Source organism: Nesoenas mayeri (genome assembly GCF_963082525.1).
Source record: "Nesoenas mayeri genome assembly, chromosome: 1".
Taxonomy (NCBI): Eukaryota; Metazoa; Chordata; class Aves; order Columbiformes; family Columbidae; genus Nesoenas; species Nesoenas mayeri.
Genome location: NC_137541.1, coordinates 123,605,138 through 123,730,058, shown reverse-complemented (window position 1 = coordinate 123,730,058; position 124,921 = coordinate 123,605,138). Strand labels below are relative to the sequence as shown.

General features: G+C 38.8%; 3 protein-coding genes across 9 annotated transcripts; all 3 read right to left on the bottom strand.

Moving 5' to 3' along the window:
- Positions 1-7,023: 7,023 nt before the first annotated feature.
- Positions 7,024-17,949, bottom strand: LOC308040481 (cilia- and flagella-associated protein 298-like). 2 transcript variants are annotated; one of them, XM_080344515.1, is made up of 8 exons: positions 17,890-17,949; positions 17,546-17,692; positions 15,105-15,272; positions 13,200-13,267; positions 10,928-11,086; positions 10,261-10,392; positions 8,009-8,104; positions 7,024-7,908 (listed from the first exon to the last, which is right to left on the bottom strand). In XM_080344515.1, the coding sequence occupies exons 2-8, from the start codon at positions 17,682-17,684 to the stop codon at positions 7,798-7,800; spliced, it is 873 nt and encodes a 290-aa protein (XP_080200641.1). In that variant the 5' UTR covers positions 17,685-17,692; positions 17,890-17,949; the 3' UTR covers positions 7,024-7,797. The 2 variants fall into 2 exon arrangements, with proteins under 2 accessions (XP_080200641.1, XP_080200642.1); XM_080344516.1 differs by lacking the exon at positions 17,890-17,949 and adding an exon at positions 17,792-17,866.
- Positions 17,950-18,187: 238 nt separating this feature from the next.
- On the bottom strand, positions 18,188-82,883 carry SYNJ1 (synaptojanin 1). Of its 6 annotated transcripts, none has more exons than XM_080340746.1 (30): positions 82,801-82,883; positions 81,352-81,497; positions 69,830-69,916; positions 69,169-69,436; positions 66,520-66,745; positions 65,191-65,274; positions 64,340-64,401; positions 63,648-63,744; positions 62,188-62,357; positions 60,097-60,178; positions 58,348-58,500; positions 54,861-55,026; positions 49,714-49,905; positions 49,489-49,573; positions 48,142-48,282; positions 47,570-47,762; positions 46,170-46,328; positions 43,978-44,134; positions 43,508-43,625; positions 43,174-43,389; positions 42,273-42,351; positions 41,125-41,287; positions 38,895-39,101; positions 37,773-37,901; positions 32,046-32,093; positions 30,321-30,359; positions 30,154-30,224; positions 26,504-26,612; positions 25,607-25,815; positions 18,188-21,245 (listed from the first exon to the last, which is right to left on the bottom strand). In XM_080340746.1, exons 2-30 carry the CDS (start codon positions 81,473-81,475, stop codon positions 20,391-20,393), a joined length of 4,689 nt encoding a protein of 1,562 aa, XP_080196872.1. In that variant the 5' UTR covers positions 81,476-81,497; positions 82,801-82,883; the 3' UTR covers positions 18,188-20,390. The 6 variants fall into 6 exon arrangements, with proteins under 6 accessions (XP_080196872.1, XP_080196873.1, XP_080196874.1 ...); XM_080340747.1 differs by having other exon boundaries at positions 82,786-82,874; XM_080340748.1 differs by lacking the exon at positions 30,321-30,359.
- An 11,067-nt stretch (positions 82,884-93,950) lies between these two features.
- Positions 93,951-121,976, bottom strand: PAXBP1 (PAX3 and PAX7 binding protein 1). Its single transcript, XM_080356341.1, has 18 exons — positions 121,458-121,976; positions 119,624-119,752; positions 117,934-118,110; positions 116,381-116,602; positions 115,663-115,766; positions 114,597-114,817; positions 113,472-113,661; positions 108,811-108,934; positions 106,439-106,538; positions 105,877-105,992; positions 103,411-103,610; positions 101,276-101,420; positions 100,996-101,117; positions 100,163-100,239; positions 99,836-99,902; positions 98,121-98,267; positions 97,583-97,737; positions 93,951-95,464 (listed from the first exon to the last, which is right to left on the bottom strand). Exons 1-18 carry the CDS (start codon positions 121,918-121,920, stop codon positions 95,347-95,349), a joined length of 2,877 nt encoding a protein of 958 aa, XP_080212467.1. The 5' UTR covers positions 121,921-121,976; the 3' UTR covers positions 93,951-95,346.
- Between the last annotated feature and the right edge of the window lie 2,945 nt (positions 121,977-124,921).

The following is a 124,921-nucleotide window of genomic DNA, read 5'->3' as shown; positions in this document are numbered from 1 at the left end:
AAGCACAGGCCAAGAGAGGGGATTTCATGTCACCTGTGGTGGGTTTTCTTGGGCTCACAAAGCCCTCCCAGACCCTGTGAAGCAAACGGGTCACCCTCCGGGGAGCTTTGGAGTTCAAAGCAAAGCACCATTGAGGCAGCAGCCCTGTTGTCCTCAGAGGAGACATGGGTTCAGGTGCCAGAGCCAAATTCCAGCTCGGGAACATGAAAGCAACAGATACCCTGCCAAGGAGCATGATGCAGCTCCGCAACGTTTGCAGCGTGCGGAGTCACACACCAGGACCCCACATTGCCCAGGCCTGTGCCCAAAACACCCCGTCTGCTGATGCACCTCACCCCATGGCTTCAGCAGTGCCGAGGGTGCTCCCCACACTGCTGCCAAGCGCCACTTTTAGACATGAAGAGAAAGTGGGGATCCTGCCAGCCCCCGAGCACTACCACCCCAACAGATCCCCCAGGTGGCTGTCCCACAGTGGTCACCCTTGGCACAGGTGCTCTGAGATGCTGCTGGCAAACCAAGTCCTCCATGGATCTCCTTCAGCATTACAGGACTGTTTCTGGAAGAAAAAATAACCCAGCCCAACAGGTAGTTGACCCAGTACTGTAGTAAAAAACTAATTTTCCAGCACTATGGAAAATGGCAGGACTCGTGGCTTCTTGTGGAGAAAGAGACAAATCCCATCTTGATGTTACAAGCAGCTCTGGTGACATCCTGGTTACAGCCTGGGCAGGCATCAGATGCTGGGAACATGCCTTCAAACACAGAGCACACCTGAGCAACATGCATCCAGGGAGGGGTGTGCATTAGTCCAGTAACAATCCCTGTTGCAGACTAATCACACCTACAGAGGATTGCTGGTGTGCCAGCCAGAGGGTGAGCACTGACCCAGCTGGGACAGCTCCCCAGACAATGGGACAACTCCCCAGGCTCTTATTAAAGACTGTTGCATTTTTAACACCATGTATTTTTAAGACCCAAAGACATGATGGCAATGCCCAGTCGCTCTTCTCCTGGGGTAACAAGAGCTTCAAAGCATCAGGCAGAGCTCACACCTTGATCATGCAGTAGAGTCAACCAGCTGGGAGATAAAAGTCTGTAGGAAACCTTGGTATAACAGGTCCGGTTGCAACAGAGCTGCCTGTTGTTTGTTTTTCTTTTGAAAAATCAGGACCTCGAGCAAGAAGATCTAGTTTTGAAGCTGGATCAAGTTCAGAATCAGGCCCCGCTCCAAGGGCACGGGTAGGACCAGCTGCCCTCAAGAGGCTCTCCTGATCTAAGCTGTTTTATGAGCCTGTGACCAGCGCTAACCCCACCTGGACACCAGCCTTTGGAGCTGCAACAAACCCCCTCTCCAGCCTTTTGGTTGTGTTGCAACTCCACTGCCCTGCCAATACAACCGCAGCAAAAATTTAGAACAGGGTTTCCAAAAAAATCACTGATGAGCAAAGAGATGACGTGTCCTTTTGTGAATGAGGCCACAGGGTGTTGCTGTGGGAGGGGGAGGCAGGAGGAAACAGAGCTTGCAAACTCAGGACTGACCACTGCGCAGGGGACAATTAGAGGTTAAGCCTTGAACTGCAGGAGCTGTCTCTTGAGTGAGAGATGGAGCAGGGGTGGTGTGAAGTACCACCCCACCTATACAGTGGTGCCCACAGAACCTCACATGGTAAGGAGCAGCAGCTGCATGTTGATTATCAGGGCAAAAAAATCCCCACACAAGAATTTTTAGCTACGCCATTGTAAGTACTCGGCTGTATTACTCAGCCTTTGCTGAGAGTTGCTCTCACAAATATAACTTTTGGAATAAAACAATCATTACCTCTTTTTTTTTTTTTTTTTTCCTTAAGGAAGTGCCAGATTTCCTATTTTTGCTATAAACTTCCTCATTCACAACACAAGTCCGTGGTAGCTGCTATGCAGCCTGTACTCGCTGGAGCATGGGGACACACACAGCACGCAGGTGGGTTTGGGGGAGGCACATTTGCACCCCCAGCAGGCACACACAGTGGAGCTGGGTGGGAAGGAGGGAACAGCTCACCACTGCCTGGTCACCCAGCACCCTGAGATGGTGGCTGAGGATGGGAACAGCTGGAGAAAAGGCACGAGCTTGTGCTCTTGGTGACTCCCGACTCACATGCTGATGACAACCAGGCAGGTGGATGTAATTTGTTGCACCTTCCTCCAAGCCCGGTGTGCCAGAGCGTCAGAGGTCACCAGCAGCTGGGAAATCCTCCCATCTGCTGACAAGACCTTGCTGCCCGTGGTGGCAGGTCTCCTCTGCTTTCTGGCCCCACCAGGGCAGACCTTTGCAGGCTCCCACGGCTGTCATCACTGAGCATGAACAAGAGCTGTGCCCCAGCAGGACATCAGGGCTGCTGAAAGTAGTGGCTCCCACTCCCTGCACCCACTGGGCCCCCACTTCCAGTAGCAAGTTGGGGGCCAGGGGCTCACTTCCCCCCAGGGCCACCTCTGCAGCAAGGGCAACCCACCACAGATACCCCATCACACAGCCATGCAGACAGCAGTCCTCTCCTCACATTGGGAAAACCCCCGACTGAGCACAGGAGTTTGTGGGCAGAGAATGGGGGAATGGAGAGGGAAAATAATCAGGAACCGCCACCAGGGTATTTTAAACTGTGTTGCATACATTTGGCTCACCCTGCTCGAAGAGCTTCCAGTACAACAGCCAAATCCCAGCTCCCCGGTGGTTTTTGCCACTCATGTGGTAAAATGAAACAGGACAATACATTTGCAGAGTCAGCAGAAGCCACTGGTGGGCATGGGATGGGCAGATGCCTGGAATGTCGGCAGTGTCCCGGGGCAGAGCAGCGCCCATCCCACACCCTAGGGAGTGCGGCCACCATGGAACTGTGTCCATGCAGCACCCAGTGCCTGTGCCTTGCTCCCTTCCTCCTTTTCTAGGAAACCTCAACAGCACGTTAAGGACTACAATGGCATTAGCAACTCTCACAACACATAATATAAATTTCCATTCATCAGGATGGTGATATGGCCACAAAATAAACATTTCAGCAACACTTTGCTGTGTGTGTCCTTTGATAGAGAATGGATTTTCCCTCTAGAAGGGCATGTCTGCTATCAAACTTCCAGAAATAAACAGTTTAGAAGAAAGATAAAACGCTTTCACACATTTGCAAACCTGTGTATGGTGTTCCTATCTCATAATTCTCCAATTCTTTAAAGCAGATGTATAATTATATTTAGGCTTTGCTTTGTTCCTTTGTACTCTTTCATCTTTCTCCAGCAAGTTCATTCAGTTTCAGCCACAACAAACGAATCCAGCAGATCCACACATGCTGCTGTGAGAACTCAGAAGAGCATTGATCCTACAGACCATTTCCCAGCTAAAGAAGAAAAAGGCCAATTACAGCAGAGAACGGCAACCAAAGGTACATAGGATAACATGGAGTTTCTTATGTTAAGTACTTCCTATGCCCGTTTTTCCCTCGCTTTTAGAGTTGAAATGACAATATTATAAACACCATAATAAAAGGTCCTGTTCAAACGCCTCCCTCAGAATCCTCCATATAATGGTAATTTTGAAGTCTCCCACTGAAACAATAACTGTCAACAAGTCTTGGAAACACAATGAAGCTTCTTGGTCTCCCTTGACACAGGTACACCAACTGCAGAGAGAACTCTGCTGGGAGGAAGGTGTGAGCAATGTGTGAGTTTTGCCACAGAAAACCATTTACTTGTGGTCATGGATGGGCAGTAGGGTTTAACGAGCAAGATCCAGGGATTATAGATATGTTACTGCCCATGTTATTTGTATTTTGCCTCCTCTGCTATTGAATACTTTCCTGGCATCAAGGACATTAAATCAAATGGCCAAAAGCCAATGATGACTTCAGTTATTTACAGGACTGGGAGCCCACAGAACAAACCCCTCAGAATAGTACTAATCTAAGATGAAAGCTCTATTTGTAAGAGGGATCCAGTTGGATATTTTCAAGCATTTGTTACAACTGATTCAAAACATCTGGGAAGCTTCCTGCCAAGGCCACTGATCTCAATGCTGTGATGAGAAAGTAATTTAAAAGAACCACTTTCAGATCACGGGGAGCAGGCAAACAAGTACTGGGGTGCATAAATGCCAATAAATAAATACCACTAGGTAAGGTCACGTTGCAACCCCTGATCCCAGAGCAGATCCCCACCTTGGGTAGCTCTCAGGCAGCCCATCTGTTGGGAGTCTCCCTCCCAAGATGGCAGGACAAAAACCATGTGGAACAGCTGGCCATCCTCAGCTGGTTTGTCAAACAGAAAAGATGAGATTTTGGGGAGGGGGAAGTGTTGTCACAAGCAGCAAAAGGAACAAAGTGACACCTGAAAGAATTCAGTTTGGGAACCACCAGGTTACAGCTCCCCCCTGGATACAAAATGTACCAGGCTGCCATAAAACTTGCTTTAAAAGCTCATAAACAGGGCTACATTTTTTCTGGCTGTCAAAAGGCCGTAAATATTTTAGAACTGTATTGGAAAAGAGGAAAACAAATGTGCAAAACCCCGAAGACATTAATCTATAAAAAGTAATTTGATTTTTTTTTTTGTATATATATATATATATACACACACAAAAGAGCCCAAGCAAAATAATTATTTCCAAGCAGGACCCATTTTGAAATTTGGGCCCTTGGCCAGCATTTGCACACACCCCTGTGAAACCCATCAAGGAGAACATCACAAGACAGAGTGAGGAGGAAGGGGAGGCTTTGTATCTGTAGAAGCCCCCTGAAAAGCCACAGCAACACCTCTGGCAACCTGAGCCTCTTACAACTGGCAGGACTGAGCAAGAGCTGGAGCTAAGTGACTAACAACCTTATAACAAATCAATGACTCTTAGGATTTTATAATGATTTTCCCAAGTTTTTCCAAACCCAGTTATCAATCGAGAACATTCACCATGCCACTGTGGGTTGCAATGCCAGTGATACTACAAAATTAAGTCTTTCCAGATTTTCTTCACTCCATCCTTTGATGACAGCAAAACAGCACACTAGGAAAAAAGCCTTCAGCTATGGGAATGGTTAAAAATCTCCAAAGAGTTGTACAGTACGCTGATTTTCATCTGATGAAGTTGTAGAACAAAGTGTTCTGTTAAAGCACGCTCCATTTTCTTGCCACATAGAAATAATTCCAAGTAGTTTTAAAGTATAAAATATTTCAAGTTTTGCAACTTAGACAAATCCCACATACTGATTTTTGGTAAAAAACATTACTGTGACACTGACATTCATGAAAAACTACCAGACATCAAACTTTCCTAACAGTAAAAGAATCAATGATAAAGTAAAACCACCATTAACAGTTCACTGGATGGCATTAATTCTCTCTTCTGCATTTCATCTTCCAGCTGCAAGTTCAGCAAACACTTCAGTTTTACTCGATCAGTCTCTCTTCAACCACACTAATACTTAACGAAAATGCTGATTTTTTTCATCATCAAAAAAGGACTAGTAAAACACGTTATCTTTGTTATTTTACAATGATGCAAACAAGCAGAGAGATTTAAGCCATAAGTACTGAGATTTGTGAATCTGGAGAGCCACAGCCAGATATTTTTAGGAGACAGTCAATGACCACTGAATTTGCTTCCATCATTTGCACTGGCAGGTTGGGCAAGGCAGGAAGCTTCTGGCTGATGATATCTCAGAAATCTGTGATTTCTAGTGTTTCTGCCACTAAGCCTTCCTGACATGAGGATTAGGGTGTGAATAAAACAAAAATACTATCAATGACAAACATCAAATGCAGGTGTAAGTTCAGGCAGCAAATACAACCCATCTGATTGCCAGAGCTGCTGAGCAGCCCTAGCACCACAGTGCCATAACATAGCCATCTGCAAAAAATACTTCACATTAAGATTTTACTTAAACTACATCATGACGAGCAACTGCCTGTTCTTGAGACTGATGTAGTTAGTGAACACAATCCAGTTTGGCTCAGGTGGAAAAGAGGCACACGTCTGCAGGGGCCACTTGGTGTCCTGAAGTATACTGCAAACTACAGAACAAGACCCTCAGCTGGTTTGTATTTTCTGTGCTGCAGAACTGTAAAGGTAGATGTTCTCAGTTTCCTGCTGCCCTAGGAACAACTGCTCTGGGGTGTGAATGAAGACAGCATTTTAGTTGTTGGCTGTGAGTGCCCACATTGGTTCACTTCTTTTTAAAAGACTCAGTTGATTCTCACAGAATCACAGGATGGTTGGGGTTGGAAGGGACCTCTGGAGATCATCTAGTCCAACCCACTTGCTGAAGCAGGTTCACCCAGAGCAGATTGCACAGGAATGTGTCCAGGTGGGTCTTGAGTGTCTCCAGAGAAGGAGACTCCACAACCTCTCTGGGCAGCCTGTTCCAGTGCTCTGTCACTCTCAAAGTAAAGTTGTTTCTCCTCATGTTTAGCTGGAACCTCCTGTGCTTCAGTCTGTGCCCATTGCCCCTCATCCTATCATTAAGCACCACTGAAAGGAGTCTGATCCCATCCTCTTGACACCCACCCTTGAGATATTTATAAATATTGATGAGATCCCCTCTCAGCCTTCTCCTCTCCAGGCTGAACAGACCCAGCTCACTTTCAGGGCACCTGGGCTTTCTGCTGCTCAGTGACCCGATGAGGATGCACATCTGCCTCCATAGAAAAGCATCTCCTTTAAGGATACAGAAGTCTAAACATGTAGAACTTGAGCAACTTGTTTCTAAACATTAATGATCTACCTAGATAATTCTAGAAATTTAATTATCCATCAGTTATGCAGCATCCCAAATCAGAATCCTCCCTTGAAAAACAGACACAATGTTTGCTTCAGGCCTGCTGGCATTACCTTTGTTAGTCTTGAACCCAGAACTGACTGATTATATGTTTTAGAAATGGTAACAGGATCCTAAACATCAAGCATCTAGTGGAAACACTCTTCAATAAATTTAATGATTTATCATTTAAAAATGCTGATTTGTTAGAAAATACACACTTCAATTCAAGTAATAATCTTAGAAGTACTTCCATGTTAGAGATCTCGCCCTATTAAACTTGGTTTTATTGTATCCAATCTACTTGCAAATGCTGCTGAGTTTTGTAAACAGATTTCTGCCAATCTTTCTATAAAAGCATCATGGCTAACAGCTTGTTAAACTGAATCAGATCATTAGGTTGGCTTCCAATGTCAGTGAAAAGTAAACCAAAAGAATGAAAATGAAGCATTCCACAAGGATTTTAATGTTACTTGTGTTTATATAAAAATATCTCCTTTAAACAATTGCTAAGAGGTCAACTCATTTTGAAATGATAGTTTGGAACTAGCTATGTTGAAATGCAAACAAACACAGAAAAATCACCAACTTTCACTGGATTAGCCTGGGAAAACTGTTTTCTTATCAAAATATAAATTACCTTTTACAGACCATATCATCTAAAAGAAATGCAAGAATCAGGAAGAAAGTATAAAGACCACTCAAAACAATACCAAACATTCTAGTGCATATTTACTAGATATATTATCTATTAAATAGCTTCATATTTCAATATTCAAACTACAAATTTCTAATAAGAAAATGAACTTAAACAGGATTGATCCTATTCGTTGCAGAGACAAGTGCTGACACAGTTACATAGTGATGTAAACATTTACTGAAAACCTAAGGCTGAAACAGGCATCTGCTACAGAAGTGACAATTTCAGCTTTTGTCAGCAGAATCTACCGCACACAACACAACTCCTGGTTGCAAACAAGTCGATCAACCAAACAGCTTAAAGAGGCAAAAAGGTGTTTGCAGAGCTTCATCTCGGCCCCCATTTGATGTCTTTTACACCGTGAAATTGCCTTTTCAAAGCGTGGTTGTCTGCCCACTCAGCATTTAGAAATGAGTCGTCATCATCCTCTTCTAGTTTCTGTCAACAGAAGTGAGACGTTAAGGTGACAGCAATAAACGTAACCTGTGGTTAGTGGCTACAACTGCACAGCTCACACACAGTAAAAAGACACTGTTACCTTAAGTTCCTCCTGCTTTTTGTAGTAATACATCATCATCTGTTTTTGCTCTTCATGACTAATCAGAGGTTCACGCCCTGGAGCTCCTTGTCCTTTCTGAAAGGGAAATAATAAATTTTATTTATGATGGCGTTTGCGATATGAAAGAGAAGCTGCTATGCAGAGATAGAAAAATCTTTCTTTCAGACAATAGGGTTTCTCAAATTTAATAAGGTCCCACAGGACAGGAAAATAAATGTTGAGAAACTTCTGCTGCATTCAAGTAAGAATTATTTTTTCATCTCAGCATCTGAATCAAGCTGTCAAATTTGTGGACATCAATGGAAGCTACAAACAAGATTGAGTATATTTTACTTAAACTTCTGCTGTAAAAGACATAATAAATCTCTCTGCTTTACATCTATTCTAGATGTCTCAGGATGGGCCCATCCACCTCTGGCTTCCCTGCTAATGCAGACTCAAAATGCCATATGACTTAGTAAAGCATAGAAAGAAGGCAGTTACAAAACACTTTTATTTTATTTGTTACTACAAATGTATTTTTTTTCTAGGCAACTGTCTCATGGAAGAAATGATGCACACAGCAGAAAGCACCTGATGACAGCTGTTGTCAACAATAGCAAATACAACAGTTTGAATAGAAATGGTGAACCCTCTCTGAAACAAAAAGGGTCTGAGGTGGTTTAAATTAACTCCCCAAGCCAAGAATGCAGGCATTCCTTGTCAGATAGAAAATGACCATACTACTTTGCATTCTCTGAAGAGGTCCATCAACTAACTAAACAGCAAGACAACTTTCCTGGGAGCCTATGCTTCAATGGCTGTTAAATTGTCACACAATTTTTCAGTCACCATAATAGGAAAGAGAAAACAATTCTAGTCTTCTAAATGACAAACACATACATCACTTGACTTATCTTTGACTAATTCTATTGCGGACACCTGCAGATAACAACATCTGCCATAAACATTAATGCTTTCTGTGGCAGAGAAGCTCTGACTTACACAGAAGCAAAATGCAGCTCCAGAATAATTCTGAGCAATGGTTAAGTACTCTGAGACATTTGATAATCACAAAAGCACCATTTGAATGTGGTATTTTATAAGTATATGTATATACATACACACACACACACAAAACACGGGTGAGCATCTTCTGACAAAGCTCTGAAAGTCACTTGAAACATCAAATATTCTTCCCTTGAGCATGGCATTCTCAGAGATGAACACAACTGCACAGCACAAAATCACCTTGTCCAAAAACTAACGAACAGCCCCAGGAACTTGGTGCTAATTCTGATATTGCAAGAACATGACCATTGTGTCAGACAATGGTACACACTGAATGACTGGGTTTTGCTGAAGCATCAGGTCTACAAACTGAGGGAGCAGCAGATCTTTGCCTCACTTTAGCGCATTACTTCAGTGGATGACTCAGACCTGTGTTCACAATTAATATAGACGGCCTCATCTGCTTCAGCACATCTGATGACTGGGAAGTCTAATTTCTTTAAAAAAATTTCAGCTGAGAGCTTTAGGTGAGCTGGAGCCAACAGCGCAACTGGGTGGTGCAGGCCCAGCAGCTTGTTCTTCCTTCTAGCACTTAGCAAATTCTCACTGAACACTTCACGACCACATGAGCTCAGGCCCTTCCACAACCTGTGGCCTCTCAAAGAGGAGACATCCACATTTCCAAGGCAACTGAGAGAGTTTGAGGACCTGCTGTCAAGAAACTCAGGACATCACAGGCAGGAAATTCTTGAGTTACAGACACTTTCTTTCAGACAATGAACAGAATGAAAATGGGATGAGAGGTATCCACATCACATATGTGCTGAACACTAAAACTGCGTTTTAAAGGCCAGAATAGGGACACAAAAACATTTACAAGTACAATTATTAAAACTGAGCAGACTGAATGATTGGCTCTGTTCAGTGTTCTGCACTGAGAACCAGCTGAGGTTTTTTTAGACTTTTCAGTTTGTATTTCACCTACTTTTAAATACCTGTTTGCTGTACTTTAGAAAGTGCTATGAAGCAAGTAATAGCAACTACAGTATTTAACTGATAGGCAAATGAAAAAGAGAAGAAAAACTTAGAATAAAATAACTAAAACCTTAAAATAGATGTACTGTTCTAAGACACTCAAGCTGGAACTCATCTATTCGATTTTATACATCTACTGACAATTCTCTTCCACACAGAATTAGCCAAAGATTAATAGTGTGAAGAAATTTTCAAGTAATACTTACTTTCTGTATCTTGACAATTATGGTTGTTTTCTCATTTTTGCCTACATAGTCAGACAGCAACTTTGTTTCTTTCAACTCCTTTCCTGCCCACCATAATTGTGCTTCTGATTCTTTTATAACTTCAAGTCCAGCCTGTGACAAATAAACAAACAAGCTCAAGTGTTGGAGGATGTTGGTTTTTGCTTTTTTTCAAAACCAGCAAAGTTTTCCAGGATTTTTTTTTCTGGAATTCCTAACAGAAAAGCCAGTGTAATTTTACACTATACCTCTGCCACATCTTTCTCCTCATACTAATCAATGGCATTTTTCTTCATATTCCATTCAATCTTGATCTAACATAAACACTTTGGGCAACAAATTCTCAATACTGGCATTAGAAAGAAATGACAAGCTATTTAAAATGAGTCCCAGACTTACCTGAACTTTGTATGTGACATTTCAAACAAACTTCATTAATCTTATTTCTAGATAAGCTGTTGGTGTGCTTTTACATAAATTATCAGATAAAAATACCAAACAAAATCTGCCATGCAAATGAAAACAGCCATCATTGATAAAACAAAGAACAGCACAAGTTTATCCCAGGTACTACACATCATTGATAAAACAAAGAACAGCACAAGTTTATCCCAGGTACTACATATAATCCAAATACGTTACTGCATACATGAGTTCCTGACAAGTCTTCTTTATCTTCAAGCTCCAGCCTAACTGGATCATGTGGAGGCAATCCCATGGGATATACAATCATCACAGCCCCTCGGAGCTGGTCTAATGCATCTTTCACCATCTCCATCGTAACACACACATTGGCCTGAACTTGTTTCTGAAATACAGGCAGGGATCATGGGTAGTTAAAAAAAAATATATGTAAAAAGACTTTGCTTTGTAGTCAGTTCAAAGGTGCAACAGTGAGATATTTGAGCAAAGCTAACTGGCTGCACAAACTTATTAGGAGTGCAAATTTTCTTATTTGAATATTGACTTCTGAATACACCCCTAAACTTCTGCCCCTTCTAGTTGGTTTCACTGGTTGGGGCAGGGGGAAGAAAAAAAAGAGATCTTCAACTAAATTGTGTAGGACACATTTAGTAACAAATGTCTGTGGGATACAGGCATTCAAACAAGTATGCATCTGATCACAGAAACTAGACGAGAAGTCTTTTCTTCCAAGTACTTGTGATTTGTGAACAAGATTCAAACCAGCAGAATCCAAGTGAAGGCTAAAGAAGGGGCCTAAAACTTGATGGAAAAAACAGAGCACATCTGAGCAGAAGAGTAAAGCTTGGCATATTGCATGCCTTATGCAGAGATCTGTAAGATCAGATACTTGAGGTCATTCCAAACCCTACTGCAATGGATAGAGGAAAAACAAGATGCATCTGGAAGAGAAGAAATAAAAGTTTATGCTTACGGATTTAACAGTTCCAATATTTTAAGTAACTAGGTTTATAAAAAAAGAGAGCAAGAGAACGTTGCCTCCTTGTGGACATTCTTAAAGTAGTTAACTGACAAGTACTATTGGTTTCTCAGTCTCAGATTATCAACTTTTAAACTTTTTTTTCAGTAAATACACAGGCGTATGTCTTCATTCTCATGATTGTAAAGTGATGAACCTAACAAACAACTTCCCTAACTGACCTTAACTTCATTCACCAGTGAATGGCAGTAATTTGAGGAGTGAGCATGCACTGTGGCATTTTTGCAACTTTTGATTGTTTTTGATATATAACTGGAAGTTTCACCCAGGAAGATCTGCGAAGTGGAGACCAGATCTGCAGATATTTTTGACTCAGGAAGTAAAACTACACATTATTAATTTCCTCCCTGTTTAGAAACAGAGCTGATGGGATGCAATCCAACAGAAAAAAAAAAAAAAAGTCCATCTGGAGAAAATCTTTATAGTCCAGAAGCTTTAATCTGAAACATCTCTCATTTTGTGTAGATTTTGCTAGGACTTTCGACATTGGCTGAAATCCTGCCTCAATTCAGGAAAGGTTTGCTGCAACTCAGTGCACTGGAAGCACTGACAGGCAACAGGGTGGCTCTACACTTGCCTGCAGGAGGCCCTTGGAAACACTGAGCTGCTCACTCTAAATAACTGATATGACACTGTTATGAGCAACAGAACAGTCAAGAAGGCCAATTTAAGTGCACAGGCCACACTAAAAATTCAGTAACATTATATACTTGCATAACTGGTTTAAAGCTTTTTAAGGTTCTACACATACCAATTACCAGACCTGTGAGGGAAGGGAGAAGAAAATCACTTGTGCATGTTTACAAAGAAGAAATCTGATAATAAATATTATTTAATTTGTGTTTCAGAGTCATATGAAAGCTGAGACACAACACAGAGCACCTACAGATTGGGTGAAGTTGAATAACTGAGACCATGGCCCCATCAGGGCATATCTTCACGCTTATCTTTAAACATACAAACTCACTGGGACTGAGTGTGAGCCCAACTGCTTGTAAAATCTAAGAGATTAGAACACATTCTTCAATTAATTATACATAAAACTCAAAAGACTATCTTAACGAGCAAAAGGTATTTTATTTCAGGAACATCGCAGAATGTAGTTAATTTTTCACCAGAAACACGACAAGCATTTGCCTAAAGAATGTATCAATAGCAAATTAAGAGCGTGTGGGTAAAATTAAATGTGATTTAATCATTCAGTGTGGTCTTGGCTGCCAGCATTCACTTGGAGTTTAATATCTGATTCCTTAACTTGTTGAACCAGCTTGCCAAAAGCCATTAAGAAAATCATTAACAGAAATGTCAGTTTTTATTAGACTATTCACATCACTTTGTGATACTAGTCAAAAACGGTCAGCCCTCGCCCTGAAAAAGTCTATTCTTTTCTTAAGTTGCCCAACTACACAGAACCTATTAAGAAAGTCCCACGTACCATATGTTACTTCAGGAAACTCACCTTAGAGATTAATGCCTTGGCTTCCTCTATTGTCTTCTTAATAACTTGCTGCATTTTTTCATTTGGAGCTAAAAATAACAGACAGTTAAGACACTACACTTACTATAAAGAAACCAAGCAAACAATATGACCAGCTTATTCTCTACAGTAAGCAAATGAAACACTATTAAATCACAAAGCAAGAGAGACATTATTAAGTTGCAGCCTTTTTACCAGTTTGATAGTTCATTGCCACATTTCTGACTAACTTATGAACAAAAAACCCAACAATATCTCTTCTGGGAGAGTCAAACTGACTTTTCCACAAAGACACCTGACTGGTATTTGGAACTTCACTTGGGACAAAGGTACTGAATAGAAAACAACCACCATAACCTCATAGTCCCCACAATCAAAACCAGGACTTTTCCATGGCATACTTAGGACTATTGTGGGCTTTACTGGCAAATGTGCTGTAACCAGGGACAACAGCTTGGAGTTTTCTGACTTTTTTCCTAATTAAAATCTCAAACTAACATTATATGCAGTTTTTTAAATACAATGTGCATTTCATATTAAAGTTATCCATTTTAATTGTTATAAAAAGCCTCTCCTCAACACAAAAATTCAATTAAATCATACTCATTCACAGCTGAACACTTAAGCGCATCATTTGATAGTATTTAGTTTGGCCCACATTTATACACTGTTCAATATTACAACTTTGTTAATATTACAAAGCTGTCCTCCCACTGACAAATAAATGCCCAAGTACAATACTAGTGATACTGTCCTTATGTTACTGTTGCTTGCAAACTTCTGCTGTAAGACCTGACATTGCTAACAACCATGCGAAACAAGACAGGCTTTGTCTGCTTGCCTACACACGGGACACTCAGCTGTTTCTGAGAACACAGGAGGGAAAACATTTGCCAATAACATAAGCTCTTAATCAAGTTCATCAAAGGCTTAAATTTGCTAGGGCAACACGTTGTGTTGGAAGAATTATTTTCCCTAAAATAAGACACTTCGAGTAAGCGGTTTGTGTATTACAGGTTAAGACTAATTCAAAGATTCCTGCTTAACTGAGCTGTCCCGCAATCAACGTCTGAAGGGCTGCGGACCAAATGAGAGCTGTTGTGGTATCTGTGCGGTGTTCAGAGCAGAGGGACAGACATCAAGTAGATAATAGTGGTCCCTTCTGTGCAATCAGTCCCCAGGTTCTTGACTCTAAAGTGGTGCTCGATACACATATCAAATGCTGAGGCAAAACCACTTGGCAGCAGTTGCAAAAAGAAAAAGTGACAGGAATGAGTTCAGTGAGTCTGAGTCCCAGTGAATGAGAAAAATGGAGGAATATTAGAAAAACAACCCATTATGCATCTTGGAGCCTCTGGAGAAAAACAGTATTCAAGTATACATTTACAAACAGGGAGAATAAATTAAAGTGAAACAGTCAAACTTGCTTCTGATAATTGTTTACTTATCTTTGGAGTTTACTTCCAAGTACTACAGTTGTACAGCTTTACAGTTGTAAAGCTAAACAGCGTATGTGCTGAAGTGATATATGACTATGTAGGCTTTTAATTTAAATTACACCAGGTCCTAATCCAAGATGGAAGAGTTATGTATGTAACTGACAGCTTAGCTATTGTGAAAACAGGCTCTTGAAATAGCTACTAAACAAATTTATAACTGCCTTTAATACAGTTTATTTATAGGATGATTTTTATAATTAGCAAATAAACATGAGCCAGCTGGCATGCTGGCTTAAAATCAAATTATACTTAGCATCTACCCATTTTTTATTTCTTCCAGGGCAGTGAGGTAAAAATGAAAGGTCCAGAATTACGGTTTCATGTTCCTCATTATATTGTAGATTATCTGGGTCTGCAGGGAAAGAAACAAACATTTATGTTTGATTACCGTGTCCATTTCTTCGCCCAATTTCATCCTTCTTGAAGACGCTTCCACCGCTTGGTACACACTTGTCTGCCCATTCATCCTTTAATTTCAGTTCTTCAATTTGTTCATCTGTCAGTCCTTGCATATTATAAGGCAAGTAAACACCATGCTCTGCCAGATCCTCCATCTCTTTACAGCGGTTAGAGAACAAGATTAAAAATGTGTTATTGAAAATATACTGTTTACAAAGGCCTTTCACATTGCATACATGCAGGCAAGATCCTACTCCTCGTCTTCAGTTTTTAGAGTTATGTATATGGAATAAATAACAATGTGTATAAATGCAAGTATACAGATATATGCACTGTAATTATATTACGATTCATACATTTCGCACACATATGAAACAAAGTAACAAATTATACAGTATAGGTATGAAAGCCTAGATAATACTTGCTGGCCATTAACTATTTCTTTTTTATATTTCCTTAGCTTTAGCTGACTGCATATTCCTTTTTCAAAGTACTTTTGGGAAAGCAACTTCTTTCAAAATGTAAACATTTTACTGTTATACAGTAATGGATTTCTTTGCTGTTCAGAAAATATGTAACTGGACTTGCTATAACTTTGTCAATATGACATCCAATCCAAGGGGTCAGATTCACACCCAGTACAAAATTAAAAATGAACAAAAGTCTCTATAATAATTTATTTCTAACCAAGAAACAACAGTACAGGCGAATTCTAGCTGAGACAACAGAGAGGTGTAAATGCTAGTTAACAATGCACAGTCTGATGCAGGGAAAACAGAAAGTACATGGATGCATTTTCCTAATCCTTTTCTCTAGCTGATCCATGGCCTGCAAGCTACACTCACTACTTTCCCCCAGAACAACTTATCCAGCTGTCAGCCCATTTCACAGCATCCTTTTCTTGAAGGCCCTCCAGCCTCTTTCCCATCACCGTATTAATTAAAGCAGATCCATCTCACAACAGACGCACCAGAAGTACCCCAAGTCCCAAGACATGGTAATTCTGTTTCCCTGGCCAGGAATATAGGTACACATATGAAAACATAAAGGCTAAGACTAAATTAGCAATTACTGTGGAGAAATGGCAACAGATCTTTACAAAATAAGAGTGCTGAAAATATGGTAACCACAGTATCTGGGGGTTGGAATGTTTTTTATTTCAAATTACTCTCAAAATGGCCTCATACACTACACATGTATTTGCAGCTGGAGCTCACCAAGTGTAGGATGGGCTGCACCCTTCAGGTCAGACTCATCTGAAGGGAATCCCAGCTCATGTGTTCCCAGACTTAGCCACAATGCAAAGCGTGGTCAGCAGAGAAAAACAATAAATGTTTTTCAAAGCCAACTCCTGAATTGAACTAAAGAATCAATTTAGACACATCCAGTGATTCTCCACCACATGGCAAGTGGACGCCTTGCATCATGCATGCACTACGAAACACAAGAATTCTGTTTGCATATTCAGTATACCTCTGGTCACAAAGGATTTACGCAACCGCTGTGGGACAGAACATGCTGCACTTCACAGAACAGGATCACAGAATCGTTTTGGTTGGAAAAGACCTTTAAGATCACTGAGTCCAACTGTCAACCCAACACTGCCAAATCCACCTCTATACCATGTACCTAAGATCCTCATCTCTCCATTTTTGAAACCCCCGCAGGGATGGTGACTCCACCACTTCCCTGGGCAGTCTATTCCAACCATGAAGAAAATTTTCCTAATATCCAAAATAAACCTCCTCTGGCATGACTTGTGGCCACTTCCTCTCATCCTATCACTTACTACTTGGGAAAAAAGACCAACACCCTTCATGCTACAACCTCTTTTCAGGTAGTTGTAGAGAATGGCAAGGTCTCCCCTCAGCCTCCTTTTCTCCAGGCTAAACAGCCCCAGTTCCCTCAGCTGCTCCCCATCAGACCTGCACTCCAGATCCATTCAGGGGTGCAATGGCCAAATTTTCAGCCATGTACAGTAGGAAGGTCAGAACTCCAAATGGCCTCCAAAAAATATAAGTACTATGAAAAAATAAGTATTACTAAAATACCAGAAAATGGGAATTCACACATGATTTGACAGTTTTGGTGGGGATGTGCAGTTCTGTTAAATTTAGGGGGCGATGGCTTCCCTGAAGCAAGGCTGGGATTTGAGAGGTATTTCTTAAACTCTGCCAGCGCAGAAGTCCTGCGAGGCCGCAGCCAAGTAACCTCCGAGTGCCGCCCCTCAGCTCCCAGCCTGTGAGCAGCGGGGCACAAACTACTCAGGAGATGGAGCAATGAATGCGGCCTGTCCCCCCCGCCTCAGCGCTCCGCACCCGCCCGAAGTGCGGCCCGGCCCGGCCCGGCCAGGCAGCGAGCCCACTCCAGCACGGGGGTAGAAGCCAGCGCCCGCCGGCTGCCGGGGGCACGGGCCCGGCGGGCCGGTACCTGAGCAGAGGCGCTGCACCTTCAGCCTCCCATTGTAGATGCGGGCGACGAGGGGCGCCAGCTCGGCCAGGCGGGTGCTGCCGGCCGCCTCCAGCAGGAACTGGCTCTCGTCTGCGCGCTTCACGTGCAGCCGCACCATGTCGGGGCCTGTGAGGGGAGAGGGGGAGAGCGGGAGGCCGTTAGTGCCGTTACAGCCGCCGCCCGTCTCCCCTTCCTCCACAGCAACCGCTCCGCGTCCCTGGATACCAGCGGTGGGAAGGCAGTGGAGGGGGGAAAGGCCGCGCCCGGCGCTGTGAGCCCGCCCCGCTGCCACTGCCCGCCCCTCGCACCCCCCCAGCGCCCACCGGAGCGGCGAGCAAGCGTCACTCCACCCGGCGCCGGCCCTCCGCCCTTCCGCTTCCGGCCCTCCCGCTGCCTCTTAAAGGGCCCGCTCCACCCCTCCTAGCCATAACTGCCAGCCCTGGAGCGCTGTGGTAAAGAGGGCACCTGAGGCACAAAGAAAGAGGAAAAAAAAAAGCTAAAATTTCTTGAGGGCAGGTATGTTTATTTCATGAATACACCGCCGCCTTCCCCAGGGCAGACAGGGTTTCAATGGGGCAGCCCCGGAGAGGTCGCGCAGGCGGGCAGAGTTCGTGTGCCACAAGCCAGAACATCGTCACGCTGAACAGAGCAATTTGCCACAGGGAACACACCATTCATGAGAACGTGTTGAGCGTCTCTAATTTTAATTCTTAGTATTTTCAGAACTCTTGCTAGTAATTATTTTCGTTAATACACGGTCACAGTGGTTAGCTATATATAGATATATATATATACACACACTATATTTTTTGAGCATTTCTTGTGATCTTTGCCATACTTTGCCATCAATTTCTGTAATCCTGTGAAGTGTAGAGGTGCTATATACCAGGTACATTTTAGACAGTAGTTTTTAATCACTGTAATTAAATATTCAACAAAGAACATATTTATCACGGAACTCCCACTAGCAAAAAGTTACCCCAAAAATTGTTTTGCTAATGTAAGAATATACCAAAACACCAATCACACAGATGTTTATAGCAACAGTTTAAAACAAGGTAATTCACATACTGAAGCACAAAGAGTATAGTACCACTGCTGTTTAAAATGTACGAGTACTGTTTAATGACCCAAACAGAAAAAAAGCACAATATTAAACTCACTATCATCACTTCTCTATCCAACTGCAGCTCATGGTTAACCATATACTGTTTAAAGGAAGAGTGGATTATTTCATAAATAATGCTTCAATAGCATTTGAGAATTTTTTACAAGTACTGTCATCGTGTATTTTGCTACTATAAATATAATGCTAATCTGTTGTGTTTCAGTCCCTGGTTTTGCAGAACCAGAACAGTTTGTTCAGAAGGAAGCCAATGTGTGTAGGCATGTGTTTGCAGTCCCCTGAGAGGTGACAACATTGCGACACATTCAGCTTTGGATGAAGGTTCGCAGCTGCATATACCGGTCCTGCCCTAAGACGCTGCCAATTGTAAGGAGAACTGCAGGGTTTTATAGCATACCTAGGTGGAGCTACGGAAATCAGCTAAATTGCCTCAAAGTAACAAAAGATCCTGTTCTATGTAATCTCCTGTGAGCTTTAGAAAATCATAAAAGCAGAAAGAATTGCATGTTTATAGCATAATATGTGGAACTGTGACTCAGCCTTCATCAGCCTCAAAGCAGGACCACACAGAGGACGGTCCCTGTCTCTGGGCGAGGAGGAGACACTCATTCAGTTTTAACTGCAGAAGTGACAGAATGATATTGTTCAGCTCTGAAAATTACTCTTCTCTGGTTTCCTTCGAAAGTAAGACTTTAAAAACACAGGAGTAAGTCCAGCAGAGGGGGAGGATACTGAGCAGACAAGCCCAGTCACAGGAGATGACTTTCTCCTTCACTGATGTTGCAACAGGGTGGCTGATTCCCTCACTCGGGTCTTTCTGCAGGACAGGAAAGCCCTTCTAATGTGCAAAAGAGTGGGACAAGCCAGCTCCCGTATCATGTCTGCAACTGGTAAAGCCTGCTTTGTATCACAAAACCCAAGGGGAATTTTTTTCCGAAGGTTGAGGGAAAGCTTACTGTATCATTTGTTTCCAATCTGTGGGAAAAAAAGTATCTTTAAAATAATAATGAATAAATGGATTATATGAAACAATTATGCTGAAGTAATGCTAGTGAATATATGTCACAATAGTATTTAATAGCTGAAATGTACTGACACAGAAAAAGTCAAATATTGAATATATTAATGTGCACAGTTTTGCTTGTATTTTGAAATTAAACTATTTTTGTTGTGCCTCAAATTCAAATATAAGCCTTACAAATAACCATAGCCTCTGTTAGAAATCAAACAACTTCTAAACAATACTTGTCAACATTCAAATCTCAATAAACTTTGGCAGTTCTTTGGTAAATACTTATAAATATCAATTAACAAAACACTAAAAAGGGAGTGGGGAGGCTACCAGCAGGGAGCCTCTATTTTTGAAATTCCACAAAGGGGAATGGAAATGAGAGAGCTCCCTAAGCAAAAACTATTTCCAAGACTGGTGTATTTTAATGAGATTAGTAGCTCATCCTGCTTATCTCTGCCTATTCAAATACTATCATATTGGGATTTTAATAAATTTCAGACCATTTTTTGTGCTCTACCATATATACATATGCAAAATTTATACACCAACAATAGTGGCTGTTTACGAGTAAAGTTAAGTTTCAGTGCATTTGACAGTTAATTATTGCACACAGAATAATCTCAAATGCCCAATTATTCTACTGGATATATGTAGCAACAAATGCAACCTCTCATCTTTTTGAACATCTATCTTTCTGTAAAATCTTGCGTTGGTGACACCTTAGGTGCCAAAGAAGTGAAAGGATCTGCGGGGGATCTGTTGCTGGTTGTTCTTGATGGTACAGGAGGTGCAGGTGGTCTTCTTGCTGGCATTGTGTAGAAGCAATCAGTAGAACTTTTATTCCAGTCATTATCAAAGTTAAAGTCTGAACCAAGAAAAGTATTTTGTTCAGTGCACAGCAAATCTGGAGATCCAGCTGACTTCCTGGAACTGATTTGCTTAAAATCTGTAACACTTTTAGATGGCTTTAGCTTTGCATTGAAATTCTCCTCATCATCATCAAACGTTACCCACGCTTTCCGCTGTACATTTTTTACCATGAGAGATTTACTTCGCAAGCAAAAAGTGTTTTCAGGTGCATCAACAGAAAATACAGGCTTGCTTGTATTACAGCTGGGGGTACTTAGAGAAGGGAAAGGATTGCAAGTGGCACGTCCTTCTAGTAAACGTGAAGTTATTTCGGACTCTTGTGTTTCTGTTCTAAATGGGTTTCCAGCACTAGGAGTTCTTTCGGTGAATGGATTTGTGCAGTTCAGTCCAGTAGTAAATGGATTTGGAGAGCTGCGCTTATGTTCCTGGGACGTGTTAAAGGCCGGAATAGGAGGCATTGCTGGCATGCAATTTATGGTATTCAAAGCATCAGCATTTCTTTGTGTTGCTGAAGGCAACTGTATCAACTCCTTTTGGTTTAAAGTTGGAAGGTGTGATGTTCGAACAGATGTCTGCATCTTCGACACAAGCAGCTGAAATGACAAATCTTCAAAAGGGTCACTGTTCAACTGTGTTTCCTGTTTAGTGCAGTATGTTCCATTTGTTTTAGTCTGGAAAGAAAACAAGGTGCTTAGTAATCACGCAGCTGGCTGTTTTGAGATGATCAGTAACTCCTCAGTTCTCAGTCTACTTATGAGAAGAAAAGAAGCTCTTAACCTGAAACTTCAATACAATTTGGTTGCAACGTGCACAATGCACTTGTAGTAGAATGATTGCTTCTTTTCTGGAAAACAATAACCCTTAACCCCTTTTCTGAAGAAAAGCCTACAAGTTGTTAAACACAATTTTCCCCCTTGCTGGTTGATGCAGCTTGACTCTACTTCATGCAGGTCAGAATCCTAGCCAAAAGCACTTGTGACCATTGTATAAGAAAATCTTTAAGAAATTTGGGAAATGTTGCTGAATTCTAAACAAGGGATAACACAGTACAAATATGAAATAAAAAATTATAGGTTTCATTGTTTGAGAGTTTATAACACTGATGTTACAAGCAGTACTTAAGCATCACAATGAAAGGAAAAATTAGTGTTATTAGTATATGCCCTTCAGACATTTCTATGTACATGTATGCATCTGTAGGCATCTCCAGTGCCTCTTGACATGCGAATGTACAATCATCAGTTTCTAATACTTTAAAATGGCAAGTTATCATTGTTTAGAATAATACCAAATGGAGCCAACAGAGTTTTTTCCACAGAACTTGCCATCTTTTAAAAACAAAATATTCCTATTTTAATACATTTCTGCAAACAACGATGCAACATTTATACCTTGTAACAACTGTCCAAAAGGCAGACTATCTACCTTTGTTCAAGTCATCACACTGACAGAACAGAGTTTGGAGCAATGCAAAGAATTAAGCTTAAGTTAAAACAGCTTCTGAGAATTCAAATTTCACAAATTTGCCATTTTAACACATCACCTTAATATATCCAAAGTTTGGATATTTAGCATGACAATTCTGTTTTGTTGAACTAGGATGCTAATTAAAACTGCTAAAAAAATACAATATTACTATAGCCTGACCTTAGTCTTTAAGCATTTTGGTTTTACTGTGTTTATTGTTAATAGTTTGAGGCATGTCTCCATGTAACTACTGCCTAAGCAGCTAAGCAAAATTAGTCTGCAGGCTTTAGAGACTCTCAGGAATAATAAGAATATTGTTTCTCCCATTGTAACCAACATAGAAATTTCCTTCAAAAAACTGTATTTGTAATGTGAATTGGTCGGCAGGAGAAATGAAGCACGCTGGCAACAATGCATTTGCTCTGATGTTTTTTAGGAAACAACGATGTCAGTTTCATGCATCCCTGGCACTACTATGTCAGAGAGTTTCTAAAATAGATGAAGGCTCATGTGAGCAAACTATAAACAGAGTAATTCAATATTGGTATTTTTATATGTATATAGCGTTTTGCAAAATAATATCAAAACAAAAGCATCAAGTAACTGAGGGGGGAAATGTGAAAAACTGAACTGTAGAAAGAATATAAATCAAATGCAGCTTGGCACCAGCTGGTTAAGTCTTGTGTTCATCAACCAAGTAATCAAAAAGTACAAGATCCCAAAGAAACGACGAATCCCAGTTGGTCTTTATTGTAAGTAGAATTTGCTCTGAACAATTCTGGAACCAAATGCTTTTAAAATTGTAACAAACAATATATTTTACTTTGGGTAACAGTAAGTTATCGGTTCTTTGAGAAATGTGAAATATGTGGTTTATTTTGAAAAAACTTTGATAGTGCAATAGCATCAGGATTTATTTGCCTTAAAAAATAATGTTAACTCCAACACCTACTCATTTTTTTCCAGATGGACTGAGATCAGGAGATTCAGCAGTGACTAAGCAACATATGTGAGGTTCTAATTGTTTCATAAAAGATGATGAAGCACAATATTTGCTATGGTGCTACTAAATACAGTTAACAGTATCAATTTTAATTGCATTATGAAAGGAAAAAGCAAACTATGGTATGACAGTCAATTCATTAATGGGGACAGGTGATTTTTAACGTGGATGAGACTGCAGATGTATGAAAACAAGAATCATACATCTTTTCTGCTTGAATAGATGGAGACCACATACAAGATTGGTAAATAGTCAGATACCTGTTACCCTGATGGTTGCTCCTGCTTGTGAAAGAGAAACAGACATCAAAGAAAAGAAAATTAGGAAGAAAATCCAAGTAACAAAGCAACCTCAAGTTAAAAATACTTCAAGTTTTCAGAAAGCCATTTTTGGACATATGAATACAAACCAAAAATATCTATTACACACTACACTAAATTTTAAATTTCTGTTGTATTCTATTGTAAGACTTACAAGCTCTACCATCAAGAGTCAAAAAACCCAGCTCAAGCTAATTCTGACGTTTTTTCCATACAGACATTCATTGTGCAGCTGATTGTGGCTTTTTTTTGAAGACTGATTGTAAGAGTTGGACTACTGATGGTCTAATTCTAATCATCTGTTAACATGAAAAGCACTATAGCCCTCATTCTGGGAACTGTGTGTGTATAATCACTCTTCTACAGTACTAGTTTTCCAAGCTGAAAAAAAACATAAGACTCCTCATTCAATCAAAACCCAAAATCTCCTTAATTTACAATAAATAAAACTATTTAAAATAACTACTTTTCTTTTTGAAAGTATTGCTCAGTAATCTATAGAGTCCTGAATATTCACACTGTATGCAAGCAATTATTTTTATACAGAGAGATTTAGGTTATTAAATATCACAATTGATCTTTGAATCAAAGGATGGGCTTGGAATCCACTACCTCTCAAAAGATTTTGTATTTACGTAAAGACCTTTTCCCAGAAAACTTTGTATTTACAATCAAAAATCAAGAAAGAAACCTCTAACTAAAAAAAAGAAAAAAAAGAAACAGAAATAAAACCCCCTAACCTGCAGACAATCAATGAGGCTGAAAGTGGGCCTTCCTTGTGATTGCACAGCCTGTGTTAATCAAAGAAATCTGATTGCAGAGAAAATTATAGTTCCATGAACTAGTCTTAAACTAGCAGGTTTGGATATTGTTAACAATCTAGTCACAACAATACGTAGCTCAAAAACCTCTTTACAGTGTTCTTGAGCATATTTTTGATTGCTGTGTATACACACAGGTAAATGTAATTTTCATAATAATTTTGAGAGAACTGCTTGCACCTCTTCCACAAATCTGTTTCTATTCACAAAATCAGTTCGTTCTCAAGCACCTTATGCCTCCATGTATATTCTCTGCTGGCAACACTTCATACTTTCTACCAAACTGCAAGAAGTCCTGATATTCTATCTGTATATTCAAAAATATCCACCTTTTTTGGCCTAAGTTTCCAAAATGAAAAAAAAAAGTTAACAGGCAGAGAGAGGTTCAGCAGAAAGAAAGGAAAAGCATTTAGATTTTTCAATTAGAATTCAAGTCAATGAGGACTGAATTTGGCTTCTTCGTTGTGGTACACAATAGGTATGAACTAACCGCTTTAGTGACAGTGGCCTTCAGATGTAGAGATAAGGTAAAATCTAAAATACTGATGAAAACTTATGTAGTTATAAGTATCTACAGCTGAGCCGAACACCAGAAAAAACCCCCACAAATTTACTCTTTGTAAGAACTGGGCACAAATCCATCAGGTTCAATAAATTTGTGCTTTTATCCAAGTAGTGTATTATCTGGCCTAGCACCTGATATTGTAAAAACTAACAGCACTGGCCTTTAGAGAAGAAGTTTAGCCTTATGTATATATAGATAACACTGTAAACCTACCTCTGCATTTTTTAAGCAGTAGTAAGAAAAGAAAAAAGGTGGGTTTTTTTGCAAAATAACACTCTAAATGGTCCCACGAACAGAATATTTATGTTAGTGTATTAAATGTTCAGATTGTTTTGATATCTTTCTATATTTGAACTGACACTGGTGAATGGGGAGAAATGTATTTCTATTAAGTATCTATCAGTATCATCTTCCTGCAATGAATTATTATAAACATAAACCACCACATCATGCAATCGATAAAGCTTACTTTATAATCAAAGCCTCAGTTAGCTAGTTACTATAGAGCTGAAGTCATGCATATGTCATAATAAAATGAAATTTCTTCGACTGACTTTCCGTACAAAGCTGCCAAATGACAATGTAATTTTAAGAACAAGGTGTCCATTAAGTTATAAGTCATCATACAAAATCTTAAGTTATATGTTTAGTATTTAAGATGTTAGTTATTCATGGACACTACATAAGCAATTAAGTGTTATCCTACTAGAGCCTGATGATCTTTAAATGTAATCTTTTGACCTTTATTTTTGTTTGTTTGCTTGCTTTAGGAGTTTTTCACACATCCACAGCATTCAGTACAAGCTATGTTAATTTACTTAATTAAAAAATATATATACAAGGTTTTATTACTTACTTGCTGCTGCGAAGGAGCAGATTCAGAAGGCAAACTGTGAGACGATCGGCTACGAGGAGGCGGTTGTGGGGGTTCCAGACTTTGTGGGGCACTTGACTGAGATGGATGTGATGTCACAGGTATCAGAGGTTCCTGCATCTTCAGCACAGGTGGTGGCTGAGTGGGTCCAGCAGCCTGAGGCTTTAGTGGTTCAGGAAGCACTGGTGAGCCTGTAAGTACATTTGCAGTGGTTTTCACTGTAAAGAATTGTAATAGAAATCTTAGGAATGGCAAGAATGAGAACACGTGGCTGTGGAAGTACCAGACAGAACTGCAGAAGGTGCTATAAAAATGAGGGCTGTTCAAGGGCACTAGATTAGAAGTCATCAGCAGTAAAAATTGTTACTATAGACACAAAATAGAGAACCAGAAGCCATGTAATTCTTAAGTATACTTCAGTTGTATTTAAAAGCATTTTGGAAGTCACTATTATAAAATGCATATTTTGATATTAATGCAATTTTAAAAACCCTTTAAGTCTAGGAAGTGGCTTTGAAAGTCAAACATAAACACTATTCCAAATATTATGATTACAGAGAAACCACTTCACAGAATGACCAACACCTATGACAGGACACACCAATGTGCCCAGACCAGAACACAGCAATCCAATCAAAGTTTCTGATGGCATGAAATATGTGGGTCTAGAGCTCTTCTGACTGCTGCCTTTTATCTGATGAGGGTTTACAATACTTGTGAATAATCAACACTAACATAAACTGCCAAATGTTACTACATTAGAGAATCCTAATTTCTAATGAAAAAAGAGACATCTGTTGGAAACAAAGCATTCAAAACAGAGACAGCACCTCTTGACTGAATAGTAACTTAAATATTTAACTTCTAAAGTAAACTTACCCCTTGGTGGTTCAGCTGGTTTGGTTTGAGTTTCAGGGGCTGGTCTTCCCCCAGAAGGACGGACATGGCTTTGTGGTGCACTAATAACTCCAGCTCGAGGTGGAACAGTCTGACAGAATAATTGGTAAAAAGAAATTATTTTAGCTCTACTTTGGATCTGTAGTCATCTACTGTTAAATGATTCAAGATGATTAGGATTCTGTAAAAAATACATTATTTCATAATAGTTGCTGAGCTAATTTTTTAATGCACATAAAAAAGCAAAGATATATTCTCATAACATTATGAGGGTTCAATTCAAAGTAAAGAATTTTTACAACAGTTTTCAACTTTATATAAATATTTACCTGTGCGGCAATGTTTGAAAGACTTATTATTTTATTACTCCTAGTATGGCTATTTTACCTAAATCTGCAAATTGTTGTAAGCAACAAAAACAACAACTACTTTATTTGGAGATCTCATAAGGACACAAGGACAACCTACTGTCAATGCAGACTGTAGACACCATCTACCTTTTAAGGCTATAGTTAGAGCCTGCCATTTGCAAATGGCAGCTACAGTCAATTTTATGTAGTGAAAGTCCAAGATATGCATATAAGACCATGGTTAGTTCTTTTCTCTGAAAGTTCTGTTTGCTAACTATAAGGCAGTTACTCTTGTTCCTCAGCAAACAGTATTAATGAAACATACATTCTGCCTCATCTGTAGGCTTGAGTCTTGCCACGCTTGTTGGAATAGAAGTTAATATGCTGGGAATGGAATTGCTCTCAAAACAACAAAATAAAAAACTCGACATCAGTATTTAAAGAGAAATAGGAAATTATTCCAGATTACAACTGAAGCTGAATGAATTACACCACCACATTGGAAAGATTAAGGTAAAGTATTTGGGAAAAAGTTGCTAGATTTCGGGGAAAAAAAAAGAAAAAGAAAAAAAGAAAAAATGTAATCATGAGGCAAGATAGTTTGTAAGATTTGTTTCTTCTAGAATTTTGTGTACTTGGTATATTCTGACAGAATGTATGTTCTTGAAATGGTTTTCAGAGGAAACCCCATGACACAACTCTCTACACAAACATGACTGAAGAACAAGCAAAGAAACTTTACCACTACAAAACACGTATCCTCCTTGATCCCACTTTTACTAGATATATGTACTTTAATTCAAATGCTTTGCATAAAACTTGATTCATTATACTTGTCTGTGTCCATTTAACAACAGGAAGGGGAAGGGAAGGAAGAAGGGGAAGGGAGCTGTGACACTTTGGTGACTGTCCCTGGTCCTGAAATCAGTGACATGAAACGCTGCCCTAAAAACGAGCTGAGGAAAAGGAAAGCAGCAATGGCAGGGAAGAAATCCCTACAAGGGTAGAGCTAAGGCTTGAAAAGCCAAGCAGATCTTAGGTGTCGTTTTTTTCAAGACCTTCTATTATATTTGCTTGGTTGGTTTATTGTGTTGTTGGGGTTTTGTTGTTGTTGTTTTGGGTTTTTTGAAGGAAAATCTTATCATCTGCAAAAGAAGACATGCAGTCAGCTTTGTCTTGTCAAATTATGCTGGCGCTGCAGTATTGGTGTCCTTTCTGGAAATGGGTAAGCAGCTCCAACTGCAGTCCAGCCTGGGTGTTGAGAAGTGCAGCACAAGAGAACAGCGCTACTTTTTTTGTGTCTTGTTCAAATGAACAAAAATTCTTGCACTTTTGCCAGTTCCAAGATACTGGTGGAGTCTCTTCTGTATGCCAGAGGTTTTTTTATTACATTATTTTGATTTAGAAATGGCAAATCCTGTGCTGGTTCCAGATTAACAACAACAACAACAACAACAAAAAAGTGGGCCATGTAGTGATATATTAATACATTATTTCCTCTGTATACTACATTTTCTTCACCCAGATTTTTAGAAGAAGACACTTTACATTTCTGGGAAAATAACATAAAAGTGCAAAGATCAAGAAGTGTTCACTGTGAGATTCAGTCTCTCTAAAAAAAATCAATCAGCAGAAAGTGATTCAGTGGTGGCTTTCAGTGGTTTCAATACTGTACAAGAGTTCTATAGAAATGGCAATAGCAGGAAGGTAAAACTTTTAAACTCTACAAGAACTCTGGTATCTCTGCACTGCTGGCAGCATTCTTTTGTTTCTTGCTCATTTAAAAGGTGGAAAAAGAACTCTACAACCATTTATAAATTTATACAGATTTAACTTAAACTCTTGTGGTTAGCTGCACAGCTCCAAGTCTGACAACATTCAAGAAGCAACTGGACAACGCCCTCAGACACACGGTATGAACTGTGGGGTTGTCATATGCAGGAACAGGAGTTGGACTCGATGATCCTTGTGGGTCCCTTCCAACTCAGGACATTCTATGATTCTATGATCTTTACTTTAACGGCTTCTTCACACACTCTCTCTCATTCACAAAAACTGGTCTAACCCTTTACCTGGAAGAAAGATACAGCATTAAAGAAGAGGTGTGGTATTTGTTCATAGGTCAAAAAACTCATTGGTATCTATCCCACTGACATTTATGCAAGCAAAATGCTTTTCACCCTTACCAAAAACTCCTATCTGTGCTCTCCATCCTGTCAGTGTCTTTGTGAACATTATCCCAATGAGATGAGTGAAATGCCTTAGAGATGGAAACCAAAGTTCTCTAATGACCAAGAAACTAATAAGGAAGAGACAACTTTTGCTGATTTTTAGTCTGAAAAATGTCTAGGTATAAAGAGGTATGATCTAAGTTAAAGAGACTGGAACTCACACAAAGTGAACAAAGTAAGCACGAATACTGTGGTTGATGTAGATGTAGAAAGAAAAGTCCTTCATGCTGCTGCAAAAATTCCCTCTGAAATACGCTGCAAAGTCTAAAGAATTATCAACAAACAATACCATTTCGTAGTAATTCTTTAAGATGACCTATAGATATTAAAACACTTTCTCCTTCACTAACACAAGGCTCCTACTTGGTACTGTTAAGAGAAATAACACAGATGTCTTCCATCTCTTGATTTCTTGCTTGTAGTGAAGCATCCAAGTGCCCACGAATCCTTCATTCAATTCCTTCATTTCAATTCCACAAATAAAGAATGAAATGCAGAACTAATGTTTATTGAACGTTTTGTTGAAATAGTTGAATGTTTCACTTTTACATTAAGAACCTTATCAAAATGAATTTTTAAAACAAGGTACAGAATTCCACTACACATCAAGTAATCAGCAATATATCAGTTGCCTATATAATACATTAACTGCCTGTAACAAATTAACTGCCACCAGGATATACATTTCAGCACAGAAGATAATACATTTTATCATACCAAATCAGCAACGTAGTCAACAGGAACATACAATGCAAAGAATAACTTCACCCTTCACAGTTATTTGAAAGTGGACAGAAAATACTATATAATTTGGGAGCCTATGAAGTGATTGCGTAGAGTGCAAAACAATAAAGTCATGTCCAGTATATATATTCTGAAGTATTTTTAGTCAACAGACAAGAATTGCTGGGGGAATTAACTCATATAAGCCATTAAATGACTAGTTAATTTTGCAGTTTTCTTACATCTGTTATGACTTACAAAACCCCACTGTCAGTGTAATAAACTGCTGAAACTTAGGAGAAGAATGATTTTAAGACAAAACACCTACCGGTCTGGTTGTACCATATCCAGCAGTTCCTGCGCTTGAAATTCCAGTTGAAGGTGGAGGCTGATTACGAACTGGAACAGATATCAGAGATTGCTGACTTAGAACTTATTTCAAAACGAACTTCTTTCTGTATTATAATTAGTACAAAGCATCTGTATCTGTATTACCTAAGTTATCTTTTCTTTGTGTTCCAGGACTTTTTGGTGCTTTGAAGCATGGAAAAAAAAATGAGATTATCTTTGTTAGATAAGCTAGAAATGGGTATTATACGGCACTGGCACATTATCACTAATGGAAATGGGAGCAAAAAGACATTAGTGATTTAAGTTTTTACATATTAAAGTCTAACCATCAGCTATGCTGTTACTCTAGCACACGCTTATCCCATGGCACACATGAAGCAATTTGACCCTTCGAATTACAAATTAAGTCAAATCACCTCCTATTTGTTGTAAGCTAAAGACGCCCACTTGTACAGGCACCCTGTGTTCTCAATCGTGCTAGAAGCAGTTGTTTTCTTTTGTAGTATATTCTGCAGATATTCTAACAGCAGTCTTTAAAACAAAGAGAGCTTATGTAACATGCTGATTCGAAAGTCATGCGATCAGAAGAGTACATCTAATCATACATGGTTCAGCAACCTACAGGGTCTACACCAAAGTTCTTGAACCTACTGTCTTTGTTTATGGGATAAATATATTACAGCACCAACCTCAACATTTACATGCTGATGCTAACAACAACCTTGTATGCAACATTCAAGTTGTGAAGTGCAAGATATGAAAAAATTACCTTTACCTCAGAAAAGTGCACAATTTCTAACAGGCAAAGAAGTTTACGATTCTGGCTTGTGTTTCTGTTGCCTATTTCCCAGGAAGGTAAAATCACCATGTCAGTTACAGTAACTGGAAGGAATATTCTCTGCTACATAAGACACTTAGTTTATCAAATTGACTTCCAGTTTTCAGACAACCCTGCTTTCTTAGAACCTGTTAGAATGGGCTTCTGGGTACAGTTCTCAGTATTGCAACTTGTACCCTGAGCAACCTGGCACTAGTTTATCCTACTTTGAGCAGGGCATTGGACTAGATAACCACCAGAGAACCCTTCCAACCTGACCTATTCTATGCATATCGTGATTTTGCCAATTTAGAAAACTGAAGCAGCAATACAGCAAAAAATAATTGTAATATCCAGGAGGACACTTTGATTTTAGCTGTATTAGAACTTTCACTGCTATACCTATATTTGCTGCAAAGGTTGCCATTCCTGAGGAACATGAAGAAACCCCAAAACATAACTCCACTGTCATGGTTAGAACAGGACCCATTCAGCACTACACGTGCATATTCCAACTAGAATAATGCAAGAGAGATGCTCCTCATAAATGTACGTCACATACACTTAGGCACCAGAATGAAAATACATACACTGTATTTTGTACATATCTCAAGGAAGCGATACAAACATTAAATTATAGGCTAAATTATTTAAATGGAATTTTTTCTCCCCAAAACATAGGAACATATGTAGTTCTTTATGGAAAAATTAGGCTTCCTAGTTCCTTGATTTAGTTGCAGGCATAATATTTACTCTAGCAATCAGTCAGCTACAGCTTCTTCTTCTGAGTCAGGCTCCAAAGTGTTGTTCTTGATTAGTGCAGTCTAATTTTCACTTCATTTTCCATAAAGGAAGACTGCCTTCTATAACAATTCACACCATGGCTGAAAAGCAGCAAGCAACTTGCCTGTCTGAAAACTGTTAAATAAAAGAAAATAAACCCTACACAATAAATACCTTCATGAAACCACCTTTAGTATCACAAGTGCAACAATATTACTTGGGTATTAAATTAGAAATCTGTTTCTAGAATACAAAAATTGTTATGTTACCTTCTACTTCTCTCCTAGCTACCCCAGGACTGGGAGGAGCTCCAAGACCTTTTCAGAGAAAGAAGAGAAGCTGTACATTGCATAAGAAAAGCAGTAGATTGAGAAAGTAAAAACCAGAAAGAACACTGCCACAAGACAGTTTGACATAACTTAAAAATGGCCTAGCTAGATTGTAGTTACTTGTAGGAGATAACTGTTTGCAGCAGCATGGGGAAACCAGACTGATATGAATTAAGGATCAGCAAGTACAATCATGTTTAGAAACATGCTATTATTTCTATTTTACATTACAGTTGAAAGAGAATTTCACTTCTTCAGTATTCACTCTCCACAAACTTTTATAAATTCAGAATTATATTAAACGTCAGTCTTGAAACTCTTCTAAAGCAGAGCACATACCTATGCTCAAACACTTGAAAATAAACCTGTACATCAGTTATACCCTGCAACATTAAGTCTGTTTCCGGTAATTCAGGAGCACAGTGTGTTTCTGCCAAGACTATGCATGAATAAGCAAGTTTGTGGATCCAATAAGTTTCCCATTTTATACAATGTAATGTTTTCTACAGAACTGTATCAAGTTCTCTCCAAGCAGCACTCTGTATGTGGCAAAGCTGTATTCAACTGGCCCACGGTAGATGTTACAGTTCAGATTGAGAGAAAGATTTTCAGTCATGCATAACCATGCTGAATTATTCTATTGCTGCAATATGATAAAGTATATATGGCATCCGTAAAATTGTATGGTAAAAACACGGCAGGAAATAGATAACACTAGAGGGTATGCAAAGGAGAAATCTGTAAGGCATGCGCATAGGAATAACTAACAGTAATATCTGGCAACTCTGGAGTGGCTCAAGTACAGAGGAAAGAAAGGGAGCCAGTGTTCAAGAATCCTACCTTAAAAGCAACTTTTGCCTTAGCGATGACACAGCCTCATGCTTTCTCATCATGTGCCAATGTGTGGTATCTGCTCAGGAGCTCTCTATGATCTGGAAAGAGTGCTGTGAATTTTGTCAGATACGGGTGGAGGTGTCACTCAGAGTAGGAAGAGTGAAGGCTGCAGATGAGGCTGGTATGGGACTATCTCCAGAGATGTCAAATCTCTGGTTTTGCTGAACATCTGGTTCAAAGATGTTAAATACTTGCATATGTTATATATTCTGGGTGAGTTCCAGGCTCTGCCAATTAACCTTAGATTTCCATCACAAAAGCTTCTGACAGTGAACTTCTCTAAGAGAGAAACAGCACTGAGGAGGGATGAACAGAGATTGCTTGTAAAAAGGGGCACATGAGGAGAGTGCTGCCTGGGAACGTTTCATTGCCTTCAGGCACTAGCCCTGCAACCCAGAGGGACCCTGGGGCTGAAAGTGGAAACCCACAGGCTACGAGAAGCCTACCTGCTAACTGGGGGAAAATAAAGGGAGGTGGAGAGTAGCTCAAAAGAGTACAGCATACTCCTCCTGAACCCTCCGTGGTTACAGAGTCATAAAGCTAACTGTGCATCTCAGAGTATTAATGGAAATGGACAGAATAAAACCTCTCCAAGGGCAGGGAACCAGCCTCTTCATTTCACAGATCTTCTGCACTTTCCCCTCCCAAAGCTCAACTCAGCCTGTACTTTGGACAGGTATTTTCAGGCTGCTCTTGTTAAGCAAGTCCTGGTTTATGCAAGATTGATTAATGAAATAAACTCCTTTCAGGAGAAGGAAGGCAGAGAACCTCTTTGCCCATAGCATATAGACGTGTTCCTATGTTGGGGTACCATGTTGGGGGGCATGGACTTCTGGTGCATGAGGTTTTGCAAAGTTAAAAATTTTCATTATGTAGAAAAGAAACAGCATAAAGGTCAAAGACCATAAATTTCACTTACTAATAATATTCTTCAGAGATAAAGCAAAATTATGGTGCTGTGATAATACTATCACAGTGGACATTATAGGAAGATTTTCATCTTCAGGACACTGAAAAATGTACATCTTAACTTGAAACAAATTTTTTTGGGTGTCATCTTAAACTGTTACTGTAGTCTGCATATAGCTTGAAATCTCTATTGCAGTTTGAAACAGTGCTTTGCAAGTAAAGATTTCACATACTTGTTTTAAATAGTATTTTAAAGAAAGGGGTTGGATTTATACAGAAACAACCTGTAACTTATGCCCTGAGACATTTTAGACAGAACTGCATGTTTTGCAAAGACTACACTTACACACTAGCTTAATGGAAAATAAAGCAACCCCACCTTCTCATAAAGTAAAGTGTGCATTTGTGTGCACATGTGCGTGTGTGCGTGTATACATAGATACAAAATCCAGGCCATTTGCCTACATTTGAACAATGCATTTACTGCTTTAGCATTAAAGCTTCTTGTTCCCTCCATTATTGAACATTCCTTCTTCAGTAAGAAAAGTGCTCTTCCCCATATTTTTTAAAAACAAACAAACAAAACCCCAACCAAAAAAAAACCCCAAACACCATCAAAAAAAGCCTTTTCAAAATGACTGCCATATCCTAATGCACCCAAACCTGAACTCTGTTTTGTAAAAAACGAAGTAAAATAAAAGCTGCGGGGCAAAAATAAAGATGTTGGGTGGTTCTTGAAAGGGTAAGTTTAATGCGTGACCATGAATATCAGTGTATACTACTAATAAGTATGTGCTGCTTGGTGCATGTATTGTCATAGCTTAACGTACTTGCATTTCTTTAAGTGTCAACTTTATTTCTTTATTTTCTAGGTTTATTTATTTATTTGGAGGATAATCACAGTGAAAATAAAACAAATTTTACCCAAATTATTGCATATACTGAAATTACTGTGCATTCTCTCAATCTTAATGCCATTTTAGCAGTTTAAACCAATGATAAGATACAACTGTATACCTTTCCTGCATAAATCAGGAAAAGTCTAATGTTATTAAAGGAAAGAAAGAAATACAAAACAAAAGTTATCTTTTAACTTCAAGTAATCAACAATTATCAGCCTCTATAATTTTTAATGTTCTGCAAGAATCTACTCTGTAATGTATTAAAAAAAATTCCTGGGTAAACAGAGTGCAACATTTTAATTTTTAACTATAAAGAATTGAGAGCATGTAAAATCCTCAGTGGAAATCTTCCATACCTCCATATCCATATCTACACTTTGCAAACCCCTGCAATGTGTACATAGCCTTGTTTCCTTGAATTCTGAGTTACTTCTGATGTAAAATATGACCAAATTCTAAAAAAAAGCTTTGGATGCCCAAATCCTGTTCCCATCTTCAAAGCATACTGAGCCATTAGAAGAGATGCTATGGGCACTGAAGGAAGTGAAGCACTCAGAAAATAGGTTAAAACACATGGGGAAAAAAAAAGCGTAACATTTAAAATGTACAACATTTTGAAGACATGATCAATGTCACTTTGCTACAGAAGTCTAAACCCAAAGTTGAATACACTTTAACAGTACACAGGGATATTTTCATGGGGCTTTCGGAGCTTTCACTCTAGGTAAGTGAACCACATGCCATTTCCCCAAGTGTAGTGACACACTATGACATTTACACTGCTTCCAGTCCTGTGCTAGCTTATTCAGAGCTGAGCTCAGGTAACACTGAAAAGCAAAACATTGTGACTTATAAATGTATGCCATGAGAGGAAAATGAAGAGGGTAGAAAATATACTACCGTCTCTTTTAAAAGATTGCATAAAAAGCAAGTTTTATGCAAGCTAAAATTCTTCATGGAAAGCTATGTTGGGAAAGGGTAAAAAAAGGTGACTGCTCTTGGCGCAATTGAGAGAGACTAGGCAAACAGGATTGTATCAGGGCACATAAAACTACCTAGGACTGAAGTACAATTAATTAAATCTTACATAAGTTGTGTGTTACGTATAAACTGGCTATTTTCTAAAACTTCAGCATTTTAACTAATATTCAAAATATTATGCCTTTGGCATAATAACCTCCTACTCTCAACTGTATCTAAGAGCCTTGCACATTTCCAGCCAACAAAAGAATGTTATAAGTTAGCTGATATTTATATACTGTGTAAAATAGTTTAGTTATTTTTTGAGATTGCTCAAAACTTCTGAATTATTTTCTCAAAAAACCCTTCTTTCCTACCAACCCAGCAGCATCTGAAAAGCCATTAAGAAAGTATTTCAGAGCCACTAACTATTCTCTACTCCATCCCATGTATTAATGAGCTGATTTAAGTCCAAGCAGGACAGCTCAATGATGAAGTGTGTGACAAAGAAGGACAAGGATTAGTTTCATGAAGAAGCACTTTTGAGAATGTGTGAGTCATTATTACATGCAAACCCAGATCAAGCTGGTAAAAAACAAAACTAGCCTGAAGGGTTGATAAGGCCATCAGCATTAGGAATTAGGGGAGAATTACTTTGGAATTTTGTTATTTTGCAAAGACCTGCAGCTCTCGAGTGCCTTGAAAGTAACTGAATAAATTATGTTGCTAAATTTGTGTTTCTGAATTACATGCTGCTTCCAGGAACTATGGAGGATGTTTCATGTCTCTAGGAAGGCCCTAGAAACACATTTCAGACTTGGAAACAGAAAATAAACTACCTATATTAGTGTTCAGCTTAGAGACAAATACACCTCAGTCATTTGGAGCTCTCTGTTAACTGGTCATCATCCAGGGGAAACAGGGCCAGACCAGCAGTAATGACAATTTGAACAATTAATTAATGGATAATGACTGCAAGTAGCTACAATCACAATCCATTGTACAATGCTCCTTGTCATGGACTGTGAGAAAAAAACTCACCTAAACTAAAGACAAGTTTCTGCTTTCACAGAAATGTTAGCTGGGTATATTTTGACCAGGACAAAGTAATAAAACCCTGCACCTATCTGATTATAATGTACCAACATCTGGAGAAATATTTTTTCACTAAAAAGTGAAATGTAATTCAGAAGAGAAAACAAACCCCGAGAAAGGAATGACATTGATCTTTAAGAATTACTGATTTTTATACCTTTGAACGTCATTGTATTAAGTATTATCACAACAGACCACCATAGTAGTTTTGCTATGTAGTCATTCATATTGAAAACAATTAAAATAATTACCTCCAAATTCTTTTCTAGCAGGTGCAGGACTCCTACCGCCTTACAGTATTTAAGAAATGAATGCAGCAATAATGAAAAATATCAGTACAGTAAGAGGGAAGAAAAAGAATGAGAAAGTTAAAAATGACAAGGGTCAGTTTGTTAGTAACTACGTTGCCCATATGCTTCTGAACATCCAGTTTCTTAGTGCTCAATTGCTTACATTCTCAGATGATCCAGATGAACACTACATTAAAATCTCAGACATGATAAAATGCACACAAACTGATGCAAAAATTAAAGGAATATAAATCAATGAATGTACAAGATTATTTACCTTTTATTTAAAACATTAAGATGCTATAAAAATGAAAATGTGAGTAAACACTGCTGTGGGAAGCCCACATATTTAAACTGTGAAAATAAGTTTATAAAGATTTTAAAACTTATTCACTAAGCAAAGACCATAATATTTAAATGGTACGGAAAAATGTTGTTCTTTCTCATGCTGTTATTGCTATTAAATGCATCAACTAAACATTTTACTGAAAAACTGATATGTTCCATTGAGCCCCAAACCAACATATAAGGTGTACTTTGGGCATGGAACTTCAAAGTTTAGCTCACAGACCTGAAACAAAATATTCCTGACCTCCTGATGTACATCACCACATTACCTGATGGTGGAGGTGGCCTCTGTGGTGGAGCAGGGCGTGCAGGAGGAGCAACGGGACGAGGTGGTGGAGGACGCTTCGGCTCCAGGCTCTGAGAAGACTCTTTCTGCTGTGTACTCTGCTGAGGTTCAGCTGGAGAATAATGACAGAAAACAATGAAAAAATTAAACACTTGTATATTCTAATCACACAAAAGCTTTTCTAATAGCAAGTTATTTTTACAGAGATGACAGTTAGTCCCCAGCCCTGGAAAAAATGATACAGAAATTTTTGCAAGAGGGAAAACAAGATTAACAAATTCCTGGTGAAAACAAACAGATTTCCTAAACCAATATTTTTGTCTCATATGCTCTAATCAGTATATGCTTTTCATGGAATCCCAAACATTCTTAAAACCTGCAGGTTCCAAATTTTAATTTTGATGCTAATTTATTAATTAAGTGCTCTGTAAAAAAGCATTACAAGGGGAATTCTGAAGGCATTTTATCAGTCTTTATAAAGTTACACTAAATTACATTGACATAAACTGTTCTAGAAGCCATTCCAAACATTGTAATTCTAAATGTCCACTTTTTCATTAAAGTTGCGTTTAAACAGAAGCCTTCATATTATACACTCCATTTACAAATCTGCTGATTACCATTTACATAGTAGAGCTGAAAGAAGCATTAATTGAACTGGGCTGTATTTGAAAAGTATGACTAAAGTGAACTGGGATTACACTGACACATTGCAAGAGAATCCTTGAACAGAGGTTTCAAGCTAATCAACACAGAAAGCGTATTAATCGCATAGTTTTTTGAGATGTCTCTTTCATGGTGAAATACTAAAGAACTAGAGCAAGTTATGCAGTTTGCAGCACCATAGATCAGTGGACAGTGTATTAAACATGACTCAGGAAACAAAGCTCTTCCACTGCCCATTAGGAAAACTAAGACACAAAGAATGAGGTGATTTACCCAAGGCCACTTATGCATAAAATGCTAGATAATGACAAGAATAGCCTTCTATATTCTTCTAAAGGCTCTATTAAAAATCATATATAAGGTAGCATTCTACCAGTGGGCCATGCGGCTGCCAGATTGTATAGTAGTAATAGAGGCAGTTGAGCAATGTAATACACACTGTGTGTGGAAACAGGTGGTCCTGGGGTTTTTGTTGGTGCTCGGCTCGGTCTCACTGGTAGTGTAGGTCCATCTGACAGCGTAGGGGATTGACAGGGACTGGAACGTGGTGAAGAGCTCGGGGAGGTTCCAAGACCAGAGCCTGAAGTTGGCTGTAGATGCTGAGGCAGGATTTCTTCTACTTCAGCACTATAGTCATCGATGTCTCCTAAATAACAAACCCCACCCCCACAAAAGACAAAGCATGTCAAATAAAGAGAAGAACAGTTATTTTACAGTTATTTTTAAAAGTGGGGAAATTATGAACTGATTCTGGGCATGGGATTTCCTGCAAAAAGCCCTCAAGTTCCAAGGAATTAGCTCAACAATGCAAGGATGATTCTTGCACCATAAAATCACACGTGAAGAATGCACGTGTATTGAAACCAATTGAACACACTCCAAATGAATAATATATATTATAGGTAATTATAATAGTGTGGCAAGTGTAATGTTGCTTAATCTAAGAAACAATTACCTTTACAAAGAAGACCTTTGCAAAAATTATTTCCTTGGTTTGCAAAAGATGGCAAGCTTAATTTATTGTTCAGAAGGCTAAGTAGGGGATTTCAAGATATCTGCTATTTGTAATACCTTCTATTTCAAAAGGTGATGATGTCTAAAAAAAAAGGTTCAACATGGACATGTTTTTGAAAAGTAAACTGTCAATTTAGAATATTTTGATGTTGATGTTCAAAATGCCTAAAACAGACAATTAGCCAATCACACTCCAGTAAGTCCACAATAACCTTTCTTCCATAACTCGTAGGCTTCACTCTCTTCAGGTATGTGAATGACACACAATGCTCTACTGAAGTTCCAGCTCAGCAGTAACAGAGTAACCAGGCTACTAATACGACATTAGCTCTTGAGCTAAGAGTCTTGTAGGATTTGAGATGTCACATTTCAAGAGAAACACACAATTTCACATACGACTATTAATAAAATTGACCAATCATGCAAGCACCTAAACTGGTAAAGTCCCATTTCCTACCTGCACTGGAAAACAGATAAAGTATTTTGTGACACCGAGACCAACACAAATTCCAACTTTTCATACAAGTTTTCCCTATCTGTACCCTTACCAAAACATATCTTCCTTTATGAAAGGTCCGTACAAAAGCCCCTTAGTCTACTCTTTCCAGAATATATAACTGCCATCTCTTTTCTTGAAACTTTTGCAATGTTACTTTTGCCACTAAGGAGCTTTGATAGAAATTCAAAGCAAATGAGCTACTCAAAATAAATAATTACAGACACAATGACTACATCTAGAAAGTATACCTCTTCAAGAAATTACAAAAAAAGGCCCTGTAAAATACATAGAGGAATGCAATACAGAGGAAGTGTCAGCAGGTAAGGTGTGGGACATTTGTTTTGCTGCTGTTCAAAAAACATGTTTTACTTGCCAAGGATGTAAGAGAATGTCTTTTAAAGTAGAGAGGGAGTGAAGCAGACCTTTCATTAAATTAATTAATAGTTTAAAATACAAGCTGTGACAAAGTACATAGATTAGAAACATGCAAGTAAAGAAAAGCAGAAATGCAGAGGCACAATTGCTGCAACAGTGATATTCAGGAACTTGAGGATTTCACTTAGAAAGGTATGACACAAAAATATATAGAAACCTTTCAGGGAAAAACCAAAGCCAACAAAAAACAGAACTTGAAAACAGCAACTCATCAGTGCCAAAGATCAGCCTGTTTCAAGGAGCAATGGAGTCTGAAGGTTTCCTTGCCCCACTCATATTTGCCTGCCAGTCAAAGACTCAACAGGTGTCTTCTGGGGGCTGGTAAGCATATCAATGCTTAGCATGGGATCTCATTAGACCTATTCATCTATTATGTGTATTGGCAAAACAATAATTGCTTTGCATTCTGAAGCTGTGTATATCCTGCTTACAGGCAGTCTCCAGGAACAGTAAAAGTTGCCTGAATGAAGTGACCCTGAGAGGACAGGTCACAGGATGAAGTGTGAAGAATAAATAAAATGTCAGCAAATTAGTAAAACCTAGAGATACAGCACGAACCGACACTACTGAGCAAGTTGTCAAGGTACTCTTGGAAATAATGTGATTTCTAATTTATCTGTTTTAGATGGTCATAAACTTGTTAAATAGAAGTATTGTACATGCCTTAAATTATTTAGGACTGTAAGCATTTCAAAACAAGGAATACTTTATTTCAACAAACCTTCCATATCATAGTCTGCAGTAACCTCAGCATCTTCACAAAGCAAAGTGGAGCTTGTTGATGAAGGCAGCCCAATATTAATCTTCTCTAGATTCATTTCTTCTTCCAAAGTTCTGATCCAATCTGGATTTTTCAAGCTTATGTTTATAATCCTTCCTAGTAGCTGAATTGCCAAAAAGGTATGCACAAACCAGAAATTGTTAACAGTAGGAACATTAAAATTCAGCATTCTAGATTTAAAAAGTGGAAAAAAAAATACTGAAAATATCCCAAATAAGGTTATCAGAATTTCTGGGACTAAACAATGATTGTAACAAGTCAAAAAATAATTATCCTTTTTATTTTGTTGGGGTAAGTAAGTATGTTTAGGTAGTTTAAACTGTTAATTACAACAACAGTTTTCTAAAAAAAGCTAACAATTTGTTTCATAACCATATTAATGAATTATTTTTAGAGACTGATAAAACAGCAGGCCTTCGTTCTGCAAACTGACACATGACACTGAGCCCCCTCCTGCATGGACTGTCAGCAAAACTGTCAGCAGATGCAAGGACCCAACTGCAAACATCACGTTACAGAATCCAAGTCTTAGCAACAACACAGATCAGTAAGAAGTTGAACATGAAAATTAAAATTTTTATAAAGATTAAATAGTGGCCCTACAGAAGTCAACTAGAGCTGAAATGTTGACAATTTAAGTGATTGCAGTACAGGAGTGCCGAATTTAAAATGATTGCAGGCTATAAATATGATAAACTGGTTCATACTACAAACTCAAGGTTAAAACTCAGCTTTTTATATCACTACAAAAGTATATATTAAAAATCCCTCATTTGATGAAGATGCCCCTCAATATAGGATCTTCATTTCTCTAACAGCCCATTCCTTCTAAAAATAAATTAAGTTTGGTACTTCTCTCAAATGGCTTTTGATAATCAACATAATGCTATGTGGCTATCAAAAGTAGAAAATAAAATAATAAAATAAAATAAAATAAAATAAAATAATAAAAATAAAATGCAATTGCCTAGTATGGAACTTGAAGAACTTTTAAGAATTAGAAACAAACAAACAAGAATCCACCCAAGTATTCTTTAAAAAGTTGGATTTTCCCTTGCTATACATGAGTTCAGTAATTTTTACATTACCTCAGTACCATTCAAATTCATAACGTTCAAAGCAGAGCTTCCTTCCAGAAATGTTACCCACATCTTGTCTTCCACGAATCTGCAAAGCCCATTGGAAAAATTAAAATAATTTAATCTACCTACAAACTTTCGAAGCCTCTTACTTAAAGGTTTCTCAATGTTTGACTTGATGGAGAAGAATAACTTTAAGATTGCTAAAATATATATAATTGGATAACAAGCTTTAACTTAATGTATCCTTGCAACAACAACAACAGAAAAGCAAAAGTGAACCAGGTAAATATCATACACCAAAAGCACTGTCCTCTTAAAAATTATGTGACTACAGTTACATATTCAATATTAATTGTGTGGCTATGGGTTAGGTATTTGTATTGGGTGTTCCACGATACATCACGCTATGGACTTGGGGCTATGCTGCTAGTCTTCTGAAAATAAAAACAAAACCAAAACACACACACAAAACTAACAACAACCAAACTAAAACAAGCCCCCCAGACCCTAAACAGAATACCACAACACTTATAGTACAATTCACAGCTCAGTGAAAATGCAACATTCACAGGGATCCTCTCATCTTCAGTTCATTTAAAACTACTAACCTAATTTTAAAATACAAATTTTGTATAAAATTACATAAGTGACAAATTTTAAGTGTGACTGATTTCTGAGAAAGTCAGTATGATACTCTATCTCCAAAACATAGAGTATCTCGGAAAATTAAGTCTGAAAACAGAGGCACATATGGGTATGTAAGACTAATTTTCATTAAAGTTGAAGTCTAAATGTTAAAAATGAAGCAGATCATAACTGAAATGCCCGCTAAGAAAGTAACTTTATCCAGGGAATAGGTGGGAACAATGAAAAAGAATAGAGCTTAAAAAAAAAAAGTGCTTTTAACCTTATCAGTATAACTTCGCCATAGCTTGCAAATTTTTGAAGAAGTTCATCAATCAAGTAATCATCAAAATAGTTTTCTTCTGCTGAAGAACTTCTGATGGAGACCATGATAGTACCATCAGGTGGTCCTTGCATTGCAATCACCTCCTTATAAACTTTTTGTCTCTCTTCTGCTTCGATTTCAAATATGTCGATGTCAATCAATGCAACCACAGGCCTTGGAAAAAAAAATATATGAGAAAAACCTGTAAGCAGAGTATCTGAGCAACAAAATAAACAGCATGAATACTAAATCTTCCATGCTTAGGAAGTAATGTATAAAATAAAACTGAAACCTGTGATCAGATGTCTTCAGCTCTGCTCTTCCATAGTGCAACAAAGTACCAGGATTCCATGTATAAGGGACATTAGTATCATCGTGAAAACTAGCATTTAGAAGATCCAGGTCTTCAGCTACATTCAGTATTAATGAAAACAAAAGGGGAAAAACAGGGATTGCAAGAATATGCTTTACAAAATAAGCTATTTGTAGAAAGATCAAAAAGGAAGTACATCAAAACCAAGTGTTTTACAGAAAAAAATAAACAAAAGTTCCTCTTGAATTGCAGAAATATCAGTAACTGGTATCTAATTCTTTATCCTCCTGTTCAGCCTCACTGTATGTACTGCAAATGCTATTACAAGCTTCCTGTCTGAGGCACAGTCAGGGACAGAAGCTCAGATTCACTGGCACTGTGAATGTAACTACAGGGATGCTATAAGCCAGTTAAAAGAATATTTTAAACAATTAAGGAACCAGTCAAACCTGATCGATCAAAAGGCCATTTTCTTCTTCTCCAAAGAATACGGTCCGTCCATGCCGGTGTGCGACATTTTTCACTGGTGTCATAGTCATCAGAAAATAGATCATATTTGTATGTAGGAGCAAAATTTATTTTGCCTTCCAAAAATCCCCTAAAAATCTGTAAGAAACAAAGCACTTATGTGTCATGCCAGAAGACAGAAACAGATGGGTAACAGCTTGAAACTAATCAGAATTCTCTTTTCTAACAGTGAAAACCTGTATACACATCTCAAAAAAAAGAAGTTAATTTGATAATATGAATCCTTCTCCCAAATTATATCTGCTGAAAACATGCTGCATTTGTCACTAAGACTAAATAGTGACCCAGACCTATCATCATTAAACAGAAGTATGTCAACATTTCTATCTTTAAACCCAGGCTCATGAGCAACCTACTGTTCCTCCAATGTTGTTCAGAACTTGAGGTCACCCAGAACACAGATGCTGTCCACAGCATTTTAATTAGTTGATTAGCTGCTCATGTGTCAGCAAACATTGGAATTTAAGGTTTATATTTTATGTACCTTTCTGAACATGCAAAACATTCCCCCAAGTTGACACAAGATGCCCCACCAATAAACCAGAGATAAGGAGGAAAACAAAAAGTCTTTAATACATTCAATATTTCAATATGAACTGAAAGATTAGAGAGCTAATATCACCGTTTCTTCTCAAGTGAATAGGAAAAAAGAATAAAAAGAGATATGTGAAATTATGTGTCAAGGTATTCTATTTAGAGATACAGTCAACTGAAAGGAATCAAAGAGTCCATTAGGTACTTTGCAACATAAACAGTTACAGCCAGCTGACACAACACTCTGGAAGGCCAGGAGATTTACTCACTCCTGAAGTGTTCAAACTAGCCATAAGCTAAAACTCTTTAGCTAACCAGCTCTGGTCTTGAGTTTAATCTTGCATGGCCAGTTTTACTTCACACCAGAGATCTGTAAAATATAAATCTAACTTAGATCTTATGGTCTGCATCAGGTTAGCCTGCTTTTCTTGTTGGGAATAAAAATTGGAATCCAGTCAACTTAAAAATCAATATCAGAAGATCAGTATGGGAAGATCCATAACTTCTGAGTCAATTTATTAATTTATTTGCCAGTTGACTCCCTCTGTTGCCCTGCCAGCCACTTCCAAACACTGGAATGTTAGCCCAACAGTGCAATGCTATTCTTGTCCCAGCCAGGAGACTATTTTAAGTCTTCTTCATATTCCAGTAGTTTCCATAGATCTTTCCAGTTTCATAACTACTGGAAGTGTCCCCAAGACCTGTACACCTCTCTTGTTTCGGTTGAATTGACAGGCAATCATGCTGTCTGCCCATTTGAACATATATTGCTTTTTCTCTAGGAACAGGGCTATACAAAAAAAAAATAAAATTATCAAGTGTTTTTCCTCCTGTCCTGGCACACAAGACAGCAGCACAAATGGAAGAGAACTCTAACTCAGAAAAAAACACTGCTTATGATCAAAGTGCTGGCAAGCAACCAAAACTAACAACAGAGGATTGTCTTTCATTTTACCATCTACAGCATTACCACATAAAGCTGGAAAGACATACTACTTTCACACAGAATTTGATTCGTTACAAATTTAATTGCTATGTGCTGCCTCCCAAGAAACCCTAAAAATCTAAAATATGGAGCCTTCTCCATACTTTGTTATTCCATGCTCTTTTTCTTTGTTAAGTAAAAAGGCTACATTTTGGACTACTCCTTTTTCCAACAGAATGACAGTAACAGCATTAGACCTTTTACTGCATCAATTTAAAGTAAAGAGTAACATGACCAAAAGCATTTGGATAAATATTTTTTTAAATAGTTGCACCTGATAAAAAGAAAACCATTACAATTAGTAAATTGCAACACAAAGTTCTAAAAAGATTATAGAGTTTCCTTTTTTTTCAGGAGAGAAAGGAAAAACCTCACTCCTACAACTAGCGGCTGTATTTGTATCACAGACTCTTTAGGCCAGTTACTATGAATAAGTTACTAAATGTTGCTGTGTCCCACCCTTCCATACCAGTACCTGGACAAATGCAATAAGTAAAATATGCTGGGGTATAGATTTACAGAAGCACCACAAAAATTGCTAAAGCAAAAAAGAAAAATAAAGTATTCTTAAGTGCAGTGACATTTGTAAGATACCTGTCCAGAATTCTTCTGATTGATAAGCTGGTCTCCTGCTATAAGGGGATCCCAGTTCTGTTGTCGTATTAGGTCCTTAACCTCCTCATTTGGAATATCTATCCGATAATTAAAGTCACCACACCAAAAGATATAGTCATGGGAAAAGAGCATCCTTCCCTGTAAAACAAAAGCACACAATGAAGTTAAAAACAACCAAGTGACCAATTTACTAGTTCCAGGTGCAGAAGTTCAGTTTTTGGCTGTAAAATATGCGTCATTACTAGCAGATGAGCTGTTAGTATTTAGTGTTTATATGGTTAGAACAACATGGCCAACTGTATGGTATTCACACATACAGAATATGAAAGAAGTAACATTTATTTTGTAGTTTGCGTTTCTAAACAAACATGAATCATCTGAATTAGATTCTAAAATTCTTCATCTTTCTAATCCTGTTTTAGAAGCCTGCTCTAAGATGATGACTGCTACCTGTGTCATAAAAAGGTTAGAAAGAAGAACAAAACACTACCCTAGGATCTTGTGGCACAATATCCCGAAAAACTGAAAATTGCTTTATTATTCAGATTTAATTGAAGACTCTTCAGTTACATACAATTTTCATGGCTAGGGAGAGACAGAAGTGCTCTATTAGTTTAAACAAAGCCTAGGGTTTAAAGTGAGTACTTTCACTTCCTTCTTTGTTTTGATTTTTCCATTGCCCTTAAGTAAATCAAAGCAGATACGCTGGTAGATTAAAACAGCAGCATTTGGGAAACTGTTTCTAGGGACCATAAGAATACAGTACTTTCAAGAAAAAGAGAAACTTGACCATGGGGTCAAATTCGGAAATCAAAAAACTCTGTAAAATAAGATGTCAGACTCCTGCAGAGTGCCGTAGTAAAGAAGACAGTTTGACTACAAAATTTAAAACAGGTTTAAGTCTCAAGGAAGCGTCTTGTTGCAATGATAAAACTATCAAGTATTTACTTGGTGTTTGGTAATCCTTTATGAGGATATGGTACAGAACTGTACAATCCAACATGACAAAAATGAGTAAGCAGTAAGTTAAAATTAGTTACAAAAAAATCTTTCTTGTGTACTGAAAATAGTGCTATTTCCCATGGAAAGTCAGAAATCTATAAGGTCTGTTTTCTATGCTAAATCCTTGATGCAAGTGAGTTCACGTTTCACCCTTCTCTATCAGTCATTGTAATGGAAAGGTCTATTCTTTCTGCAGTCTTCTATCTTAATAAAAATTGTGAGAACTTAATTATCTCTGAGATCTTCAGCCCAAGGAAATTTGATTTTTACAGGAACCTGGGGAGAGGAAAACAATAAACAGAGCTTTTGGATGACACTGCTGCAGTTCAAGGGGTGTAACTTCTCATTCTTTATGAAATTTTAACATTGTTGCTTACCATTGGAAAACTGAGCTTGCGAGCTATTTCTACGAAGTCTTCATTTCTCTCTTTAACTTGTGATTGCCCTGCAGCAAAATGGCTGCAGACAAAGCAAAGACTCGATGTATGAAACAACATCCGAATTGCTACTGCACCTTTATTACCAGTGGCTCCTCCCATGCCAGTCTTTACAGTGTCAACAGCAACATCCCTAAAAGAGTTAACAACTATTAAACCTTTAAATACAATGGCACAGAAGTTAATAGATGTAAGTATGTCTGAGTATGACATTATGTTGGTAAGATAACATTTTCACATTGTCCTTTTAGCAGTAAGGCCACTGGGCTATTTTTAAGATGTGCCAGCAGCTATTGAGCAGGTAACAATATAACACTTCAGCTTTTCAAGCTTTCATGGCAACTGATGTGGCATTTAAAAACTAAGATAAAAGAATTTAAGCAACTAGCTCCCCAGAAGATGGAACAGCTCTTTTAGAGCCCCATATGCTTCTTAGTACACTTGTATGTTCGCTTTCAACACAAAGCAAATTGAAGGTGACCCAACTTGGGCACAGCTGTGTGTTCACTGACCTGATAAAAGGAGCGTGCTGGGGCCTGATGAACACAAAAAGGCAGACGCCCACCAACTGCTCAGAAGCCAGCAGCACATACTTGTAATCTCTCGATATGGTCTTCTGCAGTTCAGCAGCCCAGAGTTTCTGATTGGTTGTGCTAGCAGCAAGATTAAAAATGCCAGTTTTAACATAAATCAAACCAAGCAGGTATCTAAACTGTACATCCAGTTAAACAAACTTCATACAAGAACCTTACCCAAGCCTTGAGGTAGTAAGCCAAAGCCAAGTTGTGAATGGTGCTCAAATGCCTCTTAGCAGAGACACAGGCTATAGACTGTCATGACATCATCATTTCGAATTCAGCCTCATAAAATGCTGCCTCACTTTTGTCACCACAGACAATCTTAGGAGTCAAAGCTCTCTTTCCTGCATTTCTGAGGCTGGATTACAGGAGCAAAACCTAAGAATTTTTCTAGGGCCTTAGTTCCAAGCCTGGAGCTCAGTCAATACTGGAAAACAGGGATGACCATGGTCTCTGATCAAGAAGAAACTTCCTTGGAGACCTAACAGATTATGGTTTTCAGAGCTAGCACATATAAATGAAAAATATCAAACCTGGAAATGGTGTTAACTCGACACAGTATGAAATCAGGGGATGACAAACTGCCACTTTGTCCTCAAGACAAAAGCCTGTGCAAAGGCTAACAGTGCTACAGGCTTTAGATGCTTTTTCTCAACGAGATAAAGCTTTCTGAACACCAGAAAACATGCAAAACAGGCAGACTAAACAATGGACAAAGTGTACACGCTGCTAAGACTACACATAAAGCCTTCATCACTGGTATCACCCAGCACTTGCATATGGAATGACAGTGCAAACTGACAGTATGGAAGGAAGCCTTGCTTTATACAGACCAAAATCTGATGCAAGACACTATATAAAGGCGTAGCAACAATACATGCTTCTGGAAGGAATTCCACAGGACTTGGTGTTCCCAGCAATAGGAAGGCAGAGAGACTACAGAATGCTATAAGCATTGAAGGTAAATTCCTTCAAAGTGTTAAATGAAGGAAAAAATGGAGGGTCTGCTGAAGGTGTAATCCAAAATATGGTCAAGTGATGCCTGTTGGGATCCTTTATATTACATTATACATGATCTTAAGTGATCGCAGCATTGCTAGGAAAGCTGAGATGAAGTCTGCAGTCCCGGCACAGAAATCATCTGAGAGAACTGAATATAGTCAAAAATTAATCCAGACCAATCCCAACCATTACAAAACAGGAGAAAAAAATGTAAATAACGTTTTACTCAAAAGATGTGATTATCAACTGAACTAGTACTGTATAGATTATATCACCTACCTGGCATTCACAATGTTTCCTGCATTTAACTCCACCATTTCTTCAAATCCAATAGCAAATATGTCTACAGGCTTGCTTTTGCGATCTGCATTTAAATATTAAAAAAGCTGTTTGTCATTTATAATCAACTTAAGAACTAAGACCTCATATATCTATTTTAATGTTCATGAGCTAATTATGAAAATCAGAGTTTTCAAGAAAAAATTGACAGAATACAAATCCTACCTTGGAATTCATGGACACCAGCTAACTTGGGTGCATCTAGAAGCCAGTCAGTGAGGGTCTGATTTCTAAAAGCAATACTTCGAAACTGCTTCCCCCCGTTGACGTTCCATGTCCCAACGCAGACTCTAATTTTTTTCGGTTTTGCATACTTATAAAAGTTTTCACACATACTCTTTAGCACTTTTACAGATGCTGCAAAAACATTTTAAAAGACATCATTTCTATATAGAATTTTCCTTCAGAAAACTTGGCAATGAGATCTTTCCCTTTAAAAAGTGGCAACAAATCCATGCACAGACATATAGAAAGTTAAACTGTGAAAGCAAGATGAATGCAGCTTTTCACGAGGGAAAGTATATTTGCAGACGTATTACTTGTCTTGATAGGATACTGACTTAATAAAAGACAGTAGTAATTTGTTCAAAATAATATATATAGAGAGAATAAATAAATAAAAGAAATGTGATATCTATGTTTTCTAAATATCTGTCATTCTTTCAGCCTATCTTCATTTCTCCATGCACACCATTATTTTTCATATATAGCAACACATGTATCTACCTCATTTTCACAGACTAAATTTATGAAATTCAATCTCATTGGACATTACAAAAACAACTTATAGATATGTTAATTTCTAGCAGTGTAAAAATGACTGATATACTACATTTACCCAAATAGATAGGTACATTATTTCATCATATTAGAGTATGCCTATTTAAGCCATAAATCTGAATTACTTTTTAGGTCAGTTGAATTCCTAAAATTCTGCTTTAGTGAGGAAAGTAGGCTAGGATTCAAAACAATTAAATTCATTTCTCTGTCACACCAGCCCTTCTCTGTGCCTTGTTTCTAATCTGCCAGATGGGAGAGTAATGGCCCATCTGTAAAGGCATTGTGAGAAAGAAACAAGATTATTCAAAGGTCAGACACTAGAGTTACAGAGATTTCAGAAATCCCTCCATAGAACAGTTGTGTAATATACAGATACGTTTCCTGATGCAAATAAATATTTTTTAAATTATGCTCCTTTTTTCCTTTAATCTCAGTGGAATATAATTTTGCATCAGGTATAAACAGTACTGTTAGCACTGTACCTGTGGTACTAATTTACCTATTTTCAATACTCTTATGGTTATGAGACTCTGAGAGAAGCTGATAAACAACAGTAGATGGAATTCTTCCCTTCACTGTGTGCTGTTTTGCAAAATGGTCAGCTAATGTGCACAATGTTTTCATTCCCCAAAATAGGATGAGTAGTGAGCTGTTGTTGTCTTTTTAGCTATTCTTTTTTAAGTTCACCACCTTTGAACTTGCTACAGGATCTTGGCTGCCCAATTAAAACAAAAATTAGGGATTGTCTAGTCCTCGTGGTTTTGAAACAAACTGGAAACAGGTAAATGAAGTCAAGAAAGCAGTAAAGAGCTACCAGAATACTTCACACCTTCAGGTGAGAGCCCACTACTGAGTCTACTTTTGAATGCCTCCACACACAGGGTGACAGGCCAAGAAGTCCAACAAATGCCAGCAAAGCCCCTGAGGGTCAAGGACAGAAGCTACCCAAGCACCTGAACACTGAAGAGAAACCAACCCAAGAAATATTGTAGTCATGATACATCCAGGTACTGAAATCATCCAAAGGGTGAGCTGAACCCAGGGAACCCAAAATAGCAGGACAGCCAGCTTTGAAGATGCGCTCAAATGAGCCTTCCTAGTACTCTGAGTAAGTTTAAAAGCAGAGTTTGGACTTCTATTATCTCCGCTTTGTTCCCTCTTTTTCTTTGGGAAATTTAGCAATTTTGAGCTTAATTTTAAAGAGTTACTCAAAATAATTCATATTTTCTAACAAGTAGCTTTCAAGAAAAGCTGTAAAATTGAATTATTTAACTCCTGACATTGTCATGAACCCCTAATATGAAAAATCTTAACAGGACAGAATCTAATGTTAGAAGTGAACTGCCAACACACTTACTACAAACATGAAATTCATACCCTTAAACTAGTAAACTTTCTAAATTATAGAATGACTCTTTTCTAAATTAGAATAAATACATTTTTTTTAAAAAGATTAATTTTTCATCAGTTTTCCAAAATAGTGAGTGAGCCAATTGTTTTTCAGAGCTCCTGAGTCCCCCACATATGTAATTTTCTTACATATTTCAGGCTATTTAGCTTTTCAACAAAACTGTGTCTCACTCCACAATGTTAAAAATCCAATCAATTACATTTTCGGTTATTTTGCAGCAAAAATACTGTAATTTCTGTTCATACTATGTAGGCAGACATTTGGAAATCAGTTCTATGAAGGGAATACTAATTTTATACTGTGCAACTTGATTAACTATTTTACTACAACATCTAGATTACTGTAGATATGTTTCAACATATGCAATTTGGATCCAGATAAAACCCACAGCGAAATGTTACATCAAAAAGTTAAAAAATAGTTGACATGTATGACTCTTTGTAAGTTACAAGTTCAGCTGATATAGTGTAGATGGTAACACCATAAGTGACAATGTGACTGCTTATTCCAATAAACAGTTTTTAACGAGGATAAAATGCCAGTGAATCAGTTAATTCCAGGTGTCTATTACCTGTGACTCAGCTTTCATTGTTTAAGTACTCAGTAAAAGTTAAGTAGATACAGTAAAACACTAATAGCAAAGGAGTGGTTTTCCAAGGGGAAAAAAAGGGTTGAGATAGTACTGCAATGTCTCAAAGCAGAAGATATGGGGTTAACTATAAAGTTCCCTCTTCAGGCCTCCTCTTCACCAGGAGTTTCACCTAAAGAGATGCTCTAATACTTTCATTTTGTATCACATGCAGAGGTAACCGTATCTCAGTGTTTTGACTGTACTTTTGCTCCACAAAACACAAGTGTAAGCACATTATTTCAATTCATTCCAGTACAATATTAATCTTTGCTGGGAGATACTACAAAATCAGTCCGTTTCATGCAAGAATACAAGCAGGTAGAGCCTTCTAACAGCAAAAAAGATGAAGTTACAAATTGTACTGAAGAATTTTACCTCTTATCCTAAAACAAAACATTTAGATAAAACAAAAATACAGAAGCTCCCAAACCAGATAAAAAAGCAAATTCCTCTACAGCTAGAATTAAGGTTTTGCAAAAATAAGCCCCACAGGATTGATTGCCTCTTTTCATGACTCACACCCAAGCACAACTGCAACATTTTTCACCCTTTATATTTTCACATTTCTTGTATTAAAGAGCTTTTCTAGGATTCAGGGATTTTGGGGCACAGGAATGCCAGACTCAAACACTACTAGGAAAACGTGGGCCCACAACCAACTATTATGCAAATAGGCACAAGAAAAAAGCCAGAGAAGAACAATAGCTGCTCAGATATTTACAGCTTAATTTACTATACTATACCTGATTGTAATGATTGCTCTGAAACTACGGATGCAGTAAGAAGGAAACAAGAAAAAAATTAGTCAAATAAGTAATTGCTTTTAAATTTTTTCCAGTAACATGTAAGAGAACATGCTGTAATCTACAGTTTATTACACGTGAGTATTTGCACCAGTTAAAGTACATCTTTTATGCTGCAAGATCTAACAAGTTCCACAAGAGTATTAAAAAATTCACTTTTCTTGCTTTATTAATAATGGATTTATAGATGATGAAGTATCTGTCTAGTTAATTCACTGCCTAGCAGACAATGCCAAGATGGTATGTTCAGTGAAGAGGGATTAATGTTCCTCAGCTGACAGGAGCTACAAATATTGAAAGGATAGCTTGCATTCATAGAGAAAGTGAGAAGAAACAAAAACGACTTGCAACTAATTTTGAGTTGAGGCTGATTTAGCAGGTTTCAGATGCAGGAAAAGTTACAATAACATGAAACCTCTTGGTAAAGAAATGAGAGGAAAATAGTCTTTCAGGTTCCACACAGGAAACCTATAAACAACCATAGGATGACTACAATTGGGCAATAATTTTTTTTCTTGTGTGCCACAGGTTTGCACTTAAGCTTTGACATTCTTTTCTCATTCTAGGTTGAGAAGTGTCCATTAGAAAGGTAGGGAAGAAAAGAATAGGAAAAATTAAGAATTTTGTTAAACCCTAAAACCAGCAATAACCCACCATTTAGGACATCCTTACCTGGGATCTTGGAAAGAAGATGCAAATTTAAGTTCTTTCTTTGCCCCAAAATTAGCTTCTCTAGTTTTTATATCCCAGGAAAGTACTCTAAACAAAGTCCTACATCTGGCCCACATAATATTCCCTGCCCATCAGACCTGTGGAAGGATGGGACATGGCTGTAGTCCTGGGGGCCATGTAGGCCACACCTCTGTTTGGGGATGCAGGATGCTGTGGTTGAGCTCCCTCCTCTGCTTAGGTGACCCACCTTCCTGCAACCAAACCAGCCAAGTCCCACATGGCTACTCTGCTTAAGCAGAGTTGCTTAGTGAAATCTCTCTGATTGTGATGCAGAATTTCACCCACAGCCTGACAAGCTTTTGTGGTGAGCACGTTCCTGGGAAAGACCACTTCTCACAAAAAACATTTTTGTGATGGAAAATCATTCATCAGGAATTTTATGATAGCTCCTGTTATCTTAAATTTTCTTCTATTACCAAAACCCCTTTTGTTCCTCAGTACCTTAGAATCCAAAATGAAGATAAACAGCAGCATTTTTAAGCTTGATAAGAGCAAAAATGCTTCCTATCTAGTTTAACACCATGGCGAGAATTTCTTCAATGATATGACTGATCAAATTAAGGAGACAGTTAGCAAACAATAAAAACCCCTACTAGCTTAATAAATCAGGATTTTTTTTTCCCAAATTGAGCATGTAATTGTCATGATTAACACTCATTATAAATCGATTTGAAGAACTGAATGGAACATATCTAACATTCATCTTCAGTAAAGTTCTGATAAATATGCTCCACAAATATTTACTATTATACCACCAGACACCAACAAAATAAAAACAGTAAAGAAACTACTGCAGCATGTTAGTTTAGTAATATTAGTAAAGCAGAAGTAACTTTCATCTTTTAATAAGCCAATAGAACATAAAACAGCATTTATACTTTCCAATATTGCTTTGAAAATAGACTCCATAAACCAAATAGTTATCAGACAGATTAAAATCCTGAAAGACACATACCGCGTAAACTGCTGGTGGTTAAGAGAGCCCGTGCTTTATCTGCTAAATCACTATTTAGGGTATTTCCCAATAACAAAACATCAATGGCCTCCTGCTTGGAGCTATCAAAAAAGTTATTTTGAATCGTTCTGGTCACAGAACGAGCACCATCCTTCAGCTTTCCAGCCTGTTAGGGAGGAACACGTATAAAATATTTTATGTTGGACACTGCTCACAATAACATTGTCAATATTCAGTAACATATTTGTAAACTATGATTTTAAAATCAAGTAAATGTCCTTCTTTAAGTGTTAAATAAAGTCTTCTGAGACTACTGTACTATGTGTGCTTCTGCTCCCACAAATGCTAAACAACATAGTAGTACCTTCAAGGCATATCTAACAACCAGATTATTCCAGTTTAAATTATTTAAATTAAACAGAATACTACAGAGAGGGGTATATTTTCTTCTTCCCTAAACCTTCGGTCTTCAAAAATGGAATTGATATGATGCCATGCTTAGACCACGATATAGGATTTTGGGCTTTTCCCCCAAATAGTGAGAGATGAGCAAGCACTTGAGTCCAAATGTCATGATACAGGAATATGTATGTATATGCACATATAAGCACATTAGTTCAGAATTCACATTCTGAAATATCCATGTTAAAAAAAGAGATAGCTTCAACTTAACCCCCTAACTTTTTAAAATAACATGCAAGTCTCATGCAGTATCCCAGAAGGAACACATACACTAATCTATAGCTACATACACACGAAGACACTGTTGTTGCACACACTGCACACAAGTGGCACGACTAAACAGTGCTCCAAAAGAACAGTGTCCAACCATCTGAACTAAACGAGAATCTCCAAGAGATGTACTGCTACTACAGATATTCCCTAGGGGTCAGACACCTAGGGGATAATGTAATCAACACGCCATACGGTCTCAAACTTGATTAAAAAACCAGCAGTGTTAATTTGTGTACACAGCACTGACAATGACAGGCACAAAGACATTTTCTTGATTACATGGTTTATTGTGTCTTATGCAAGTAAGTGTATTTTGCCTGTGGGGTGTCTGTAAACGGCCTCAAGTTACACCAGGGGAGGTTCAGATTGGATATTAAGAAAAAATCCTTCACAGAAAGGGTTGTCAGGCATTGGAACAGGCTGCTCAGGGAAGTGGTGGAGTCACCATCCCTGGAGGTGTTTAAAAGGCATTTAGAGGAGGTTCTTAGGGACATGGTTTAGTTTTAGTGCTGAGTTAGATTAGGTTATGGTTGGACTCGATGATCCTGAGGGTCTCTTCCAACTGAAATGATTCTGTGATTCTATGTAAACACATGCCATTGCATGTATATGAAATACAGATCGTAATCCATCAGGGATGCTGCATGGTATTAAATTATTATCAAAAATACCCCAAGCTCACTGCTTGCATTGTTCTTGAAGGTCTCCCAAATGCATGAGAAAAAAAGACAAAAGCTTAAGAAAACTACAAAACTAACCCATAATTTAGTTCTATGAATTGTACTAGACAACAAGAAACTACTGTTTTGTCAAGGATAAGTAGCAGTAAACTGGCACCATGATTTTCAGAAGACAATGTGGATGAGGTGTTGATAAGCATACTATTGCAATAGGATTTTAATAGGATGCTACTCCCTTTCCATCAGACAATGTATGACTTATGACATGATCCAAAAAATACACTCACCATTCACATATCAGGCAAATAATTGAAAGGAGACCAGAGAAAGCAAAAGAAAGAGTAGGTAAGGAGTTAGATTTAATGAGTATCGTAATACTTTAAAAAGGACTCGTTTTCAGTATAGAAATGTATATTAACACATTTAAGGTCAAAATATTTTTTATCCTATCCTAAATTTCCATATTTTTACTTCTAAGTACTCTTGGACTTTGAAGAAGCAAACTGACAGGCAAGAAATGGAAAAATTTCAACCACTGAACTTTTCATTTTAGAAATGAGAATACAACTACCAACTTTAAAACTACATTTTAAAATATATTATTAGAGCACTCAAGAAAATATTGAGTAGTGACCTGCTCAGGTTTCATTGAAACAATGGCAAGTATTGCATGGCTTTGCAAGTATTAAAGATCCTCTTCAAGTAGATGGACTTCCGAGGGATGCTGTGTTTGATTTATGAGATGCAGTACTCATTAACGGTTGTACCAGGGCAGGTATCCTGTGTTCTTACACAGACAGTAGAGTAAATGTACTCTGTGTTTTAAATATTAAACATCAAAGTGTAGATACAATAAACACATTTTTTAAAGTAAAAAATTTAAGTAGCCACATGAATGGCAAAAACTATTAATTCAGGAAAAGAATCAAGTAAAGTTGAATGAGAAAGTCAGGAGAAAGGGAGACATCCCTTAAAATACTTACTGTAGTTTTCCTGATGGTCAGGGTGACATTTTTGTAAGAAAATAAAACTAAATGTCTTTAAACAAATTACACTTTATACTAAAATGCAAGCAATTCCCAAATGAAAAAGTCTTGTATGCACCAATTAAGGGCAGAATAAACAACAAGTCTATTTTATTTATTTTCTTTTTATGTAGCTTACTGTGATGCCTTGTACATGTGCATAGAAGGACCCTGATATGGTATGAATGAATGACTGATGGAAAAACAAAACTGCTGACTATGAATATATAGTATATAACATGCAATATGGAGCAGCGTGTTCTTCGATAAAAGAATGGTATGAAAAGAAATTCCTGAAGGAACAAAGGGCAAAAATTGCTATGGTTCAACATTTGTTTGTCTTGACAGGTATCACCTGATAAGAGAGAGGATAATGGAAACAAACAAAAAAAAGCAACATTGTTAGAAGAAAAATAAAAGATAGCATTAGGAAACATGAACAACTCAGGCATCAATAAAGACAAAACAAGTTGAAGAGAAACTGAGCGTTACACCACCATGTAGTGCATTAGAAAGCAAGACAGAAACATAATTTAGTTTTTTTTCAGTAGTTGCAAGACTAAAAAGAAATAGCTGGAGGAACATGCAAATGAAAAACACACAGCTGCAAGCTGTTAATTTTTAACACTGTTAATAAACACTAGAAGCACAAACAACAACATTCAGTGAAACACATTTTAAAGAAAGGAGATATACTGAATGAAACTGAAACCATAGGAGGCAGAGTCACAGACAGAAAAATGAGAATATTCAAAGAAACTAAAGTTGATTTGAATATACATTTTTCTTGGCTATGATCTAAAGAAATAAAAGGTTTGAGCCTCATTGTTTCCTACAGAATGGTATTGTCTGGGAAGCACGGGTATGGCTGAGAAAGGATGTACTGAAACAAGATCTGGTTATCAACATAAGCAACCTTTTAATGTTAATTTTTTTGTTTGTGTTTTTTTAGGATTACAACAAAAGCACATAGTTGTTATATTAATAACAAAATGTTTTAAATCCCACACTGAACACTGTTAATGTTTTTAATAAAAGGTACTTTACCTTAGCTTTTCCTTCAAGGGCTCCAGTTCCAGCATAAATTTTACTGACAGAATCACCATTCACAGACCACATGGATCGGAAAACTTCCTGAAAGCGAGTAACCAACTGAGGCTTCTCAGCTAATCCCAGTACCTCCAGTTGTTTTGTTAGCATCTGCAACAGTTGAGGACAACATTTGCAAAAGAAAAATCTTTAAATCTATTTATTAAAGGTATAACATATTTATTCAGTATATATGCACCCCCCCAAAAAAATCTTCGGTTTATATGTATCATTCTGAACAAACTGACACCATGTCATGTTTGAAAAGCTGCATCATACATGTAACTTTAGCAACAGCGTTTCATTTTCTTCTAAAAATAGGTAGTAAACTAGGAAAATAATTATGCAGTTGATTTGTAAATATTTTCATTTAAAAAATCACTAGTTACAAGGTAAGCTATTTTTCATCTTTCTACTTACATAATTGTGAATTAGAGCAATTCATGTTCTTCCCAATAAAAGTGTAATACCAAACACACTGACCTCTATTACAAAAATGCAGCAGCAACCGAGCTCTGTGATCAGTGAAACAGCAATGGCTTCTGTCATTCACTCTTTTCATGCATAACACGCAGCAATCTTTACCCTTCCAATCAATATACCTGAATTAAGTTTCCACGGCGCAGGGTCTACATTAAATGCATTTCGATTGTATACATATAATACATATAAGTGTATGGTTTTACATTTAAATACATTACTTAAATGTAGCATTATGCTCCTGGATGTAGAATGAGTCACTGTACCATTTTTGAAATCCTGGTTTATGGAATCATGATTATTTTTTAAAAGTCAAGCAAGTTTCTAGTGTTTGTGGCTACCAACCTGATACTGAAAATAAATAACAAGAATTAAAACTAAATTAAAAAGCTATTTTCAATAGCTTTAAAAAATCTTTAAAACATTGAGGTGTCCAACAGCAAGAAGGAGTCTAAAATGATGAACATAAAATGGCATAAAAGCAAAATTCTGAAGGCTGGACAGAAATTAGCAGGAGTCAAACCTAGTTTATTAAGATGAATGGAGCCATCAAAAGCTTTTCAGAGCTACTCTTCTAGCCTGATCAGTACTATTTTACTCCATCAATTCCTGTCAGGTTCATGTGTTCAAGCTCTATTTTATAAGCCCACAGGCCAGAACCTTTGTTTCAACAGTAAGCCAATATGCTGAAGCACAACCCTGCAGGAGAACTAAACCCCACAGTTAATTTCCAACTGCTCAATTTGAGCGTGGCCGAAGCTTCAAGCATGATATCATCCCATGAAGAATTCACAGCACAGCACTGTGAAAATATGAAGACACAGCCCTGGTAGATGCTAAGAACAGTAATTCTATATGCTGAAGAACTTCATTTGATAGAGTTACTGTGAATACAGGTGTTTTTGTGAAGGACTAAAAAACCACTTCCTCTTCTGGAAATGCAAGCCTGAACCTTAAGAGACATAAGAAACTGATACCTAAAAAAGAATGAACATTTTTCGTAATGCTGCATAACTACTGTTTAATTACAACTACTACACAACTACTGTTTCTGTAACTACTAAGATCTGGTTGCCCCAGAACGAGAAAAGTATCACACTATAAATCAAATAGCCATCTACAAAACATTGCAATTCATCTTTCATGGGGAAGGCAATGGTACTTTTAGAGCCTAATCGCTACAGAAGCATCAAGAGCAGTTGTGTATCTGGGCACTGTTTTTCCTACCTCTAAGCCAAAGAAAGCTTGCACGCTGTTTGTTCTATCCAGACAGTCCAAGCAGTTTGTTCTGACAGTGCCGCTTTGAGATCTGTGCCAAGGACAACGAGAGACAGAGAGAAAAAAACAACTGAAATAACTCATTTAACACACATATCACCAACAAAGACAGGGACATGAAGATCTGAACCAGAACAGTAAATCAGGGTATTGCCAGTGCAATGCTACTGTCATCGTAAGTATGTTTATAAATGCGTCAGCAACAGAGGGTTATCTCCAATAACAGCAGTGTTCACTATACAAAAATAATTTCTTTTCTGCAAATAACATGAATCTTTCTTATTCAGTTTTTCTCCATTCTCCTTGCTTGCTCAGTTCAAGTGTTACACAGGATTAAGTTTTCTTTTCAAACAATCCAACTAACACACTTCCCAAGAATATCAGACAGAAATAATAACTCTTAATTGAAACAAAAATGAAAAAAAAAAAAAAAATTAAGACACTTATTTGATTTAACTGCAGTAAAAGCAACGAATTTTTGTGATAAAACTAAGGCAAATTCCAACCCCTCACTACTTTCTCTTTCTTCCCCAAATAAAAATTAAAATAAGCTTATCTCCCTTAGCTTGAGAGATGCTTGAGGCACTCAGGCACTCTGAACTGCTCCCCCTTCTTTGGAGATGCCCATTAACTCGCATTATAAAGCTCTCAAAAGGATCATATCAGGCAACATCCATGTTCTTCTTGCCTGGCTATGATTACAAAACTCTGATGGCTCTCCCAGTGATACACACTTATTCATCAGTAAGGCTTCATAACATTTAATCGGAGATGTAACCATAAACTGCAGAAAGCTTTGAAGAACTTTCTCCAAGATTGTTTTTCATTACTATCTCTGTGTTTGATTTGAAAGGTAAAGCAACTTGTTATCTGTGTTAGAAAAAAACCCCAAAACTTACATTGTCCATGAACTTGTAAAAATCAGCACTGTCTTTTGTTAACACAATTCTTCAAGCTACCAAAAGCCACAGCCTATTTTGCTTTCATTCTATTTTCAGTATTTTGATAGGTGATGATATTATTTGAATCACCATCGAGACCAAATGGCGTTCTCCCAACACAAAGTGTCACACCACTTTTAAAGCTCTTTGGAGAATGGTCGGTGAGGTTTTGAGGTGAAGATGGGACCTAAGCTCACTCACACTAAATCTAATGTTATTCAAACCTACTAAAACTTGCCCTTGGAGGATTTAATCCCACAGCCAGGCTAGAGCACAGAGCAGCACTGAAACCATCCTCTCCTCTCCTCTCCCACTGCAGCAGAAGATGAAACCCCACGGCATGTGGCATGGACTCCTCACTCAACAATTCTCATTCTCATGGGGAATCACACTCAGCAGTTTGCTCTGGTATTAATTAAAAGGAGGAAGGGTGTGGAAGGGAGAAGAGCAGGAATGTTGCCTCCTTCTAGCCCCGCTTCCCTTGGCCTGCTGAGATTAATCACCACAGCCTTTGCTCTGGGAAGAGATGTGGGGAAATGAGCAGAAGCACAAGTACAGCAGAATTGGGAAGTGCAGAGCAGGGCAGAAAACATGCGTCCCATTCATAGTTTGTGGAGAACTGAATCTCTCGAATGGGGGATCCAGGTGCAAACAAATTTAGAAAAAGGCAGAACTGAATATCAGCATTTAGAACAAACAGAAAACGGTATGCTCCATCGCTGAGGAAAATACGAACAACATTATACACGAAGATGGAAAAATGTTCATTCTTTAATCCCATGTGGGTATTCCCAAGAAAAGCGTCACTTGCCCATTTTCACATAAATTGTGAGCTCATAGACCTGAAAAATAATTCCTGCCCCATCAATGTCTCAGAGATATTTTGCATTAAGATTTTTAGAGCATATTCAGAATGAAACAAAGTTTTAATAGAGTAAAATAAGTAACTTCTATTTCAGTTGTTGAGTATCATCTTGGATACAATAAAAACACAATAACAAAAGTAACATTTTTGGTTTTATCTTCTTGCTAATGGGTGAAAAGCATCCCGGAACCACTGTTTAATTTGAAGAAATTTACAGAAATTATACACACAAACCTTTTAACTTCCTTTCCATCAAAATAAAAAAATCCACATTCTAAGAATTTCTGGACTTGAGGTTTAAGCACACTGTGTAGTTTTTCTGCCTTTCCACCTTTAACCATCTGATGATAGTCAAAGTTCACCATTTTGATATCAGCTGAATGTTCAGATGCTTTCAAATGGCTCTGACATTGTAAAAAGAGAAGAAAAAAGTATAAACATACCAATATCTGAACACATAGTAGTACAAGCTAAATAAGAGGCTAGAAACATTTTTAAAGCTGTTTAATTAGCCATCTTGTTTATTACATGCATTCTCTTAGGTAACATGAAATCATTTTTACCATTGTTGTTCAACAAATCACTCAGAACTGACTAACATTTCACCTGTTTTTTTCTTTTTCTTGTCACAATAAAAGTCAGTTTTTCTCTTATTATTCTAGGGGTCACTAAGACGGTTTAAAGCCTCTCCTACTGTTACAAATGCTTCAATTTGCAGAAAGCTGTTTCAGTGGAAACCCTTTTCACTAACAGTCACCATTTTAGACATATCTGCCAGCAACACTCCATAAACTACTACTGAAAACACCAGACAAATGGTTTAGGTTGCTGTGGAGGATGGCTTGAGCAAAACTTTCCCTACTAGTCCCTGAAAAATCTTGAAGAGCTCACCCAGTCTTTGTTGGCAAAGCTGTGATCTGCATTGGGCATTGATACAGACCTGGGAGCACTAATGTCCCCTCCCAGGACAGCTGGATACAAAGAGATGCTGGGGAATGGCCCAAGATATTCAACCATTATCATACAAAGGAAAAAGGGAAACAACAGATGGCTCTTGACATGTTCTCTGGCTTCAGACAGAACTTCTCAATTTGTCAGTATTTCTGGACTACAATGCGACAGTTATTTTTAACCGAACGAGTGGGAATTCATGAAAATGGCCACCCATAGTTAACATCTTCTGAACAAGCATTTCTATTTAACCATGAAGCAGCTTTTATGTTTAAATTGATCAATTAGTTTATGATTTTTTTTTAAATATTGAGGAATATATCAGGAAATCCAAGGAAAATATTATAAAAAAGAAACATTACAGTATTAAATATGACAATGTATCATTTATTCCCTAATTTTATAGTGCAAAAAAGTTTTATTTTATAATTAAGCCACTAATAAGGAAGAAATATGAAAATAACTGAAAATCCCTCAACATTGTCTATGTTGCTGTTGTAATTTTTCAGTAAAGTAAACCAATCTGAGCATAATGAAACACTAATTGCATATAGAGCTTTTAAAAATTCACTTCACCTTATGTATCTTAAGCAGTGCTTTTATGATAAAATACAATTTTAACTGCAAATGGTAGTTGCTCCAGATCATAGCAGAACTGCTTCGTTGCTGAAGCCTGTATACAAGATTAATCACAAACAGGCAAATTCCGAGGACACGTACCGTAAGAGAATTGTCATACTCACCTGAAAAGCTTTGCTGAGCATGTGCTCCCCTTCTTTTGCTCCAAGTAAATTTACAATAATTTGCTTGCCATATAGATTTTTAAGAGTTTGAAAATGCCTGTTAACAAAAGAAAAACTCCACACTCATCTTCTGGCGTGCAAAAAATTAACACAAACACCTGCAGCACTGACTGAGACACTGCAGAAATGTACCAGGTACTCTAAGAACTGCTACAAGTCTTTTATTATGTCGTGTCCAAACAAATCAATGTAATTCAGTAACGGCATACAACCATTGTCTGCTATTTCATTAGGATAATAGCACCAATGTAACAACATAGCTGTAGCTAAAACCATAAGGCTGTGAAGCTGAAGTGCCATGGCAGGAATAAAACCAAAACATAAATTTTACTTATATACAGCAGCTGACAAATATAGGCTATTCAATTTAAAAATGCCATAATTTTTGTTTTAAATTTAACAAAGTATTTCACTATTTTAAAATTTCTTCTAACTTTTCAACAAAGCTTTCAAAGGTCCGAGCAATACTGCAGAAGTTTGAAAAAGCTGCCCAGGCAGTTAGCTGCTTTCTGAATCACACATTTGTATAATATGTGAAAACCTCCCATTTGGAATAACATATCCCATCCCTCTGATGCATCATTTATCAGAGGTTTGTAGTGCATAAACAAAATTTTAAGACAGTCTTTCACCTGTCAAAAGCTGGTGCATTCGCCTCAAAACCCCTTGACATTCTGACACGATGAGATCCCACCTATGACATGAAGATTACAGTAAGTTATTGGTCTTTACACATTTGATTAATCACTTTTCAAAGATCTCTTTTGATCCTAAATATGGCCTAAAAATTCATTTCACTTTCTAAATCAAATCTCCAAAATGTATTTTGCATGCTACGGTGTGCATTCTTTTTACAGGCTTTTCTTAATGTCCTTTTCTTTTTCTTAAAAGAACACTTTATCACTAAATCTACTTAGTCATATCATCTAATACTTCTTCAGCAAAAAGGCATGTAAACGTTTCAACAGTTCTATTGCAAAATGCTTATATGTCTAGTTTAAGGAACCTAGAGTCACTGTGAGGCATGAATATTTGTTAGCCTTGACTGTAAAAATTGTATCACACTAGTAGTCGCTGATAAAATTCCTGTTTCAAATAAACTAGGATGCAATTATATTATAGCAACTCTTGATCCATATTGACTTCTTGAAAAGACTTATCCTCAAGAACAATTCAGAATAAAACAGTCTTTTTGGATTCCCTTAGATTACTATTTTAAAATAGCTATTTAAAGTAAAGGATAAAAATTCAGAACTTCAAAGATAAAACATCTAAAAAGCAATGGACATTAAATCTTGTGCAAAATAGCATTCAGATACTCAAAAGTGGCAGGCTTGATGAATTAAGAATAGCACCAACTTGTTCCCAAAGGATAACCTCATGCTGACAGGTAATGGTGCAGAAGAGCCTAATTACTACTGTAATATGTTTAAAAAGACATTAATAAGAATTATATGTATAATTAAATCTATCTCCTGCTTACCTGAAGGCCTGGCTGTTCCCAAAATAATGGAACAGATCCTCGAATCTGTATAAAAGATGACACAGAGTCATCTAAATATATCACCTGTTAAGAATAAAAGTATGGTATTAATAGGAATTAAAGGGTGTAAGGTTTTAGGTTTCTTAACCTTAGTTAAAGGTAAATAAAATATATTTACATATTACATATTCCACACTACAAGCTAAAATATTGTGTTCCCCAGACTTTTTTCTCTGTCCCCTCTGAACAATTCATAAGAGAAGTTCTGGCACTCTCATGCTTCCTTGTAGAATCATGATTCAGAATATCTGAGAAAACACAGCAAGCATTTATTATTTGGGCCTGAACAACATCTGTGCTAAGAGTAACTTGTTTTAAAAAGCTTGATAAGTCCTTCCTGTATGTTGCAATGTAAACCAATGCACAGATAACAACAACGCAGCCTACTCAGAACACCTGCATAGATTTTGTGCATCAGAATCCAGAATACAATGGTCTAGTAAGTACAAAGGAAAGGAAACTTTAAGTGGAATGATATGCCACAGTCACTGAGTGACATTAACCTGCCAGGAAACTTGGAGAGAGAAACTGTATCAACAGTGTTTTGACTAAACTTCTGAAATCAGACCTGTACAAGCAGAGTCCTTCCTGGATAAAATCCTGTTGAAGTCAGCTAGGCTTTGCAAAGAGTCAGTGAGTCAACTAAAGACACCAGATCACATGAATACAGTTGCAGGAACAACATCTTGGTAACTAGGTTATTGTAAGAAGCGAGCAAAGAAAAGCCAGCAAAGAAAGATTTACTAGCTTCCTACATTTCTGTATAATAAGGGCAAGGATACACAATCAAATGCAGTGGAATTACAGTGGCTTTAAAAATTACCTTTCAGTAGAGCCATGTTAAGTAACCATAGGAATGCTTTTATCTTTCCTGAACCACAAGGTAACAGGTATTTGCGAAAAATCTCTTTTGCTTGTTTCTAAGGTCTTTTACTTTACAATCAGCTCAGGGCAAAAGAAGTACACGCTCATCTACAGCTCAGGAGGCTAAAAAGAAGTACAGTCACCTACACCAGTTCAGCTGATGGATAATAGCTTCTTAAGCTATTGAAACTCACGCATGCCCTTACCCTAAGCTACACAAAAAACCAAGATCATCAAATTATGTAACCTACTTAGATTCCTTATTTAGCAGTAAAGGAATTATTTCAATATCTGTTGGTTACAGACTTGACTCATGGTCTGCTGATTTAGGGCAAAAATCTAACCGCACACACACTTATCTTGAGTTCATCAGCCAAGCAATGTGTGCACTGTAGCGTAACATACCTGCTCTGTTTCAACAAAATTAGCAACATGACCGTCATCGTTTGTTCCCCGAACATTAAATCTGGTGCCAGCCCGCTCACAGCTTAGTCGTGAAATGAGACAAGCCTTTGCCTGCTTGTGAGCCGCATAAATTGTCCTTATCTCCACTCCTCCACACATGAGACGTAACAGCCAGTCATCACAGTTCACGCCATAGTGCTTCAGATGTAAATGCAGTGACTGGTTCCTATTAGGAAAAGAAAATAATAAATTAACTGGAAGAAAATAAAATACAGCTCAAATTATTAAGTCAGCTACTGACTTCTTACATTTTATGTCCACTACTACAAATAAGCAAAGGAAAATAGGCATGTTACAGTTTTATGGTATAACTCTTATTTAAACATACTCAAAACAACAAAGTTTACAAGAGAACAGCTTAAACATTTGCACAATGAGAATATGGGGTGAAGCCATGTATTTTAACACCTTAAAAAAACCTCCCTTATAGCCTCTGCTCTTCATCCAAGCAAAAAAACAACACTCCAAGTTTGTTTATGTTTCTCTACTCAGCCTTGCTTTGAGAGGCCACACATTAGAGACTCTGCGAAAAGCAAACCAGAATTCCAGTTTCAGGGTTATTTTTTGTGATGAGTAAAGCACCATTCAATTTCACACCACCGTAAAATAAAACTAGAAAAAAATTATTGTCAAAATACACTGATTATTTCTATTATACATCACCATAATGCATCACTTGCCCAGACAAGCTTCTAGGAATACATTCGTAGCAAGCTGATTTTCAAATTTCTGTAAATATCAATTTCAAGGTTGAGTATTGGAACACTATATGCTGCATATACCATTCTCTAATACCAACTACTGCTCAAATGAAAGAAAGATCCACAGTTTGGATATACTTGTGCATTACGCAGTACCAATCAACAGGGCAGTAACTAAATAAGACTAGAGTTTGGGTTTTGTGAGGTTTTTTGTTTTAAGTCACTCTAGTGGGGCCTGGCTTTTGATTTTCTTTGGAAATATTCACTTGTATAAAAAGGAAGTACAGTTTTCTGCATAGCAAAGACAAGTAAACTCTAGTAAGATGGTTGGTTTTGTCACTGCCCAGAAAAATCTACATTAATTGTAAATAACATATTTGTTATAATGGTCAAAACTATTAATTTTAATGTTAGCCTATTCATTCAAAAATCCAATTAAAAAAAATCTGCAACTTATCAAACATCTCAGTTCAATCACTAGTGAAGATTCAAATTCTGTGAATAATATATGCATTCACTTTACAGAAAATTATACAGATGCATTACAAGAGGTGATTGAAAAAGCAAACAATATTCTTTCCCTGGGCAATACGAGACTGGAACTTTTGAATAGAAAAAGCCCAAGAAAGTTTACTGAAGTGCATAAGCAGAATACTTTCTGTTATTGACTTTTAGTGTTTACATTTTTAGATCTTGGAATCTGGGACATGCAATCTACCTCCCACAAGGACTGATTTTTACTGAGAAAAAAAGGTCAGATAACATAAGAAGTTTTATGACCAGAGTCAAAAGCAGGCAGGCTGATTTTGATCGGGTCAACAAGCATCATCATTCCTCAAACCTCAAAATGTTGACTTATCAACAGAGAGCCTGGTCTTCTTCCAGATGCAGAGAGAGACAAACAGCTAGGTTCCTATAACTCCTGTTAACCTACATCAAGACAGACGTATTTCTGAAGACTACAGCTTATTTTCCACCTTAACGCAGATATTTTTGTCTTATATAGCAATCTGATCATATTCCTCTATCTGACCAAAATAGTGGCAAAGAGTAGAATAGCACTGGCCAGAGCTGCCAGAGCTGGTCTGGTGTATATTGGATAGAAGAGGGAGGAAGATGTAGCTCTTTACTTGTTCTAAGAGCATATTGCCAAGTTTTTAGGACCCTTTCAAGGCTCATGGACACATACATCTTTTTTAACAAAGGCTGAAAACATGGGAGGAGAATTTCTTACGTGACAGTATGCATCACTGGCATTATTTAAGCTGCTTATTGGCAGAAACAGCAGTATTCCTTTTACCAAGAATTCTCTGTGTGAAAACCTATACTTTATTCAAAAATGTTCTGTAAAAAGATAGTGAGTTCAGCAGCCAAGCAGTGTGCACTGTAGCATAACATACATGCTCTATTTCAACAAAATCAGCAACATGACAATTATCTGTGCAATAAAACTTGTAATGCCCTTTCATATGTTGGAAATCCACTTGGAAATTATATATAAACACCGCATCATCTTAGAATCTAGAATATTCAAAAGTTTTCTTTAAAGTTCCATTACCACACTCATTTTAAAAAACTGACATGCTTGATGAAGAATTGACACCAAAGCCAAAACACGACATCACAACAATTGTTCAGGTCAAAGTACAATATCATAAGCAGTGAAAATCTGTGTCTTCCGATTAAGAAGCTCCAAGTGGCCATGGAAACATCATTAGCACCATATTTTTGCCCTTAGAGTTAAAATAATGCTGTTCCCTCTCATCAACATTTGTGGGACAAAGGCATACATCTAAGAGCTGATAAAGACAAGGATAAAAACTTGCCATGTCTTAGTTTATACAGGCAGGCATTATTCTATGTCCGATAAAACACATTACGAACTCACCAGAAAAACCTATTGTCAGTGGTGTGCTCCTGCATGCTGCGGTGAGCGTTGAGACTAAGATCTAAACTGACACCAGTTGCAGACCATGCAAAATAAAAGTTTCCTGAGTTCAAAACTTTGCGCACTTCTGAAATACGATCCTCATCTGTTGGTTCAATTCGTAATGATACGAATTCAGTGGAAGTAACTCGAAACACTTCAGAGTCTTGAATCTTCCCCACAGACATGCATCCTGTTACTAGAACCAGATAATGTAACAATGTGTCTCCTGTAAAACAAGACAAGGCCCAGGTAACAATAAATCTTACTGGAATGTGATGTTGATGTAATTATATTCTTAAATGCACACAATCTAACCTCAGTTTGCCTGAAAAAAAGTACAAAAAGAATCAACATCAAGAACTTATTCTTAGGTTCTACAGAAGAAAAGGAAATGCAAACAGGAAAAATTACACTGCAAATAAGAAGGATTGTGAAAACGGAAATTATTTTTGTCCACTCCCTCATTTCTGGGAGTGCTCCAAACTTGCAAGATAGTCTACAAAGAAAAAAAGAAATAAAAAAGAGAACCCAGCTCCTGTTGCAAAGATCCTGTTCTATGCAGTTTTACAGGAGCTGTACAATTTTCTTGAAAAACTAAGATTTAACATATTTTACTCACCAAGGTTTAATCTTAATACACCCAAAAGCCCGTATGCATCCATTACTTTGGAGTAGGTATTTTTGATTGTGTCTTTTTCTGCAGCAGCTATGGAGAGAAAACGTAAGATTTTAAGATATAAAAGACCACACACTATGGCAGGGAGAATGAGTCCACTCTAAACTGAAAATCCAAGGAGAACGTTGGCATTTTTCACATCATCATCTCCTAATATAAAAAGCATCTAAAACAGGCAAATGAGTTCCACGAGAATGCTCTGCAAATAGTTAAAATTAGAGTAGTGCTAAACGCTTTTTTTTTTCCTGGGAAGAAAAAAAATCCTTTTTATCCAAGAATAAAACCGAGATGTAGCAGTATTATTTTCAGATAAGTAAACAGGGCTATCACAAGTGCATTTTACCCAGTTTTAGATATATTCCAAGCAAATCAAAACTCTTGGAGGTTCACAATATAATGTTATTTAAAAGCCATATCTTAGATTAGGAAAACAAAATTTTCATAGACATAAAAAAGTAATATTTTAGAAGAAATTGAAGTATATCTACCATTATTCACCCGGGAGTTAATGTTAGTGTATGCTTTAGAACTTGAGTCAGCACTTGAAAAATTAGGCCTACAAGCTTGACTACAGAGCCAGGGGATGAAGACGCTGCAGAGCAGAACCCAGATTCCACTCGCACTGAGCTTTTGCTCATGACTAAAACAGCACCTGAAGCACAGGGACTGACAATCCCAGCTGTGCCACTGGATTCACAGGGACCGAGATTTCTGCATCACAAAGGATCAGCCCCTTCTCCCACATCAGAAATTATCTGCTAATTAATTTTCACTCTGACACTGAAAAAAAATCAGAATTTGACATAAAGAAAAGTGTAAATTAAAATGCCTATTGCCTTGGCATTCTGCTGTGCTCTCTCTCACATTTGCTATATTTTCTTCAGTATTGCTGTTGTGAATCTTTCTAATGACTATTCTCTAAGCTTAGCATAGTCCTGCCTGTGCACAAGCCTATCCCTTCTGTTCAAATGTCCACGAGCTCTGCTATTAAAGTGGATCAGAAACTCCCATATAGATGAAACAATATTGAACCTCAGCCTGAAATCTAAGCTCATCCAATGTTTTAAGTGCATTTTAAAAAAAGCTTCTTTGACTATTCACACTGATACACTGTATTCCTGTAATGAGGTTGCTAAAGATAAGAGTTATAGCAGCATGATTATTTGCAAAGTCCTTACCCATAATAAGTGTTAAGACTCACAGACAATTTAAGCACATGGTTTACAGACAGTGATTTTGTCGGCATCACCAAATCATGTTTTTCTTAACCAGATCACCATCAGGCTGGAAAGAACAACTTCTAAACTTCAAAACCTGGTTCTTCCAAACCATTTTTCCAGCAAGCATTTAATGATATAACCGTACTCTCCTAAACTCAGCTTTTGGTAACCAAAGAATCGCTACATTCTTCTTTTGCATTTCAAATTATTAATGAAAGATGAGGTTTAGCTTCAAACTTTTTGCCAGCATTTAATGACATTTCAGAACAATAGCTTTTCTGTCTTCTATGGATTTATTCTCTTTTTCCATTGCATAGAAGCCCTGTTATGCTTGCTAAGCCTTAATAAGTAAATGCCTGAAGTAAATTAAGTAATATGAGCTTTGCAAATTCAGATCAACAAAAAAGGCCATGGCTAATAGCACAGCAAAGGGTCACAAAAACAAATTAAAAAAATGGAAATAGAAAAACTTACTGTGGCTACTCTATTATTTTTCTTAACAAAGCATCCAAGTACCAACCAAAAGCAGTTCATGCCACATTTTTCAGTTTCATTAGATCTATTACAGCGTGAACTCTGACCAAAGCTTTTCCAGAGTGAGCGTGTAAGCATTTCTACCTTGTGCTGCCTGCACTTGTCTCATTGTTTTCTTTTGAAGGCCAAAATTCACATGGGAAAATGGCAAACATCACACAGCTCAGAAGGTTCACTTCATCCATCCTGCCCTGGCCCATCCTCATCTATCCTAAGGCTTCAGCCATCACCTCCGCAGAATCCAAGTCTAGGTGCAAGGTACATTTAACAGGCCCTGCGGCAGGCAGCCAGGATGCAGAAGAGCTTACATGCATCATGCTCCTACCACCCTCCCATAAGGCACATCATAACACATCTAATATAAATTCATACGGCAGATTCCCCTTCATTGAGAGCATCCATTTGAACCTCTAGCTGTCAGTGTTCACGAAACCTGAAAGAATTATGAGATTTGGTGATGACTGATATCAGCCAACACAGAGGGATAAAAAATGGTTATCAGGTAAACTCATTTTTCTTAAGAAACGGAGCTAAAAAGAAAGCAGTCACAAAAGTAGCACCGGTAGCAGAAAAGGGAACAACCCCATAGCACTGCACTGCTGCCTTTTCCCTGCCACAACAGCACCAACCCACGCTATGCAGGGATGTCTGGGATGGTTGACTGCAACAATGCACAGACTGAAGTATTGGAGGTTCCATATGAATATGAGGAGAAACTTCTTTACTTTGAGGGTGCCAGAGCACTGGAACAGGCTGCCCAGAGAGGTTGTAGAGTCTCTTTCTCTGGAGACATTCAAGACCCACCTGGACACGTTTCTGTGCAAACTACTCTAGGTGAACCTGCTTTAGCAGGTGGGTTGGACTAGATCATCTCCAGAGGTCCCTTCTAATCCCAGCCATTCTGTGATTCTGTGATGCTCAGGCTACTTTTGGGATAATGCACAATAAGGGACTTCCCACAACCAGGAGTGCTACAATATTGAGAAAAGGCACTTGAATTTTCTGAAAACCCAGATGAAATCAGGAACAAGACACAGCTACACCGTGCTGCTTTCCATTTTCTTCCATTTGAACTGTTGGGACACCATGGAGACCAGCATCTCTCCAGGAGCTCCCCCAAGGAGGTAGGGCAGGCGGGGGCACTGGATACTGGGCACATCCATGGGGGTGGCCTGAGGCCAGGCCAGGATGTCAGTCTGTGGGCAAAGGGTCAGGCCTGGTGAGGGTAACCAGGGCCAGACACAGTCCCAGAATGGCCAGGCAGGCCACAGGGACAGGGATAGGCCAAGGCTGGGCTGGGACATCAGCCCAACTCAGCAGGGCCCACGTGGAGGCTGGGCAAGGTTGTGGGAAGCTGGAGACCAGCCCTGCTGCACCACCCCTGAGGCATGGACTGACCACCCAAGAGGAACTAAAACGGGGTCCTGGGCTGTGGGCAGGGTGGGTGGTGCCCTCAGTACCTTGACATGAACAAGCAGGAACACTGTGAAAACTTGCAAGCGGTTGTACAGCTGGTTTAGAACAAAAGTTCATTTGGCCTCCAAAAATTTACAGGAGTTTCCCGAACCAGCACCTCCAACAGTGCTAGCCACAAGGATGCCTTTCCTCTACAGACACTAAAAGAAAAGAAAACAAAAAAACACCCAGGCCAGAGTGTAACCTATTCTGACTGCCACTGTGCATGGGAATTCCCATTTCTGAAGATACCAAAATTAAATATACAGGTTTTCATATCACTCCCTACCAAACGGTTTGAATAACAAAGTAAGATTCTCACCATAAGTATCATATTTAACTCTTCCTTCTGCACCAAAGCAGTAAGCTTCGTGAAGATCTGTGCTCCCTCACTTCATTCAGCATGCAAAGTCATCATATTTGGCCAGATGTGCAAGAGCTGCTGAAGTTACACGTGGCTAAGACCCCATTCCTATAATATCACTACCTAGTGTTTGCGAAGCCAACTGGCAGTTTCCTCTGTGAATGGTTGAAATTACCAACTGGGTGAACTGCAGTTTAGAAGTTAAACCACAGGAAGGCTAAGGTAATCCTGACAGGAGCGAGCATTTCCAAGAGCATTTCCTCATTTCCTCTGTAACATTCTTAATGAACGGGAACACCTCTTCCCAGAACTGCAGGTTGGCCGGCAGCCATGAGAACCCTTTTGACTTTGATTTATGAGCTCCATATTTTGAAAAAAATGCAGCTAATATAAATATGCACTTAGAAAAACATATAGTCTTACAAATTAATGAACCTACTTCTTGAGAAATTGACTTTTCTATTTATTCATTTTTCAATAGATGGAAGTAACCAACACAATTAAGGCTGTCTGAAAAAAAAAACCAAACACTTTTACTCAGTAAGAAGAATGACGATGTACAACTTCTAAGGATACAAATTTCCAATGGGAATGACAACTTTCATCCATAACACCGGACTTAACAGATTTCAAATTTTACTGTAGAGGAGCACTGAACAGTAGACAATACAAGCATTCATATGTCTGTGTATAAAAATGGACACAAAACATTATGAGGCAGTATTTCTTCTATTACTTTGTGTCAGTTCAGATGTTAAGCAAAAAGGAAATTAAAGGCAGCTTCTTAATTAACCGACTGCACTACTTAGATTCAAGCTGATTAATTTCTAAAACAGAAATAATGACTCTCTATTTAGCAGTACAAAAAAAAAAACAACCCACAAACAAACCAACACTTTTAATGTGGTTTTCAGGTCCAGTTGTAATGCATTCTTGTAGAAAGGCAGCAAGCCTCATTTGTGATGTCAATAGAAAAATAATAAAATAATTTTAAGTCAATCTTTATTAAAAATTAATAGGTCATAGTATTTTTAAATGTTACGTTCTCATCTGTTCCAAGTTAAATCACAAGCATGTATGTGTAACAATCACATCTTATCAATCACTGCCTTGTTTAAGAAAGGTGGCTGATTAAATTATTTTAACAGGATTGTGCCAGCCCTCTTACTGCTACACGAACAGAACCCCATTAAAAATTCTGCCTTCAGGACAACTTGGTTCAACATGTATTCTGTTTAATTCCAGATCAGAAATTAGTTTTGTAATTTTAATATCAATAAAACTAAGGCTGCATCAGAAGTTATCATTTAGGCTTTCTACAGCTATGTTCTCTTCTTGGTGGGTTCACAAGGTGCCACGATGACACATTGCAAGTTAGTGGCTACAGGTCCCAGTTAGAACATGCGACCCCAAGCTGGGAACAAAGACACACTCCTGAAATTATGTGCAGTTCCTTCAGAAACAAGACTTATCATTTAAGTTGGACAGGAAAAAGCTCATGCTACTATCGCTGTTAGAAGTTAAAAATCTGAAAAATTTATGAACTATTTCTTACACAGTTTGTTTTTGAGCTTTTACAATTGAGTTTTTCAAGCTTTTTGTCAAATTAGCACAGTTAAACTTTCAGTGTTTAAATTAAAGCTAACAATTTAATACTACCACATAAGTGACATTAAAGTGACACCAGAGGAGTCACCACTTTCATTTACCAATCAACCAACCGAAGCACCATTTTATTACTTTTTATTCTTTGCTGACATGAATGGATGCACAGAAAACTGGACAACAGCTGATATTTAAATCTGCCATAATTCATATGATATTTGCTTTGAATTTACAGGACTCATTTTTTTCCACTCTATTTGATATAGTTCAATTTACAAGGTACCATTATTTACTCCACAAAGACATCTACACATTACCATGATCAACATGTATCTTAAGATTACGGGAAGGAACCCCCACATAACAAGTAATCTCTACTCAGCAATGAAAAAAACCCTAGCTATCTCTAGATGTTAGCAATTATATTTAAATACTACCCACCAGAAAAAAAAAACCTCACTGTTTGGAACAACAAAAAATAACTATAACAGATGATCAAATAAAAGGCATGGTTGCTTTAACATTATTTTTCAATATTATACAAATTTATTTCACAATATGTATCATTTCATCTAACACCACTGAAGGGGGGGTGGGAAACAAACTGAGAAATAAAAGTATGAAAACAAAGTTGACCTATGTAACATCCTACAAGCACTTCCTTTCAATCAGATTTGGGCGTTCTGACCCAGTTACACGTTCTACACTGAAAACAAAATTATATAGCACCAATAATCTAAATATTTTCATCTAATACTGAATGCTTTGATTAAAATAGTTATTTTCACAGAATCAAGCCAACTGTTGCAACTTTCGCCCGTACAAATCAATTCACAAAATGACAAAATTCTCCATTTAAATACGTGCTAGGATGCAAAAATCTACCAAATTATCTGAAACATAGAAATGCTAATTAGTTTCCCTAAATGATGTCTCAGTAACTCCAGAAGTATGCAAACTAAACTACTTAACAGGTATTTAATTAGCAAGAGCTATCACTCACTGGATGTCCAGTAGGGCAAAACCAAGACTTTTGCTATCACACATGCTACCATAGAAATTAAAATGTACTGAATTAAGAAAAGAACATTTATAAAGAGATTTGTTGTCAGTGAAATCCCTTGATAAAATTATGCAAAGGGCTGTGGTACACATGCAGAACGGGCTTGATTATTGCTGTAAAGCTAGTCTACCTTAAGAAGCAGAAAGCCTTCAGATTCTAAGTAACAACTTTTTGCAATTTCCAGAACTGTGGACCAAATCTTTGCAGATCCATTATGCCATTCAAAGAGGTCATAGTCCTCCCAGGCAAGAGTTACTGCCTCCGCCGACCTCCTGGGAAGATTCACAGAATCATTCTCACCATACTTATTGTACTTTTCAAAGAGTGCTAGGCTAGCACTGTGATCTTTGTTAAACCATGTGATTTTGTTGGAAATGCCCGGAAAGCAATGAGCAGAACATCCTCCTAGTAGATTTGAAAGGACAGTGAATTCTGGTAGAATCCTAGGAAAGGCAGGAGGACAGGTTAAAGCCTCTTCCACTAGCACAGCTGCTCTTGGCATTCACTGGAGCTGCTGCTTCCCTGCAGCTTCTTAAGTGTTTTAAGATACTGTTTAATGGGAAGGCGTAGTCTGGAAGATGACACTTAGTCAAAACAGTAATAAAGACAGGAAGCTGAAATTGCTGTTTGCCTTTGCATCCCAGTCCCTTCAAATTGGCTTCAGATGAATATAACATTACATCAAAATACATCCCAAAATTGTTTCTACCACAACCTGTATTTGATCTTTCCTCTCTAACATAAAGACACCTTTTCCAGAGGACAAATTACTGCTTGAAGAAATTTAATTCTTCTTATTATTGTACATTTATATATGTACATAAGGCAGGAAAACACTTACATTATACTTATTTTGTAGCACCCCATCACACACACACAAAAAAGGAATATAGTAATTTATTTTGAAATATTCTCCTTCCCTAATGAATGTTTTAACTCTGCATAAACATTATCTGGGGGTGGGAAAAAAAATCACACATTGGTAGTTTATTACTGGTGGCAGCAAACACAGAAATAAAAAAATAATAAAAAAAAAATCAAACAAAAAAACCAACCAACCAACCAAACAAAACCCCACACCACCAAAAAAAACAAACCAACAACTCTGGCTGTGAGCATACAGAAGAATGTTACCCTCCTTAATAATTATGTACATACAGCAGGTGCTCATCAGTTGTATTTGTCAGCATGTTTCTTGTCTGAGTGTCTAAGTTTCCACGGGCACCATATCAGCTTACAATGGCTTGCAAAATTATTATATCCCGTCTGCTACTGTGGACAGATAATAGCATATCTGCCTGGTTTTTTTCCCCCTCCCATCAACAATGCAGAGTGGAAGAGTTTTCTTTTTAAAAAGAGGTGGAATGTGAATAGCTGATAGAGGAGTGTTGCTAAGCATGCCAATGAAAACCAAGATGCCTGCTGCATACAGGTTTTTACATCTCCTGCTTTATGTAGCTCCACAGAAAGCTCAGCTTAGGGTGGGCATAAGTGCCTCTTCCTGTTCGCATCTGCTCTCTTCTCAGCTTTAACCTAACATTGAAGTCAAAGGATGTGCATGAAGCTTCAGCTCTCTCCACTCAGGGCTCAGTATTTTCCCAGACAACAGAACATTCTCCTTTACTCAGAGGCGACAGGAGTAAAGACAGCTTCCCACTCATTTTGTTATGACTCACCAGAAAGGAACAGTGAGAGAGAACATCCTCCTGCTCAGTCAATGAATCTTTACAGGTAAGATATCTCACTAGACAGTCTTATTTAAAGGAATACATATCCTGCCTGTTTTATACGTCAAATGAGAAAAAAATGACATCCTCCTACTAAATTCTAATCAAATCAGCAGTGAAGCTGCTGACATTTAAAACTAAGTGCTCTTACAAGGCCTGGAGAAGCAAGTTGGCAGGATCCCCTCAGACTTCGGCACCTTGGGTTAACTCAATACTAGGAGTGAGTTGATAAAAGAGATATTGAATATACAAAGGCAAGTAAAATATTTCTTAGATGTTTCAGTCACAGTAACGTTAGCTAATCTGTGTTACAAGCATCACATAGAACACTGCCAGCAGAAGCAACACTTGGGCTGTTTCCAGGTTAAGAGTGAATGATTATGCAATAGCCACCACTGCGAACACCCCTTCCACCCTCTTCCTTTCTTCCATCCTATTTTATTGACTTGAACAACAGATTCAGCACATGTACAACATGCACTGAAAAAAAATCGCACACCATAGAAGTTGTATAGCATTTCATACATAGGCCTAACTAAACCCTCTGAATCATCTTGGAATGCTTCATCAAATGTAAAGGGGATGAAGGTTAATGCTGTTATCCTTCCCTTAGCAAAATGACAGATGTACTTCCTTTAAGATGACATTTAAAGGATCAGCAAGCTTTCATGCTTTTCTCTTAGCCCATTTCAAATCCAAATTTCTATATATGGATACCCCAGAAGATGCAGTTCACTAAGGCTCTCAGAACTGAGCCACATGAATCACTTTTAACGGTATTTCACTAGGTTGTGCCTATATGATACATTCTGCATACAGGTAAGAACCATGATCGGGTATAATGCTGGATAAACTATTTTATCTTCAAGACTTATTAAAACATTTTGAAAAATGTCAACAGTTTGAGATCAGTATTGTCAATTTTTGTGAAGTCTAAAAAACATTAACACCATCAGCAAAATATATGACTCTTCAACAGTTTGAAGTGATGCTATTCTGGATTTAAACTGACATATACTTGATCTGACCATTTTTCTATCTATTCAGACAGATTTTACAAACATCTGGAGATTCTTCCTAAGGGCCAGTATTTCATTAACTGTGCCTTTTAGATTTGCAGCAATATCTGGAAGTTCGTAAGGCTACAGACTAGAATATTTTGACTGGTTTCTGTGGCATGACCAGAGAGTTGAAGAAGTAGTACTTTGCAAATCTTCCCCAAGCACTAACAATTGTACTCCTTTAAATCTGTATTAAATAGAATAGATACTAGAAGCAAACAGCAAGGTGAAAAAGAAGAAAAAAAAAATCCTGAGCTAGGGAGCTGTAGTGCTTTTTTTTTTGCTGTCAGTTTAAGGGTATGATTGTAATTTTTCAACCATTAACAAAAGAATCATGTTTCAGTACCTAAAGAGTTTAGGTGCAAAAAGGGAAATAAAGCAAAATGCCACAGCTAAACATGTATTGGGAAAATATGCCCATTTACCAGATACAAAAAGAGCAAGCAGTTTACTGGTTAAGGTTACTGAAAACAATATTTAGAGTAACTACTTCTAGCTAAGCACAAATGTTTACTACGTTGTAACCTATCAATTAGAATACCAAGGACAAACCTTTACAGGTTAATAACATGCTATTACTACGTACAGAGCCCAAGAGGAGAGAGCCTTTCAAACTTCCTTCGAGTTCTACTCCCTCTGTTTGGTAACAGCGTGAGGCATAGAAGAGAGCAGGAACTTTGATATAGCTTTTAGAGAAGAAAGTTTATCCAGGTGCCCACAGCGTATCATAGCACAAAAAGCATCTAACTTACTGTCCTTTTTGAACATAACTTTCAAGAATAAATTCTTTTTAATAGATTGCTCCTTAAGTAGCTTAAGCATGTTTAGTAATTACTAAATACATGATAAAGTTTTTCACAAATTTTCAAAACATTTTTTCCTGTTTTACAGATCCTACTAAACCTGTTCATTAGCTTTATGACTCCACACTTATTCCCAACCCAATCCACACTACACAGTGCCTTTCAAATACTGCTGGCAAAGTCAACGAGATTACTTAGATATGTAGCAAGAAGAAATTGTATCAGAAACAAACAAACAAACAAAACCAGTTCTCAAAACCAGGAGAAAAGCACTTCTTTTCACGTGGACGGTCATACAATTACAGCTATAATGTCAACCACGCTGCATGTCCCATTGCCAGGCCTCTAACAGTTAATGCCAGCTTGTTCAAGTCACATATTGAAGCTGCAGATGAAGCTGTATGCTAGAGAGCACTTGTTCTTACAGCCTGTCCTGTATAGATGACTCTATAGCATGACTTCTAAGTACCTTACACAGGACACATGGACAGGCAGGTGCCTCAAAAAGGGACCACATCACTGTCAAGGAGCACTCTCACATACAGGGCAGCCAATTACAAATACCAGAGAAACGAAATACATCTCAAGTTCCGCTCTTCTTTGGAACTCACACTTCTATCTCTGAGTCCTGTTAAAGAATGCACTCCCCATTCAGCCTACTCCAGTCTCAAAGCCAGAGCATCCTCCTGAGGGGCAGGTCTCTGAGTGCTCTCAGGCTTCAGGCAGGGAATCAAATCTCTCTGATCAGGTGCTTAGAATAGCTAGGCTACAAAACTACAAACAGGCACCAGAATGAATTAATCAAAATGTTATTGATTAAAAATAGAATACTTCCTTGGTATGAAAGCTTTCTATAAAAGAGCCAAAAACAAGCTTAGAAACCCTATGCAACCAGGTGCTCAGACTTCCTGAAGAATACAAACCAAGCTACATTTTAAAACCCTATATATAGGCTTCACGGATCTCTTCTGCACTTCTCATTTTAGTGTCCTCCTTCAACTACGACTTTAAAAAGGGGGGTGTGGGGAGAAAAAGAATTTAAAGGAAACATTTAATGCATTTATAATTGAAAAAAAAATGTAAAAATAACTTTGCAATGCAAGACACCTTGCTCGAAATATTACTCATTTTATTACAAGAAAAACCAATACAGAGTCCAAGATAGGTTAAAAATACAAGAACAAAATAAAGCTAAAAATCAAAAAAGCCACCAAAAATCATGATACAAAATGAGATTAAAAACAAATTAGGATGATATACCATTTAAGAATATAGAACTTTTTATTATGAAATACAACATAGAGAATTAGCTTTTCAACGAATTATCATGTATTCAAAAGGAGGTTGTTCAGAACAAGAGAAATAAGCAGATGTTGTTGGAAGCTATTAGAAGAAAATTTAGTATACATGAGAATACACATGCATGATGAAATGTAATTAAATGTGTAAAATTCTCTCTGAACAGATGAACATGTGAAAATGTCTTTTTTTTTCCTCATTTAAATCAGAAGCCTCTCCATTAGCAAATAAGAAAATAGAATAGTTGCTTCTTTACATTCCATAAATAAACAGCCTATACCATGCCAAGTCTGCTAACTTTTTACATTGTAGTTATCAAAACATATCGACTTACAGAGGACAGCCACAGCTCCGGATTCAAACATGAGACATTCTTCTCTGTTTCTGGTTTCCACTATCACACTGAATGGAAGTGGATCCAGCTTGTGATAGACACGGTATCCTTTACTGAAAGCCATTTTGCCTTTATCTGCGGCAGTCCTGTCCAACACAAGATGATGTTAGTGAAACCTTCTTGTGCTTCCAGATACCTTCTACAAAGCAGGTCTGACTTGCATCCTTTCCCAAGGATTTTACATGTTAAACAATAAGAAAAAAAAAAAAGACCTGCTAGCTCTTCCTACCTAATGAGACTTATTTTATCTCACTTTCCAAAACAAATATAGGGACTATCTAATGAAAACATAACGTTTCAAAAACACAATTACCCAGAGAAACATCTTTCGAAATAAAGGATTTATTGAAACGTTTCTCAGAGAGAAGAATTTATTTTGCAATACTTAATAAATAGGATGAAAAAACTAATGAAAACAACGTTTTCTAGTGGCATCTATCTTGATCATAAACTAATGCCAAATGCAGAGCAACAGACGCCTGGGCAGGCTTCAATTTTCAGATCTACTTTACTGATTCTGACCTTGTACAAAAGGACAGCATATTTTAAACGCCAAAGCTGTTAAGACGTTTTAAAAGATCATACTGAAACATTAACCTATTTTCTTTTTTTAATGAAAGTAGCTTTTTGTTTGGATGTAAGCCCTCCCCTGCAGTAGCTGACGCCTGAAACATTGCAGTATTGTACTAGTGAAACTGCCTGTAAGCCACAGAGATAAGATCTTCCTTTCAAACAATAAATAACCCCAAACAATAAGAAACTATAAACAAACACGAGGGCAGCCAAATTTTAAGGGCTTAAGCTCAGGACGCAAGATTCTTGAAATCCAGGAGCAGGGTTTTCTGCCCTGTTCCCTCCCTTCGGCTCGGTGTCGGCACCTCTAGGGCGGACACGGACTTTAAGCCGCCGGTACGGAACACGCTGGTCCCTACCCTCCAGCTCAACCCGGCGGGCGCAGCAGCAGCACCGCCCGGGAAGCAGCGGCGCCGGGCCGGCCCTTCGCCCGCAGCCCCTCTCCCCTCCCGGGCAGGAGAGAAAGGGGCCGCCAAACAGCCTCCCCAGCGCCCGGCCGAGGGTCTGCCCCGGAGCCCGCACGGGGCCAGGAGACCCCCACCCCACTACCAGCTGCCGCCCGGGGCAGGCTCGCACGGCCGCCCGCCACAGCCCGCGGCGGCCGGTGCCCACGGCGCTGACAGAGCCTCCATCTTGTCTGGCGCCAGCGGCGCCCCCGCGGCCCGAGCCCCGCAAGGGCGACAGCCGGGCCGGCTCCGCCGCGCACTGACAGGCGCCGGGCGCGCCGCGGTGGTGGTGGTGGTGCCGCCGCCCTCCGCCTCCGCCTCCCCCTCCCCCTTCCCCTCCCGGCCGCAGCGGTACCAGCGCTTCCCTCACCGGCCGCGCCACCTGCCACCAACGGCCGCCCGCTCCGCTCCGTGCCGCGGGAGCCGGCGGAACCTCACTTCCGCTCCGGCGCCGCCGTCCCTTCCGCATTGCGCCTCCCGCCACCGGAAGTCGGTAGAGGGCGTGAGGGGACGGCGGCAGCGACCGCGGAGGGGCGGAGGGAGTAGAGGGCTGGGGGTGCGGAGCTGGCGCGAGGGTGGCCGTTAGGGTGGCCGTTAGGGTGGCTGCAGGCCGCCCCGCGGGGAGAGGGAAGGCGGGTGGTCAGCGAGAGAAGGGGCGGCGGTGCGGGCGGGGAGGTGTTGGCCCGCGGGAGCAGCGGCACTGGGCCGGGTTGAGGCTTTGCCAGAGCTGGGTTCCCGTGAGCGTTTGACGAAAGAATGTTATTTATACAACTGATCTGGCGCCTGACCCCAGCAGGGGGGAAGGACTGAGAGACATCAGACTAGGAATCCTTACTGTAAAACGAAGCCTCTTCGAACTAATCCCAGAACGCAAACTGATTCCTGTATTTAAAAAGCTGGGCTAGGGGGAAGGGTAGCCAGAGAGCCGGGAATCCATACTTTAAATCGGTAAGGGGAAGGGCATGGTTACAATTAGATGAATGAGATATGCAAACTGAGGCAGGTGTCAGGTTGTCTGTAAACCCTGCAGTACCAGCCACTGGGGAACAAGGGAGGGAATTTGTGGCCGGGATTTGAGGGGGATATAACCAGGGGCTTTTTGCCCTATTGGGTGTGCCTGCCACTAGGTAGAACACACGGTCTTGCAAAATTGTTAATAAAATACACTTTGCTGAGAGATCCTGCCTGGGCCTATTATATTGGCAAGGTAATAGTTTGCTACAGTTGCCGGCGCCCTGCGGGGGAGAGGAAGGATTGTTTGTTGGTGAGAGAAGGGACAGGAGTGCAGGTGAGGAGGTGTTGGCCCACGGCAGCAGCAGCACCTGGCCGGGTGGAGACTTTGCCAGAGCTGGGTTCCCGTGAGTGGCATCCCTTGGATAGGCCCTGTATGGGGCAGCTGAGCTGGAGCGTTGGGCAAGGCCTGCTGTTGGGGTGCAGTTCAGCCTGTTAAAACCTGGCCCCTGAGGGAAAAGAAGAGGGCCCTTAGAAGAAGAATCTGTTCTCTCTGACACGCTCATCTTTTCTCTCCAGCAACCAATGACAGAACCCAGGGGAATGGCAGGAAGATGTGTCAGGGAGGTTTAGGTTGGACATGAGGAAAAGGTTCTTCCCCCAGAGGGTGGTGAAGCACTGGAACAGGCTCCCCAGGGAGGGAGACATGGCCCCAAGCCTGACAGTGTTCAAGAAGAGACTGGACAACACCCTCAGACACATGATGTGAACTGTGGGGTTGTCATATGCAGGGACAGGAGTTGGACTCAATCATCCTTGTGGGTGCCTTCCAACTCAGGACATTCTATGATTCTAATTTCGCTTTTGGTGTTGTCTTATGACAGTGCCAGGTTGCAGGCTTCAAAGTTGAAAGATATGCTGTGGATGCACTGCGAGGCTCTGTTAAAATGCTGTCAGCCTCAGTCCCAGTTGTGTATTTATTGAAGGTGCAGCACGGAGAAAAATCCCAGGGCTAAGCTTACAAATAGCAGTGCATGCTGAAAAACCTCGCTGTGCGATCTGTGATGGGCATAGGAGCTGTCAGCACAGAGGCTGACCTGAGTGCCTCGGGTTGGATGGGAGTGCTGAATCACAGCTAAAGCCTGCCTCTTCCTGATAGGCTTCAGAAGTTTTAGGGACAGACTATAAGCATTTGTTTGGAAATTTCCATTCAGCTCGTCCATGGAGGAGGAGTATTTCTTCACAGGAACTTTACTGTATTGTGTTGGTGAGACATTGCAAGCTGCGGAGGAGAGTACAGAAGGCAGGTTTGAGAGCTACGTGCTAAAATGAAGAGAGAAGTGGGCTTTGCTGCCCTTCAGATAATGCTGGGGCCAGGATGGCCGTTTGAGTAGAGAGCTGAAGTAGAAAAAAACGAAATGTGAAAAACTCTGTAAAAACTCCCTTAACTGAGACTATAATTTGAACTAAAGAATGTGCATAAGGGCAAACAAGAGAAGTATAGCTACCTCCTGAGAAAAGAGCTGGGCCATGTTTGATTGTAGATTGTAGCATTTCTTCCCACTACCTTCTCGTCAAAGGTCAGTTCCCATTGTGAAAGGTAAAAAATAAAAATGGAAAGACCTTTTTGTTTCTTACAACCTTTATACTGAAACACAAAATATAATGTTTGGTATGTATTACCTGAAGAGCTCTGGTCTATTCTAAAGAAATACTAAATTGCATACATAATATTTTGATATTTAAATATGGGCTTATTCCACATACCTACCGTAGGCTATGTACTGGTTGAGTGGAGTACAGTGGTGGGAGAGAACACAGAGCAAATACTTGTGATATAAAATACAGCATAAGTAGCCTTTGTGTATTTTTAGCTGGCCAGCTTCCTTCAGGCTTTATGATGACCCCTGTGAAAATGTTCTATAGATAAATAAAAGTACAATATTTTAAAAGTCTATTTAAAGGTAAGTTTCTTGTATTCTTAAATTAAAATGCATACTTGCTAATAGCTTACAACAGCTTATGCTGTTTCCCACTTGCTTGTAGTAGATGTTCATATGTAATTGAACTCTCTCTAGCATATTATCAAAAAGAAACACATGAAACTTTTTTACTGTTGAGAATGTAAAAATAAAAGAATGACAATGGCTGCTGTGGAAGCAAAGCAAGAGTGTCCTGGTTTTAACCATGCATAAAGATCACTAACAGGGACAGCAATTTAAAGATTGTTTTATAAGATATATCCAAGGCTAAAATGCTATATACTTGCGGCATAAAATAATTGATGTATAAAGTTCATTAACTTTTCAGCATATAAAATAGATTCAGATGGCATGTGTGCTTATTTTCTTACGAAAATACATATTTTGCCTCAGGGTGATATAATTTTTTTCTGATAGCTAATCATTATTATGCAGTTGGAAATGGACTACTCCATTATTTGCTTAGTGACTTTTCAAAACATCAGAGAAGGGCATCAGTTATATATATAATCACAGAATAATCAAATCACAGAATAGTTTGGGTTGGAAGGGACCTTAAAGATCATTTAGTTCCAACCCCCCTGCCGTGGACAGGAGCACTTTCCACTAGACCAGATTGCTCCAAGTCCCATCCAGCCTGGCCTTGAACACTTCAGGGATGGGGCATCCCCAGCTTGTCTGGGCAACCTGTTCCAATGTCTCCTCACCCTCATAGTAAAAAATTTCTTCCTTATATCTAACCTAAATCCACCTTGTTTCAGTTTAAAACTATTACCATTGTCCTGTCACTACATGCCTTTGTAAAAAGTCCATCCCCCTCTTCCCAGTAGCCCCCCTTTAGGTACTGGAAGGCCGCTCTGAGGTCTCCCTGGAGCCTCCTCTTCTCCGGGCTGAAGAATCCCAACTCTCTCAGCCTTTCCTCATAGGAGAAGTGCTCCAGCCCTCCAAAATGGGAGGTCTCTAATTTTGTGTCTCTCTTTTGTTCTGACTCCAACAGGGCCATGTCCTTCTTATGGTGGAGGCCCCAGAGCTGAATACAGGTGGAGGCCCACCAGAGTGGAGCAGAGGGGCAGAATCGTCTCTGTCAAACTGCTGGCCATGTTTCTTTTGATGCAGCCCTGGATACAACTGGCTTTCTGGGCTGCAAGCACACGTTGCTGGCTCATGTCCAAATTTTCATCCACCAGTATCAGTTTACATCAACTGAGAATGTAAAAAGTGTATTACTATCCAATAGTGGGAGCTTTGATAAAGCTATTATTAACTTTAGAAAACACTACTATTGATACATTAATGGACAATGAGAATGAATATTTTATTCTAGCTAATTGCCAACGTAGTATAATGCATAATATGGCAAAGCATATTACAAACAAAGCTTAATTTGTTCTTTGGTTTTGTGTAATAAAAGGTTTTGGTAATTTTTACTCATCTGACAACTGAATTTCAGAATCACCAGCCTTTAATATATGGAAAGGTTGAGCCATACCTCTGTAACCAGAGCTTGCGTAGTGAGGAGGAGCTAGAAGACTCAGGAATGAAGAAGTGAAGTTGAGCCTGGGATATAGGGGCTGGGGGGGGAGGTGGTGTGTTATCATAGTTTATCACTATCCAAATTTATTTTAATTGGCAATAAATTAAATTATTTTTCCCCAAGTTCGGTCTGTTTTGCCCATGACAGCAACTGTTAAGTGATACTCTAATCTTTCTCACAAGTTTTATTTCTTCCTGTTTTCTCACCCTGTCCTGTTGAGGATGGGAATGAGAGAGCAGCTGCGTGGACATCTGACTGCAGCCCAAAGTTAACCCACCACAACTTCACTGAGCTTCAGCACAGAGCCCATTTAAAGCTGCTTTGCTGCCTGAAAGCAGACTTGGCATCTCGGCAACCTAGGCAACCTTAGGTGTCAAAAAGATGAGGAAGCCAAGGGTGGTGCTATGTCTGTCTTACCTGTGACAGACAGAATTGGGATGCCTGAAAAGCGAAGAGGAAGGTTTCTGGGCCTGCAGATCCTGGCAGCAGCAGCCCAGGGCTGCCAGACGTTGGCACATGCACCACTGGCAGTGAGGCCACCTGCTATTTTACCCATTCCACTAAGTCTTCAACATTTTTGTAGGGCCATCTGTGGTGCTGTACCTTGCTAAATTGGCACACCAACAGCAAATAGACAAAGGTTTTGAAATTATATATAATTTGCATATCCTTCCTAACACTCACTGTAGGTTTTACTCCTGAAATCTCTTACTGCTCATTAGAACTTTAAAACTGGTTTGCTCTATCCATCACCTGTTTGCAGATGCAGGTTCTCTGAACTGCTAGCTCGCTGAGGTAGTAACCATGAGTGTGCATTATAATTTTAGTATCTTTAGTTCAATGAATGTCTTATCCAGACTTGAGCTTTTGGGTAAAATGGCAAAAGGTAATTTAAGTACAATACAATGGTTTTGAGCCACATGTCCCCAGGGTGTGTGAGGCCCATAGCCACACAACCTACATCCCACTTCATGTTTTCTGTTAGCTAGGTCTGACAAAAGTCTTAAGATAGAGTAGTAGCAAATACTCAAGAACATGTATGGAATCTAGGCTATGAAAATTTGGGCTTAAGCATGTAAGAAAAAATCTACACCAGATCTCGGAGATACATCTGTGCTTTACTCCAGGTCTCTGCTCTATGAAAATATTTAACTATGCACATAAAGCACAAAAGTAATGTGAGTGGAGTCAGTATGACAGTTCATTTATTTGAACAAAACCGTATGCTTCAGTCACTGTTTGGAGCAGGACCTGAAATTGCAGGCCATTGTATTAAGTTTGTCTCTATGCTATTATCCTATCCCTATTCATTTATTTCTGCATATTTAGGGCAAGAATTTTAGTTATACACAGAAATTAAGTACTCTTGGACTAAAAATACTACATTATTTCACAGAATCACAGAATGTTAGGGATTGGGAGGGATCTCAACAGATCATCTAGTCCAATTCCCCTGCCAGAGCAGGAACACCCAGATGAGGTTACACAGGAAGGTGTCCAGGAGGGTTTTGAATGTCTCCAGAGCAGGAGACTCCACAACCCCCCTGGGCAGCCTGTTCCAGTGTCTGTCACCCTCAATGAGAAGTTTCTTCTCAAATTTAAATTGAACTTCCTGTGTTCCAGTTTGTACCCATTGCGCCTTGTCTTATATTTGGTTGTCACTGAGAAGAGCCTGGCTCCATCCTCATTACACTCACTGTTTATATATTTGTAAACATTAATGAGGTCACCCCTCAGTCTCCTCTTCGCCAAGCTAGAGACCCAGCTCCCTCAGCCTTTCCTCATAAGGGAGATGCTCCACTCCCTTCTGCATCTTTGTTGCCCTGCGCTGGACTCTCTCCAGCAGTTCCCCGTCCTTCTGGAACTGAGGGGCCCAGAACTGGACACAATATTCCAGATATGGTCTCACTAGGGCGGAGTAGAGGGGGAGGAGAACCTCTCTTGACCTACTAACCACCCCCCTTCTAATACACCCCAGGATGCCATTGGCCTTCCTGGCCACAAGGGCACAGTGCTGGCTCATGGTCATCCTGCTGTCCACCAGGACCCCCAGGTCCCTTTCCCCTACGCTGCTCTCTAATAGGTCATTCCCCAACTTATACTGGAACCTGGGGTTGTTCCTGCCCAGATGCACGGCACTTTCCCTTGTTATATTTCATTACATTTTTCCCCACCCAACTCTCCAGCCTGTCCAGGCCTCGCTGGATGGCAGCACAGCCTTCTGGCGTGTCAGCCGCTCCTCCCAGCTTCACATCATCAGCAAACTTGCTGATAGTACACTCTAGTCCCTCATCCAAATCGTTGATGAATATATTGAATAATACTGGCTTCAGTACTGACCCATGAGGCACTCCACTAGATACTGGCCTCCAACTAAACTCTGCCACATTGACCATGACTCTCTGGCTTCTTCCCTTCAGCCAGTTCGCAGTCTACCTCACTACCATCCAGACCGCACTCCCTCAGTTTAGCTGCAAGGTTGCTGTGGGACACTGTGTCAAATGCCTTACTGAAGTCAAGGTAGACCACGTCCACCACTCTGCCATCATTCATCCATCTTGTTATGTCCTCATAAAAGTCAATGAGGTTGGTCAAGCACGACTTCCCCTTGGTGAAGCCATGTTGACTGCCCCTAATGATCCTCTTATCCTGATATGCCTTGAGATGGCACCAAGAATAAGTCATTCCATCAGTTTCCCAGGGATGGAGGTGAGGCTGACCGGTCTATAGTTACCCAAGTCATCCTCCTTGCCCTTTTTGAAGACTGGAGTGACATTTGCTTTCCTCCAGTCCTCAGGCACCTCTCCCATTTCCCATGACTTGGCAAAGATGATGGAGAGCAGTCTAGCAATGACCTCAGCCAGCTCCCTCAGCACCCGCAGGTGCATTCTATCCTGACTCATGGATTTATGGATGTCCAGATTGCCTAACTGCTCCCTAACCCAGTCCTCATCAACCAAGACAAACTCCTTCATTGTCTTGACTTCCTCTGGGGCCTCAGCAGTACAGGGTTCCTCAGGACAGCCTCCAGCAGAGTAGAGAGAGACAAAGAAGGCATTCAGTAACTCTGCCTTCTCTATGTCTTCTGTCACCAGGGTACCCACCTAGTTCATCAATGGGCCTACACTGCCTCTGGTGTTTGTTTTATCTGCCACATATTGGAAAAAGCTCTTCCTGTTGTCCTTGACCCCTCTCGCCAGGTTTAATTCTAAGGAGGCCTTAGCTTTCCTAGTTGCCTCCCTACACCCTCTGACAACAGCCTTATATTCTCCCCAAGTGGCCAGCCCCTCCTTCCATGATGTATGAACTCTCCTCTTCCACTTGAGCATACCCAGCAGTTCCCTGTTTAACCACGCAGGTCTCCTGGCTCTCTTCCTTGACTTCCTACGTGTCGGGATGCTCTGATCTTGTGCCCGGTAGAAACAGTCCCTGAACACTAACCAACTGTCTTGGGCCCCTTTACCTTCAAGCAGCCTTGCCCATGGGACTTCCCTTATCAGTTGCCTGAAAAGGCCGAAGTTTGCCGTGCTGAAGTCCAGGGTTGCAATTCTGCTTGCTATCCTGTTCCTGCCACACGAGATCCTGCACTCCACCGTTTCATGGTCGCTGCAATCAAGGCAGCCCTTATTTCATGGTGCAGATAGACTAAGTCACCTAACAATTGTAAAACTACCAAAGTTTTATGTTTATGCCTCACATGCAGGCCAAAATGGCTCAGCTCTGCTCCATCCTGTTGGTTGTGTGCAAGTTTCTCAAAAAAAAAAATGCACCAAAAAACCAACCGTCCTCCTCCTTGCAAGAACCATTTTTGAAGCCTCCTCGGAGTTCTCTTTTCTGGACACACTACAATTGACTCTGGCAGGAATGGTTTGTTTGTGACTTCATAGGTAAAGCTAATGGGCAGATCACAGGTATTGTTATTTCCTTTTAGAGCATTGATCACAGGACAGTTAATTTTCACTGGGCAACTAATAAGCCTGAGATGACAGGGATACTGCTTTAAAGCCCCACCATGGGTAAGAGGACAGTTCAGCCTCTTAAGACAAACATCACAAAGTCATTCTACCAAAGCTGCAGGTGCATATCCCATGCCCCAGTATAGATATATTTAGGATGCTTTCTAAAAAAATGCCTGCTTTGTAGAGTAACTTATGGAGAACTGAAAGCAGAACCACCAATTAGCAAACTTTTGCAGAAAATTAGATGTATCTGAAAGGAGGGGAAAGAGGAATCTTGGGGCTTCCTGTATCTGCACATTTTTTCTTCAAACTCCTCCATTTCACATTTCAGATTTCATTTTGTTTTCCTTTATAGCAAAGGACAAGGTTTTCTCTTTGCTATTCACATCCCTTAGGGTAAAGGTAATTCTGTAATAGCTGTAATACATAACTGTGTAATAAAATAATTATAATAATTATACTGTAATAATTCTGTAATATATTATCCTGTTAATAAAAATGTCAGACTGACAATTTTCTGTGCAATTTTTTCTTATGTGTTCTACATCTTTCCTTTTCCTAAACAACACTAACTACTGAGAAGGTTATTAGACTTTCTCACGAGTCCCTGTAGAGGTCTGGGCAGAAATAAGATTGCCATGTCATTTAGTGTGTTAGTACCTTCTCACATGGGATTTCATCATCATCTAAGACATCAGCCTCCTAACATGTTGTAATTATTCGTTAATTTTGATAGTGAACAGTGGGATACACATGGTAAACTGTGGGACAATAATGTTAATGTCCTCCATTATACCTCTATCAAGCAACTGTTGTGCAACATGGTTTAAAGATCATTGCATGAAGTATGACTGCTTTACTACTAGCATTAATTTGCATCAATAAATGAGATACAGGTGAAGTGGAAGCAGTGAAAGTGGTCATTTTGTTTATAAATAAAATTGGGTAACACTATTTACATAGAGTCTTTAAATGCCTGTACAATTCTAACCATTTATTACATACGAAAGGTGCCACTTTGCTCCAAATGAGAAGTTAGATTACACCCATAAATTTACTTCATTGCAGGTTTCTGCAAGCTACTGTTCTCCAAATGTGACCTTGTATGGGGATAGGAAGGAGAAACTCCTTGAGTGCACAAGGGCTTGGACACCACAGCCATGGGGTATCTTTGTTGTAGAGGAAGGACAGGCCAAGTGCAATATGAATAGCTGGTCTTCCACGGCAGTTAATTAGGAAAATTACTACAGGGTCTCTTGAAAAAAGATTCTCTGTAGCTGTAATTTATAATGAGGTTACAATGAAGATACTATCTTCATTCCCTCCCTTACAGTCCTAGTCACAATCCAAATTGGAGCAAAAAGCCTGGATTTTTAATGATGAATGTCTTGAACTTTGCTGCTCCACTAGTCTGGAGCTCCATTAGTAGTGTGCACACCTGCTGAAACCGCAGTTGCAAACCTGCATTTAAGTTTTATAGTTTATATATGTATATATACATACTGCTAGAAGAAAAGCCAAGTTGGAGGTGATAGCTGAAGGCTTGAATTTACAGCTTTTCTCCTCCCTGAACTACAGCCAGAGAGTCAGTGGGGAAATGACTCATCACAAGTATTCTTCCCAGTGAGGCAGTAGAGTCTGTGAATAAACACCATTTTCAACCCAAATCCGGTTCCTGTTGTTTTAATAGCCCAGCCCAACACACCACCACCCCAGGCAGAGCAAGGCTGAAGAGGGCTTGCAGAGTAGGTGGGCCACTGCTGAGCACCTTTTGGGAACGGGCCACCTTTTGTCAAGAGGCACCTGGCCCCAAAAGAGAATAGTTGACTCCAACCCTTTTCCTGCACTCTCTAGCATTATTACCCCCAGTGTTTGAAAAATTTCATAATTGAAAAGCCAAACTCCGACACCTCCTGGTCAAGTGCTTTCCTTGTTTCCCGGTGTTGAAATCTTGGAATCTGGCTTCAGCATCAGATGGCAGTCAAAATTCTGGATGCAGAAAAAACAGTGAAAAATGTTGGATTTTAGGTTGTTACTCAGTGATTCTGAACAAATTTGACAGTGCACAATGCAGATTTATCTTAATATATTCAGAGAGGACAAGCTCCTAAATTTTTGCAACTCTTTGAGTAATGTCAGTTGAATTCCATTGTCTAAATTATCCAAATAGAAATTAAGTACATTTTTCATCCCTGCAGTAACATTAGTTGCTAACATTCATTTGCAAACAGTAACACCAACTATCCAGTTGGACAACCGACCTAACTTAGCAGCACCGCTCTCAGAACTACAATATGTTTTATTCTGTCCACAGAATATACCACCCCCTCCACCCACATATATAATCACAGATGTAAGGGTAGCAGCTGTTCTGAATACTGGCAGTAGTTTTGTTGCACCATAAAAGCCTATGTTAAAGGTTTTAACCTGAAGCCAGCAAGTTAACCTTCACTGAGCTTTGTGCTGCAGTGGCTACACTAGAAAGAGTAGCCAAGTTAGACCATACAAAAGGTGTCTGAGCTGGGCATTCTCACCCTTGAGACCCTGTGAGTAGAAGGGAGGGCATGAGTTAAGATGCAAAAAAAGTCTGTGCAGTATTGGTCCTCCTAAAAACCAAGTAAACAAACACCCCCCCCCCCCCAAATCTAATTTTGTATATTTTTGTTGATTATCCCCCTTCTCTTTCCCTCAACCAAACATGCTACAACTTCGAATCTCTCTGATGTTACTTGAGTATAAACAAATACTCTCTTAGGAACATAAGCAGCATGGATTATTTGTGTCCTCTTCAGTCTAACAAAATACTGAAATCAGTAAAATCTTAAGCACAGAAAATGCCAAATCTGTCACTACTGAAAATAAACCATGTAACTACCAGCATGATAATATTTTGAAATATCTTAACTACCCTTCACGTCATTATATGAAGTCCAGTATTTATCCCATTGCTTTTTCAAAGTAAAGACATTTTTATTCACTCCAAAAATCCATCTTCTAAGGACTTTTTTTCTGACATATTGAAATAGAATAGGCCAGCACACACATCTTCTCCTCTACCACCTTCTCGAAGGAATAAAGCTTACCAAGTTGCTCCTTGATAGACGAGTTTATTGAAACAATTTTTAAAAGCAGGTATTTCTGAATGTAGTCCATCAATCCCAACAGTTCAGAAAAACAATGGTTCAGTGTCCAAATGAAGTGTGCAAGTTACAAATTGTACATTTTTAATATACTCATTTATACCACAACATGAGCATAGAATACAATGATTTCTTACGTTATTCAGTATGCCAATTTATTGCTACAGATCCCCCCAAATGCAGGGCACACCTGGAAATAGCTCTTAATCCAAGGCCATTACAGCTAATCCCATGCCTTGGACCACAAGATCAAGTCACTAGTGTTTTGCTGTAAACCACCATATTTTTAAGTTGTTTTCTTTTTAATTTACATCCAAATTACATGTTTTGTTTTGCAAGACTATTCTTAGGTGGTATTTAGTGGACAGTGTAACATTTTGATATTTAGTACAATATAAATACTTCAAATCACAGGATATACAATTTTCTTCACCTTCATTTTGTTTGACATCTTTAGCCATGCCAATCAGAAGAAACAGGTTCCACATATGAAAAAAACCAAAACCCTAACAAAACAAACAAAAAAAACCCAAACCACAAACAGTGAGCAAAAGGAACGAGGGCCCAGAGGTCATGGCTAAACTATTACTCCTACAAAATGAAAGGTGTTTGGGGTCTAGGAAGTGCTGTCATGTATACTTGTGCAATAATCACAAGCTCTTACTGTATGCCTGTACCAAAAAAAAGCAGTATTGATTTGGGTTTTCCTTTCTTTTATTTCTAAGAACGGTCTTAAGCATTCCATATTCTGAATGCAAATAATGTTTTAGCTATTGCAATGAGTGCAACACAACTGCTTTTTAAAGGTCAGGTTCCATTTGAAAGTGTCTCTACTCTAGCTCAAAGGATTTTCACATTTTTGAATGTTTTGCCAGCCCTTTTGACCAATACTACGATCATTTTATTGTCAAAATAAGTATTTTTTTACCAAACAAAAAGCTTGTAAAGCTTATTGAACAGTACAAGATCTCTATATCCAGTGTGAAAGCAACATGGTGGTATAAATATATGCATACATTGCATTACACATAATATAATATACACATTCCAGTTAACCATGGAACAATTAACAGGAGTAGATGACTACTAATCATGGGTACAAAGCATTTTTGTAAACAAGATTTTTGAGAAACTTTAAGGAAAATTTGATTTCTGGAAAGATGACAATCTTGGGATTCCATTTTTGTTTTCAAGTAAGTCAAATTTTTTTTTCTTTAAGGATGCTGTATATAAGAATGCACTTTGTATTAAAACAAAGATCAATACTTTACAGTTTAAGAAACTTTACATATGTACATAAATTACACATCAGGAATGGTTTTAAAGCTCAAAATGAGTTGTCAGAAAAGTCTATTTTCCTTCTATTAAAATCTTTAACTCTTTTACATTGTGATCATTTGCAACTGTCACAGCATGATCAAGTGCTCGGATACTTGCTAGAAGCTTTATGATCTGCTTTATGTGCTCCCTGCAAAAGAGGAAAGAGATCAATATAGGAATGGAACAATCATGTACAAATATTAGCATTGACTGAAGACTACATTATGAATCCATAGAGCAAATAATTTTCAGCTAACTTATCGTCTCCTCCACTTGCTTAGTCTGATGAAATAAGGTTGTTATCAGCTTTGTACTGAAATTGAAAAATTTATATTGGGAGTAGGAATTAGTCATACAGTGTGGTTTAATTCTAGATACAGTACAATCTCAAGGAAAATACTTGGATTACTTATGGTACTGTGCAATGAGTCACAGCTCTCCTGGTAACTAAGGTGCAAGCAAAAAAAAACCAGTCAAGGCAGCAAATATGCTTCAATGCATGCCTTAAAAACATACGAACTTCCCATCAACAAACTGCATTACAATTCAGGTCAGTCCAGGGAGCTTAGATTGAACAAACTGCTAGGAGGACTGTTCTTTGGCTGTCAAGAACAATTTTGGTAACTTGGTATGGGGATGGACATGAAATTTAGACAAGTCTCACAAAAAAATACTAGAACTTCAAAATCTATCTTAAAAATGCACCCAGCTGACGTGTGAAAAAGCATCCAATGTTTGGAAAACTAGCACCAGACATAGGTAAAGATACACCTCCCTCTTGGCAGAAGTTAATGCATTTTTGTTTCAAATAACTGTACCAGATTTTATATGAAAAGACATGACATTCTTCAGTTATAAAAAGTAATATTTCTCCTGCAGTCTTATTTTATCTGCTTAATGGCAACAATGGCAACAGATTTGTTGAATGCTGGGAAAAAGGAGGACAGAAGAAAGAAATTAAATTAAAACCCACTATGAAAAAAAGGAAAAAAAATTGGATGTTTCTCTTCCAATACAAAGTTTTTACCAAGTTCTCATTTCAGCTGGTAAAGAAAGTTCTTTCAAATTTACAAACAGGCTACCAAAATTAGTCTCTACTGGATTCTCTCTCAGCTCCCTTCATTTCAATTCCTGTATCACACTAGGCTAGGCATTTTGGTTTTACAAAGGAAGGAGCAAAAAGTCTGTTTTCAGTTTGAATCACAGGGAAATTTAAATTGGTATCTGACACTGTGGATACAAAGTTCTGAGGCATAATCGAAGCATGGATGAAAAGTTGTTTGAGCACAACTCAGTGTGGCACAAAGCTCAGTGTTTTCTGAAAATGAGACAATTCATATGCCACAGTCAAAAGTGACTCTAAAGATGGCGAAGTGTCTAATAAACAACATGGTAACTGTAAAAAAACCTGATACCACAAAAACCCCAAAACTTCTTAACTAAGATGTTTGTGATATGGTTTAAGGGTAATTTCTGTCTCTATGCTTCAGTGCTATGTATAAAATAAAAAAGGGAAAAGACTCTAATCCCCCAGAGATCTTCAATAATTGAAGAGTAACTCAACAACAGCTCAAGCAAGTTCAAATATCTAGAATGACTCATGCAGGTAGCAAGGGTTTGTCTTTTCAAGTTTCAACTGAAACATTAACCTTGAAAATTCTCCTTTTCATGCAACACAACAGAAATAAACAGTCTTCCAGCCTTGTTGTATTTCTGTGTATCTGCATAACAATTTTGGTTTTATTATTACTTAAAACAATACACCCATAGCATTTCAGGTGACTTAGCAGCAACATTTACACACCTAATCCAAAATTTAATTATGCTGGTTATCAGATACAAGTAAAGTGACTCCTTGATCTAGGGGAAAACAGGTTCATCTAGTTGGCTGTGTAAATAAAGCCAGAACTTTTGTACTCTACAAAAGCACAACTTGTAATTTAGAAGCCATGATGCAGGAATCTGCACCACAGTTCATAAGGTAGAACAGTCCAAAACCAGTAACTACAAAATTTGCCAGAAACTTGCCAGAACGAGGGACGCTAAGCATTACAAATGCTTCAAGATTTCCAGCAGTTGCTGTTTTCAGGCACCTTAAAAATCTCCCCATATACCATACCATAATATTTTAAAAGTTTGAGTTCACAATTGTTTCAAAAGACATGGAGCAGTATGAAGCTATGTACCCATGTTTGCATGCATCAGCAAAATAACACAAAGCACAAGAACTGCAGTGCAAGAATTGCATTAACGCAAAATAAGTTACCTTGCATTTCTCTTCTCTACATCAGAGCAACCAATGCTGTTTCTATAAATTGTATCAGCCAGATGGACAAGGTATCTACAGAAGTTTTCCAACTGAGAAATAGTCTTGTCTCCTTTTAGATTAGTAAACCACTGTTTAGGAAAGCAAGCAATTACCTAGACATAACAGGAAAAACAAAGTTAAAAAAAATGTAACAACATTTTAAAGCTATCTAACATGATTTGCAAAGTCTGCCAGGTAAGACTGCAGTTCCGAGGTCCAACTGAGTGAGGCTGGAGAGGGGCTGGGAAGGGAGAGATCCAGAATTCAAGAAGTAAAACACTGAAACTTACACTATACCTAAACCATCTACAGGTATGAGACAGAGAAGCTTCCCTTAGTTTACGTACTAAGAAAAAAAAAAAAAAAATCTATATTTTTCACTGGCATTATGATATCAATATATCAAAGCCAGTATTTTATAGACAACCTCAAGTTTTAACTACACTTTTCCTTAACTCGCAAATTTCAAGTGATTTTAAACCTTGATTTTACTTACACTTTGAGCTTTCTTAATGCTGTCCTCTCCATACTCCGAGTTTTGAAAAGCCATAAGAATATATCTGTTTAGCAGACCATCTATTGACAGTTCCTGAAGAGTTTTGTTTGAAAGGATTCCATACCACTGGAGAAAGTTTCCTAATAACTGAAAATACAACACAGGGAAACTAAGTATTTTAAAATGTACTGAAACGATAAAGTTGATCAAACACTCTAGAGCCTCTTCAAATGTAACAGCACAGCCAAGATAAGCGGAGGAAATATGCCTTCTGTTCATTTCAAAACTATTCAGAATCAATAAAGGACCAGCTAAGAGTGTTATGAATTCTCACACAACCACCCCCAACCACAACTTTGCTCATATTTTGCAAGAGAAATCAGAAAAAAAAAGAAGTTTTAAGTCACCTAGTTCTCAAAATTTGATGTCAATGTCAAGTGAGGCCTAGCATTGCCATAGGGGGACAAATTCACAGCCCATTTGTCAATCCAATCCCTAGCTATGCTGACAGGATACCCTGATTCCCAAGGCACAGTGACACAAGAGACAGAGAAGGTGTCACAGTGGGTGCTGGCTAAGCCACCTGTACAGCTGCTATTCCCCACTGGTGTATGGCCCGTGAATTGCTCCAGCCTCCTACAAATGAACGTTGCCAGCAGTTTACTGATGAGGCAGATCACCAGGAAACAGCAGACAAGCGCTTGCCTCCCAGCTTCTATTTCTGCCAGTCTGCGATGCTATAACTGACTTGCTAGCGCGAGAGAGATGTATTTTTAATGCCTCCCTAAAATAAAACGGCGGTAACAGCACGCATAGTTCTCAGCTGCCCAGGCTCCGATAGACATTACCAGAAGCAGGCAATTTCACTCTTAAAAGAGACACAAGCCCTAAACAAGGAACCTTTTAATGCTTTTAACAACATTTTAATAAATGATATTTGAACGGTTTTTGCTCTAGACAGCATTTAAGGAGTTAACTTTTATTTCCAAGTGAAACTATTCAGAATACAATCTCCTCTGCTGCTGTAGTTTACATAGAAAATTCCAGATAAGAGTTCTGTTAGCTTGATCGTGGAGATCAGCAGTTTAATTGACAGGGGTCTGATACTTTATTTTCCTGTTCAGCTGAGAGTTTATTTCCTTCACAGCCTTATACTGGACATACACTGCATCAGTCATAGCTTCTTACATACCTCTGCAAACTCTACATTGCACATTCCACACATAGAGACTTTCTGCCACACTCTTTATCATTTCAATGAAACTAAGATTACAAATGCTCTCACACTTTTTCAAATAGCAGTGAGTTTTCCAAACAGGGTCAAGTTATTTTCATGAAGATTCTCATACTATATATTCAAAACAAAACAAAGCCCAAAAACCAAAAACTCCCCCAACAACAAACCAAACCAAGCTCTCTCATTTGCGCATAAGGGAAATAAATGCACCGTATTTTATTCTGTCAAGCACAATGACATTAAAAAGAAGTGGGTTGAGTATGCCAAGTAAACCCACAACACACAAGTTAAAATGATGGTGCTTTCACTTGGCAATCTTTTGAAGAGTGCATAGTGCATTATCAAAGACTAAGAATCCTCATTTAGAGTTCTTTCAACTAAAGTCAAAGCAATTTCCATCTACCATTTTCCACAAATTTGAAAAGGATTTTATTGCTACACTAGACCAAAGATTCAATGGATGTATTTACTAACTTACCTTGACAGAGGACCAAAACTGACGTTGGAAAAACAAATATGGACCAGAGTTCTTGTTTTCTAAGACGCTGGAAAGTAAGAGATTTCTTTAATGAGCAACCAAGAGCATCTCTGTCTGGAGTTTGCTGGCTTCCTCCTTCCCACACACAGATCATTCCTATAAACATTCCCTTCCATCCTGCTTGTCCTTGCTAAATCCTCACAGCACGATAACGATCTCCTGTATCCAGCCAGTGAATCATACTGGGAAAAAAAACCCTGTCAACTACAGACAGAAGACACTGACTTGCTAATAAAGGTCTGACACCATAGTTAAATGCAAACTTACTTTTTTGGATATAAGGGCATGAATACATCATCATCTAGTGTTCTCCTCATTCTTAGCAACAATGCCTTTAAAAGCATCTGAAACAGATAATTTTTTTAAAAAAGTGTCCAAAACACTGCTTACTAGTTAACCACTCAGAAATCAGTTTTCAAGGCAACAAAAAACATTTGTGACCCCAACAGTAAGAGGCGTACATATTTAAGCACATGTATAAACGAAGTTTTAGAGAAGCCTATGATAATTAACAAAGCTGAAATTTGACACTTTCAATAAAAACTGAAGGCAATGGAATTACTTCATAGTTAAGCCTGGCTACACAATTAGCTACTGTGAAGTCATGGCTTTTGTAATTTTTAATAATCTGCTAACTTCCCCATACACACGCACTTAGACCCTTCTCCCATTACTCTAAAAGCAATGCATACATTGCATTGGCTGTAGCACCTGAACTCATGACATCAGCTACTGTAATTCATAGAAGATAAGTAAAACAATCAAATTTCAAGGCAATGCATTTGAAAAGGTTACAAATATCTACAAAAGAAAAGCCTAACTATTTGTGGCTGATCCTCAAAGCAAAACTGCAGACCAGAAAGTCTTAGTGCATTTGGTATCTTTTTTCATCTCTATCATCTATTTTGGGGAGACTTCACTGAGTTTCTTCTAATTTATCACTGTACTTGGTTCTCTGTATCTAGGCTGCAGAGCATCAAATAACTGCAAAATTATCTTTCTTGCTCCTCACTAAGCATGCTGTGTTCTCCAACATAGTATATTAAAAAGATATTCAAATTCCTTAACTTATCTAAGATATGTAAGAAAAAACAACTTACTTGTGTATTTTTGTTTTCTGCATTCACCACTGAAGGATATCCATCTACTAGTTTCTGTACCATTTCTACCATTCTAGATGTTTGTGTTGTAGAAAAAGGATCCCATATATTTTCAGAAATCACTGTAAGAGATCAAAGAATTACTCCACTTTGCAAATAATCAAATACAGGTACTAAGACAGCCAGACATTAATTTACAAAACAGTAAAATCTCAAAGCACAAACAAGCATCAGCTCCCACAGACATCCCTTTTCCCCAGTTTTCTTTCTAAGACTATACCTGTTAATTTAGGGAGAACAACTCTTTCTACAATGGTAGGCAACAGTGAAATATCCGCATCATCTTTCACTTGCTCCTGTTCTTCACAGCCATAAAATAGCAATGATTCAAACCACAACATGGTCTCAAAATCTCGACACTTGCCCTAATAAAAAAAGAACGGAGGTTAGATTCCTAAGCACAGATTTTAAGCCAACACACCATCAACAACAACAACAAAATATTTGTGCAAATATGATACACTCACAAACCAGAACAAAACTACTTTAAAACAGTCTACCAAGTAGCCTACAAAGTAGGCTAAGCAGGCAGGCTAAGCAGCAATCTAGTCCTTTTTGTCCACATGTCAGGTATTCATCTGCACTGGAAAAAATAATAATAATTAAAAAAAGAAAAATATAAGTGCCTCTCTGTAGTCTCTTAACCTGGCACAAGGATGGGAAAATTACTTCCGCTCCTGCTTTAGCTCCTCTGCTTCTGAAGCAGACATACTGTTTCCTTCAGAAACACAGGCAAAGCCTGATTCCTACAAAGTGAAGAAAATGTCCTGCCTCTTTGCCTGGACACTACTAATCATGCCATCACAGGTCAGATTAGTGTCTATGGGCAACTCAACCCAATTGAAACCTGAGAGATGATGGGGAGCAAGGTCAGTTTTCCACAAAACAGCTGAATGAACCAATTCATTCTACAAACACAGAATCGCTAGATCTAATAAAAGTGAAAATGGTTGAAATAAGAGTTTTTTTGGCAGCTGTTGCCCTACAGATTTTAGCTTCTAATTAGACCTGAGTCAAATAAAAGCCCACAGATTGGGTAAAAGTGAGAACTATAGTTCATTTGTGCTTCATTATAAACCCATGTTTTCTGGATTAAAACCCTCTTTTTATGAATGATTTGTAATTTTTCTAACTTAACAAAAAGCTTAACAGGACCAGTAATATGGAGTAGTGAAAACGATCACGTATGAGAATCCTGTACCACGTCTCCAACGAACCTGAGCTTTTTCTTGCCAGCTGGGAACTCACATAGAAATACCACGGGAGAAGAGAGAATTTATAAAAACAGTTTTGAATTTAGTGAGGATACCCTTCACATATTTTCCCCAATTTGTTCAAATTAAATACTCTGAATGGTCTCTGAAGAAGACTCTTGCTTCCCTTCCTCTGCAATCAGAGCAGAGGCAACAGAAGATCCCCTTCTATAAATATTTTCTTAGTAGTTAAGAAAATAAAAACACTTCTGAAAACAGGAGAGATTAGGTCATTTGTGAGATAGGCTGACACATCTGCAGACAGTGCTGTAGATGAGCTAAGTTTTGAAAGGGGAGAAGACAGTCTGCCTTATAAGCCCAGTTTCCTAACAAACCAAGCTCATGCAATTGCACTCACTTTGCTTAGACACACTCCTGTCCCACACTAAAAGCCAACATGGCAGAAAAAAAGTAAGTTCCTACCAGTATAGTGAAAATAAGCAGTTGACTGCAGCAGAAATACTTTACAAGAAGTTCCACTGGTAGGAAGAATAGAGCGGGAGTCAAAAGTAACCTGAACTGTGTGTCCTGATGGCTACTCATGTCAGCACTCATGTGCAGACTGGACACTGAACATGTGCCAGGAATACTGGGCTGTGACAATGCTGTCCTGCTCTTCCCATGCTCTCTACTTAATCACTGGGCAACGAGTACTATGAGGAATACTTGGAAATTGCCAACCAGCTCTACAGGGTAAGAAGGTGTAGGAGAAAGACAGACAGCGTAGAGACAGAGATTATAAATGAATATTAAAAAAACTTCTGAAGAAACAACATCTCTAGAATCACAGCGTTCTGCTAAGTATTTTAACACCTAAATGTATTATTTAAGGAGTTGTTTGGCTCTTGGTCTATACCACTCACAGAGGTGGTACTGGCATGTGGTGAACTGAACTTTGGCCTGCTGGGAAGACACGGGACAACATTCCAGAAACTCCCCAGAAAATCTTCACCCCAAGAGGGGTTCCCATTTTAAACTTCATGCCTAGAACACCACATTTAGAAGAAGCACACATTAAGAGTGCAATTTACTTTGCTCTACAGAAGCATGAAAGAACAACTATCTAGAAGCTTACACAGAAGTTTCTTGCACATGATCTTACCTCCAAAGGAGTCCAAATAAGCAGCTGAAGTCTGATTAAAGGGTTAAACAGCTTTGGTAAGCAAAGGCCAATATAAGCATCCTTGTAAGAAGCAAAATACTTTGAGCGCCAAGCTTCAAACTGTGACTTGATACAATCAATTGAGCAAAAGCTTTCCAAAACATCTTCAAAAACTTTGCTGGATTCTTTCAATATACGATCTGGTGGGGAAGAAAAACAGTAATAAATTAGTCACCTATTGCCTGTAATACCTCTTTCAAGATAGACTTTGATGCTCACTGGTCTAAGCTAACTCCTAAGAACACAACCAAAACAACCATCACCTTTAGAAGTTCCCTTACTTCTGCCTCAAATGCACAAAGCAATAAAACCATGAGCACATAACTACTTTCGGATATACTGTTTAATCAAAGGTCTTACTTTGAACATTTCATACAACGATTTTCATTTAGTAGACACTAGGCTGGTGATGAGCTTGGCTGTACTTGCAGAGGTAAGTGTGGATCTAACTTCGAAGGTGGCCTTGCTCTACATGGGAGTTTGGAACAGCTGATCTCCAGGTTCATTCCAACCCAAATTGTTCTACAACTTCGCTCATCCAAGTGCAAGTAAAGGAGGGGATTTCACATCAGCCTACTGAAATGGCACTTCAGACAGAGTGGGTTCTGGCAGACACCATACTAAACAGCTGAACTGGGCAACCATTACAATCCCTCAGCATCTTAATTTTTTTTGTATTTACAGTACCAATATTATATGCAGTCCAAAACTTTCTCTCTCTGTTTTATTTTCCCTTTATCTTTTCTAATTCTTAGGCTTAATTTAATTTTAATCAGTCATTTTTGTTGCAGCCACAGTTTTAAATGTTCAGCTACAGTAGTAACCTGCACACAACTAACATAACTAGTGCACACAGCAGGCAGAGACAGGGCCGAAGGAATATGAGATTATGTCACATATACACACTTTTCACACTGGGACCAAGAACAGATGCTACAAATAAAGTTAGCCGGTTCCGTATAGCTCACTGCTGATTCTGGACTGGCCTGAGAGCTACGAATGATTAAAAGAAACAGCTTTGGAAATACTATGCTTACTCAGAAACTGATGAGACTCCTACAAAAGATTTTTGTAGAAGTGCCAAGTTACAAAGAGCAATTCAACCACACTGTATTTTTAATGTAGATAATTTAACTTAGCAAACTTAATTATAGCACCTAACAACCCTAAACCAGTTACTGTGTTTATCAAAGAGTTCTCTCCCTGCATCTGCAACTTTGGTAAATCAGCCAGTAACTAAGGTGTAGAAACTGTTCGCATTTCTGAAGGATCCAACTGCTAGACAGTTGATCTAATTGCTTTTTTAATCTGTTCATACTTCGGGTCTCCACAACCACCTACAGCAATGACTATGGCATTTTTATCACACTCTCTGTGGGAAGTGACTTGTTTACTTCAAACCTAACTTGTCACTTCACGCCCCCTGCATCTCTCACTGCGAAAAGTCAGCATCATTCTCCTAGCTGAAGAGTCCAAAACCATTTAATCCCTCCTCACATATAACCCAAGCAATTCTATGCACGTGATCCTTGCTGCTCCTCTTCTCCACATTTCATCTAATCTCATTAAATCCCCTTTAAACAGAGAGAATGATAATTGCACTCAGGTTAAAAATGAGAACGTAACAGGATAACTACAGCAATGTTCTACTTTCTTCACTACTGTTTTCACAGTAACTACTAGATTTTTTTTGCCTTTTAACTGCTGCTGTAGCAGATGACTGTTTGATCAAACTATCCCTACCTCCCCAAACCTCAGGTTTCCTGAAGTTCTCCCAATGCTTAAGAGGCACTAGCTTAATTTACAACCCCCTTCACTGCATAATTAGGGTTATGCATAATTAAATAATAATGGTTACTTTGAGCAAACCAATCATAAAGCTGCAGATGAATTTCAAATCAAGTCAGTACCAGAAAATCTTTCTGCAGAGTTTGCAGATGGCAGAAAACCATGTTGAATGCAAAGTTTGCCTGGCTGTAACAAGAGTCCACAAAACTTTCGTCATTGGATTTCTAGATGCTTACGCAAAACTCCAGAAAATACTTCCTATTAGACAAAAAAAAGGTTTCTAAAGCACTGAGGTTTTCAGAATAAACCACATCACAAATTAGAAGGAAGACCTAGTATCCACTGAAGGTCCTAAAAAGCTTATTGTTTGACAGCACAATAATGTTCAAATTAAATAACAAGAATCTCACTAAGGATGGTGTATTTAGTTAGCTGCAAGCTATGCAACAGGTTGGAGAAATAGACTGTTTTGGTCACACTGACGATCCAGCAAGGGACAGTTTCTAAACTTTCCCCAAAATACAGTGAAATATACAGACAAGGCTGCATTTGGATCAATTGGTTTTTCTGCCAAATATTCTGTATTTTGTTACATGAAGCTTCAGTAGCTTTTCTAACCTCGCTCCATGTTGAAGTTTGTAATATCTGTTGAAGTTTCCTCATCATCACTGGAAAGGCCTTCAAGGTGATCTGCCATCTTCCCAGTTTGCTCTCTTGCTTGTCTACGGCGAGTTCTGAAAAAGAACAGTGGTATAAAACAGCTATTGCTTTCTTCTCCCCCCTTATACAATGAACAGACCTGCCTAAGCTTGCCGTAACTTTTCATGCAAGGAAATTCAGGTTGAAAAAAACTTTCACTATGTTACCACCTCAAATGTTCCACTATGTTGCTGCCTCAAACAATGGAAAGAAATCAGAGACCATATAGATATGGAATGGGTTTACCATGCTTTCTTTCAGCAGCTTTAAATCACTACCATGTAATGGTGCCTGGTTTTGTACACTTACAGGCTAAGATGGGATACAGAAGAACATCCCTGCCCAGCCACCAGCTTAAGGGTTTTCTTCCTTTTCCAGGAAAGAAGCAAACATTGCTACTTCTGTTACTGTGTCACACAGGACAACTGTATTCTGCAAGCAGGTAGAGACTTGTAATAGACAAGAAATCTCAAAACTCTACCTTCTAGCCTCTCTTTCTGCAGTCCGACGCTTTACTTGTTCTTGATAGATCACTCTGTCTCGTCCAAAAGACTCAAGATTTGGTGCCATCAGGGCTTTATCTGTGAAATTACATTGATGAAAATTAAAATGCTTATCTACAATTACATAAATGTGTTGTAGGCAGTTTCATAAGAGCCTTTACCTACTTTAAACTAAGTGCAATTTGAAGCAGAAAGTTGAAGTTTTCAAAAAGGTGCACCCAGAAGCCTGAATTTGCAAGTGCAGAGGTTAAAAGAGGAAGTAGTGGAGTGTGAAAAAATCTCCACTTAAATGTCAAATAGCTTTCACTAAACTTCACTATCATCCCTCTCACAACAGTGCCCAACTATATAAAAGCTAATAGTTTTTATAGAGATTGCTCAAACTGAATGTTCCAAGATGAAAAGTGTGCCTTATATAAACACGTTCACCATGTATCTTTTGAAAAGAATAAAAAGAATAAAAAGAAAAGCAGAGAAGAGTGACCAGAGCAGATATGATATTTCTGAGTTCTAGTCACAGTGCTCTCTAAGTTTATAGGCTTTAGACTGCCTAAAGTTTAAAACACATCAAAATCTACAGCATAATGAATCATCTTCCTTCCTCTTTTTCAGCTGCAATTCATTATAGATGTTTCTGATTATAGAAAACAACACAGCTAACCACTGAAGCAGCAGGCAGACCCAAGTGTGTTTCCAGTTCATCCTTTTCAGGTAAATCTTTAAAAGTGGATTGAATGTTAGCCAGTGACCAAGTCCACCCACTAAAATACAACCATCAAAATTTAAACAAAAGCCTACCCAAATTTCAAGAGTAAGTTTACATGTCCTAACTCAATCTATTTACAAATCCATTTAAAAAATATTAATGATGATCTGTGTCAGTATTCCAATTCTATACCAGAACTACTAAGAGCTTTAACATAGGGATGATGCCATTGTTTTTCCACTTTAAAAAATGTTATTTGAAGCTGAGCTACTTGTCTTTACACAGAAGTGAAGCACAAGTGGGCAGGCCAACTTAAATTCACTTCTAGCCCCTTAGTGTCGCTACACTGTATGAAGAAAAGCAGATCATCTATGTCTGCAACACACCCCAAATCAAAGGCTGGCATAATTTCTTAGTTTCTCTGATGATCTGAGGCACAAAACTGAACTATGTCTAGACACAGTGAAATTCATCCTCAAGACTCCCAGATACTAAATAAGATCTCCCTTTAAAACCTAGCCTTGACAAGTACATGTATTCCCACCCCACCATTAAATTCCAGTCTAAAATTATTCATTCCAAGCTTCTTTTAGGAAAAATGTTCCAAGCACATCAGGTTTCTAGTTCTCATAACAGCATTTTCATGGTAAAACAGCAAGGCCTACATGCGATGCCTGGGGCTCCAAATAAAGCTGTAAAGGGAATAGGTATGCTAACCACTCTTGTAAAGGGATGGCCAACTCTGATGCCCTAATGCTTTATCACCCTCAGTAAGTTCTATCTAATGGTATTAAAAAAAATCACCTCTGGACACACCCTGACAGAAGAGGAAACGGATTTCTTATGGCATTTTAGGTCAGCAACAGGACAGAGAAGAAAGCAGTGTTTTAAAATGGGAAGCTCTCCAAAGCAGAGAGACAATTACTATTAATATGGTATTTTACCTGTTGTTTAACATGCTGAATAAAACTTCCTCCAAGGAACATTGAATTCCATACAAGTTAACATTCATACTTTTGTCGAGTTTTACAAATTGAAGATTAATCACAACAAGGACTCTTCAATGAGAATCCCCCATCCACACACTCACAGTAAGCAGGCATTTTAACTGGCTAATTTTAAGCTGTATTTCATACAGAGTCACCTTGTATTAGTCTGAATTTTAACAATGGCATCAGTCTCTTCCAGTTCCTTAGCTATACCAGTCAAGTGCCTGAAATGAAATACTATGCTGCCTACAAAAGAGTGCATTAGATAGAAGTCAACTCCAGCCCAGCGCATCATGGCTTTGTAGAGTTAAATGTAGATGTTATGGGAAATTTATACATTCAAGGAGATTAAAAAAAAAGTCCTGATATAAGAGGAAAATTGATTGTCACATGCTACCACTACTACCACTGCCACCATGCACACATTTTCAGTGCTAGGAAAGAGAAAATATAGTTAAGAGCAACAGAAAGGAAAGATGAAGTTAGAGTTAAGCTTTGAGTTTAAAACAAAAAAGATTAGAGAACTTTTAATCTAAACCTGCTTCTACCCATCTCAAGGATAAACTTTTAGTCATAAACATTTACATTTAATTTAAGCCATATTAAGTAAACAAGGTTGTTTAATGAATAATAAAAACCTTCAAGATGGACTGACTTGAATGGCTTGAAAACTCCGAAGATTCATCTTTAATATCATCTTGTCGTCTTTGGACAAGGCGGGAAGCTCGCTGTTTGTACAGCTGGTGCATTGCAGATTCAAGCTCATTAATCAGAGGCACCTGTAAAAATACAACACACTACGTAACACCAAATTCTTCAGGTGCTTAGTTTCTGGGGTACCGTACTATTCCGAAGCATAATGCTGTCACTGTACTTCTAGCAGCACAAACTGTTGCCTTCTACCCATTTGTATCACTTGGACCAGTAAATATTTCAATGTGAAGAAAATGCATGCACTTAGTAACGTCGACAGCTTTCAACTGTAGCAACAGCATTCTGAAAGTAACTTCTGTTGGCTGAATGAGAGACTGTGAAATGTTATTTCAAGTGTATGTTTTCTCTAGCAAGTGTGCTCTGTATTGTGTTAAAATGCTTACAATTCTCAGACCTTAGATTCTTCTCTATCTTTAAACAAGAATGGAGTAGTATTCTACACATTAATGTGAAAATAACTGGACTGTACACAGTGAAAAAACAAAACATGAATCTAACCTCCTGAAGTCAACTTTTAAGTGGACTAAATTTCAGTAGCAACTATAGCAAAAACAGATGATGTTATAACAACTAGGAATTTCTTGACATTAAACAGTAGATTCTCTGCTTACTTTTGCAAAAAGTCATTTCCTGGGACAAGCTGAAATTAGATCATTAAAAATATTCAAACACAAACCAGAACTCTTCAAAATCTCTGAATTTGGAAAGGTAACTCGTCTTGGTATGAATTTTAAGGCCATATCCTCCTTACCTCCAACACATATGCTTAGCCCAGAGTCTTCCAGCTTTTAGCTCAAATATTTCATTGCTGCCTACCACCTAAGCTTTTTTTAATTCAAAACAAAGGCTAAAATAAATGTTTTCTGATGTAATTTAGAATGTGACTCATCATCTATTAAAGAACCTCCTCCAGTAAAACGTAAGGTTGTGAGATCATCGCTACAGGGCCATTTCAGCTGTCTGAGACAGACATCAGGAGATATTAAAAAGAAAAATACTAGCTCTTTGTGGTATAAATTGGGCTACAGAGATTAAAATGAAAGCAACTCCATACCAACTCAAAATATGTAGAACTTCCTTTTGGAGAAAGCAGCAGAGAGAACTAGGAGAAGGTAATATCCCAGTGCTGGAAGTGCATATTCTGAATTTTAGACAATTTTGTAAACAGAAACAATAATTAAAACCAAACAAGCTAGTTTTACTGTAGTTTACCATAGAAAATATAGCTTCTTCTCTTAAGTGTGTAAAGGGAATTCTAGAATTGAAAAGTTAAATGAAAATTTTTCAAAGCATCTGTAGAGGTTCTTTCTAGAATTGCCTCAGGATTAAAAAAAACAACAGTTACGGATTCAGATATATCAATCCACTCAAAATATTTCCTATGTAAAACACAAGAAACTTAGAAGCCACTATTCTTCTATTATCAATACTGTGGTTGGATGAATGACTAACAATTTCATTGACTACTATAAAGTTACAGCTCTCGTTCATTGTGTTTTGTTTAGTCAGTACCTCAAAAACTGTGTTTTGGGGTTTTTTTCCTTCACTTTCACTGTCAACAGTCTAGGAAGAAAAGTGAAAAGCTCTCTGAATATTTAGGTGCCAAGGATAATTGTAACCTACAGCCCTCCTCTCTGACACACACAGTGTGTTTTGATAATTTGCTTTTGCAGGTAAAATAACAGTTCATCTAACTGTACTGTCAAAGATATGCTCAGAACTATTTAATCTTTCTGTATCCGTTGCACATCCCTACATTCAAAATGTAAAAACACCGTTACAACTTTCTAGCCTTCTCAGAAAGCATAATTTTGACAGTAATTACTTGAAAATGAAGTCATGCAAGCATCTCCAGCTCCACTGTTTTTATCACTTATGGAAAAAAAAATCATGCAGGATTTGACATTTCTGTTGCTTGTTTCTAAAATGTGCATAACTGCTGTCTCATTATACTCTCCATCACACCTTACCAATGAGCAAAGTGTTTCTAACGTCCAGAATCTCTTCAAAACAGAAAACAAACAAAATGGTTTTGATTGGTTGGTGGTCACAAAGGATTGAGCAGAAATAAGATGGTAGGGGGAAGAAAGTCTAACTTACACCTTTTTTTCCCCGAAATGAATTCAACAGACATACGAGAAAACTCTAGGAGAATGGACAAGTATATTGTGCACCCATTAGTACTTCTTCAGCAAACTACTTCCTCATTCAGATCAGTATCAATGTGAATTCGACTAATAATTGTGACTAGTCCTAACAAAATAATAAGAAAGCATCAAAACATCATATTTGAAAGGACAGGGAGGGATCTAGCTTTATACTTACTTAGAATTTGTGTTCATATATGCATGTGTGTATATATATGTACATACCCATATATATACACACAATATTGTTATTACACATATTGATACATATTTTATATGCTTAGGTATGTTACAGTAACAGCTACCTACATTATAAACACACATAGTCTTTAAATATGAAGTAATCAGGGCACAGGTTCTAGAAAAAGCCAAAGGTAATTTATCCCTACACTCAAAAGATAGGAATTTACTGTCCTGCTGCATTTTGTTAGTTCATTTAAATAAAAACTGATACTGATTTTATAACTTCATCCCCTTCCCCCACCACCTTTTTAAAAAACCTTGTGGTGTTCTGTGGGCTATTGTTCTTGAATTTGATAGCACTTTTATCATGCTGAAAGCACTGAATTCCCAAACAGATTATGTCAAGGAAGTGAGCAATTTTAGGACATAATAATAAATGTAATGCTCCTGCTAAACTGATCACGTCACCTCCCAATTTTGCAACTCCTTGTACATACAGATACTGCAGCAGCCTCCAACTGAAAACAGCAAAACTCTGCGAATGCTCCTAAGAAGCATGAGATGATACAAATCACATCTTAAAAAGTTCAATGGTCTGGCACAGCAGGTGGAGCATGGGGAGGGTGGGAAGGGGGAAGAAGGTATTCAGGTGTAGAATCCTTAAAAGACCAGCTACCAGGAAATCAAAGGCATATTGTAAGAAAGCAACTTTAGGAGCTTGTTAAATTATCAGCATCTAATTTGCCGTATAATGGCTGGAATTAATTTATTCCCTATTATAGCTAGATAGGTCAATAATCTTCCTACAAAGTGAATGGAAATCGTTACGCTATTAATTAACAGTAAGGTTTCCCGGTTTATACCAGATCTGGGAGACTAAAGGGCTTGGTTTACGCTCAGAATGGTGCATTCTAAAACAATCTGTTTAGAGAAAACATTTGAACAAGACAGCATGGGCTACCAAGGAGAACCTCCAGACATGCATGGCTTACAGTTACCACAAAAGAAATGTAACAACAGGCCTTTGGAAAGCAAATGCCGAACAGATACAGGTATTTAATTTGTCTTCTGAAATACAAATTTATCTCAGAGAAAGAATGTAAAAGTGATCTTTAAGTAAGAATCTAGACATCTGGACAACCAACACTGACACAGATGCAAAGGAAAGTACCTTTCCTACCCCTCACCAGCTAATGCAAATACAGACTCCGGAATACTGCTGTGTTAGTGAGCAATATCTACTGTAACTAACCAATTAGCTGAGTCAATTAATTGGTCCACACTTCCTGGCTTTGTTCACGACAAAGTTATTCTCCAGTTCACAGGGTTGAAGATGGGACTCTCCCAATAACAACTAATGCTGGACAACTAACATCTAACTGATTAGCAACCCCTTATATTCCATTATATTGCTCTCCCATACCTAACAAGTCAGGTAAGCAGTAGTTTCAACTACTCTAGCAGTTCTCATAGCTAACATACTAAGAAGATAATATACTGTTGTATTCAAGTCAGAAGACAAGGAAGAAATAGGCTATGTACTGCTAACTGCATTTTACAGCTCCTGGCTTTTTTATTTTTATATATATATATATATATATATACACACACACACATATATATAAATATATATATACATATATATTTATATTCAGGAGCTCCTGTTATATTTACAACAAAGTAAGTAACTAAACCATAATGAATAACATAAGACAGACTAAGTTTTCAACTTAGACATATACAAAAGTATCACACTACATGAAAGAAGTATATTTTTAAGTTTGAGTGTCTTCAGACAGCTATACTAGTTTTACTAGAGCAATACTGAGTATGTGAAACTGCCTGGCAGGAAGAAGTTCATAATAACACACAAAATACAAGTATTTGTTGCTGTATTCATAAAGCATTCCAGAAAATAGGAATGTTGTAATTCAGCCCTTATTTTTGTTAACCTGATATCCAACACAAGAGCAGCATCTGAGTAAAGTTGAAATGCCAGAATATTTACCAAAATTCTAAAGACATACAATCTCAGTGTATTTTTAGGAGATCTAAAGTCAGTGATCTCTTAATTCTGAAAGAGAGATTTTTGATGATCAATTTAACGTGATGAAATTTATCTTTTCAACCCTCAAATAATCAAACCTTTGGAAGAATATGTTCTCAGGGCACTGTTTTTTCAAAAAGAGGGAGATGTGGTGTTTGGCATGTACTACGGAGCTTTTTTTTTTTTTTTTTTTAGAAAAAAATATGAATGTTTTTGCATCCTTACCTTTTCACTGAAACATTCAAGCAAGTCTTGGACATACCCTCGCATTTCTTGCAAAAACTTATACTGTTCACCAATACCCCCAGAAGACCCTTCTAATCTTTCAATTGCCTTGGTAGAGTCCTCTCGGCTTTGCTGATGTTTCTCATATTGCTGCCGATTAGCTTTGTGCAATTCTTTCATAGAGTCCAACCTGAAGGGCAATGGATAAATAGCAAATTTACATCCCAAAGTCTATACATTTCAGACCGTTGAGATATTAAACACAGTGCAAGCACCAAATCTATGTATGGGAAATACTGCAAAGACATATTTTCTAATTTTCATGTGTCACTTTCTCCCCTGTCTACGTAGAAAGCAAAACTAATGGCTTAAATTTATTTGCTACACTATGCTGAGCACATCGCACTGCCAACTCCAGCAAATTCTTACAGGAGTTGACAGCACAGAATAGTGCAAGGCTGGCCCTAAAGTAAAACTGGGAGGAAAGGTTTTGGGGTGGGGAGAACTACAGCTTATACATAGCAGTTTTATCCCTCTACTAACTTGATTCACTGTCAAAGGCTGTAACACTACAAGGGGCATACAAACCAATTTTGAAGACATGTAAAGTGCAAGCTGTTCATTACAAATGATTTCTCACTGCAATTGCGCTGTTCATTCAGTAGGACCTTTTGAACACCTGACAAGCAGATTACAGTGTTTAAACCGAAAAAACCCTGTATACACTAAAATTTAAATTCTTTACCTACTGAAGCAGAAAAATCTGATTCACAGTTTAAATAATGCAACTCGACAAGCTAAAACCTCACTGGCCTTTCAATTCTTGACTATAAGACTGTGCAGTGTCCAGAAGATGCAACTCAGACCTGTCTTCAACAAGATCAATGGCCTCACATTTAAAGCTTCACTTCCAGAGAAGCAATCCAAGGAGATTTTCGAACAAACTGTCAATGTCATCTTCACTTTGAGCTTTTTTTGTTTGCCTTTTTATATTTTTTTAATGGATGCGCCAGTCAGTACTTTTCCAGCGATGAAACTCTGTGTTTGCTCACCAGACTAAAAGACGCCTGAGGAACAGAAAGCTAGGGGACAGGTCTTTAAGTCTAAAAAGATGGTCTGTCCTACCTGTCTTTAAGCTGTTTCTTTACCAAATCAATAGTAACAGGAGTCATCTCATTACTGGGAGTTTTGAAAGGAACTGTATTATCTGTTTTTTGAGACTTGGTTTCCGATGATCCATACGCAGCATAAGTGTATGGAACGCCATATGATGAACCGTAAGACAGTGTCTGGTAAGTGGTCTGGTAGTACAGATTATTCACTTCAGCAGGCTGACTTGGTTGAACCTAATGGAAGAGAAAATGCAATTGTAATATATTACACATTAAAGAAAGAATAAACATATTTTATTTCACATCTCAAACGTTATAAAGCCAAAAATGTAGGCAGATACATTTGCAAAGCATTATTATCAAGTGGATTTAAGTGTAGAACTCCCAACACATAAGGTGGAAGAAACTAATTCCCTCAGAAGCACCTTCTTAAATGGACAAACTCTTAGCAGTATTAAAATTCTAAATATTTATACTTAGAACAGTTATTAAATGACAATCTGAACCAGCCTATAACTCCTGCAAGTATTTAGCACTATATCACATTTTGCTAAGACTATTTAATAGAACGGTATCGGTTCTTTTGAGTCAGGGTGTTTGGTTGTGATCTTACTGCAATGGTTTTTTTTAAAAAACCCATCCTCTTCAGCTGAGTGGCAACACCACTACGAATGCACAGACAACATATGGTACAACCTGCTACAAATTCTAACTCTATGCTGCAATACAAGGTACAGAGACAGCAAAGAAGCAGACACTGCTTAGATAGACTCTACAAACTCAATGATAAACAAGAACAGAGGTCTTTTCAATGAGGCATTATTCTAGCTCTGGTTTAGGCTGCAAATAAATGCTGGTTAACAGCACCACAAACAATCACCATCTACCCAGAACACAGAGGCTAATGAAACCAATAACGTCGGACACTTAAAATCTGACTTCTCATTTCTCTTTAAAGAACATCAGAAGTTACACACTGAACTTGTCTGATGACACAGCTTTCTGTAAACTACTCCAGTTTACAATGGATTTAGCCACTATATGCAGAAACAAACAAGAGTTCACAACTAAATACATGCCTGAGGTATGTTGATTCCTTTCCGTATCTGTTCTTGCTCCCATCTACTGAGTTCTTCATCTTGCTCCCCTGCCCCCAGTGCTTCATCATCGCTTCCCTCAATACCTTAATATGAGAAAAACAGACAAGTAACAAAAAGAAGATAATGTATTCATGGTAAGCATCAGGGGTTCAAAAACCTGAGAGACCATGCTTTGCTGGGAACATCTCAGTGCACCCTCATTCTCTCTTCACGAGGAACTAAGGACGTTAGCCTGTGAATTATTATCACAGAGGTTCCACTTGAAAAATCCAACGGGTAAATTTGCAATTAATTACTGGTAAAACCCTCTAATGTTAAAATCCTATATTATCTTACTAATTTTCCTCTTCCAAAAGGTTATTTTACCAGCTTGTTAGCAAGAAGAATGTTATATCTAAGAACTCATGTTTTTCCTTTCACGCTATGTACTTCCTAAGAGAGTACAGGAACAATACTAATTGCGTCTTAGTGTAAGTTTCTACCAGATTCAATAGAGTTGTGTGCTTCTAACCAAAGAAACATAGTTTGTGCTAAAAAATGTATATGCAGATTCCAGTATACAGTACTTCTCCTTAGAAATGGAATACAACTCCAGATTCATGCCTGTTTGGAAAACCTGTTGTTTAAAAATGCTGAATGGGAGCACTTGCAGTGAAAACAGTGTGAATGTTTATCAGCTGTCCTAAAAAGGTTTTACCTATTTCCTCAGCAATCTTTTGCCTTTGGGATTTTTCCTTCACTGTAAAAACTATCCTCCTCTTCTCGTCATCATCTTCATCATCACTGGCATCATTTTCATCTTCTCGAACAAGGCGGCTTTTACCTGGTTCACTGTCAACGGGGGTAAAGTCTCCAAGTTCACGAGCCATTTGACGTTTTTTCCTAGCGGCATGAATAAATGCAGCATCTGGAATTTCTCCTAGAGACAGATATTTGCACCATTAAACAACGACTGCAATGAAACAGGTACTATGACTTCTTATTACTCACCTCTGCCACCCTACCAAATCATCTGTGCAAACAGAAAAAAATGTGAGAGGAAAAAAATTCCATACTCACAGAAACATTTGCAAGCAACTTACAAGCCGAACATGCAAACTCTCTGACCAGAAACACTCAAAGCTGGCATCTTCCCCAAAAAGCGTGGCTCTGCCTCCAGCAGCTCATATGCCGTAAGAGCAGAAGCCTAATGTCCCTATGGGAAATATTCTGGAAGAAGAGGAAGCCTTTCACAGGAGTTGCCTATGGCAAACGGAGGAAGAAAACACTTCAATATGACACCTCCTGTCCTTATATTGCTCCCAACTCTTCTTAATTTGGAGAAACAAAAAGCATTGGCCGTTCCAACAGATGATGATAACTCAGAGACTAAGAGGACACCAAACCGGACAACAGTAATACAAGAAGACTGAGAAATCAAGGGGAAAAAAGAAAAGCACATCTAATTAAAAAACAAAACACTAAAATCCCTAGCACAAAATCAATGCAACTTACACGTGTCATATAAAGAATAGTCCCTCCAAATCAAGTTTTTGAAACATTAATAATTTTAGCACTACTTTGATTAGCCATGCACATAAGGTTAAAGTTCAAATTTTCTTCACACTTGACATTAGATACTCTATTCAAGCCAGCAATATCTTTACAGATGCAATAATGTACATCTCATACCACTTTGCAATTATTCCTAAAAGGAAAAATTATTTCGGGGTCAACCAGGAAATTCTTTTTCCCTTGAAATATGTCCAGGGCAAGCAGACAGATCTTCTGTCTGGGGAGCCAGCCGCCATGAGTTAGCCAGCAATTAGTAAACTAGTTTCAAAAATACCTTCTCAGACCAATTTCTTTGGCCTCAGCGCCTGAGCAGAACCTCATTAGAGAAAATGAGATAGGAAAACAATTGAGGTACCATGTAGACCTCTAACTGAGACATTCAAACTAAAGACAGAATTTTAACTGAACGCAGTTAAATTTCATGTAAGTCACCTATTCCAAATCTAGATTTTCTTAAAGCTTGTCATCACTTAGGCAAATTCATGCTTTTGACATCAAGATCAAGCATTCCGTAGTAAAACATTTTCTCATAAGGCTTGTAAAATTGAACAGCTCCGGAAAAAAAACAAGTTTCCAGAATTCCCAGATGTTGGATAAGTTGCTGGAAAATATTTCCTAATCTCTCAAATACATTAGACTGCTGTAAGCGCTGGCTAAAGCATTTGTTAACATATCAGACATATTACAGTAACCAACCTGGGCGGAGAACATTCAGTGATGACAGAGCACTTGAAAAAGCCCCACCAGCTTTTGTTTTTTCTTCTTCCTTCTCACTTTCAACTTCCATTTCTTCCTCACCATGCTCACTGTTTGCAGTCCCATCTTCTTGACCTATATCCTTAATTTGTCCTGTCTTATCTAGTGGTGGTTCAACTGGTAAGACAACAAAGTCCATTTTTTACTCTTTTTATAAAGATCACTCAGAAGTATTTTTTAAGGTTTAACCAAAGGTAAAAATTAAATGAAAACGTTAAATTATAATTTTATTGCTTAAGATCTAGTAAAATACGCATTCTTAATTGTGATTAAGTCACTGACATCCTCTCAAAACAAAATTTACAAAGCAGACACCCCAGCAACCACTGAACTTTCTACATATTGCCAAGTACTAAAAAAGTGAGGGAACTCAATAATTAAGATCATGTGTGCAACCTTCATACAGGCTCTTAAACAAGTAATTAGAAAGCATTGCCTCTGTGACACCAAATTGTCCCACAAGAACATTCATTTCAAAGGAATATTTTCATATTCCTCTTGGGCAGGGTACAACATTACCCTGCATTAGGTGGGTAACATATATATACAGGCAGAAGGTACAAATATTATGAAAAAGCATGTTAAATCCAGCTATCCAATGCAAGCTGCACATATCTGAGTTTTCAGACTTTAGCATTTGTTTAGAGAATCTAGACTACTGACTAAGTAGCAGCCATGGTCTTTGCGCTATAACCAAACCAACTACAGAGACTGCAAAACAAACAAAATGAAGTACACACTAGCCATGTGCAAAACACAATTTTTTAAGGATCTCTGTGACAGAGGCAAGAACTAAGATCAAGGCTTCCACAGATCACCTGAACATCAGCCACAGAAATTATTATTTCTGGTTTTGCTCATGCCTCACACCACTGCATAGGTAACTTAAAGATTCTAATAAGAAAGAATTTGAGTGTTTTTAAAATGCAGACAAAGCCTTTAAAAATCTCAAAGATTTTTCAAAAGACTAAATTAATTAACTTAAACTAGGGCAATTTTCTGCATGGGACCATGTTCAACTCTCATATGCTTCAGCTGTATCATTGCAATCTTTAGATCACAGGCCACTCAGCTTGTGCTCGTAGTGTTGTAAGTTATTACTCTACAACGACATCAAAATTCCAGTCTCTACTCTAAGCTCTGGAGGACTGTACATTGTTAAAGATCCTTCTGCTCCAACACTTTCATCCTGTCAATTTGATCATAAAGTCTACTCTAAGGTCCAAGTCCTGAAATAGACAGCTCTTGAATAATTTACTTTAATAACAAAGAACACCGCTCTGCTCACCTCAAAAAATCTTCCTTTTCAAGAAGATGGATTACAGAGACACATCCCGACAGATAAGCACCAGACACAGTCCTAAACTAATGTAACAACTGACAACTGTATACATAGCTGAGAAGTTTCATTCTTCTACACTCACTTCCACAAGACGGAGAATCACAGAACTATCTACAAGCTTCAGAACAGCATTTGGAAAGTTCAACTGAACGTTTAATGCATGCTTTACTTCAGTTCTAAGTGCTAAATCCTCTAAAAAGACTAACAATTCATATTGAAAATAAGTAATTTGTATTTACTATATTTAATCTTTCCCATTACAAAAGTTACTGTTAGTTTTGCAGTTACCATCTGTTGGAGAATTGACCTCTGTTCTAACTTTTGATTTTTCAAGATCTTCTTTGTATTCTTTCTTCAATTGTTTTACAATCTTTTTGCTGTAACTTGATTTCTTCACTTTAAAAACTTCTTCAGTTTCTTTAAAAGAGAAGTTGGAAAACATTTCATTAGACCTGTCAAGAAGTATACTTACCTATTAAGTTTCTTAATTTTGTACCTAGAACTTAATAAATGCCACTAACAACATAATTTAATGTGACTTCACATTGGTACTGTTGCAACAAAACCAGTCCGACACTCTTTCATGCGGACTCATGTCTGCCTCATCTTTCTGGAGTTATTTCCAAGTGTATTCATCCTGCTCACAACATGGTCACAGAAGAGCAAGGCAGAAGTTACACAAAAGTGTACACACATGGCCTGCTCTTATCTGACTGGAGTTTGCTTTTTAATATAAAAACAAAACAAAAAAAACAAACCAAAACACCACCACAAAAAAACCCCACCAAACAAAAAACAGCTGATCCTTCACTGCAACTACAAATTTGGAATGACATGAAGACACAACATTTTGGACCAACAGTCTTTTCACAGCCACACATATACACAACTCATGAATAAGGGAATGGCTGGTTTTGGTTGTACTACCAGTTCAAATGTCTGCAGCACTACAACCTACCAAAAGGTACTAAGCAAGTTAAAAAACTAAGTAGCATAGAAAAAAACAAAATCAATTTTGATGTAGGAAATGCACAAATCTGGTGGTCTTTTGTTTGTTTAAGTCTGTAGTGTAAGTCCATGTTTCCACTACTGTCAAGATTTCAAACCACTAGTCTTAGAATCCAAGTTCCAGTGATTACAAAATAATTCCTTCTAAGAAAATTCAAGATGCATACTAACTCTCCTGATAACAACGGTATCACAAAAACAAGCTTCTCATTTTATTCACCCAGAACTTCTGGGATGTAATGAACTCTGGAGTTTGAGCAGTGTTTTTTAATAATTCTTAATATGTAATAACTGTTATCCATGATCAGATTATCTGAGTGTGAATGGACCAATTCATTTGTACAGCACCTGCTGGAATACTGCAGAATTACTTGCTGAAGCACAGTACAAATACAGCTATGCTATTTTTCCAAAAGCTGAGGTCCAGAAGCTGCTCAACCACTTTTTCCACTATGTGCGTAGGTTAATCTAATAAACGTTGTGGGCAGCTAGATGAACTAACTGCAACAAAACACCAGTGGCTTCCCATGGAGTTTTCTAGGACACCATGCAGCCCTACCTGCAAACACCAGCCACATCAGATAAAAACAAAGCTGCCCCTCAGACAGCACTGCTGGTTCTGGGGGGGAGGGGCTGCACAGGCCCTAGGACTAGTACCTGCTACTGCACAAACCCAGCTCAGGCTACAGCCTGTGCCCAGTTGCAGTGAGCCTAACAGGGGTGCAGCACTCAGGCACCAGCTATACAGTCGCAGAGGCGATGTACCCCGCTAGGCCGGAATTCAGCCCGTGGGACGGAGTACGCTGGCCCCGCGGGAGAGGGCTCTGGCCCGGGAAAGCAGCAGGGCCGAAGGCGGCTGCCCACGGAGCGCTCCCTGCACCCCTGCGCTGCACCCCCTGGGCCCTCCCTCGTTTATGCGAACCCTCATCACTCCTATGTCACACGGGGCAACCCGCTGCCTTTTTAAAAAAAGAATAAAACCACCCGGGCTGTTCTGGGGGTCGGTGTTTGCGCAGACCCGCCGCAGGCTGAGCAGCCCGAGGTCCCTTCCAGCCGTGCAGGCAGCGAGCCAAAGGCCGCCCGGTGCCCGCGAGCGGGCAGCCCCCCGCCTCACCCTCCTCTTCGTCCTGGAAGCTGAGCAGGCTCGCCCGCGGCACCTCTTTGTTCTCCCGAGGCCTCTTCTTCTCCTTGGGGCGCCCGGCCCCCGGCAGCCCATTGCCCTGCTGCTGCGGCGGCGGCGGCGGCGGCGGGGAGGACAGGAGGGCGGGCGCCGGCAAGGCCCCCAGGCCAGCCCTGTCGGCTCCCATCAAGCCCAGCCCCAAGCCGAGAGCCGCGCCGTAGCCCGCGGCGCAGGCGAAGGCCGCGGGGCTGCCGGGCAGGGCGAGGGGCACGCAGCCGGGGGGCAGCGGCAAGAGCCCGGAGCCCGCCGCCAGCGCCATGGAGGCCTCGCCGGGCCCTTCACCCCCCGTGCCGGCCGCCGGCGCCGGCTCCTGAGGCGGCTCCTCGTCGCGCTCCTCGTCTTCCTCCTCCGAGTCGTTCCGCTTCCTCACATTCACCCTCCGCACCTTACGGAACATCCCGCCGAGCACTGACCCCCCGCGCCGCTCTGCTCCGGCACCGCCCGCTCCCGCCACCCCGCGCCGCGGCCCACTCCCGGCTCCCCGAGCATGATCGCCGCCGCGCCGGCGGCCACAGCGCCACCTGCCGCCCTCCGCCCGCTGCCGCCTGCCCGACAACGGCGAGCGGCCGCCCGACCACAGAGAGGCGGCGGAGACGGAGGATAGAGCGTACGCCTCAAGGAGCGTAGAGAGCTAGAGCAGCCCGCCTCGCCGCCCGCCACTCCCCCTCTTTCCTTTCCCAGCGGCCGCCGCGGCGGCCATCTTGTGTCGAGAAAGCCCGGTGCGCGCGCGGACGCTGTGGAATGCGCCATTGCCCGGGGCGGGCGGGGGGCGGTCGTGGCCGGTGTCTCCCTCGGGTGAGGCGGGATGCGGAGCTTCGGCTTCTCCGTCTCCGTCCCGGTGGGCTTGTTTTCGACAGCCAGTTTGGGGACGGCGGCAGCGGGCACCCGGAGAGGGTGCAGATACCCGGGTCCACCCCCACAACGTCATTCTCGGCGGGCAGGGTGCTCCCCGGCCTCACACGGCCGCTGCCGGAAAGCCGCTGCCTTCCCTGCGGAGATCTTCTCTTCTGCCTTGGAGGGAGAAATAGTGTGGTCTTGTCTTCATTAGTGTTACACAGTAGCATCTTTTATGTGTGGGGCCCCCTGTGGTTCAGTTTCGTCGGGGCTGAGGGCATCTGTGGGAGTCTGCCGAGCCTGCCTTATAGAATCACAGGTTGGTTTGGGTTGGAAGGGGCCTCTGTAGACCATCTAGTCCAACCCGCCTGCTAAAGCAGGTTCACCCAAAGCAGATCGCACAGGAATGTGGCCAGGTGGTGTTTAATATCTCCAGAAAGGGAGACTCCACAACCTCTGGGCAGCCTGTTACAGTGCGATGGCACCCTCAGAGAAGTTTCTCCTCAGGTTTGGATGGAACCTCCAGTGTTTCAGTGTTAAGGAAAAACTGCTGGCAGATACCGAAAGATCAATGGCCTTTTAGAGGGCAGTCTTTCTAAGTACAAGTGTTTGGAACTGGAGGAACATCTTTTCAGCCCTGCCGTATCAGGAGTGCAAGACTCCCCTGCAGCCTGTCTGCCAGCTGCCTTGGGAGGTTGCCCAGGAGGAGATAGAGGGGCCTGGCTGGTCTCCTGCAGCTTCTCACTGTGGCTGCACAGCAGGATCTCCTGTAGAAAGCATTGCATTACTTTTGAGGTGTTCTCAATCTCTGTTGACTTCCTGAAGTCACACCAGAACCACTAGTAGGAAGGAAAACTGTAAATTTACAGCTTCTATCTCCATTTTTTTTTTCTGATTAAAAAAAAAATCACCTCAATTTCCATTGATTGGCATATCCAGTAATCATGCATCAAGGTTAAGGACTGGCAAACACATACAGGTTGAATCTGATACATCAAGAATTAAGTCATTGGGTATATAAACATTACTTGCTGTGAATATGTGATCAAATGCCATAGGATGTTGAGTGTGGTTAAGTGTGAGTGGCTTACACTGGGATTTAAAACAGATCCACAAAATCACAATTATTTCTGCAGAGTGATACTTAATGTACCGTGTGTAGTTTACATGCAGACAAAAGAAACTTCCACCAACTGATAAAACGTATGTGGTATATGTTTTCTATGCGTTGCTCTGAAGAAAGTCTGCGAGCTTCTAATACAGTAATTTCATATGGCAAAGCCATATAAAATTGAAACTGGGAGAAGAATGGGGGTGTTGAAAAGATCACTGCAATATTGGTGCTGTGGATTTCTGCTGCACGTATAACTGAGAGGAGGGGGTTTTTGCTGATTTCTGGAAGATCTGCAGTGCTTACTTGGGCACAGGAATAAAAGGTCTTTTACATTAGTATTATTGAGAACACTATAGTGGCAAAAGTAACTGAAACTGTAATTTGCAGTGCTAGAAAGCCCATGGATTTATTCATGTTACGGTTACTTCCTGACAAGGCCAGAATACATACATTCTGTTACTGCTGCATGTGTGAGTTTTGTAACAGGAACAGCAGCCAACCACTGCTGTCACTGCAATGTGGAAGTACTGTGTTATGCAGCACGGTTTTTACTAGGGGGCAGCAGAACCTCAGGGAGTTCACTGAAGATCATTTATATGTGATTTTCTCAGATTTTAAAATAGAGGGTTGGTAACATTTAAAAATGAAGATATTTGTGTGTGCCAGCTCTTTTTTTTTTTTTCTTTTTTCTTTTTTTTTTTTTTCCCCACAAAGCTATCCTGTGCAGGATTAGTAAGTAGCCAGTTTGTGAAGACAAGGTTAGTTGCACAGACAGTTGGAGCATGAGATTCTTGGGCAGACAATCTGAATTATTTGCCTGTGGCTGCAATACATGCCAGGCATGCAGTGTGCTCAGAACACCACCCCTCCACCCCCGCTACTGCCAAGCTCTGTCAGCCCTAACCATTTTGTAACCTGCGACACAACCATGGGAGGTGTCACAAGAAATATTTGTGATCTGGGTAGAAGGCTTATGGTTTGTTGCCAAGGTGCTGACAAAAGAAATAACATCTTTACAACAGCTGATTTAATAGTTATCTGATTGAGTTAAATTGAGTTCAGTCCTCTGCCTTCAAACACCTGTGTGCTTAAATCTGTTAATTTGTAATTGCAAGAAGACCCCATTAATTCAGTAGTTACTGCATTGTTGATTTCAGTGGGAAAACTCACAGTAATGGAAGGTGTACATGTATTTAAGTATTCTGAAAAATTAAGTTTTGCTTCCTAACAAAACTGCTCCATCATTTATTATAGTTATACAAAAAGTATTTCTTTAAAGTTGTTGAAGCAAATTCATTGGTTCCTCCAAATCTAAATAGCCATTCTCCTCAATACACATATTGTATCACAATTTGTTGTAATCCTTTTCTGGCAATGCCAGACTGTTAGGACTTGCTGTTCTAAAGACTTTATTGTACTATATGGATGAATGCCGGCCTTAGTCATATCT

What these genes read in the sequence shown, in the direction of transcription:
- LOC308040481 (XM_080344515.1), bottom strand. Translation starts at nt 17,684, where the DNA reads ATGGTGCGGCTGCACGTGAAGCGCGCAGACGAGAGCCAGTTCCTGCTG. An exon ending in GGTGCAGCGCCTCTGCTCAG is followed by an intron (nt 15,273 to 17,545) that starts GTACCGGCCCGC and finishes ACCGCTGTAAAG; the next exon opens with AGATGGAGGATCTGGCAGAG. An exon ending in TGGGCGAAGAAATGGACACG is followed by an intron (nt 13,268 to 15,104) that starts GTAATCAAACAT and finishes TGTTATTTTTAG; the next exon opens with CTCCAAATGAAAAAATGCAG.
- SYNJ1 (XM_080340746.1), bottom strand. Translation starts at nt 81,475, where the DNA reads ATGGCTTTCAGTAAAGGATACCGTGTCTATCACAAGCTGGATCCACTT. An exon ending in ACAAAGAAAAGATAACTTAG is followed by an intron (nt 30,225 to 30,320) that starts GTAATACAGATA and finishes TATCTGTTCCAG; the next exon opens with TTCGTAATCAGCCTCCACCT. An exon ending in ACCAGCTGAACCACCAAGGG is followed by an intron (nt 25,816 to 26,503) that starts GTAAGTTTACTT and finishes ATGTACTTACAG; the next exon opens with GCTCACCAGTGCTTCCTGAA.
- PAXBP1 (XM_080356341.1), bottom strand. Translation starts at nt 121,920, where the DNA reads ATGTTCCGTAAGGTGCGGAGGGTGAATGTGAGGAAGCGGAACGACTCG. An exon ending in ATGCCCTTATATCCAAAAAA is followed by an intron (nt 99,903 to 100,162) that starts GTAAGTTTGCAT and finishes CTTACTTTCCAG; the next exon opens with CGTCTTAGAAAACAAGAACT. An exon ending in GTAGAGAAGAGAAATGCAAG is followed by an intron (nt 95,465 to 97,582) that starts GTAACTTATTTT and finishes CCTCTTTTGCAG; the next exon opens with GGAGCACATAAAGCAGATCA.